This window comes from Hoplias malabaricus, chromosome 5 (assembly GCF_029633855.1).
Source record: "Hoplias malabaricus isolate fHopMal1 chromosome 5, fHopMal1.hap1, whole genome shotgun sequence".
Taxonomy (NCBI): domain Eukaryota; kingdom Metazoa; phylum Chordata; class Actinopteri; order Characiformes; family Erythrinidae; genus Hoplias; species Hoplias malabaricus.
Window position 1 is genome coordinate 34,887,681 of NC_089804.1, and position 144,179 is coordinate 35,031,859.

Here is a 144,179-nt window from a genome sequence, read left to right on the forward strand (position 1 = left end):
TCAGTGAGAAATCAATAATCAATAATCAGAAAATAATCAGCAATCAATGCACTTAATGTGACTTCATGTTTAATTTTAGAATTTTTTTATTGTAATTTATTTTTTTTCTAGAATTTTATTTTTTCTAATTATCTAGAAAACCCTAATAATAAACAGAATATTCAATAAATAATCTCAATGAGAATATATATTAACTACATTTAATGTTTTAAGTTTTCAAAACATAATTGCTTTAAAATATTAAATTGTTAACTACTTTTAAAAATAAAATCTAATGAGAAATATTGCGTAATAAATCAGTCCCACTCAAAACCTAAACACAGAGCAGTTTCCCAGACCAAGTCGAGACTTAAAACATATTTCCGATTGCACATCCTCCTCAGTGATTTGTGTAAAAGAGGATGGCTTTGACCCTGCTCAGACCCTGGTTTTGATATGTGAAGCTGATGAAGTGTCAGAGTTTATTTACTTTTAGTACAGGTTTACATTTAGTAAAAGAAATAACTCCCCTCTGTCACAGTGCAGTTTTGCTCAGTTAATAGTATAATACTGCTACCGTCTAAGTCCTGTCGTACTCTAGAACCACAGACCCCATGAATGAAGTATTTCAGAGGAAGAAGAGTGAAGGGTAAAGTGATATTTACTGCTGCTGCGCTCTTTTCCCAGACACAGTTGTTTCAGAGTGGACTCTGAAGGACAGAGTTAGAGTTCAGAGAAAAACATCTATAAAGACATACACCACTGTGAACAAATCAGAGACCACTCTTCAGCTGACCAATCTAAGATGGTTGGAAAAATGAATATGTTTAATTCAAAAAGTGTACATACTTTATTCCCGTGTTTTTTAAGAGGCTGATTTCTGCTGCTGCCTCAAATTTAGTCTCAGTTTGCACTTTTTTTCTCCAGATTTAGGTCAATAATAAACACCCACTCCGTGTGGCCAGTCCACTATTCTAAAATACACAAGCCCTGTCTTTGTGCCTATTTCCCTTCCGCTATTGGCATCCTTTCTGGCCCAGAGTGTTGAGCTGTGCTTTGTCACAATGGAAGGCTTTTAATATCTCCAGTGCTTGACTTTCTCTGACTTTCTCCTTCTGTATCCAAGTAAATCTCACATAAAATCTTCTCAATATATATATTTTTTTATTTTTTGTGCATTTGATTGAAATTTTGACTGGACATCATGTAAAGAGTGGATGGTCTCTGACTTTTGCACAGTTCTGTATGAGGTTAAAAACAATGTTGGAGAAGGATGGAGAAAACAGCAGGCAGTGACTCAACTCGGAACTCGGAAAAACAGAGAGGCCTTGCGTAATGATTGCGTAAAATGGCGCAAGCAGACGGTTTGGATTAACCAACCCAGAGTCTCCAGTTTCAGTTTCAATTTGAGTGTTTACTTTAAGCATGTCTCGATTAGTTAAAGTCCCTTAGATTGAGAGAGAGATCTGTAACAGGTATACACAGAAACAAAGCCATAGAAACTGTTTCTCACCCAGAAAACACAGAGAAAGGGAAAAGAGCCTTTACGGCTTACAGTTAGTTTTCTGTGTTCTCTGGAGTGAACTGTGCTCACTTCCTCATGGTGTACACAGCTTTAAACACTTTTTGGTTGAAATACTTTTGACCCGCAACTCAATAACATTCTGCCAGACCATAATGACTCAACAATTCATGTGTCTCTTGTTCAGACATGTTAATAATCCTTTCACACCCTCACATATACAGCATACTGTTGATGCCCTTACCCAGAAGTTCTTACAGTTTAAAAATCATAGTTGGAAGAGAACATGATTTTAGGATTCTCATGGATGCCTGTCCAAGCTAGGAATCGAACCCTAGACTCTTGGTTGGAAGGGGTCACCTGCAGAGCTCCTTAGTTGAAAGCACAGATTATAAACTTGTATTTGTTTAATTTTCTTTTTAAATCCTTTGTGGTCCCCAATTCTTTCCCCCAATCACACAGTGCCCCCAGCCTCAGTGGAGGATGAGGCGAACACGTGTTTCCTCTGAGACATGAGGCCAACCGACACACTGCTTCTCATCAAAATGCTGTTGATGTCACATCAGCCAACAGATGCCCGTCCTAGCTAGCACCATGAGCAGAGATACTGGGGAGAGGGAGACGTCCTAACTACACTGAATGAGGCCAATTCACTGCTGCCCTGCCCAAAAAGTACAGTCTTGTTTCAAATGTAGGAGACCCGGTGAATATTCTTATGATTATAATTTAAATGCCATGTAGTAAAGCTGACATAAACGGAAATAATTGTTTAAAGCTATGAATATGAATATAAAGCATTATCAATTCAATAGTTTTGAGTGCAATTAAGGATATAATTTCATAATTACATTAAAACAATGTTGAAAGTGAAAATCAAAGCAAAAACGAAAGCATACTGAATTGTGACACTGGGAAACTCGCAAAATCCAAACTTTTGTCACAGTGCCATAAGCCTGTGGTCTTTGTACAAAGAAAGGATGGTAAAAACTTTAAAGTGACACTCCAGCAAAAAGAAAGAAAGTCTAAGCGCTACAAATATACCTTAACAAATAATAATGGTATTTCCTTTTCCAATTACAATATGGGGGCGGCACGGTGGTGCAGCAGGTAGTGTCGCAGTTACACAGCTCCAGGGACCTGGAGGTTGTGGGTTCGATTCCTGCTCCGGATCTGGGAGGAGTTGGTGTGTTCTCCCCGTGTCCGTGGGTGTTCCGGTCTCTTCCCACGGTCCAAAAACACATGTTGGTAGGTGGATTGGCGACTATAAAGTGTCCGTAGGGGGGTGGGGGTGGGGGTGTGTGTGTGTGTGTGTGTGTGTGTGTGAAGGACTGGCACCCCTCCAGGGTGCATTCCCGCCTTGCGCCCAATGATTCCAGGTAGGCTCGGACCCACCGTGACCCTGAATAGGATAAGTGGTTACAGATAATGAATGAATGAATGACAATATGGCCCATAAGGAGCTGTGTGACTGGGACACTACCTGCTGCGTCACTGTGCTGCCAAGCTTAAAGGGAAACAACTTTTCTTCATGCATAATACAGTGAATAAAAAACAAGGTAAGGTACCGTGTAATATAGTTTATTCATGTAATCAACAAGCATTTGAAGTTCAAATATACACACACACGTATGAATAGATTTTTGCTTAGTTTTCTGTAAATTCTCTCACAAATATTAGTTGCAGGTTGCGTTTACCCTTGTACCTTTCCCCACATACATCAAAACTAATCATAACACCAGCCGATGCTCCATTAATGAGAAATGTTCATACCCAGTGGGCACAGGTCAGTTGAAAACTGATTTCCCTGACATCAGCTGACGGGCGAAATATGGTTGAATTTGGACATTTTTTAGATATCTCTTTCCTACAGAAGGCTATTGGGCTCAGAACATGTTGGATTCTCTGTGTTAATACAAAGTATAATTTCGTGTTAACATGCAAAGATATTATTTAAATATAACTTGTAAAGTTTCAGTTGTCACTAGTGAAATTTACATTTCTGACAATTGAACCTTCACGTGTAAATTTATGTCTTGATTTCATGATAAAATGATTTAAAGCTAAAATAGCCCTATTTACTTTCTGATACCTTAAAATATATTTAAGATATCTTCAATAAGGGAGTTAAGATACTTTTAATAGGAAATATGACAATGAATCTGAACAAAAGGCATGATATCGCTAATTTACTTTTTGCCTAGTAATTATTTTAGATATCTGAAATGAAAGTTTAAGACAGTCAGTAACTAATTTCAGATATTTTGTATTGGAGTTTCCATTGAACTTAATGGTAAATTGACATCATTTACACTAGCCAAAATGTAATTAAAGATATCTCAAATTGTTATTTCGCCTAGTAAAGCATCCGTACACTAGTAATGCTAGGGAATTCAAAATGGGATTCCAAATGTTGCTAAACTGCTGCTGTCTACGTTTGGTGCGTAAGGAATTTTTTTCTAATAAGATGTAATTTATTAGCCGATCTTGTAATATTTTTATTCCAGTTTAATCATATTTTTTTCATATCTCAATTTTATTGACGAGCAGATGTCTGTACACTAAAATCTCAAATTTAAGAAAAAATACAAACTTGAGGGAAGTTGAGGTACAGGACTGCGGAGGATTGATGAAATTCTTGGAGCTGATGCAGAGAAAACATGTTTATTACACACTGAAAGTCCATAGGATTTTAGACATCTTTAAAAATGGATTAACACTAACTGAGAAACCACTGTGTATTTGAGTACATTTATACTCCAGAGAAAAGCTTTTCTCACTCTGGAGCAACTGTCATTACAGTCAAACGGAGCATAACAATGACATTGAAGCTAAAAAAATGTTTATTTAAAAATAAAACCTAGTGTCCCTTTAATCTGATGATTGAAAAATCTTTTAGACAATGCAGTTTTAAACACTATCTGTCTGGATAAGACAAATTAGATAGAGAAGATGATAAGAAACATAGAAGAATAAACACCCATCCATGTAACCCATCCATGTAATTCTCCTGTTAGTATTCGGAATCTGGGCACATTTTCCGATAGCCGACTTGCTTCTGAGGAAAGAGCACAATCAAAAAAGTATTTTTACTTCCTTTAACAAAAATCACTGAAAGTACAGAGCAAACACTAAGCTGGGTTAAATATCCAGGAAATTACATTGTAGGATGTTTAAAGAATTTATTTGTAAATTATGGTGGAAAATAAGTATTTGGTCACCCACAAACAAGCAAGATTTCTGGCTCTCACAAACCCGTAACAACTTCTTTAAGAAGCTTGTTTGTGCTCCACTCGTTACCTGTATTAATGGCACCAGTTTGACCTCATTATCTGTATAAAAGAAAACCTGTCCACAGCCTCAAACAGATGGCCAAGAACAAAGATGTTGAAGGACACCAGGAAGAAAATTGTAGACCTGCACCAGGCTGGGAAGAGTGAATCTACAATTGGCAAGCAGGTTGGTGTGAGTAAATCAACTGTGGTAGCAATTGTAAGAAAATGGAAGACATACAAGACCATTCATAATCTCCCTCGATTTGGAGCCCCATGCAAAATCTCATCCTGTGGGGTCAAAATGATCATGAGAACGGTGAGCAAAAATCCCAGAACTACACGGAGGGACCTGATGAATAACCTGCAGAGAGCTGGGACCAAAGTAACAAAGGCTACCATCAGTAACACTACGCTGAGAGGGACTCAAATTCTGCAGTGCCAGGTGTGTCCCCCTGCTGAAGCCAGTACATGTCCCAGCTCGTCTGAAGTTTGCCAGAGAGCATATGGATGATACAGAAGAGGACTGGGAGAAAATCATGTGGTCAGATGAAACCTGAACAGAACAGAACCAAACAGAACTCGTCATGTTTGGAGGAAGAAGAATGCTTATGGAAGCAAATCAGTCTCATCAGACATTGAAATATTACCACCTTTGAGTTTGTAGCACTGAAATTATGCATCTGAATTTTGTTGCTTTTGAATTTAAGTCTTCAGATTTATACCTCTGAATATTTTGCTTCACAATTATGCATCTGGATATAATTGCTCTTGAATTGAACTTGTGAATTTTAAAGAACACGTTTTCACTGTTATTATTCAAGGTTAATAAATTCAGAAAAAAAAATAAGCTTTAAAAAAATTTAAACAATATATTTTGAAGTTTCCAGTTGTGTTTGCTTAAACACTGAATGCTATGTTCACAGGGCCATTACAAAAAAAATTCCACAGTAAAATTGTCATCTTCAGGATATCAATAGTCTGATATATTGTGTCTCTAGTGAGGCTTTTAGATTTTTGAGACACTTTGAAATTAGAGAATATCCACGGAAGGAAGCTAAACGTGTAGTTTTTCCACGGTATGGAAATTGTGTTCGTATTTCGCCATCTAGCGGCGACAGAATGGAACTACTGCACCATTTAAGGTGAAACAAGCAAAATTCGGTCGTGGTTGGATGTTGGTTCAATTGGTTCAAAAGGGTGGTAATATTTCAAAGTCTGAGACAGATTTGCTTCCATAATTGCTGAGTTGCATCCCAAGAACACCATACCTACTGTGAAGCATGGGGGTGGAAACATCATGCTTTGGGGCTGTTTTTCTGCAAAGGGGACAGGACAACTGATCCATGTTAAGGGAAGAATGAACTGGGCCATGTATCTTGAGATTTTAAGCCAAAACCTCCTTCCATCAGGGAAAGTATTGAAGATGGAACGTAGCTGGGTCTACCAGCATGACGATGATCCCAAACACACCGCCTGGGCAATGAAGGAGTGACTCCGTAAAAAGCATTAAGGTCTTGGAGTGGCCTGGCCAGTCTCCAGCCCTCAACCCCATAGAAAATTTGTGGAGGGAGTTGAAGTCCGTGTTGCCCAGTGACAGCCCCGAAACATCACTCTAGAGGAGATCAGCATGGAGTAATGGGCCAAAATAACAGATATAGTGTGTGCAAACCTGTTGAAGACTTACAGGAAACATTTGACCTCTGTCATCGCCAGCAAAGGTTATATTACAAAGTATTGAACTTTTGTTATTGACCAAATACTTATTTTCCACCATAATTTACAAATAAATTCTTAAAATCCTACAACGTGATTTCCTGGATTTTATTTCTCATGTTGTCTCTCATAGTTGAAGTGTAGCTATGATAAATTGTAGACCTCCCTCGTCTTTCTAAGTAGGAGAACTTGCACAATCAGTCGCTGACTAAATATTTTTTGCCCCACTGTATATACTTGCTCTGTCAAAGAGGGCTAATAAAGTATGCAGAACAACTGGTGGGCATCTGTAGTTCAACAAATGAAGAATCATATTTGCTTCTAGACATTTACATTATTCTTTAAATCTCACAACACTACTGACAAGCAAATGTCTGTACATTAAAATCTGTTATTTGTTTATTTGTAACAAATGTATTTACTAACTTGAGTCAGGAGAAATGTAGTCAGTGTACAATAGATCATCGTTCTCAGGATAAGAGTTGGCGGGTCCAAACCCTATAACACAGAAGCTTTATTTAGAACAAAGAAAGAACTGAAACATTTAACAGAGATAGATACTTTAACAGAGACCCTGACACAAAGACAGAGAGAACTAGACAGGGATACTGAGATATAGGGAGACCTAGACAGAGATACTTACATAGAGAGACCTAGATAAAGAATTACCAATAGACTAGAGACAGAGGGAAGTATAAAGAGATTAGAAAGAGAGGAAAGGACTAACAGACGAGAGAGAGGAACATACTAGTAGACTAGAGATGAGAGATACAAACAGACACCTCAAACTAAGATACAAAGCACAAGAACTGACAAGGGAGTGCAGCAAACAAAGGGGTATCTATACAAAACACTGAGAAGGAACACCTGGGACTGATAACGAGAGGGAAGGACTACAAAGGAGACACTGATGAGAGGGCGGAGCTAAGGCGGGACTAGGGCGGAGACAAGAACAACAACAAACAGAGCCATGTGCTGAATGAGTACATGGTGGGGAAAACAGACATAGGACAGGGCCAGGGAGTAACAGATTAGAGCTGATGGAGAGGAAACATGATTATTACACACTGAATATCCATATGTTTTTAGACATTGTTAATGATTAATGCTTTAACCGAGAAACCACTGTAGATTTGGGTTCATTTCTATACCACAGAAAAGCATTACACACTCTCTATAACAGCTGCACATGAGCCAATACACCCCTATAGACCACATTTGGCACAGAGGAGTACAATATTAAGCTCATGTGCAGCTGCTTCACAACCGATAAATGCCTGTGTCTGGAGGGTTCGGTTTAGACACTTACCTCTATGCGCTCTGTGTTCTGGTTCTTCTCCCTCTATGGGTTTGTTTACGACCTGTGTCTCCTCTTCTTGGGGCTTGGTGACCACCATAGAGGTCAGTGGTGTCACAAATTTATATTTGAGAGCGAGATCCAGAGCTTCTCCCCTGACTTTCTCTTTCTCCTGTCCACTCAGAGCCACCCTTAAAGACAGGACTGATAATGCTCAGTGTGTTTTTTCAGGTACATACACATCCATTAACTTGCTTATTCACATTCTTTCTGCAACTCCATCTCTCCAAACAATGCAGATACACCGGGGGGCTTCATGCCCCTCTGGCATATACTTGGCGTTGAGATCTTTGGCCATAGATTTGGATGTACACTGAATAACTCATGAGCGTGCACACACACAAACACAAACACACAGAGTACAGAAGATTGCAGCCCACTCACTCTTTCTCCAGTAGCTGTTTGATTGTGAGATAAGCCCAGATTCTCTCAAAGAAGTTCTCATGTTGTGGTGAAACGCCTGCCAAGTCTTTAGTGAAAACAGAATCCTGGTAGATTACGCTACTGTTTCTCTACAAAGAGGAGAGAAGAATAGATCACTGAAGTTACATTGTGATTCTGCAGGGGGCGTCATGCCTATATCAGGAAGTCTGGGTTTAAAGGAACACTAGGTAGTATTTTTACCTTAAAATTACAGCGAAAATTATTTTGATTTTCCACTGAGCTGTAAGAGGGAGAATATAGCTTCTGTCATTGCTAATCCAGGAGCAGCACTGCAGAGATTGCACTATGTAATTTTGGAGGTAAGAACCCCCTTACCCCTCTCCCTCAACTGACTCTGCAAATTTAGGGGAGCCCTGGAGCAAAAATTACAAACCTTGCTTTATTCTGGATATCCTGCCAGTACATCACAGGGCATAGCTGTGTCATATAGAGGGTGTTTTGGGGTTAAATCCTCTGTCAGTGTGTCATGGTCTTGATTTAGCCCAAAAATACATGATGAAACTGGGCTATGTTTTGTCTTGAGATGATCCAAATTTAGCCCAAGATGGACCATGGTATTCTGGCCATATGTCACGTTTTAACATAATTTAAACAGTATGGGATGTCTTTTTTAGACATATTTGAACTTTTCTCTGTTCCAACCAATCTCAATGTTGTATAGACCTCTGGCGAAATTTTTTAATTACTGTTTTTGGAGTTACTTCAAAGGAGCAATCTGTAATGCTGACACCAAGCATTTAAAGCATGTAAATAACTATTATACAGTTTCAAAACAGTGGAGAAAGCTGTCTGCCTCCTCCAACTCCTCCTCCTCAGATGTGAAGCTCAACTAGGTTCAAGAACTAGAGTTCATTTGGTGGAAAAGCACTATGGTTGACAGCAACAAATCAGTGTTCTGATTGGTTAAACAAACCTCGCGATCTGATTGGTCCAGCTAAAGCTTTCCTATTGGTCCATCAATTGGCCGTTAAATCCGCAACTGCAAAAAGAGATTCGCACACGCAGCAGAGAACGCGAATGTGTGGATTTTTCCACCTCATTCAATAAATCCCACTGTCACATTTGGAACCTTTAAAAGGTTTGCTCTTGCACATTTTAAGCCGTTTGAGAAGGTACTGATTCACACATTCACGACATTTGATTTACAAATGCAAATCTTTTTTTTACACATTTGTGATTTTAAGTTATTATTATTGTTGTTGTTGTTTTAAATTTGTGCATTCCAATACATTTGTGGATTTTAGTTTTACGTGTGTGTAGTTGCTCAAACGCAGTTACAACGTCCGTTACATTTGTGAGTATTGTTTTACAAACTTAAAATCTTTTTGACCCTTTTTTGACTACATACATGTAAACCCTGCTGAGCGCTAATTGGCCAGAGCCATGTCAATCACCATGAAATGCAGAGCTCATTGAAATTAAACACAAACATGCTGCTTGTAAAATCTTTTAAATTATAGCATTTTTCTCATTTATTTTTATCACACTCACAATGGCAGCTTGTAACTTTACCTCAAGGTGTTTTGAATAGGTTTAAATGCTTCTTGGGATGAAAATTTCCAGTGAAAGCCGAATGTGCAACAAGTGAATCTGATCTCTGAGAACTGGGGCGAGGAGCCGTGTTTAGTCCAAAAACGTGAGCAAACAGCGCCTAAATTTATCACCGTCGTTAATGTGGTTTCCAAAGCCAGCGATTCCTGACAGAGACGGGTTTTTCTACATCTCCATTTTGCGGGGGAGCCCTGCCAGAGGCAAAGCAACAAGCTTTAAGCGTGTCGAGTCGTGTAGAGCCGGACCCATGCGGTGGAAAATGGGCGGGACCTGAGGCAGAAATTCCAGTAGAGCTCCGCTCTGGAATGGGCACTTCTCAAAGAGAATATATTCCTTCAGCCCTGCTCTAGGGGATGCTAATGCTTCAATCTAGCCTTAATCCATGACCACACACCCTGGACATTTCATGAACAAGTACAGTAATTATATTACAGATTGCTCCATTAAATGTAATGTCATTTCAGTGTGCATGAGTGTTAGCATTTGCTTGTAGCATTATTCATATTTTGAATGCTTAAAGATTTTGTAATTCAGAAATGCAGTGGATTAGAGACTGTAGAGCACAGCTTTGCACTTTAACAACAGAGATGCTCTTACCGAGATGGCGATGACCGTTGTTTGGAAAGAGTCAAGGCTGTTGTCTGTTATTTGTCCGGCCACTACAATCTCTGAGCCGTTGTAGTAGTGTCTGAAAGTGGTCTGGGTGAGATTTCCTGCTCCAGTGTAGTTCAGCTGAACATCAGTTAACAGTGGAGTGGCTACTTCCTCATAGAAACCCTACAGAGCATGAAGACGGTGCTGAAACTCTGAACAGTCGCAGTAATGAAGTGGATTTAAACAGAAACAACCGTAACATCCTTCACTACCTGCATCTGTAGATCAGCATCTGAATCCTCATAGATCCGAACAGCACGTCCACTGTTTTCCAGAGCCATCTTCTGCAGGAATTCAAAGTTAACGTCAAATCCAAACCCCAGACAGTACAGAGGAAACTTCCTTCCGATGGCCTTTTTCACATTGGCCTGAATCTTTATCGGGTCACTTTCACCTGAAGAGAAGGAGACGATGGAAAAATATGAAATACTGATGTGTATGGAGACCTCACTGTGTTTATTGTATTTGAGCCTGTTTTTGCCTGTATTAGGAGCTCCATCTGTCAGCAGGATGAGGATGGGAGCGGATCGTCCTCTTTGATGTCTGTTGATCATCTCCACTCCCTTTAGCACTGCATCGTTGATGTTTGTGGCTGAAGGACACAGGATATTAGATAAAACATTAGATAGTGTCTGAAAAGCTCTACTCTCTCTCCTTAAAGCACTTTATTCTATATTGTCTGCTGTATAGTTTAATTCTAAAACATGAACAGGAGGAATCTCACATCCGCCATCTGTAATCTTTCTCACAAAGACCTTAGCCTTCTGCAGGTTCCCCTCTGAGGCCGAGAGCAGTTCAGGATTCCAGACGTCTATGTGATTGTCAAAGGTGACCAGCCCAAAGTGATCTTCCTCAGAAATATCTCCCAGGATCTTCAGCAGTGCTTCACGAGTCTGAAATGAAAAGAAGTCATCAACAAGTCTGTACACTGAAATGACTCTAGATAAGGGTCTTAGATCAAAAGTAAACCCTAGAGTGGAGTTCACCTGCTGAATCTTCCTTCCAGACATGGAGCCACTTCGGTCGATTACAAACACCACATTTTTCGGGATGCGCTGAACGTCTGTGGGTGCAAAGTAGTGAACGAAATAACCTTCTGATGCCTGACCGGAGAGAGAGGAATAGACAGGAGTGTAACACCAGTCTTACTTCTTATACTCAACTCATCAAGTCAGTGCTTCTTTTACAGCTGTGTTTATGAGACATTAATACATAAAGATGTATGACACAGCAAATACCTGAAGAGCTCCACTGGGGTTTTGTCTCTCCACATCGTAGTTTATAATCAAATCTCCTTTCAGTCCTGTAGGTCCACAAACATTGCAGTTCGTCTGCTGCTCCCGAGTCGGGTAGAAGTTCACCCACACCTGTAGTTTCACAGTCATCACAAAACTCAGTCCAAGAGAAGGGAAGGACAATGATATATAAAACTTGAGATTTGCAAAGCACAGTGTCATTAGTCCTCACCTCTTTATCAGATCGTGTAGTCGTCACAGCATTGGCCAGTTCTTTAGTGTTCAGTCCTCCATTCACTGCCAGGAAGGAAATACCTGGACTCTCATGGATGTACACATCAATCTGACAGAGACGTATAAACAACAATCAGAAACACCTTCAGATCTGTAACAAAGTACAACAATGCGGAGTTCTGTACTGTGGAGGACACTGTGGAGCAAATCAGATCTGCTTATGCAATCAGATTTTTAGAACCTAGTGTCCACATTGCATGTTGCAAGTGACTAAATCTGATATTAGTGTACAGACTGTAGTCATATTGATTGTTATAGTAATGATTCAGGCATTAGTTGCCATAGTAATGATGCAGGTATTGGTTGTGATAGTAATCATGCGGGCATTGGTTGTCATAGTAACAGAGCAATATAAAGATGCTGAAGGCAGGAAACTCCACCCCTGATTAAATTTGAATCAGATCTACAACCACGTTCAAATGTGGTTCAAATCCTATTGGAATCCAAGTCCATGAGGCCATTCACACTGCAGAAAATTTCTCCTCAAATCTGACATGACAAGAGCCCGGACAGACGGAGCTGATGAATGTGGACTTCACCTTAAAATCTGTCACCGTCTGCATCGGCTGTGCGTTGATTAGCAGCTGATATTTCCCAAGTTGTCGATTTAGCAGCTCCTCGTAGGTGAGTTCAAAAGTCACTTTACTGGAAGCAGCCACAGTCACCGAGGTTTTAAACTCCTCCAGAGTCCGTCCCACTGAACTGGAGAAAAAGGACAACACAGAATAGCAGATAACTGAGCTGTATTAATCATCAGGCGTGTTATAATCCAGTAATCCATCTTTAACTGCCATTAATAATAAGTATGATTATGGCTGGAGTTTTGTGTGTTTTTGTTTGTGGATTGAGTTGATGTGTTTGAGTTAACACACAGTAGGAATTACTTTATGTAGTGCACTGACATATTTTGGTGTTGCAATTTTTTCCTGCCAAGATGTGCATCAAGAGCATTTATACTCTGCTTAAAGTTTGTGGAAGATTTTAAAAGCTGAGGTTACATACACATTTGTTCTTGAAGTTCATCTTCAAGTGGACTCATTCCCTATTGGTTGTATGCAGCCAGCATGGTATATTTATTTAGCTGTTTGGGTGTGTATATTTGCTCCTGCACTGTGTATGTATGTGTTTATGTGATTTCAATGTGTGTTTTATATTATATGCATTTAAACAATTCGATGGCAGACTTGATGTCAGCAAATCTTTAAGGAGAAGAATAAATCCATCAGTAAATGAAGGACTGTGGTGTTGTGCATTGCCTGGAGAGAGTGAAAACATCTGCTCATCTAACATTTCCTCTGAACTAAAAGGCATTAATCAAGGGTTTGTTCCCACTATGCGAAATTACAGCTTCCACCTCCAGCCTTCATACCCTTCTAAACCATGCTTGGTATTAGGCTCATGTGCAGCTGGTCCAGAGCATATTTTCTACAGAAGGTATACACATTGTGTGTGCTGCTGAATATTTTAAAATGTTTACCTGACAATTCCGGCACTTTCTCCTCGAGACACGGCCTCACTATACTGCTGCTGAGCCTCTTCTTTCTCCTTCACAACTCCATCATACATCTTCCCCTCCATGGTCCTGGAAATGCATTGTTTCATCAACACTGAATTGTCAGGTATGACGATTTAAATCTGAATAAGGACAATGCTGAAATGAGGCATGTTTACTCACATCCTGAATCTGCTGATGAAGGCATGTTTGGGAATCTGAACCTGAAAATGGACTTCTTTGGACTCATTGAGACGGTTGGCCACGCGGCTGGTGATGACGGTGACGGCGTAGCGGCTGGTCACTGTGGCGTTTATGTGAAAGCTGTAGATGTCTATGTCTTGTTCCTGCTGTGGAGAAATCGTAGTAATAGTAATAGTAATAGTTTTATATTTTCATAGTTTATGGGCAGCACGGTGTCGCAGCAGGTAGTGTCGCAGTCACACAGCTCCAGGGACCTGGAGGTTGTAGGTTCGATTCCCACTCCGGGTGACTGTCTGTGAGGAGTTGGTGTGTTCTCCCCGTGTCTGCGTGGGTTTCCTCTGGGTGCTCCGGTTTCCTCTCACAGTCCAAAAACACACGTTGGTAGGTTGATTGGCGACTCAAAAGTGTGAGTGTGTGAGTGGATTTGTGTATCTGTGTTGCCCCTTGAAGGACTGGCGCCCCCTCCGGGGTGTGTTCCTGCCTTGCGCCCAGTGATTCCAGGTAGGCTCTGGACCCACCGCGACCCTGAATTGGATAAGTGGTTACAGATAATGAATGAATGATTTTCATAGTTTATGCAGTTTTAAGACTCCTGATAAACATACAGCTTATATAATCTCTGTAGTTATGGAACTCCGCTCTCATGCCAAGAATCCACCAGAGATCATTGTAGGGGAGCAGTGGACCTGTGTTTTTTTGTGGTTACATCGAAAATTCTGGAACAATGTAAATTTAATTAACAGAACATATGACGAATATTTGTTGATCTATTTTTCACAACAAAAATTATTCATTCATTCATTTATTCATTATCTGTAACCGCTTATCCAATTCAGGGTCGCGGTGGGTCCAGAGCCTACCTGGAATCATTGGGCGCAAGTAGGAATACACCCTGGAGGGGGCCAACAAAAATTAAATAAAGGTAATCATTTGAAGACGAGAACTATGACAAAATGTTCTGTACCTTTCATCAACAAATGAATCACTAATCAATAATGTGAAAGACTGATACACGACTTTTATTTCTGATTTGAAAACATACAATCGCCAGTAAAATCATCTGTTGTCAGGGCAACAAGAGCAACCGGGCATAATATTAAACGTTAATTGAATGTTAAATAAATGGTAAATGTATCAGAAGAAAATGTGGCCATGTCCCTTCCATAATTTTAATGTTAAAACCAGGGGCACTTTAGGAACAGAGCTTTAGGGGTGCAGTGCCCAGTGAGCCTAGCAGCCTGACATGTATAAGTGTGCATTTTGGGAAAACATTTAATAATAAAATGAGAACTGATAACTTCCAGGATAAAACATACATTTATATTGGAAACAGTACGTTTTTTCTTTCCCAGCTTGACAGTTACTGACTATTCAGTACACGTCTATTTTCTCACATGGTTCTTCCTGCGCTTGTACTCTCTCCATCTCTCTTTCTCCATCATCTCTCGCCCTTTGCACTGACAATCTTACACAAATATATTGAATTTGATTAAAAAATGACGTAAGTAGAAATAAGTACTAATAAATAGGCCAAAGAAAGTTTGAGTGATATAAATAAATGTAAGAGGTGGATGGGGAGAATCCACTTTTATGACAGGATATTGTTGTGCCTTTCTTCTGGGGTGTTGTGGGTGATGAATAAGAATCTCTGCCAGACACTGTCTAGAGGTGTAAATACATTTTTATTTTTATAGCATCTTACCAGCCTTAAGGGCTGGCAGTCAATTTCATTTGTCTCTATATGTCTCTATTAATCTCTCCCTTCTCAGTCCTACCCTCCTCACTTATATGGGTTTTTTCTGTCTACAAATGTAAGCTCTTGTTTACATTATTCCCTGCTCCAGGAATGAGACACTGAAAGAATTACTACTTCCCGCTCTCTAAGGAAACTTACTCTCCACGCCCAGAATAGTAAAACATTCCTATTTACTGCACACAATTAATAACATATGCATTAAATTATACGTCATTTGAATATACGTCAATATCATAAGCTCAGTTTGATGTGAATAATTTGATGTGAAATCATTGTGGACTCTACTGCAATAAGTGCAGAAAAACAAAAGCTGTCCACCCCCCCACACCCCCGCCCCCTCCGCTCTCTCTCTATTCTCCTCTCTCCCTCTTTGTGCTGCCAACCAATTTGCAAATATAACAAACAACAGGTATTTTAATTTAACAACAGACAAATAAATAAATTAATATTCGTTTATAGCATTTTTTCATACAGTCAGATTCAAATCACACCTTCATTCTAATAATCTGTTATCAATATTATGAAGATCACTTACAGATTCTGAGGATATGATAGTCACACAAGCTATAACACAGGTAACAGATGTGTTACTTTAATTTTAAACATCTTTCCACAGTAGCAGACACAGTCTCTATTATGTGGTTTAATAGAAATAATTAAAAACAGAAATCACTGCCCACATACTGTAGGTAATTTCCCTACACCGTCAGAAAATTTGTCACTGGAGGTACCCTCAAGGGCACACATTTGTACATTTAGTTAGGGAACATAATTGTAACTTAATTCTAAGTGTTGATTTTAAAATTGTGGTTATTTCATACGACCAGTTTCCTCTCCAGGGCTTTTATTATATTACTTTATTTGATAAAGTTCTATAATGAAAACTTACAAATATTCACCTTTCCTTCTGGAGAAGAGAATGTAATGTACCTATAGGGAACAGAACTGGTCTTTTAAGTGGACTCACTGTTGTACTTTTAAAGGTACATTTACACTGTTTGTACTTTTAAAGACCAATAATGTACCTTTATTTTGAGAGTGTACAATACATAGACAGCTCTCCTTTTAGCCAGGTCATGCAAGCTATTTTAGAGCTGACCGGTTACTGTTTACTCAGATTTTGTGTGTTTTTTATTTTTTTTTTAGGGCATCTCGTCACCCTACTGTGGGCAATGAAGCCACATAATTTTCACCTTCCCCTCTCACTTGAGTTTTTTTCTTGAAAAATAATGGAATATTCATGGCTGACTGAAAACAAACAAACACAAGACATGTTAGGAGTCTTCTGTTCTTTCATTCTAATTCAATAACATTAATGAGCTAATACACTGCAGTGGAAATAGTTATGCACACGTTGCGGTGGCATAAGCACTACGTAGTGATAATTATGATAATTGTAAATATGTAAATAAATGATAATTAATTATTATTTTATTAATAATTAATTATTTAATGCATTTTGGTAAGCTGTTGGGAGTCGTTTGGGAGATGTTTGGGAGTCAATAAATAATATGTAGTGTCTTTACCTGCCCAATTTTACCTGCCCAATTTTACGCAGATGAATCACGTATTTACAAAGCCGAACATCATCCCACCCTGGCTTGCCGAGCGTGACGCAACGTAAATGTTTCTTCTGTGTAACACTATATCACTGCATTTGCATCACACAGTCTTAGTCAGATGACCTACAGTACCAGTCAAAAGTGTGGACACACCTTCTCATTAGTCATTGGTTGAATGGGGCCATTCACTATTTAGAACCAGCCCACAACCCATGTTATGGTCTCAAACATATTAAGGCGAGCAGTTCTACAAATTAACTCATGACAAGGCCACAGCTGTTCCCTGAAAACCATTCCAAGTGACAACCTCATGAAGCTGACTAAAAAAACGCAGAGAGTCTGCAAAGCTCTCATTTAAAGCAAAAGGTGGCTACTTTGAAGAAAGTGTAAAGTATAAAACATATTCTGGTTTGTTTAACACATGTCCTAAGAAGATGTCCTAATTTTGACTGGTACTGCACATTCACAATCTGTGATAAATTTCCCAAAACAAAGGAAACCCTCCCTGAGTGGGTATGTCCAAACATTTGACTGGTGCTGTACTCTTTCTGGAAACCAGTACAAAGAAAATAAATAACTGCCAGTGTGTCTCTTTTAATGACACTTTGCTGGTCCAAAGCCTGGATAAAGGAGGAGGGTTGGACGTAGAGTTAGCAGTTACACCTCACATAAGCCTTTTGACTAAATGTGATATTATAACATTAAACAGTACAGAACAAAACTGATTTATGTAATGTAGGTCTAGACAAAGCATTAAAGTCATAGTTATTTTGAGAAAAGTTGGCCTATTTCAATGACCCAAAAAAAATACAAAACCAAGAACATGTTTAGGGTGTTTTTACTCACTTTTTGTCTCCCCATGACGTTATTCCTCTCTTCTATGGCGTCAATTACAAATGGATAATTATGCAAATTTGTCAGCCAATGGTTACTTTCTTTACGGAGGAGTTGGCAACACTGCTTAAGGCTATGTCAAGCTCTAATAATATGCACAATATCACATTACCTCGCCATCATCATCACCACAGTCTAAATCTGTAATGTTTTCATAAGGTTTAGCTTTAATCCAGTCCATACTTATCTGATGACACTCAACTAATGCTTTCTTTCCCACCATCTGACAGTCCAGTCGCATCTCGTCATGTCTGACTGACATTGCTTCTTGGATGACATCTCACCACCTGAAGGTCAATCCTAGCAAGACTGAGCTGCTTTTCTCCACCCTCACCATGATCTTCATATCTCAATTGAAAACTCCTGGAAATGTTAGAAGCCTTGGTGTGATTCTAGATGGCCAGCTGTCGTTCACAACCCATATTGTGAACCTGACAATCTCATGCAGGTTTCTACTGTACAACACTGGGCAGATCCTACACTTTCTTTCTCTGGAGGCTGCCCAGGTGCTAGTCCAGTCTTTAGTCATTTCAAGGCTTGACTACTGCGACTCACCCCTGGCTAGTCTTCCTCTGTGGGCCATCAGACCCCTTAAACTGATCCAGAATGCAGCTGCATGGATTGTCTTCAATCCTCCGAAATTTACCAACTGGCTTCCTGTAGCTGTCCACATCAGGTTTAAAACGTGGCCCATTACCTACATTGAGTTTTATGCTCCTGAGCTAAACTGTTCAGAGCTAAATATGACCTTAATTTGTTAACATGTTTCCATTTCCCCCTGCAGATGAGCTTGAGAGAGCCTTTCCAGGACATTCCTTGGCCCACTGAGGTTACTGTCTCCCCCATAAAGGAGCGGTAAGAGACCTTTTTCCATTTATATTCTTCTATGTTTACATTAATGGCTTATGTTAAATGTTAATACCTGAACTGGACAAACATTTATAGAGAATGAGTGAATAAAAAAATTAACACAAAGTAATCCATGTGAGATTCTTCTGAGTTCTCAATGTTCAACAAGTGTGTTTGCAAATAGCACAGTGGTGCACAGCTACTAATACTAAACTTTAATACAGCTTTGAGACAATGTTTATAAATTATTAGAAAATGATTTCTGCACCTGAAATGTGATCTATTTTATGCCATAAATAATTGAAAAAATAAACTGTAGTTTCAAGTGTCTTTAATTGTCATTTCAGCCATATGAAATGGTGTACAGTACACAGTGAAATGAAACAACGTTCTTCCAGGACCAAGGTGCTACATAAAACAACAACTACATAATACGACAAAGTGCACGTGTGCAAAACCACTTATAGTACGAGCAGTGAGGTCCAATTTTTGTCCATATTTGTATGAATGTAAACATTGTTTTGCTAGTACGGACCATGCCCGTAGAGGCTGAAACGGGGAGGTGAACTCAGAAGTCTTTTGGGGAAGAGTTCAGGGCGGCTTATGAATGGGTATGAAGCCAGACCCCCCCCGTTGGATAAATGAATATGAGAAAATGGTGGAAATGGGGGGGAGATGGGGTGGAGGCGGGAGCGAGTATAAAACAGTTGAAGCGGTTGCAGGCGCGACAATGGCCGTATGTAACTTCAGATACTGGGCAGTCCCATAGCTGTTTAGCCGGAGCCAGTTTAAAACAGGAGGCTCAATTGGCTTGATAAAGGTCGAACATGGCTCCGAATATGGGGATCAAGAGGAATGACCCAGCGCGGAGGAGCGAGCTGACGTCGTGAAGCAGTCGAGTCGAGATCCATCTCCTGAACTAAACGAGGCGAGTTTGTCCGACACGGAAATGACGTGAATTTGCAGGGTATATATATGGCTGAGAGGAGTTCGGGTGTGGTCCTACTCCCAAAATTATGTTATTACATAACTTCACTTTGCTAGTACGGACCATGCCCGTAGAGGCTGAAACGGGGAGGTGAACTCAGAAGTCTTTTGGGGAAGAGTTCAGGGCGGCTTATGAATGCGTATGAAGCCAGAACCCCAGAAATTTACAGGAATGCTGGTCATTAAGTGCTGCAGAATGAATAGGTTCAGGTACTCTGGTCAAGGGTCTGATTGGTGTCCTGATTGTGTGTAGGTGAATGAAGGGGTTAGTGAGTCTTTGAATTAACTACCTTTAATAAACTGGTGCATGAGTGAGTGTCACGTGAGATGGTAGAGAAATAGCATGAGTAAGTTGAATGTCCTTTATTGATTATGATAACGGAAATTCTAGCGTGACTGATAATTCGAGTATTCAGATGCCGCAGCGGTAAAGGGGTGATAATTGTGAAATGTGATAGAGTCAGAGTTGGTCTTAAGATCATCGCGTCGGCAGAAATCAAATTGATCAACTAATTATAGAATTTTAAAGTATCACCAGCATGATGGCGAAGAGGAGAGGTCAGGTTGAAAGCCCGCAGCTGCTGGAAGAATTAGTACGAACAGTACAATAAGAGGCAGTGCAAGGTGCAGTCGCTAGGAGAAGCTTAGCTGCAAGCAGAAGCAGAAGGTAAGATCCAGCAGGAGAGAGTGCAAGCCGTACAGTGGACGCAGGGCACCGTTTGTTTGTGAGGGGAAGGCATAGAGATGAGCGTCCACAGCAGTTTCTGAGGAGAGAGTGCAAGCTGAGAAGTTGGAGGTGAGCGGTGCGGCGGCAAAGTTATGGGGTTGGGATGAAGGTCTGTGGCATGAGAGAGGAGGGCTGTAAAGGAAGAGGCAGGATGCAGCAAAACCACGAGGGGAAGGGGATTAGGATGATGGTCCACATCAGGAGAGAGAGTGTGCTGTAAAGGAAGAGGCGAGGTGCGGGACAGCCGCAAAGGAGAGGATTAGGACATGGCCTGTAACGGCACCTGGGAAGACGATGAGCTGGAAAGTCAGAGACTTGGAGTAGTGCAGCAGCAAGAAGTGGGGGATGAAGGTCCAACGAAGCACCTGAAAACAGAGCAGGAGCTAGAAGCTGTAGAGTGTGAGGAGCAAGGCAGCACAGAGGAGGGTCCGGTACGATAGTCCACAGCAGCATCTGAAAAGAGAGTATAAACTGGAAGCCGGAGGGTGGGAGAAGCACATCAGCAGATGTAGATGAGGATGAGGGTCTGCAGCAGCACCTAAATAGAAAAATGAGAATTGTAATGTTAGAGGCAGGGTATGGCGCGGCCGCAAATTGAAGAGGTTGGGATGAGTGTCCATGAAGTATGCAAGCTGCTGATGTAGAGGCTGGGAGAATGAGATGATCGGATGAGAGCGAATCTAGGGTGAGGAAGCTGTGCAGCAAGGAGACTGCATAGAATGCCCAGAGCACCAAGCAGGAGGCAGGCCCGCAACAGCAACCTGTAGAGTGGGTGCGAGCTGGAAAGTATGAGGCATAGAGCAACAGCAGGGGTAGAGGGTGGAAAGAAAATGAATCAGCAATGAGGAAGCCATGCAGTGAGAAGAACGCATCGAGTGCCCAGAGCGCTGGACAGGAGACAGGCCCACCACAGCACCTATAGAGGGGTGCAGGCAGGAAGGTCTGAGGCATGCAGCTGCGGCTGAAATGGGGGAAGAGGTGGGATGATGAAGGGAGGGGTGGGATGATGCGTAGAGTAGATCGTAGAATAGACCGTGTCGAGTGCCCAGAGCGCTGGACGGGAGACAGGTCGCCGTGGCACCTATAGAGGGGTGTGTGCTAGAAGGGTGAGGCATACAGCTATGGCTGCAATGGGGGAAGAAGTGGGATGATGCGTAGAGTAGACCTACGTAGAGTAGACCGCGTCGAGTGCTCAAAGTGCTAGACAGGAGACAGGCCCGCCGCAAGCTAGAAGGTCTGAGACATGCAGCTGCGGCTGCAACGGGGGAAGAGGTGGGATGATGAAGGGAGGGGTGGGATGAAAAGGGGAGGGGTGGGAAGATGCGTAGAGACAGATGTAGAGGAAGAAAAAGGGGTGGGGTGGGATGATAAATTGAGACAGATGTAGAGGAAGAGAAAGGGAGGGGTGGGATGATAAAGGGAGGGGTGGGATGATGCGTAGAGAGGATAAGAGAGAACGAAACGAACTTGGAGGGCTGTGTCTAAATGGGTGCAATGCTGTCCATCAAGGCAGTGTTCAGATGGAAAGAGGAGCCGATTTGGAATGGAGGCTTAAACATCCTGCCTGCTTTCTTTTCCAACATTTCAGATAGGACCATCTTGGTAAGCAGTGTAGGTAAACTACTGCCCTGGAGATGTGCATAAATATTGCAGATTCTAAGCCATTATCCAATTCAGCTCAGATAATTATATTATTATCAAAACAGCCCTCTAAAGCACCGACCTGTGAGACAGCAAAGACTATAAGACATTGAGGCTAATGTTTCCAGCTTAGACACAACCAGAAAGGGTAACAGGAAGACGAAGAGTGCTCCAGCAGGGGGCGTTGAGTCGGAGATAGAAGGTTGTGACGTCATCGCATTGCTGCATAGGGGCTCCTTACACTGGCAGACGGGTTTCTCTCTTTAGCTGAGTAAACGAAGGGGACGCCATTGTTTCGAAGCACGTTGCTGGAACGCCGCGGCTGTTCTGCTGGAGAGGAGGAAATGGGAGTCTCAAGGCGCTGTAGAGCTCGTAGCTGTGGAGCAGCAACCGTGACGACGGTAGATTCGCGTTCCCCAAAACACGAAGCAGTCCCGTAGCAGCGTAGCCGGAGATGAAAATAAGGGGAGGCTCGAAGCCTTGCGCCAGCATCGGAGGCAGATGCGGGGGGTCACTCGGGAGGCCGAATGCAGCGGGAGGAGAAGCAAGAGAACAGAGCACCGATCCGGAGCAGGTAAGACAGCAGAGCATAGAACAGTTGAAGCGGTTGCAGGCGCGACAACGGCCGTACGTAACTTCAGATACCGGGCAGTCCCATAGCTGTTTAGCCGGAGCCAGTTTAAAACAGGAGGCTAAATGGGCTTGATAAAGGCTGAACATGGCTCCGAATATGGGGATCAGCAGGAATGACCCAGCGCGGAGGAGCGAGCTGACGTTGTGAAGCAGTCGAGTCGAAATCCATCTCCTGAACTAAATGAGGCGAGTTTGTCCGACGCGGAAATGACGTGAATTTGCAGGGTATATATAGGGCTGAGAGGAGGAGTTCGGGTGTGGTCCTACTCCCAAAATTATGTTATTACATAACTTCACTTATTAGCAGCAGTTTTTCCATTTTTGGTTTAAGTGTAAACATGGTCCTTTTTTAAGTTTAGCAGCAACATACTAATGTTATCCAGTTGGACAGACGTTTATGGAGAGAGATTAGTCTCAAAATACTTTACAAATGAGTAAATGTTAATCCACAAATTAAACACAAAGTCACAAATATGTTTCACTGTTCACAAATGAACATGTCCCAATCTGTGTCTCACAGCCTGCAATTTGTACAAATACAGTTACATTCATAAATACATGTTTTTGTTTTTCATAGATATATCACAAATTTTATGCAAAAATAAATACATTTGTTTAAATTTATATTGCAAATATTTGTAAAGTCGAAGTTTCGGATTTAAAATTTATTTGTAAAATGTAGAATATGTATTTGTGGATCAAGTCACTCACGTGTTTTCCGTGACGTGCATTTGTTTATTTCCTCTCACGGGTTTTTTGATTCTGAGACTTTCCTCTCGCATTTCACCCGCTCCAAATACAAATGCAGCCTGATCCACAAATGTGGCCAGCGAACAAGCCACCGCTAGGGGGCACTGTTGTTTTATATGGAAGCAAATCTGTCTCATTAGACTTTGAAATATTACCACCTTTGAAGATGTACCACTGGTTTTTTTTTTTTGCACTGAAATTATGCATCTGAATATAATTGCTCTTGAATATAACACGTTTTCATTACGTTTGTTAGTATTCAGAATAAAAGATAAATTCAGATAAAAATATTCAAGCGCAAAAAATTTCAAACAATATATTTCAAAGTTGTTCAAATTCGGTAGACTATGGAGCCCCTAAAGGGACTGGGGGAAAATAAAAAAAGACTATTGATTTAGCGTTCCCTCGCAAATACTTTTTGAGCTCCGTAGTACTGTGCTTGCTGTTGATTATATGCTTGCTGTGCGTGTCAGGTGAACTATGGAGCAGCTCGTTGAATTTTACTTTGACCTTGATCTGAAATATAAAGACATAACATCTCTTCTGAGCAGAAAACATGGATATGTTATTGGGGAGCGCCAACTGAAACGTTTGTTGCTGTGTTGTTAATTGCTATGAAATGAGGATGAGAGAATTTAAAGTGCAAGCGCATGGACAAAGGTGACGTGAACAGTACAGAGATGCAGACAATGTACACAGTTTCCAAACAGTGAGAGAGAATGGAGAGTGAACACCTGAATAAATGTGTAGCTATTGGTAGTGTATTGGAGTAATGTGTGTATGTGTGTAAAAGTCAGTTCTTGCATAAAATGGTATCCTGTTTTTACTGCAGCTTTAAAAAAACAGAATTCCCAGATAAAATGAAATGCATGGTGTAGCAACCGGCTCGCGAGCTCCACAGCCGTGTCTGGAGTCATGTCTCTGTAAAAATCAGTCTGCAACGTGCCCTGAGATCTCTGTGTTTCACCACTGCCTTACAATCTCCATCTTGTAATTGAATGACCGGATTTTTGTGAGCGACTTTGCTTGGTAAAGGTTTTTCGTTAAGATTCTTAGCTTCACCCCTACCCCAGTCAATAACAAAAACAAAAAAAAGAAAAAAAAAGAAAGAAAAAAAAAACAGCCGTCCACACTTTTACTTTTTTTCACGAAGCCACCTACGTCTCATACACCTGTTACTATGGAGATACGTGGAACTACTGTGTTCTGACTAGCACTTTCAGGATGCTACCGAACGTATATAAACTTGTTGTTCACAACTTCCTCTGATGTTAGGCAGTTCCTTACAGATGTATGAACGATTCGTACTGGCAACGAAACTGTGTGTTAGTAGAGATAAATAAATACATATATAATATCTGTTTCAAGTTGCTGAATGTCCCTGGAAATTGCAGTGTCCTGATGTGTTGACTGAGCCACAAAGACAATTGTGTATCATAAAACATTTGCAAAGGAGCACAATGTATTTGCGAGGAAACGTTCCCCCAGTCCCATTAGGGGCTCCGTAGTAGACAAAATTCAGATACCAAAAATACTAGTGAAAAAAATTCAGAGTACACATCCGGGATACAGAGGATGACCAATGGATTCATTCGGATTTTCTCTTTCACTTTAAATGGTGCAGTAGTTCCATTCAGTCGCCGCTAGATGGCGAAATACGAACACAACTTCCATACCGTGGAAAACTACACGTTTAGCTTCCTTCCGCGGATATTACCTCTTTATTTTCAGTGTCTCAAAAATCTGAAAGACTCATTGAAGACACAGTATAACAGACTTGATATCCTGAAGATGAAGAAATTTTGCTGTCCATATTTTTGTAATGACCCTGTGAACATAGCATGTGATATGACATAATTAATACGACACATTAATTTAATATCAAATATACCTTGTCAGTGTTTATATGTATGTGTTTCATCTAAAAATAATATAGTTAAATAAAGAATAAGTGCAAATACAATTAATTTAAACAATAAATAGTGCTCAGTCAACAAATTCAACTAAAGTGCTCCTGTGGTAAATGGGTGGTTAGTAGGTGGTCATCTTAATTTTAATTTTTTTTTTTTTTGCTTGTTTTTATTTATTTGTTTTTAGTTTGTTTGATTGATTGAAAAATATCACCTTGTGTTCATTTCAGTTGTAAACACAGAAATGGTCCAAATGATAACTTCATGTTCCATTAAAATTACGTAAAAGTTTGAGATAGAAGGATATATGGCAGCAGACTGTCTTTATTATCAGCATTTCAGATGAAATTATAAGAGCTGTTCAGGCAGATATATGCGTAAATTCTGGAGGATCATCAACTGTCACAATTGTAGTTACAAGTGACTGTGTATTCACATCCAACAGAGATTTTCATAGTTACACCAAGTATACATTTTTATGGGCAAGTTCATTTGTGCCTTTTCACAAATAAAACATTCTCTTTCTGTCTTCTTTAGGCTGTTTACAGAAGAATGGATGTACCATGTCAAGTAATACAAGTCTAAGTTTCCAAGTTTGCTCTGATCAGTGGAGGCTTTATACAGTGAACTGCAAATGGAAATCAATATCCCTGGCTCTGTATGTTACGGAGCCCTTAAAGTATCATGGTGGAAAAATAGTATTTAGAGACTTAATTTGTTCCCTCAATTTAGTAAATTTTTGCCATTTAAAAAACACAAAATATATGTTTTCTATGGGCTACCGCCATCTCCGCGAGAGCTAAGGGACTAATTTATCTCAAACGTAAAACTTATAACTTGCAAACAAAATATACTGCTCTGACCTTTGTGCTCCATGACTTTTGTGCGTGAGCTCTGAGTTCTGCTAGTTCTCTGAGTTTTCTGCACGTGCTGTCTGTGTTTTGTGCGCCTGATCCATGAGTTTTGCGAGCAGTTTTGGCACAACGCTCTCGCGTGGGCGAGACTTCTCAGGGGTGTCTTTCCATTGGCTAATGAATTTTTGAGTGACAACTCAGTGCCCAAGGCATTCGTTGCAGCTCAGCAGCGAAGAGACAGTAAAGATTTCAACATTAAAGAGATAGTAATTTTACACAAACACGAATTCTCACACCGATGTCTGTTTGCTCGGGATGAAACAGAATAAATGAGAGTTTATTTGTTTATTTGTAAATTATTATTCATGAGTGCTTGAGCCTCTGTTTAGAAACCTATCGTGTACTAACTTAGTGGGTCTTCTCTTTTCCATAATCGCTGTTAGACGGTTTAAATGCCCATTTAATAAAGTTGTATCAAACTTCTGCAAAGTCCACTGTCATTTTTGGATTTTGAGAGGAAATGTGAATGATTAATAAATCATTAACCATTATTAACAATAATGAATTATTAATAATAACGATGATTATTAATAATAATATTGATAAACAAGAAGTCAAAATGTTCTAACAGTATACAGTTCAAGCAAAAAGAACTATCTGTTTAAATATTATAAAGAGGAAATTAATTAAATATCAGAGCTATTCAGCAACGTGAATGTTCATATGCGTTATATTCCCAAAAGGTATTGTTCCAAAGCCGAATGCACACGCTTGCTGCATTCAGAGTCGTGAACCATGTCCAGGGCACTGAGTTGCCACTCAAAAACTCATTAGACAATGGGAAGGCACCCCTGAGAAGTCCCGCCCACGCGAGAGTTTGTACCAAAACTGCTGCAAAACTCAGGGATCAGGCCAACAAAACTCAGAGAACATGTGCAGAAAACTCAGAGCTCACGCACAAAAGTCATGGAGCACAAAGGTCTGAGCTGGATATTTTGTTTGCAAGTTATAAGTTTTACGTTTGTGTTAAATTTTTTGTGTGATTCTTTTTGGCACAAATCTGATTCAATAAGGGACCGTTTACAAACCACACTACACAGTAAAACGAAGGTGACGAACCACGCACGTGACATACACTACATCTCTTACGTTGGTCAATTTAACCATTGCTGGCCTGTAGTGATGGGTTTTTGAGAATACATTTCAATAGCTTTTAAACCTTTGATGATATTGTTTCTAAACAAATGGTATTTGATCAAGTGACACCCACATGACATACTACACCTCTTATTTTGGTAAATTTAACCATTACTGGCCCACTGTGATACATTTTTCATTACAAATTTCAATAGCTTTTGAATCTTTGATGATATGGTTTCAAATCAAGTTGTATTTGATCAAGTGCCACCAACATGAAATACTACACCTCTTATTTAGGTAAATTTAACCATTGCTGGCTCATGGTGATGGGCTTTTGGGAATAAATTTCAATAGCTTTAGAAGCTTTAATGAAATTGTTTCAAAACAAGTTGTATTTGATGAAGTGTAACCCACAATCTAAATGAAACCAGCACTGACATCTTTCACAGTTGCTACTGTAATGGGTTATTGCTAATTTTTGCTAGGCATTTGTAAAGACATTGGTATCTAAGAAACAAACACAGCAAATGCTTATGAGAATAGGTTTTTGGCCAAATGTTTGCTGATACACCATAGCAGCCAACCTGTAAAACTTTAGCAATTACATACCAATGCCTTTACAAATGCCTAGCAAAAATTAGCAATAACCCATTACAGTAGCAACTGTGATAGATGTCAGCGCTGGTTTCATTTGGATTGCCTTAATATTATCATTCCTGCAAAAGATGTCCATTGGTTTTGTGTGCTGTGTCATAAACAAGGCTGAGACTGCAGAGGAATACTCTGACATACTTGTCTTTTTTCAGATATCAAAATAACACATTGTGAGCATAAAGCAAGTGTGTCTGTAAAGGGCCATTGTGGACCTAGGACATTGTCCAAAACAAGTAGCAACACATCTGATCTTATGCGTTAAATAAGGTAGCCCCTGCTTTCTGGGAATGTCTGCTCTGGTTTTCTTTAAATGTATCCTGTGGATACACCAACCTTTTGCATACACCTACTGTATGTACAAAGCTGGCACATGTTATGTCTCTCATGAGTGAAGTCAGACAATTTACTTTATTTTTACATTGAAAGTAATTTTTTTGGATTGTAACTATTGATGTAGTTTTGTGTGTATATAATTACAGAAATATTCTGCCAAATATTGACAGTTGGTCAATAAAAATATTTAAAAGATCAGTTAAAAAAACCTACTCAAATTATTGCCTACCCCGCCATTTCTTCATTCAAACAGCTATATGTTCTTTCGGAGCAATTTTATTAAACATTCAAAATCAATTGAAATTTATTCTCAAAAATGCATCACCATGGGCCAGCAATAGTTAAATTGACCAAAATAAGAGGTGTAGTATATTGTAGTATGTCATGTGGGTTGCACTTGATCAAATACAACTTATTTAGAAACAATATCATCAAAGATTCAAAAGCTATTGAAATTGTTAAAGAAAAATGTATCACCACGGGCCAGTAATGGTTAAATTGACCAAAATAAGAGATGTAGTATGTCATGTGGGTGGCACTTCATCAAATACAACTTGTTTTGCAATGAAAATTCCAAAGGTTCAGAAACTATTGAAATTTATAATGAAAATGTATCACCACGGGCCAGTAATGGTTAAATTGACCAAATTAAGAGGTTTAGTATGTTGTAGTATGTCATGTGGGTGGCACTTGATCAAATACAACTTGTTTTGAAACAATGTCATCAAAGCTTCAAAAGCTATTGAAATTTATAATGATAAATCTATCACCATGGGCCAGTAATGGTTAAATTGACCAAAATAAGAGGTGTAGTATGTCATGTGTGTTACACTTCATCAAATACAACTTGTTTAGAAACAATATCATCAAAGTATCTAATACTATTGAAATTTAATCTAAAAAACTCATCACTAGCAATGGTGCATGGCCAACATGGGTTACATTTACCAACGTAAAAGATGTAGTGTATTTCATGTGCGTGGTGCGTCACCTTCGTTTTTACTGTGTAGTGTAGTTTGTAAACGATCCCTTAGCTCTCGCGGAGATAGCGGTAGCTTATAGGAAACAATATATTTCCTGTCTTTTAAATGGCAAACATTTCTGACATAAGTTGTAGCTGCTTGTCTTGGATCCCAAAAGCAATAATTTGCAAGTATTAAGTCATTTGCATGCACCGTTTGAGAGCTATTGAAGAAACAAATCTGAATATGCGAATATGAAACCAACTATACCGGAGTCGTTCTGGCCCAGATATTACGGTACAACCGTCCCGGATCCGGGCAAAATGCTTGTTTGCTATGTGGGTTCCCTCTTCAGCTCACCTGTGTTTGTCCAGAAGCAGCCCAGACGAGTAAGAATCCAAACACTGTGAAACTAAAAGCAGCTCGATCCATGGTGATCCACACACCACGGAATCGTCTCTCTCTCTCTCTCTCTCTCTCTCTCGCTCTCTCTCTCTCTCTCTCTCACACACACACACACACACCCACACACATACACACACACACAGTTTCATATTCATCATTCGTTTGACGGTTCGGAATTCTGCTTTTTTCCCCGGTATATTCACCGGTACAATTGCAGATTCGTGGTATATCGAAAGAAGCCTATAATTTGTATTTTCTGAGAAAAAGCCAGAAACGCAGCTGCTTTAACCGTTAGGGACCGTCACACAATTACCAAAAGAAGCGATAGCGTTTAATGTAAATATTCAAATAAATATTTTAATCTATTTTTATGGGTCTAATGATGTTACACCACCTTAGAAATGTACAGGGATTTATTCCTTACATACTACAAGGCTTATTTTGGTGAAAAAAATGTTTTTTTTTTAAGAATTAAATAACCAAAATAAATCAGTTGAACAAGTTATTGGACCAAATGATAATAAAGCAACTTAGAAAAATTAGAAAGTTAGAAAAATGTGTTCTTCATGTACTAATAGTAAAGTTATTTATTTTATAAAAAATGTAATAGACTAATTAATCTATTAAACCCTGTTTGATATACCTAATGATATCAAACATACATAGAAATATATAGACATTGTCACGCCCTCGTCCTGTCAGGTCTGTTTTCCCCACCATGCACATGGCTTTGTCTGTTGTTGTTCCTGTCTCCGCCCATGTCCCGCCTTTGTTCCACCTCCTTGTCCGCTGTCCTCGTTATCTGTCTCAGGTGTGTCTCGTTTGCATGTAGTATTTAAGTTCCCGTGTGTTACTTCCTGTTATCGGTCATTTGTGTTGTTACCTTCTCAGTCAAGTCATGTCGTTTTTTCTCTCTCCCAGTCATGTCATTTTGTGTCGTTCTCCTTTCACTGTTTCATTCCATGTTGTTGCCTCTGTCGTGTTCTCAAGTCTGTCTGTCTCTGAAGTTTCTAGGTCATAGTTTTTCACGTCCTCGTTTTGTTTCCTTTGTTTTCGATTGTTTTTCAGTCATTGTGTTTCTTCTCTGTTGAAGTCTGTTCAGTATCATTCTGTTTTGTTTGATTAAAAGTTTATTGTGTTTTAGCAAGTGTGTCCGCCTCTGTCAGTACGCCTCGTGATCCTGACAGACATTATACTTTACTGTACAGATGTAAAAGAACTTATTTTGCACTGCAAAAAGAATTTACAAATTTGCATTGATTACGATTATAGTTCAAAACTGTTTTTATAGTTCAAAAAAATTTACCTATGGGATGATTAACAAAAAGATAATGTAGCATCAAGTTCTTGATTCATGAACCATGATATTTTGCACAAATTCTGACATTAAAAAAAAACAAATAAACCTTAGGCCTATGTGAAATAAAATTAGATATTAATCAATTGAAATGTTTCACCATTCTTGTTGTTTGCCTTCAAAGTTTACAGTGCCATGGTAAAGGTATTTCAAGATTTTGTTTGAGGTTAATGGGTGGAATCATGAAGCCATCTTTCACATCTGTCACACTGAGTCTGAAAAAAGCATTGGAGGAAACAAACACTTATAGTAATCACGTGTAATGCTTATTAAGATATTCTGTTGATATAAGGAGGGAGGCATGGTGGCGCAGCAGGTAGTGTCACAGTCACACAGCTCCAGGGACCTGGAGGTTGTGGGCTCATTTCCCACTCTGGGTGACTGTCTGTGAGGAGTTGGTGTGTTCTCCCCGTGTCTGCGTGGGTTTCCTCCGGGTGCTCCGGTTTCCTCCCACAGTCCAAAAACACACGTTGGTAGGTGGATTGGCGACTCAAAAGTGTCCGAGTGTTTGAGTGAATGTCTGTGTGTTGTCCTGTGAAGGACTGGCGCCCCCTCCAGGGGGTATTGATGATTCCAGGTAGGCTCTGGACCCACCGCGACCCTAAACTGGATAAGCGGTTACAGATAATGAATGAATGAATGTTGATATAAGGGCACATAGATCTTATCCAGTGGGCACCGGTCAGCTGAAAAGATGTTGAGACAACATTTTTTCTTGACGTGAGTTGACGGTCAAAATATGGCTGAATTTGGAAATTTTTTAGCAGTCTCTTTCCTGATGTCATTTTGACGTCTAATTCATGTCATTTTAATAACAAGTTTCTTTAAAACCATACTTTAGTCATACTTTGTGCTGTGTATTTAATGTTTCACACCAGACGTCTGTATTCGTAAGATCACATGTAAACATAAAGAAAGTCAAATATGAAAGAAAAATGAAAGAAATATTTAAAAAATACATGCCCAGTCTTAATCATAACATATATGTAAAAGTGCAAAAAGGAGTAGTGTTTGTGATCCAGAACTAATCACCAACATCAGCTCCTGACCTCACTACTGTTTATGTGGCTGAATGCAATCAAATACACACCTCAATGGTTCATCTCCTGTTAAAGCCACATAAGGGTTTTATGATTAATACTATTTATATTTTTATATAGCTTTCTCTGTATGGAGAATAGGATGCAAATGGACACTGCATATATAAGTTCAACCTGGGTAATTCCACCTGGTGAAGTGTACATTCTTGGGTAAGACATTGATTCACATACACGTAAATACATACACCCAAAAACAACTTTTAAGTAAGTAGAAGAGTTTTAATATTTGTGCTCATGTAAATACAGTGTCCAGGGCCGGAGCAAGCAGCAGGCAGGAAAGCATTGTGAGTTTAGTGCAAGCGTAAAAGAGCAAAGGGCATTGTAATATAATGGACAGTACATGTGTCATTCTGTGAGCATCTGCATAGCTAAGACAACAGCGGAAATGTTTACTGAATGCACTCTTCTATCTGAGAGGAGGAAAGCATTAAAATAGCCCTACATCTGTACACTATACATTTATACACCTTTATAACCTTAAAGAAGATCCCTGTTTACTCTACAACCAAATAACTACACGTTTACATCAGCCACATGTGTAGCGTCCTGTGGAATAAGGCATAGCATTTTACACCATCTGATCTACATCGTGCTCAGCTTATTAAAAAAAAAAATAAAAAAAATTAAAAAAAAAAAAGACAGAAAGACCAGATTCTCCAAGCACAGACATCGGTAATGCTTCTTGCATTTAGAAAACTCACACATGGCCTAGCACTGTACACACAGCTGCAGTTATGAAAGGTTGAAAAGAGCGTGAGAAGATACAGAGGTTCTCCTTCACTCTCCTGAACCTAGAACTTAAATGTCACCACCCTACCTCTAAAGGTTTGTAGACACCCCTTATGTGGATATTTAATTGGGCAAACATCGATTTTACAATCCCCAGAGAAAAACATTGACAAACTGAGTCTACAATCTTCGTGCTCAATGCCAAGCGCTGGCAAGTGGAGTATAAAGCCCACTCTCTACTGAATACATTTGGGACAAGCTGGAGTGCCAGAATTAATGATCTAATATTAGTGCCTGACCTAATGTTAATATGGATGAATCACACCTTTACCTAAAAGAGTAGAAGCTGTTGCTGCAGCAAAAAGGAACAGACTCCTGATTATTTCAAAAGAAATATTGCATCAAATATTGCGTCTACATGCATCTGGCCAAAAAGTGCATCAAGACAAGGGGAAATTCCACTGATTTATAATATAAAATGTATTATTAAGACATAAACTGTTATTCGCAGTGGCTAAAGGAACACTAGGTATTATTTTTACTTAAAATTACAGCTTCAAAATCATTGTGATGCTCCACTGAGCTGTAATAGAGAATAGAGCCTCTATTGTTGCTAATCTGGAATCCAGGCTGCACACTGCAGTACTTTCAGTACAGTGCTGTAACAGTGAATTACACTCTGTTACTGTAGAGGGAGCCCAGGAGCAAAAACACAAAAACAAAACAAAAACTTGATTATAAGGATTTTTTTTTTATAAATATTAGTGAAATATTCCCTCTGATAACAACAACAGTGTCATTGTCCAAAACAGCACATCTCAGTTTTCTAAATTCAGGTCATCTCAACCCCTCTGAAAGACAGAATTGTACAAAGCTAAACCCTAACCCCATAGTTTTCAGTGTTCTTCATCCATTTGCGTCCAGCCTTCTGCTCAAGGCACTCTTAAAGGTTTTCCTCCTGAAATCAAGTAATGTCCAAAGTCTCTGTGTTTCTGATTGCAGCATTTCTGTCAATTCTAATAGATAACATAGTCCACATGAGCACAGCACAATCTTGAGCTTCTTGAGGCTTCACAGTGATGATGTGATCCCTCCTTCGCTTATATACAAACAGAATGGGCTTAATTCAAACTCAGAATCAGGATATTATTTACATATAAACTGGGTTTTCACATAAATCAAGGGAGGAGCTACATGTCAACAGGCTTGGCTTATGTACACCTATGTACAGTGGCAATGTACAGGCATGTGTGCCATCAATGTTGTGGTCATAGCTAGTAGAAACATGTATACAGTTTGTAGTATTAAGGTCAAGTGTCTGTACACACAAACCAGGCTTAAACATAATGAAAAAATAACACTGTACATGGATTATGGACATATTCATATTCATGGGAACACCTTAAAATATATATGCTAAATTTACATAACTGAACAAGCATCTGCTCATATGAATAAATATTTACATGATTACATAAGCATTAGCCTTTAAATACATGCCTACATGAGGTACAGATATAGGAGGTCATGACCCCCAGCTTTTTTAAGGTCATGCAGTGTGTATAACCAGTGTGTGTATTGAATTGAAGCAGCCACAGATGAGCTTGATGTCACCATGCCCAATGCCAAACGTGGGCCAGATAGGTATAAAGTGCCTAGCGTTGCCAGTGTAACTGTGTTGTCTGGAGTTATGGAGTGCAAAAATAAATATATCTACATTTACACTTCAGATATTTAATAAACGGTTAAGAAATGGATTAGTTCCTTTTTAGGGGAGAGTTGTGTGAAATTGCATCATCAATCAGGATCAAACTGAACTTTGTTCAAACTGTTTTTATTTGTTACGGTAAAAGGTGGATGACTGAAAGGGTGTTTGTATTTAGTTTAGCAGTGCTGGCCAATAGCAGTGTGTGTGTGGTGTATATAAAAGCCTGTGCTGTGTGTGTGGATTAAAGTTGTGCGCAGATCACCATGGATCGAGGTGCTCTCAGTTTAACTCTGTTTGGATTTGGTCTCATCTTTATCAGCGGCGCTCCGACAACCAAGGTACAATAGTGTTCACCTTTAATCAGGTCACACCTTAATCTCCTGTCTTGGGTGTACAAACTAGGGCTTAAATAGTACTTTTTATATTTGAATCACATTTTGAAAGAAGTAAAAGTGCAGTTTTCAAATGTCTGAGCTGCAGTTTTAATTAAAAAGAGTAAAAGAAAACATGATAAAAATTATTTAAAAAATCAAAATGATGCAATAGAAGAAACGCTGCTTCTCCATGTTTAGTTTTGACCTGAGGCAGGACTAACTGACTAGTTCCTAAAGATCTGAGAGCTCTGCTCGGCTCATATCTCTGTAGCAGGTCTGAAAAAAACACTGGTCTTACCCCATTAAGACATTTATAGACCAGTAATAACACCTGAAAAATCTCTTCTGTATCAGACTTGTATCCAGTGTAAGGATTTGAGGATGGGTGTCATGTGATCTTTTCTTTTACTCCTAATGAGAACTTTGGCAGCTGCATTTTGAATCAGCTGAAGCTGTTTAATGGTCTTTCTTGGAAGTCCAGTTAAGAGACAATTACAGTAATCAATCCTGCTACAAATAAAAGCATGGATAGGTTTCTCCAGGTCTGGTTTAGTCAGAAAATCTGATGACTAATCTTACTGATGTTCTTAAGATGGTAAAATGCTGATCTAGTAACCGCTTTTACATGACAACTAAAACAGAGATCTGAGTCCATTAATACACCAAGGCTGCGAGCCAGTTCTTTTCTTGGGCGCTAGAGTTGGGCGCAAGGCGGGAATACACCCTCAAGGGGGTGCCAGTCCTTCACAGGGCGACATAGACACACACACACATTCACTCACACCTAGACACTTTTGAGTCGCCAATCCACTTTCCAACGTGTGTTTTTGGACTGTGGGAAAAACTAGACCACCCGGAGGAAACCCACATGGACACAGGGAGGACACACCAACTCCTCACAGACAGTCACCCGGAGCGGGAGTTGAACCCACAACCTCCAGGCCCCTGGAGCTGTGTGACTGCGACACTACCTGCTGCGCCACCATGCCGTAATGCAGGAACTACTTTGTAGAAATAGAAAATAATATTTCTGAGAACATGCCGGTGACCTGTGGTGTCCCCCAGAGTTCTATTCTTGGTCCACTTTTATTTAATTTATGTTTACTCTTGGCCAGATTCTACAAAACTATGGTTGTCCTCTCACAACTATGCAGATGATACTCAGATTTACATGGCCCTGTCCCCAAACGACTCTGGTCCAGTTGACTTATTATGCAAGTGCCTTGAACACATCACTAACTGGAGGGGACACTACTTTCTGCAGTTGAATAAAGATAAAACAAAGATTATTCTATTTGGGAACAGCAATGAGAGACACAGATTGGCTGTATATCTGGACTCAAGAGCCCTCAAATCTAAAGAACTGGCTCGCAGCCTTGGTGTATTAATGGACTCATCTCCGTTTTAGTTGTCATGTAAAAGTGGTTACTAGATCAGCATTTTGCCATCTTAGGAACATCAGTAAGATTACTATTTAGTCATCAGATTTTCTGACTAAACCAGTCCTGGAGAAACTTATCCATGCTTTTATTTCTAGCAGGATTGATTACCGTAATGGTCTCTTAACTGGACTTCCAAAAAAGACCATTAAACAGCTTCAGCTGATTCAAAATGCAGCTGCCAAAGTTCTCATTAGGAGCAAAAGAAAAGATCACATCACCCCCATCCTCAAATCCTTACACTGTATACAAGTCTGATACAGAAGAGACTTTAAGGTGTTATTACTGGTCTATAAATGTCTTAATGAAAAAGACCACTGTATTTATCAGATCTGCTAAAGAGATATGAGCTGAGCAGAGCTCTCAGATCTTTAGGAACTAGTCAGTTAGTCCTGCCTCAGGTAAAAAACTAAACATGGGGAAGCAGCGTTTCTTTTATTGCATCATTTTAAATTTTTTAATCATTTTTATCATGTTTTCTTTTACTCTTTTTAATGTATTTCCTGTTATTGCACTATTTTAATTGTTTTAATGGACTTTTATGATTTTTATTCTTACTTTTAATTTAAAGGTTTTTTTCTGTGAAGCACTATGAATTGCTCTTGTATGAAAGGTGCTCTATAAATAAAATTGCCTTGCCTAATTATTATTAAACGTATTTATTGATTTGTCTTCATGGCCCTAAGCTCAACACTAAAACACTGCACGTTGGCCATCCAGCGAAAAACGATTGTAAGATTCAGGCTTGTGTTTAAGACTAAGAAGATTGGATGTTAATTCTGAATGCTGGTCTAGTCTCTTCTGGTTGTGAATATGTCCACAGCACAGTGTCCGGTCGCCTCTGATTGGTCTAACACTGTTAAAAGAAGCTAAATGCTGAAAACACAGATTAGAATTAAAACTGCAGCTCAGACATTTGAAAACTGCACTTTTATTTTTTTCAAAATGTGATTCAGATATAAAAAGTACTATTTAAGCCCTAGTTTGTACACCCAAGACAGGAGATTAAGGTGTGACCTGATTAAAGGTGAACATTTTTGTACTTTGGTTGTCGGAGCACTGCTGATAAAGATGAGACAAAATCCAAACAGAGTTAAACTGAGAGCACATCGATCCATGGTGATCCACGCACAACTTTAATCCACACACACAGCACAGGCTTTTATATACACCACACACACACTGCTATTGGTCAGCACTGCTAAACTAAATAAAAACACCCGTTCAGTCATCCACCTTTTACCGTAACAAATAAAAACAAAGTCCAGTTTGATCCTGATTGATGATGCAATTTCACACAACTCTCCCCTAAAAAGGAACTTATCAATTTTCTAACAGTGTATTAAATATCTAAAGTGTAAATGTAGATATATTTATTTATGCACTCCATAACTCCAGACAACACAGTTACACTGGCAACGCTAGGCACTTTATACCTATCTGGCCCACGTTTGGCATTGGGCATGGTGACATCAAGCTCATCTGTGGTTGCAGTTCATACAGACACTGGTTATACACACTGCATGACCTTAAAAAAGGAGAATTTACTCATTATGAGTGGCGTCTACCAAAGTTTCAACATGTTTGGAGGTAGTATCTTTAAGTCAGGAGGCTACAGTTTTGACACGGTGAACTCAGTCAGCTCCCCCTTCAGCACAAGATGGAATGGCACGAGCCAACAACCCAACACAGGAGCTGAAGAGCGGCGGTAATCAGTGGCGTTGCTCCTATAACACACACAGGAAGTTGATTTAGTGCAGGAACACCAGGAACACGTTCTGTAATCGAACATCTTGCATCTTTACACATTATGTTTTACCAGGTCGCCATCTCTTGTTTATCCTTGATCTTGATCACTGAACCTGGCAGTTCCTCATATTCAAGATGGGCTGTTCCTTTAAAAACAGATAAAGATGAAGGTCACTGTTGTTGTAGAGCGCAGAGTGTTCAATAGTGTCGTCAGAAAGAGGCAAGCTAAGGCAATCTTCCCGGCACGTCAAGACGTCCATTCAATCACATACTAATGTCTGTGGATGTTGGTTGGCATTTGAGGTTAGAAAATAATTACAGGACCCTGAGATTAAGAGAAATGTGGTATAAATGTTGCTTATTATTGTTATTATTAATATTATCAATATTTCTGTTGTTCATTTATTCATGTTCTGTAACTGGTTCATTTTGATCAGGGTCGTAGTGGGTCCTGAGCTTAGCCGCAAGGCAGTAAAATCCCCTGGACAGGGTTCCAGTCCATCACAGGTCTGTTATTATTATTATTAATTCATTATAATTATTATTAACATATATATTACTATTATTATTAATTCATTGTCCATAACTGCTTATCCAGTTCAGGGTCACAGCGGGTCCAGAGCCCACCTGGAATCACTGGGTGCAAGGCAGAGGGGGCGCCAGTCCTTCACAGGGCAACACACAAACATTCCCTTACACACTCACACCTTTTACATTTTTGAGTTGCCAATCCACCTACCAGCGTGTGTTTGTGGACCGTGGGAGGAAACCAGAGCACACGGAGGAAACCCACGCGGACACAGGGAGAACACACCAAACTCCTCACAGATAGTCACCCAGAGTGGGACTCGAACTCACAACCTTCAGGTCCCTGGAGCTGTGTGACTGTGACACTACCTGCAGCGCCACCGTGCCTCACCCATTTATTATTATTATTATTATTATTATTATTATTATCTTTTTCATCTCTACCATCTCTATTCTCACAGTGCTATGGTGTGTCGGACAATGTGACAGATCTGAGGTGTGTGTTTTCCTCCAGAGCATTAAGTTGGTCAGTGTTGTGTTAGCAGTGAGCATGTCTGTAATTACGAGGAGACACTAAAGACTGGGGAGAAAATTCTGCACAAACTTGGGGATAAACAAAAATAAACCCCTAAAGTAGCTTTAATAAGACCTTCACCTGTCGCTGCCTCTGGAATGAGACCCTGATCTTCAGGAGGTACAAAATAAACGGAAAAGATAACGATGTTGGCCCATTTCTATAGATACATTAATCACAAAGCTTTCTTCTTACCTAAAGTCCCTTTAATATTTTGATTAGTTGGTTGCTGCTGAACAGAGGGCCACAGAAAAGTCTCTCCATTCTTCTTATGACGGAAGAAAACAATGCGTATGCTTCCCATGGTGACGTCCACTTCATTGTTTCTTATGACGAGAGATACACTGCAGACATAAATAAATGAACATAGAGAAATATGCCATTATTAATTTCAGCAGAATTGTTTTGTTAATGTAAACACACACCATACAGTAAAATTAATTAATTAATAGTTTAAACTGTACTAATTATAAATATGGACTATACAAATATTCCTAATGTCCATTTCTTGTCAGTCTTATCTCTAGGGAAATGTTTCTAACAAATGAATAAAAATAGCCTTGAAGCATAAAAGGCTGCTTTTTCTGTGTGAACGCTGTTCATAGACCATCACTAAATAAACTGTCCTTATTGTCATTTTTACCCTGGTTTTGTACCTGGCTGTCTCATGATTTGTCGGACCCTGTTTCCACGTGAAGATGGCATGATTCAGACCGTCGGAGTAACGGATGTTATTGGTGTTCAGCGTCAGGGAATGATTTGTTTTGTAACGAAGAACAATATGTTTGAAACCTTTTGAGGAGAGCCTGCCGTTCATAGAGAAATCTGAGGATGGGTCTGTTAGGAGGCAGAGCTTAGAAGCTGCAGGTACATCATAACAAAGGGGCTTCCTCTGATTAGGGGCAGAGATCAAGAACCTCACACCATTCACTGAGAGAGAGACAGAGAGAGAGATAGCTGTTGAAGAATGCTGTTTCTGCACCAGTACTTTGTTTGTTCACTAGCAGCAATGAAAAGAGATAATATTAAAAATAACAACAGTGGTGTGATTAAAGGTGATATACAACCTAAGGGAGGATGAAGATGAGGTTGAAGAATGCGAGCTGCAGAGTCTGACAGCACTACACCAGCATTAGCAAATAAAGAATGGGGCCCATTCCTCTTGACTACATCAACAAAAGCAAAAGGTAAAATCTGATTATAATTTTACAGACATTTCACTGTATCTAACTCATTTTGGTTTTATTTACACAGTTAAACCTGCAGTGACAACCTTAAACCAAGCAGCACTATGTAATATCTAGGGATTTACAACCTCTCTGGTGGAAATGTGTAACTGCACACATTAAAAAAAAACATTCTGTACCTTGGTTTAAAGGAGCACTGGGTAAGATTTGGAATTTTGGCAAATGAATTTTTCTACACACACTGTTCATTTTCTCAGCTCCACTGTCCACAGGGGCACTTTGTAGTTCTACAACTACAGACAGTAGACCGTCCCAAATACATAACGACTCCATGAAAGGGGGTTAACAAAGTATGCAGAGCAACATGTGGGCTACAGTCTGTAGTTGTAGAACTACAAAGTGCTCCTTTATGGTCAGTGGAGCTGAGAAAATGGATAGTGTTAGCAGAAACTGAGGCGATATTTTTCATGTGACCTAAAAGGGATTCAGTTCATCGCCAACTACTGCCACACGGGGGCACACAGTGCAATAAAATCCATCCATCCATCCATTATCTGTAACCGCTTATCCAATTTAGGGTCGCGGGGGGTCCAGAGCCTACCTGGAATCATTGGGCGCAAGGCGGGAATACACCCCGGAGGGGACGCCAGTCCTTCACAGGGCAACACAGACACACACACACATTCACTCACACACTCACACCTACGGACACTTTCGAGTCGCCAATCCACCTGCAACGTGTGTTTTTTGGACTGTGGGAGGAAACCGGAGCACCCGGAGGAAACCCACGCGGACACGGGGAGAACACACCAACTCCTCACAGACAGTCACCCGGAGCGGGAATCGAACCCACAACCTCCAGGCCCCTGGAGCTGTGTGACTGCGACACTACCTGCTGCGCCACCGTGCCGCCCCGTGCAATAAAATGTTCCACTGTAAACAACTCCCATATTGTTCCAACAAATGAAGAATCATATTCACTTCTAGACATTTACATTATTCTTCATATCTCACAATATTATTGAGGAGCAGGTGTCTGTATATTAAAATCTCAAATTCATTTAGGAAAAAAACACATACTTGAGGAAAAATGAGGTACAACACTGCGGGGGATTGGTGAAATTCTTGGAGCTGATGCAGAGGAAACATGATTATTACACACTGAATATCCAAAGGTTTTTAGACATCTTAAATGATGTGTTAACACTTTACCTTAAGAACCACTGTAGATTTGAGTTCATTTCTACCTCACAGAAAAGCATTACTCACTCTGGAGCAACTGTCATCACAGTCTCGTTAAGAGAGTTAGAGTGCATACATTTTGCTTTACAGACTCTAATCCACTGCTCTAAATTACAGAATCATTCAGGACTTATATATATATATATGTATATATATATATAAAAAATACTACATGCTACAAGCTAATGCTATCACGTGCCCACTGAAAGGGAGGGAGTTTCTGAAGTGCTGGGAAAGGCCCTGTTGTCCTTATTACAGCTCAGTGGAGCATCATGATGATTTTGAAGCTGTCATAGTGTGTAAATTACTACATATTGTTCCTTCAATCTGATAATTGAGGATCATTATGTCCCCCTGACTTGTTTAATCCTACTTCTCTCAATGTTTAGGAAATCTCTTATACAGTGCAGTTTTAAATTAGTTTTAAAATATTTGTCTCTCTGGATAAGGCATATAAAAAGAGCTGTAAACAGATAACAACAACAACAACAATAATAATAATTACACTTATATAGCACCTTTCATAAACCCAATGACACTTTACAATCAATATAGAGAATAAAATAAGAGATGTACAAAATAATAATTACTCATATCCTTTGCATATAATGGTCTTGCTTTTTTTTTAACACGGGCACAGTTTTCGACAGCTGACCTTTTCCTGAGAAAAGAGCACAATTAAAAAATAGTTTTTATTTCCTTGAACCATACAACAAAGCAAACACTGAGCTGTGTTAAAAATAAAAGATATAAGATTTAAAACTGTAAGAGATTTTCCAGACACTATGAAAACATGTCCACTAACTTTTGACATGCCCTTAGAGTCAGCATTCATTTACTGAAGAAAACTAAATCAGCCCAAACAGTGACCAAAATAGATTCATAAATGTTCCACTGTAAACAACTATATTGTTTATTAACAAATTAAGATTCATTTTCACTTCTAGACATTATCCTTCATATTGCACACTATTATTGACGAGCAAATGTCTGTACATTAAAAAGAAATGCATTTAGGAAAAAGTACTAACTTGAGAGACTAGGTGATCCCTTGATGACGCGGGAAACTACAGTATTTGGAGCTAATGCAGAGAAAACATGATTATTACACACTGAATATCCATATGTTTTAGACATCTTTAATTATTAACACTTTAACTGAGAAACCACTGGAAATTTGAGTTGCTTTCTACTCCATAGAAAAGCATTACACACTCTGGAACAGCTGCACATGAGCTTACGATCACTGTGCACAGTGCTATTCATTTTCACAGCCCGGTGAGATTCTACTCCCTAGTGGCGGAGTATTTTATATCCCTATAGACCACATTAGGCACAGAGGAATACAAGATTAGGCTCATGTACAGCTGCTTCACAATCAATAAATGTCTGTGTCTGTGGGTTCCATTTAGACACTTACGTGACTGCTGTCTGTGGCTCCTCTGTGTTTTTTCCCCCTCTTTGGGTTTGTTTGCCACCTGTGTCTCCTCTTCTTGGGGCTTGGTGACCACCATTGAGGTCAATGGTGTCACAAACTTATATTTAAGAGCGAGATCCAGAGCATCTCCCCTGATTTTCTCTTTCTCCTGTCCACTCAGAGCCACCCTTAAACACAGGACTGATAATGCTCAGTGTGTTTTACGGATACAAACACGTCCATTAACTTGCTTATTCACATTCTTTCTGCAACTCCATCTCTCCAAAAATGCAGCTGCACGTAGCATTGGGGGTGGGGGGGAAGGGGGCAGGTTGGGAGCACAAATGCTTCCATAACCATGCAACTATGCTAATGTAATACATAAAACAGATATTTTTTAACTAAAAATAAATAAAAAATGCCTTTTTGGTCAGATTCCTTTCCATTCAAACTTTGGTCTTAAGCAAAAGTAATAAAATAACATTTTTGTCATTTCTTGACACTTTATTATCATTAAAGCCTGTTATTTTCTGTTCATACCAAACTTCAAAACTGAAGCCCTGTATTAAAGCGACTAATGCCAAAATATGTGTGTCGTTATAGGGACAGAAGAGACGACATTCAGTTTTGTAAAATATAGAGCAGAAAGTGAAAGACACGTGTGACACATAAATTCCTTTAAACACGAAGACGAGACTGTGATAAATTAATTACCTTAACACCATTTAACACATTTCTGTTCGAGGCTCCAGATGTGGAGCAGAGCTCGGCTGAAATTGATGTAAAGTGTATCCCATTTCTGCTCTGAGTTCCAACCCCTTGAACCCTTTGATCCCTTTTGATCACCTACAATAACGTCATCATACGTCATCAAAGTGCACACTTCAAGTAAGGGATTATTGTAAGAATTTAAACAGGGGGAAGACTGTGGATGACATTTTTTAGGTCCAGCAAAAAGAGGATGTCTGGTCACCCTACTGTATACCTTTCTGGCATATACTTGGACTTCCGCTCGCTAGACTATGTCAAGCTGTGTGTGCAAGTTGTATACTCTATAAATAAAATTCACAAATTAACTGTCTCCATAGATTTGGATGTACATTGAAAATTCTAACACACAGATACACGCGCACACACACACACACACACACACACACACACACACACACAGAATACAGAATACAGAAGATTGCAGCCCACTCACTCTTTCTCCAGTAGCTGTTTGATTGTGAGATAAGCCCAGATTCTCTCAATGAAGTTTTCATGTTGTGGCAAAACTCCTGCCAAGTCTTTGGTGAAAACAGAATCCTGGTAGATCACGTTACTGTTTCTCTACAAAGTGGAGGGAAGAATAGACCACTAAAGTGTCATCGTAATTCTGCAGGGGGTGTCATGCTTATATCAGGATGTCTGGGTTTAAAGCAACACTAGGTAGTATATTTACCTTATAATTTGCTTTAAAAACATTATGTAACAGGGAGAACAGAATACATCACTGCAGAGACTACACTATGTAACTTTTGGAGATAAAGAACCGCCCACCCACAGCCGCATTTCTTGATTTTAGGATAATGCTATAAATGTGACTCTGCAACTTTAGGGGGAGCCCAGGAGCAAAAACACCAAATCTTATCTAGTGTTATTTAAACCTGGATACCATGCCAGTACATCACAGGGCATAGCTGTATTATATAGATTTTGTTTTTGGGTGAAATCATCTGTCAGTCTGTAATGGCCTTTATTTAGCCCAAACATTTATTCATTGTCTGTAACTGTTTATTCAGTGCTGGGTTGCAGTGGGTCGAGAGCCTACCCCGGAATCACTGGACATAAGGTGGGAACACACGCTGGGCCGTCAGTTCTTCGCAGGGTGACACACACTCACACATTCGCTCATACACTCACACCTTTGGACACTTTTGAGTCAGCAATCCACCTACCAACCTGTGTTTTTGGACCGTGGGAGGAAACCCATGCGAACACAGGGAGAACAAACCAAACTTTTCACAGACAATGACCTACAGCAGGGCTCTAGCCCAAACATACATGGCCCTGATTTGGTCCAAATTTAGCACAACATGGATGTGTTTTCTGGACACATGTCACATTTCAATCAGATTTAAACAGAGTAGGATTTCTTTTTCTAGACTTATTTTAACATTTCTCTGTTCCACCCAAACTCAACATTGTATAGACGTCTGGCCAAATTGTTTTTTAATAAGTTACTTTAAGCGTGATTTCATTTCAGTGTGTATGAGTGTTAGCATTAGCTTGTAGCATGTAGCATTATTCATATGTTTAGTGCTTAAGGATTTTGTAATTCAGAGCAGTGGATTAGAGACTATAGAGCAAAACGCATGCATTCTAACAAAAGGGTTGCTCTTACCGAGATGGCGATGACGGTTGTTTGTAAAGAGTCGAGGCTGTTGTCTGTGATTTGTCCGGCTACTACGATCTCTGAGCCGTTGTAGTAGTGGCTGAAAGTGGTCTGGGTGAGATTTCCTGCTCCAGTGTAGTTCAGCTGAACGTCAGTTAACAGTGGAGTGGCTACTTCCTCATAGAAACCCTACAGAGCATGAAAATGGTGCTGAAACTCTGAACAGTCGAAGCAATGACATAAATTTAACCAGAAACTGCTACCTGCAGCTGTAGATCAGCATCTGAATCCTCATAGATCCGAACAGCACGTCCACTGTTTTCCAGAGCCATCTTCTGCAGGAATTCAAAGTTAACGTCAAATCCAAACCCCAGGCAGTACAGAGGAAACTTCCCTCCGATGGCCTTTTTCACATTGGCCTGAATCTTTATCGGATCACTTTCACCTGAAGAGAAGGAGACGATGGCGTGAGATGGAAAAATATGAAATACTGATGTGTATGGAGACCTCACTGTGTTTATTGTATTTGAGCCTGTTTTTGCCTGTATTAGGAGCTCCATCTGTCAGCAGGATGAGGATGGAAGCGGATCGTTCTCTTTGATGTCTGTTGATCATCTCCACTCCCTTTAGCACTGCATCGTTGATGTTTGTGGCTGAAGGACACAGGATAGTAGATAAAACATTAGATAATGTCTGAAAAGCTCTACTCTCTCTCCTTTAAAAGACTTTATTCTATATTATCTGCTGTATAGTTTAATTCTAAAAGATGAACGGGAGGAATCTCACGTCCGTGATCTCTAATCGTTCTCACAAAGTCCTTGGCCTTCTGCAGGTTCCCCTCTGAGGCCGGGAGCAGTTCAGGATTCCAGACGTTTATGTGAGCGTTAAAAGTGACCAGCCCAAAGTGATCTTCCTCAGAAATATCTCCCAGGATCTTCAGCAGTGCTTCACGAGTCTGAAACGAAAAGAAGTTATCAGCAAGTCTGTACACTGAAATGACTCTAGATAAGGGTATTAGATCAAAAGTAAACCCTAGAGTGGAGTTCACCTGCCGGATCTTCCTTCCAGACATGGAGCCACTTCGGTCGATTACAAACACCACATTTTTCGGGATGCGCTGAACGTCTGTGGGTGCAAAGTAGTGAACGAAATAACCTTCTGATGCCTGACCGGAGAGAGAGGAATAGACAGGAGTGTTACACCAGCCTTACTTCTTATACTCAACTCATCAAGTCAGTGATTCTTTTGCAGCTGTTTATGAGACATTAATACATAAAGATGTATGACATGGACCCTGACAAATACCTGAAGAGCTCCACTGGGGTTTTGTCTCTCCACATCGTAGTTTATAATCAAATCTCCTTTCAGTCCTGTAGGTCCACAAACATCGCAGTTCGTCTGCTGCTCCCGAGTCGGGTAGAAGTTCACCCACACCTGTAGTTTCACAATCATCACAAAACTCAGGCAAAGAGAAGGGAAGGACTTGGGACTTGCAAAGCACAGTGTCGTTAGTCCTCACCTCTTTATCTGATCGTGTAATGGTCACAGCATTGGCCAGTTCTTTAGTGCTCAGTCCTCCATTCACTGCCAGGAAGGAAATACCTGGATTCTCATGGATGTACACATCAATCTGACAGAGACGTATAAACAACATTCAGAAACACCTTCAGATCTGTCACAAAGTACAACAATGCATAGTTTACACTGTGGGGCAAATAGGATCTACTTATGAAATCAGATTTTTAGAACCTAGTGCCCACTCTGCAGGTTGCAAGTGACTAAATCTGATATTAGTGTACAGACTGTAGTCTTATTGATTGTTACAGTAACAATGCAGGCATTTATTGTCATAGTAATAGAGCAATCTGAAGATGCTAAAGGCAGGAAGCTAAGAAGCTCCACTCATGCATGTTGAAATGTCTGATGTGATTGTTCAAACTGAACCTTGTGTTCAGATTAGATCAGATCTACAACCACCTTATGTCTGATGGGATTCCGATTCCATGAGGCCGTTCACAATGCGGAAAAGCTGTCCTCAAATCAGACATGACCAGAGACCAGACAGAAGGAGCTAATGATTGTGGACTTCACCTTAAAATCTGCCACCGTCTGCATTGGCTGGGCGTTGATGAGCAGCTGATATTGTCCGAGTTGTCGCTTTAGCAGCTCCTCGTAGGTGAGTTCAAACGTTACTTTACTGAAAGCAGCCACAGTCACCGAGGTTTTAAACTCCTCCAAGGTCCGTCCCACTGAACTGGAGAAAAAGGACCACACAGAACAGCAGACAACTGAGCTGTAGTAATCATCAGGAATGTGACAATCCAGTAATCTATCTGCTCATCCAACATTTCCTCTGAACTAAAAATAAATAACATTATGTTCCCACTATGCAAAATAACTCCAGAGCATCTTTTTTCTTCTTGTGCTTTTCTACAGAGTTTATACACATTGTGCTTGTGCAGTTAAATATTTTGTAAAATGTTTACTTGACGATTCCTGCACTTTCTCCTCGAGACACGGCCTGACTATACTGCTGCTGAGCCTCTTCTTTCTCCTTCACAACTCCATCGTACATCTTCCCCTCCATGGTCCTGGAAATAATGCACTATTTCATCAAAACTGAATTGTCAGATATGATGGTTTAAATCTGAATGAGAACAATGTTGAAATGAGGCATGTTTACTCACATCCTGAATCTGTTGATGAAGGCATTTTTGGGAATCTGGACCTGAAAATGGACTTCTTTTGACTCATTGAGACAGTTTGCCACTCGGCTGGTGATGATAGTGATGGCATAGCGGCTGATCACTGTGGAGTTTATGTGGAAGCTGTAGATGTCTATGTCATTTTCCTGCTGTGGAGAAAACATGGTAAAATGGTTTTATATTTTCTGTTTTTCCGATTTCTGCTATTTTAAGACTCTTGATAAACATACAGTTTATACCCAGTAGTACTCTATAGTAAGTGGACCTCCGTTCTCATGCCAAGAATCTACCAGGTCAAAATAGGGTAGCAGTGGAACTGGATGACCAATTTTTCTCAACAAAAATAGACAGTAGCTAATCAATTGAAAACGAGAAATATGACAACATATTTTGCACTTTTAATCAACGAATAAATCACTAAACAATAATGAGAAAGACTGATAAATGACCGCTAATTTGAAAACGTAAATAAATGTACCCTGCTTGTACAGTTGTCAAGTAAACGAGAGCGGCCGAGCGGGATAGTGGAGGAATCGACTCCCTACAAATCGATTCTACGAACGTCTGGGAGTCGTTCGTATGCAATATTGACCAAGAGTTGAATCTCCTGGAGTCGACTCAGTCTCGGTTTGCAGCGTACTGTGAACTAAAAATCATCATCTTTTCCATATTCGTGTCAGGGTCGCCGTGTGTACTAAAATTGTTGAAGTTAAATAAATGCAGTAAATGTATTCGAAAAAAGTGCCCATATTTCTTCGGTAATTTTTTTATATTAAGTTTTTAACATAAATTTTTAAACTATTATTAATAAAATTAGTTGTAAATAATACCTCGAATACGTAGTTTTTTTTTAAAAAGGCTAATGTTTTAAATGGACAAAAACTACACAAAAATATTTTTTAGATTTCTGCGACCAAATCTAGGTCCACAAACATCGCAGTTCGTCTGCTGCTCCCGAGTCGGGTAGAAGTTCACCCACACCTGTAGTTTCACAATCATCACAAAACTCAGGCCAAGAGAAGTGAAGGACTTGGGACTTGCAAAGCACAGTGTCGTTAGTCCTCACCTTTTTATCTGATCGTGTAATGGTCACGTCATTTGTATTCTAAATCTACCAGTAAGTTCATTACTAAAATGTGACTAAAACACACATTTTACACAAAAGACGAACCCAGTAAACAATTAGCCGTTTACGGACAGACTATTTCAGACCTATTTTGAACGTCCAGGGACATTCCTTGTTTACTGGGAAGCTAAAATTGCCCTGGTTTAGATTGAGATCCAGTACAGGCCTCTCTAATGTTTATGTGACATGCTATATTGCAAAGAATATTTTCCAGAAAATAGATTTACAGCTTCCTTCTTCAGCTCACCTTATTTAGTCCCGAAACAGACCAGACGAGTAAGAATCCAAACACCGTCAGACTGAGAGCAGCGCGATCCATGGTGATACACATAACTGGATCCACACTCTCTCACACACATACATATACACACACACAATCTTTTAAACACACCCCACCCACTCTGTTATTGGTCAGCACCAGTAAAAAAAAAAAAGCCTCCTATTCAGACACGTCCAGCTACTTGGTGTTTTTAAAACAGATTTCTACTGAAAGTTATTCCACTTACATTTACATCACTTAGCAGAGCAACTCACAGAAGTGCTTAGTGTACAGACAGAATGTGTGTAAAAATACGTTAGAGTGCAAACTCCCTCTGAGCCTCAGACGTGGGCCAGTGCCTCCCACAATGCAGTGAAGGCCCAGGGGCTCTGGGTTCAATACCCACTTCAGGTTTTCCCCCTGTGTCTGTGTGGGTTTCCTACGTGTGCTTTGGTTTCCTCAGACACACACACACACTGGTAGGTGGAAACACAAGTTTTGTGTTTGTGTGTGTGAGTGACAGGGTGGGTGTTTGAGTGACTGAGTGGTGCTCCATCTAGGGTGTGTTCCTGCCTTATGTCCAATAATTCCAGGTAAGATCTGGACCCAACATGATCCTGAAAATTAATGAAGTACTTTCAGAAGATGAATGAATGAATAAATGTTGGGAACAGACTTCTACTGACAGTAAATGAGACTGTATTACTGTATGTATGTATGCTCCCACTCATCTCTCTCCAGGCTGTGAAAATGAGCCACAAATGCTCAGATACAGCAGGATAAATGCCTAAGGCCACCATGGCCAGCACCAAGGTAGACTGGGTTAGAGGGTTCCTAAAACATTGGGCTGTGGAGCAGTGGAAGTCCACTGAATTCCTGTGGGAGGTGTTGGAGTAGCGTTTGTGATACACATACAGCATACACCCAAAATCAACTTTCAAGTAAGCAGAAGAGGTTTAATAGTTGTGCTTGTGTAAATACAGTTCTGCCGGAGCAAGCAGCAGGCAGAAAGGACCCTGAGGTTTTAGTACAAGTGTAAAAGAGCAAAGAACATCATAGTATAATGGACAGTACATGGGTCATTCTGCGAGCGTCTGCATAGATAAGACAACAGCGGAAATGTTTTCTGAAAACATTTCTCTATCTGAGAGGAGGAAAAGGTTAAAATAGTCCTACATCTGTACACTGTACAATTATATACAACTTTATAACCTTAAAGAAGACCCCAGCATCCTCCAAACACAAACATCTGTAACGAATTTTGCATTTAGAAAACTCACACATGGCTTAGTACTGTACACACAGCTACAGTTATGAAAGGTTGAAAAGAGCGTGAGAAAATACAGAGGTTCTCCTTCACTCTCCTGAACCTAGAACTTTAATGTCACCACCCTACCTCTAAAGGTTTGTAGACACACCTTATGTGGATATTTAATTGGGCAAACATCGATTTTACAATCCCCAGAGAAAAACATTGACAAACTGAGTCTACAATCTCCTTGCTCAATGCCAAGCGCTTGCAAGTGGAGTATAAAGCCCATCAGCTGTGCAGCTGTTTTCTGGAGTGATGGTGCTCTACTGAATACATTTGGGACAAGCTGGAGTGCCAGAATTAATGATCTAATATTAGTGCCTGACCTAATGTTAATATGGATGAATGCCATCACACCTTTACCTAAAAAAGTAGAAGCTGTTACTGCAGCAAAAAGGAACAGACTCCTGATTATTTCAAAAGAAATATTGGACAAATTCATATAAAATTTATTATTAAGACATAAACTCATTTACAGTGGTTAAAGGAACACTAGATATTGTTTTTCCTTAAAATTACAGCTTGAAAAGCATGATGATGCTCCACTGTGCTGTCAACGCAAAATCAGGATATTATTTACAGTACATATACACCAGGTTTTCACATAAATCCAGGGAGGAGCTACATGTCGACAGGCTTGGCTTATGTACACCTATGTACAGTGGCTATGTACAGTCATTTGTGCCATTAATATTTTGGTCATAGTAAAAACATGTGTACAGTTCGTAATATTAAGGTCAAGTCTGTACAAACAAACCAGGCTTAAACATAGCAAAATAACAATGTACAACCCCAGTTCCAATGAAGTTGGGACATTGTGTAAAACATAAACAAAAACAGCATACGATGATTTGCAAATCCTTTTCAATCCTATATTCAACTGAATACAATACAAAGACAAGATGTTAATGTTAAAACAGATACAATTTATTGTTTATCTTTTTTTTTTTTACACATATTCCCTCATTTTGAATTTGAGGCCTGCAACATGTTCCAAAAGTGTTGGGGCAGGGGCAACAAAAGACTGGGAAGTTGAAGAATGCTCAAAAAATCACCTGTTTGGAACATTCCACAGGTGAACAGGTTATTAGAAACAGGTGAGTGTCATGATTGGGTATAAAGCAGCCCCGAAGGGCTCAGCCGTTCACAAGCAAGGATGGGGCAAGGTTCACCACTTTGTGAACAACTGCGTGAGCAAATCGTCCAACAGTTTAAGAACACTGTTTCTCAACTGACAATTGCAAAGAATTAAGGGATTTCATCATCTACAGCCCATAATATCATCAAAAGATTCAGAGAATACGGAAAAATCGTAAGCGGCAGGGCCGAAAACCAACATTCAATGCCTGTGACCTTCGATCCCTCAGACGGCACTGCATTAAAAACCAACATCTTTCTGTAACGGATATTACCACATGGGCTCAGGAACAGTTCAGAAAACCATTGTCAGTGAACACAGTTCATCGCTCCATCTACAAGTGCAAGTTAAAACTCTACTATGCAAAGCAAAAGCCAAGAAAGCCTAGAAAAACAGCAAACACACAGAAACATCTATAAAGACATACACCACTGTGAACAAAATTTGGAAAAATTCATTCATTCATTATCTGTAACCACTTATCCAGTACAGGGTCGCGGTGGGTCCAGAGCCTACCTGGAATCATTGGGCGCAAGGCGGGAATACACCCTGGAGGGGGCGCCAGTCCTTCACAGGGCAACACAGACACACACATTCACTCACCTACGGACACTTTTGAGTCGCCAATCCACCTACCAATGTGTGTTTTTTGGACTGTGGGAGGAAACCGGAGCACCCGGAAGAAACCCACACGGACACGGGAAGAACACACCAACTCCTCACAGACAGTCACCCGGAGTGGGAATCGAACCCACAACCTCCAGGTCCCTGGAGCTGTGTGATTGCGACACTACCTGCTGCACCACCGTGCCGCCTATTTGGAAAAATGAAAATGTTTAATTAAAAAATTGTACATACTTTATTCAAGAGGCTGATTTCACTTTTCAAAGAAATCTGCTGGCTTATATTTAGTCTCAGTTTGCACTTTTTTTCTCCAGATTTAGGTCAATAATAAACACCCACTCCGTGTGGCCAGTCCAGTATTCTAAAATACACAAGCCCTGTCTTTGTGCCTATTTCCCTTCCGCTTTTGTTCTGCATCCTTTCTGGCCCAGAGTGTTGAGCTGTGCTTGGTCACAATGGAAGGCTTTTAATATCTCCAGTGCTTGACTTTCTCTGACTTTCTCCTTCTGTATCCAAGTAAATCTCACATAAAATCTTCTCAATAGATTTTTTTCATTTTTTGTGCATTTGACTGAAATATTGACTGGACATTAAATAAAGAGTGGATGGTCTCTGATTTTTGCACAGTTCTGTATCAGGTTAAAACCAATGTTGGAGAAGGATGGAGAAAACAGCAGACAGTGACTCAACTCAGAACTATACAACAAACATAACAAAAACAGAGAGGCCTTGCGTAATGGCTGGCACGAGCAGATGGTTTGGATTAACCGAGCCAGAGTCCAGTTTCAGTTTCAATTTGAGTGTTTACTTTAAGCATGTCTCGATTAGTTAAAGTTCCTGAGAAAGACATTGGTACTCTTGCACATATGATGACCATTTACAGTTAGTTTTCTGTGTTCTCTGGAGTGAACTGTGCTCACCTGTACACAGCTTTAAACACCTCTATATTTTGGTTGAAATACTTTTGACCCGCAACTGCCAGACCATAATGATTCAACAATTCATGTGTCTCTTGTTCAGACACGTTATTAATACTTTCACACATCTCACATATACAGCATACTGTTGACGCCCTTACCCAGAAGTTCTTACAATTTAAAATCATAGTTGGAAGAGAACATGATTTTAGGATTCTCATGGGTGCCTGCCCAAGCTGGGAATCGAACCCTAGACTCTTGGTTGGAAGGGGTCACCTGCAGAGCTCCTTAGTTGAAAGCACAGATTATAAACTTGTATTTGTTTAATTTTCTTTGTAAATCCTTTGTGGTCCCCAATTCTTTCCCCCAATCACACAGTGCCCCCAGCCTCAGTGGAGGATGAGGCGAACACGTTTCCTCTGAGACATGTGAAGCCAACTGACACACTGCTTCTCATCAAAATGCTGTTGATGTCACATCAGCCAACAGATGCCCGTCCTAGCTAGCACCATGAGCAGAGATACTGGGGAGAGGGGGACGTCCTAACTACACTAAATGAGGCTAATTCACTGCTGCCCTGCCCAAAAAGTACAGTCTTGTTTCAAATGTAGGAGACGTGGTGAATATTCTTATGATTATAATTTAAATGCCATGTAGTAAAGCTGACATAAACGGAAATAATTTTTTAAAGCTATGAATATGAATATAAAGCATTATCAATTCAATACTTTTGAGTGCAATTAATGATATAATTTCATAATTACAATAAAACAATGATGAAAGTGAAAATCAAAGCAAAACATCGATACTGAATCGTGGCTCTGGGAAACTCGGAAAATCTAAACTTTCGTCACAGTGCCATAAGCCTCTGGTCTTCGTACAAAGAAAGGATGGTAAAAACTCCAGCAAAAAGGAAGTAAGCCTAAGTGCTATGAGTATTTTTTTAACAAATAATAATGGTATTTCCGTTTCCAATTACAAAATGGCCCAGGTTCTATTCTACAGAGAATGAACTTTCTGTCATTTGATCCACAAACTTAAACTCTTCAGTTTAGAAATTAATGTTTTTCCACAGCAATGCTAAAGATGACGTGAAGCTGTGACACAAAACCCAGTGTCCAAACTGATCTCATAGCGCTAAATCTCCTGTATAATTACTGAATTTTAAATGCACTATAACTTTAACGTAGAAGAATACATGTGTAGCCCCCAGTTAAAACAGTTCCCCCTTTTATTCCCAGTATAAAAATGACTTGTTTCACTGTAATTAGTTTGTGAACTGATCAAAAATTATATCTAATCTGAATATTTTTCATAATTTTGTCAGGAACGAGGGGCGGACTGACGGAGCGGACGCACACGCTAAAGCACAGATAAACTCTAATAACGAAAAATAACAAGACAAAGATACTTTAACAGAAGGACAAGAAACGGGGATTCAAGCAGGCTAAACGGGACACGGGGAGCTAAACAGGGCAAACGGGACAGACAGACTAAAGAACGAAACGACAGAGGAAATACAACGACAACGTGGAAAACAATAACGTAGAAACTTGCAGGCAGACAGACTGATAACACGACTGACTTGACATAGTACAAAGAACAAATTACCAACAAATAGGAAGTGCAGGAAGGGGACTTAAATACAAAACAGACGAGACGCACCTGAGACAGATAACAAGGGGGCAGGGTAACAAATGACACAGACGAGGAGGCGGAACAAAGGCGGAGACAGGAAACAACAACAAACATAGCCATGTGCTCGCTCTCAGCACATGGCCGGACAAAACAGACATGACGAGGGCGTGACAACTTTAATATAGAAGGGGGAACACTGTAAAGATGAGTTTGTTCACTGTAATTACTGTGTGAACTGATCATATAGTGAGATCTAATTTGGATACATTTTACACAATAAATTGCACTATGACTTTAAAGCTGGCTACAGAAATGTATCCCCCCTTCTATATTAATGTTCTCCAGCTTCAGTGTTCATTCATTCATTGTCTGTAACCACTTATCCAGTTCAGGGTCGCGGTGGTTCTGGAGCCTACTCAGGTGACACATTCACTCACACCTCTGGACAATTTTGAGTAGCCAATCCATCTACCAGTGTGTGTTTTTGGAACGTGGGAGGAAACCGGAGCACCCAGAGAAAACCCACACAGACACAGGGAGAACACACCAAACTCCTCACAGTCACCCGGAGCAGGACTTGAACCCATAACCTTCAGGTCCCTGGAGCTGTGTGACTGGAACACTACCTGCTGCACCACCGTGCTGCCAAGCTTAAAGGGAAACAACTTTTCTACATGCATAATACAGTGAATAACAAACAAGGTAAAGTACTGTGTAATATAGTTTATTCATGTAATCAACAAGCATTTGAAGTACAAATATACACACACACGTATGAATAGATTTTTGCTTATTTTTCTGTAAATTCACTTACAAATATTAGTTGCAGGTTGCGTTTACCCTTGTACCTTTCCCCACATACATCAAAACTAATCATAACACCAGCCGATGCTCCATCAATGAGAAATGTTCATACCCAGTGGGCACAGGTCAGTTGAAAACTGATTTCCCTGACATCAGCTGACGGGCGAAATATGGTTGAATTTGGACATTTTTTAGATATCTCTTTCCTACGGAAGGCCATTGGGCTCAGAACATGTTCTCTGTGTTAACACAAAGTATAATTTCGTGTTAACATACAAAGATATAATTTATATATAACTATTAAGGTTTCAGTTGTCACTAGTGAAATTTACATTTCTGACAATTGAAATTTCACGTGTAAATTGAACTCTTGACTTCATGATAAAACGATTTAAAGCTAAAATAGCCCAATTTACTTTCTGATATTTTAAAATATATTTAAGATATCTTAAATTAGGGAGTTAAGATACTTTTAATAGGAATTATGACAATGAATCTGAACAAAAGGCATGATATCGCTAATTTACTTTTTGCCTAGTAATTATTTTAGATATCTGAAATGAAAGTTTAAGACACTCAGTAATTAATTTCAGATATTTTGTATTGGAGTTTCCATTGAACTTAATGGTAAATTTGACATCATTTACACTAGCCAAAATGTAATTAAAGATATCTCAAATTGTTATTTCGCCTAGTAAAGCATCAGTACACTAGTAATGCTAGGGAATTCAAAATGGGATTCCAAATGTTGCTAAACTGCTGCTGTCTATGTTTGGTGTTTAAGGATTTTTTTCTAATAAGATGTAATTTATTAGCCGATCTTGTAATGTTTTGTTTTCCAGTTTAATCATGTAGTTTTTCATATCTCAATTTTATTGACAAGCAGATGTCTGTACACTAAAATCTCAAATTTAAGAAAAAATACAAACTTGAGGGAAGTTGAGGTACAGGACTGCGGAGGATTGATGAAATTCTTGGAGCTGATGCAGAGGAAACATGTTTATTACACACTGAAAGTCCATAGGATTTTAGACATCTTTAAAAATGGATTAACACTTTAACTGAGAAACCACTGTGTATTTGAGTACATTTATACTCCAGAGAAAATACTCTTATATATATACGCTTTTCTCACTCTGGAGCAACTGTCATTACAGTCAAACAGAGCATAACAATGATGTTGAAGCTAAAAATGAATGTTTATTTAAAAATAAATCCTAGTGTCCCTTTAATCTGATGATTGAAAAATCTTTTAGAAAATGCAGTTTTAAACACTTTTTCTGTCTGGATAAGACAAATTAGATAGAGAAGAAGATAAGAAACATAGAAGAATAAACACCCATCCATGTAACCCATCCATGTAATTCCCCTTTTAGTATTCGGAATCTGGGCACATTTTCCCATAGCCGACTTGCTTCTGAGGAAAGAACACAATCAAAAAAGTATTTTTACTTCCTTTAACAAAAATCACTGAAAGTACAAAGCGAACACTGAGCTGGGTTAAATATCCAGGAAATTACATTGTAGGATGTTTAAAGAATTTATTTGTAAATTATGGTGGAAAATAAGTATTTGGTCACCCACAAACAAGCAAGATTTCTAGCTCTCACAGACCTGTAACAACTTCTTTAAGAAGCTTGTTTGTCCTCCACTCGTTACCTGTATTAATAGAACCTGTTTGACCTCGTTATCTGTATAAAAGACACCTGTCCACAGCCTCAAACAGATGTCCATAAATATCCAGGAAATTACATTGTAGGATGTTTAAAGAATTTATTTGTAAATTATGGTGGAAAATAAGTATTTGGTCACCCACAAACAAGCAAGATTTCTAGCTCTCACAGACCTGTAACAACTTCTTTAAGAAGCTTGTTTGTCCTCCACTCGTTACCTGTATTAATAGCACCTGTTTGACCTCGTTATCTGTATAAAAGACACCTGTCCACAGCCTCAAACAGATGTCCAAGACCAAAGAGCTGTTGAAGGACACCAGGAAGAAAATTGTAGACCTGCACCAGGCTGGGAAGTGTGAATCTACAATTGACTAGCAGGTTGGTGTGAATAAATCAAGACCATTGATAATCTCCCTCCATTTGGAGCCCCATGCAAAATCTCATCCTGTGGGGTCAAAATGATCATGAGAACGGTGAGCAAAAATCCCAGAACTACACGGAGGGACCTGATGAATAACCTGCAGAGAGCTGGGACCAAGGTAACAAAGGCTACCATCAGTAACACACTACACTGAGAGGGACTCAAATCCTGTAGTGCCTGGTGTGTCCCCGTGCTTAAGCCAGTACATGTCCCATTCAAATAAATAAATTAAAATTAAGATTAAAAAAAAGCTTTAAAAAAATTCAAACAATATATTTTGAAGTTGCTCAGATTCGACAGACCAAATTCAGATGCAAAAATACGAGTTACAAAAAAAAATCAGAGTACACATCTGGGATAAAAAGGATAAGGATTCACCAGTTTCTTATTCGGATTTTGGTAAATTACATGTTCAGCATCCTTCAGTGGATATTATCTCTTTATTTTCAAAGTGTCTCAAAAATCTGAAAGTCTCACCGAAGACACAATATAACAGACTATTGATATCCTGAAGATGAAGAAATTTTACTGTGGAATTTTTGTCATAGCCCTGTGAATATAGCAAGTGACATGATGAATATGTGGAAACATGAATTTTGAGGTATATGTCCTATGGCTTTTTTATTTGTTAATTGTCAGATTATCAAGAATCTGAATTTGATATTAAAGAAGGTGTAGTACAAATATAATATCCCAAAGTGCAGAGTTTAATTCATAAAGTTGTTTAAACATTGAATGCTCTGTTCACAGAGCCATTACAAAAAAAAGTCCACAGTAAAATGTCTTCATCTTCAGGATATCAATAGTCTGATATATTCTGTCTCTAGTGAGCCTTTTAGATTTTTGAGACACTTTGAAATTAGAGATAATATCCGTGGAAGGAAGCTAAACGTGTAGTTTTTCCACGGTATGGAAGTTGTGTTCGTATTTCGCAATCTAGCGGCGACAGAATGGAACTACTGCACCATTTAAGTGGTGCAAAACTGGCGAATAAGTAGCCAAATTCGGTCGTGGTTGGATGTTGGTTCAATTGGTTCAAAAAGGTGGTAATATTTCAAAGTCTGATGAGACAGATTTGCTTCCATAATTGCTGAGTTGCATCCCAAGAACACCATACCTACTGTGAAGCATGGGGGTGGAAACATCATGCTTTGGGGTTGTTTTTCTGCAAAGGGGACAGGACGACTGATCCATGTTAAGGGAAGAATGAATGGGGCAATGTATCCTGAGATTTTAAGCCAAAACCTCCTTCCATCAGGGAGAGCATTGAATATGGAACGTGGCTGGGTCTATCAGCATGACAATGATCCCAAACACACCGCCTGGGCAATGAAGGAGTGGCTCCGTAAAAAGCATTAAGGTCTTGGAGTGGCCTGGCCAGTCTCCAGCCCTCAACCCCATAGAAAATTTGTGGAGGGAGTTGAAGTCTGTGTTGCCCAGTGACAGCCCCGAAACATCACTCTAGAGGAGATCAGCATGGAGTAATGGGCCAAAATACCAGCTATAGTGTGTGCAAACCTGTTGAAGACTTAGAGGAAACGTTTGACCTCTGTCATTGCCAGCAAAGGTTATATTACAAAGTATTGAGTCGAATTTTGTTATTGAACAAATACTTATTTTCCACCATAATTTACAAATAATTGTTTAAAAATCCTACAATGTGATTTCCTGGATTTTTTTCTCATTTTGTCACTCATAGTTGAAGTGTAGCTATGATAAATTGTAGACCTCCCTCGTCTTTCTAAGTAGGAGAACACTGTATATACTTGCTCTGTCAAAGAGGGCTAACATAGTATGCAGAACAACTGGTGGGCATCTGTAGTTCAACAAATGAAGAATCATATTTGCTTCTAGACATTTACATTATTCTTTATATCTCACAACACTACTGACAAGCAAATGTCTGTACATTAAAATCTGTTATTTGTTACAAATTTATTTAGGAAAATGTACTAACTTGAGTTAGGAGAAAAGCTGTCATAGTCCACTAGGTCATAGTACATTAGATCATCGTTCCCAGGATATGAGTTGGCAGGTCCAAACCCTATAACACAGAAGCTTTATTTAGAACAATGATAAAGAACTGAAACACTTAACAGAGATAGATACTTTAACAGAGATCCTGACACAAAGACAGAGAGGACTAGACAGGGATACTGAGATATAGGGAGACCTAGACAGAGATACTTACATAGAGAGACCTAGATAGAGAATTACCAATAGACTAGAGACAGAGGGAAGTATAAACAGATTAGAAAGAGAGGGAAGGACTAACAGACTAGAGAGAGAGAGAGGGAAGTACTAGTAGACTAGAGATGAGAGATACAAACAGACACTTCAAACTAAGATACGAAGCACAAGAACTGACAAGGAAGCACAGCAAACAAAGGGGTATCTATACAAAACACTGACAAGGAACACCTGGGACTGATAACAAGAGAGCAGGACTACAAAGGAGACACTGACGAGAGGGCGGAGCTAAGGCAGGACTAGGACGGAGACAAGAACAACAACAAACAGAGCCATGTGCTGAATGAGTACATGGTGGGGAAAACAGACAGGACAGGGCCAGGGCGTGACAGATAAGAGCTGATGGAGAGGAAACATGATTATTACACACTCAATATCCATATGTTTTTAGACATTGTTAATGATTAATGCTTTAACTGAGAAACCACTGTAGATTTGGGTTCATTTCTATTCCACAGAAAAGCATTACACACTCTCTATAACAGCTGCACATGAGCCAATACACCCCTATACATTTGGCACAGAGGAGTACAAGATTAAGCTCATGTGCAGCTGCTTCACAACCGATAAATGCCTGTGTCTGGAGGGTTCAGTTTAGAGACTTACCTCTATGCGCTCTGTGTTCTGGTTCTTCTCCCTCTATGGGTTTGTTTACGACCTGTATCTCCTCTTCTTGGGGCTTGGTGACCACCATAGAGGTCAGTGGTGTCACAAATTTATATTTGAGAGCGAGATCCAGAGCTTCTCCCCTGACTTTCTCTTTCTCCTGTCCACTCAGAGCCACCCTTAAAGACAGGACTGATAATGCTCAGTGTGTTTTACAGGTACATACACATCCATTAACTTGCTTATTCACATTCTTTCTGCAACTCCATCTCTCCAAACAATGCAGATACACCGGGGGGCTTCATGCCCCTCTGGCATATACTTGACCTTGAGATCCTTGGCCATAGATTTGGATGTACACTGAATATCGAAACACATGAGCGTGCACACACACACACAAACACACAGAGTACAGAAGATTGCAGCCCACTCACTCTTTCTCCAGTAGCTGTTTGATTGTGAGATAAGCCCAGATTCTCTCAAAGAAGTTCTCATGTTGTGGCGAAACGCTTGCCAAGTCTTTAGTGAAAACAGAATTCTGGTAAATTACATTGCTGTTTCTCTACAAAGAGGAGAGAAGAATAGATCACTGAAGTTACATTGTGATTCTGCAGGGGGCGTCATGCCTATATCAGGAAGTCTGGGTTTAAAGGAACACTAGGTAGTATTTTTACCTTAAAATTACAGCTTCAAAATTATTTTGATTCTCCACTGAGCTGTAAGAGGGAGAATATAGCTTCTGTCATTGCTAATCCAGGAGCAGCACTGCAGAGACTGCACTATGTAATTTTGGAGGTAAGAACCCCCACTTCTCCCTCAGTTGACTCTGCAAATTTAGGGGAGCCCTGGAGCAAAAATACCAAATCTTGCTTTATTCTGGATACCATGCCAGTACATCACAGGGCATAGCTGTGTCATATAGAGCAGCGGTCCCCAACCTTTTTTGCACCACGGACCGGTTTCATTTAAGACAATATTTTCACGGACCGGCCATCATATGTTCAGGCCTACATTTGCTCGATAATCGTTAATGACGTAATCTAATAATAAATCATCCGAAGTGGTCTTATGTCAAATGCAAACATCAACAGACAAACAACCTTTGTTCATACATTAATAATCAACAACATCTCTGTAAACGAAAAATAATTATTTTAGAACAAAAATCCTTTCTAATAAGAAATGATTATAATAAAAAACTAAACTCGATTCAAGTGACAATACTGGTCATTTCTATATAAAAGGGTGAACAAGTCAATCAAATAATAATAATGTCAATTAGTGAGAGCCCTGAGCTTGTTTCTCTGCAACAAGCCGGTCCCATCTCGGGGTAATGGGAGACAGTGACACCCGAAGTGTGTTCCGTACTTCTACGTCCAGTCTGTTCTGTAGTTTCATTTTGGTTGCGGATCACCTGTAGGAATAAACCCGTATTTTAAGTAGGAATCCTGATATTGTGTTTTAAATGCAGATTTCGTTTTCTTGGAAGTCGTAGGCTCTTCTTCTGTCTCCTCATTGGGCCTTTTCCCCTTTCCAAAGAAGCTCACCAAAGATTTTTTTTTTTTTTACTCATTTTTGATAGCTTTTGGGGTAATGGCTGGTTGCGCATGTATGCGTCTGTGCGTCATTCCGCACAGAAGTCACTTTTCAAAATAAAACATTTAGACTGATAATCAATAAAAAAAAATTCAAACGTTCTGTGCGGCCCGGTACCTAATGGCCCACAGCCCGGTATCGGGTCGCGACCTGGTGGTTGGGGACCGCTGATATAGAGGGTGTTTGGGGGTTAAATCGTCTGTCAGTCTGTCATGGTCTTGATTAAGCCCAAAAATACACAATGAAACTGGCTATGTTTGGGCTTGAGATGATCCAAATTTAGCCCAAGATGGACCATGGTATTCTGGCCACATGTCACGATTTTAACATAATTTAAACAGCATGGGATGTCTTTTTTTTTAGACATATTTGAACTTTCCTCTGTTCCACCCAATCTCAATGTTTTATAGACCTCTGATGAAGTAATTTTTTAATGAGTTACTTTAAAGGAGCAATCTGTAATGCTGACACCAAACATTTAAAGCATGTAAATAACTATTATACAGTTTCAAAACAGTGAAGCTTTCAAAACAGGAAGCTGTCTGCCTCCTCCTCCTCAGATGTGAAGCTCAACTAGGTTGCCAGTCTGAGGAAAACTGAACAAACAAGCAAGAGACAAGTTTAAGAAATTTGGACCATAATAGCTAAGAAGTGTTTCATAATCAACACATTTACACAGAAAAGTGTTCATCATTACACTAAAACATCTATCTACACAATAGAAAGGCAAAAAATCTTTACTGTCCAAATCCACCTTAAATATCGATTAGACAAGGCTGATGTTATTGTCGATTGTCCCTTCCACCATGTCATTTAGGAGGCAGATCTTTAAAATTGTGCTTATTCACAATTTTCATAGTCAAACATTTCATTTCATGTTACATGTGTCAGTTTACAAGTCTTATTGGCATTATTCACAGCTTCTTGAATTCTCTGTTCCACCTTAAGAGCTGAAGCTAGCACTATAGCTTTTGAAACTTTTTGGAAGCAACGTTATTTCACTTTATCTATTTAAAAATACACAAACCAAATGTATGTGATGTCACTAAACATTTACCTACTTAAGTAAAAGGCAAATATGGAAAGAGCTGCCACTGTTTTCCCTGCATTTACAAGAATGTAATGTTCCCTTCAACTATAAATGTCATTTTATGAGGCAGATAAAATCATAATTTTTGTATTCAAGCATTTAGTTTCACCTTAAATAGCTCCGTTAAAGAGTCTAATTTTTGTTATTTTCAAGCTTCTTATTGAAAACTCACGTTAAACAGCTATGCTAAGCTAAAGCTAGTTTTATAAACAAAACTCATCTTCTTATTTCCCATTTTATTCATTTAAAACACACGACCAAGTGTACGTTATGTCACTAAATTATTTACCTACTAGTGAAATGCTTATATTTGCTGTGGACTACTGTTGTGAAAAATAATTTTATTACTTTGTGTTTGTTGACAAATATCCTTAAATGATTAGTTAAAATTAAGCATTTATAATTGTGTGAAATCCTGTACCCTATATGCATTTATATGAATGACTAACCAGCATTTACATTATGAATTACTTACACATGTAGTTAAACATTTTTGCTTGATTCTGCACCACTAACTCATATGATAATTACTCCTAAAGACATATTATAAGCTAACTTCACTATATGACATGATAACTTGATATTTACACACATTTTTAATTCTTAACGTCTAACCTTGAACAGATGTGCACTCCAGGATTGTAACACACTGACATCATAGTGTTGGGCACTGAGGCGCTGATCTGTAGCTTCTGTTTGTGGCCTTGAAGTGTATTTCTGACTCCCTAAATTTTAGTCTCTAGGGAAAAAGTGCTGAGAAGAGAGGCCCATTGTCAGCCTGGCCAGATAATGAATGTCTTCAGGGTCACAACAGGCACCTGAATATTGCACGTGAAGAGCTGAGTACTAACACGTGAAATCATGCATATTAATATACGCTAATCAGCCAGAAACGCCTCACCACCAGGCTATACGTCATCATGGGTATAACTGTTTGAGTCAGATGATGGGAGGTCAGAATTTTCACTTGGGAGGGGTATTAGACTGTTCTCAATGTGTGAATTCTCCTGGATCCAGTATTTTGGTAAATAAATACTTTGATTTGCTTTGAACTTCACTCGACTGGTGTCTGCGACTCTCTCGTAACGGACACGCCTCCCCCGAAGAGGGAGGGTGTATTTTGGACCTTTTTATTATTTTCTCATGAGTTGGTAAATTTTAAATACTTTGAGAACGGTCCAAACAAACATTTTTATCTTCACTACCTAGTTTTATTCCTCCATTCCACCATAGGTGAATATGCGAGGCATTTCAAACACAATTCTTACTCCTTAATTTGTTTAAAACACACACACACACACACAAGATTAACACACATGAATCTGCCTCAATTTTTTTTTTTAACAAACTATGGTATTTACACTTTTCAATCATGTTATTCACCTTCTTCTCTGACCAACGCGCATGGCATTGCGCCTAACTGCACCAGAGACACATAAAAATGGGGCATGTTCCTATTTTTTTTTTCCTATTATTTATTTATATGAAATGTTGTAAATGACCCCGTCAAGCTCCACTGGGCGATAACGCTGTATTTGAAGCTCTGAGCTCTTGGTTACGTTTCTCCGCTGTTTACATGGTCAGCAGGACAGCTCTGAACTCGGCCACAGCGCCCCCTGCTCATGACGTATTCCTGGTCCCCTTCTAAAGGCGTAGAAATGCTGCGGTTCACTGGAAAGAACCAAGGTTCCAAGAATCATGAACAGAACCGGTTCAAGAACCAGAGTTCTTTTGGTGGAAAAGCACTATGGTTGACAGCAACAAATCAGTGTTCTGATTGGTTAAACAAACCTCGCGATCTGATTGGTCCAGCTAAAGCTTTCCTATTGGTCTATCAATTGGCCGTCAAAACAGGGTCTTTCAACTGCCATGTATGTAGTTACGTGTATGTAGAGCTCATTCGAAACCAACACAAACACGCCGCTTGTAAAATCTCTTAAATTACAGCATTTTTCTCATTTATTTTTATCTCACTCACAATGGCAGCTTGTAACTTTACCTCAATGTGTTTTGAATAGGTTTAAATGCTTCTTGGGATGAAAATTTCCAGTGAAAGCCGAACGTGCAACAAGTGAATCTGATCTCTGAGAACTGGGGCGAGGAACCGTGTTTAGTCCAAAAAACACGTGAGCAAACAGCGCCAAACTTTATCACTGTCGTTGTTGTGGTTTCCAAAGCCAGCGATTCCTGACAGAGTTTTTCTACATCTCCATTTTGCGGGGGAGCCCTGCCAGAGGCAAAGCAACAAGCTTTAAGCGCGTCGAGTCGTGTAGAGCCGGACCCATGCGGTGGAAAATTACCATATGTTTGTAGACCTGACAACTCAGTGGGTTTAGACTATAATTTGATTCGACAGAGGGCGGGACCTGAGGCAGAAATTCCAGTAGAGCTCCGCTCTGGAATGGGCACTTCTCAAAGAGAATATATTCCTTCAGCCCTGCTCTAGGGGATGCTAGTGCTTCAATCTAGCCTTAAGCCATGACCACAGACCCTGGACATTTTATGACCAAGTACAGTAATTATATTACAGATTGCTCCATTAAATGTAATGTCATTTCAGTGTGCATGAGTGTTAGCATTTGCTTGTAGCATTATTCATATTTTGAATGCTTAAGGATTTTGTAATTCAGAGAAATACAGTGGATTAGAGACTGTAGAGCACAGCTTTGCACTTTAACAACAGAGATGCTCTTACCGAGATGGCAATGACCGTTGTTTGGAAAGACTCCAGGCTGTTGTCTGTTATTTGTCCGGCCACTACAATCTCTGAGCCGTTGTAGTAGTGGCTGAAAGTGGTCTGGGTGAGATTTCCTGCTCCAGTGTAGTTCAGCTGAACATCAGTTAACAGTGGAGTGGCCACTTCCTCATAGAAACCCTACAGAGCATGAAGACGGTGCTGAAACTCTGAACAGTCACAGTAATGAAGTGGATTTAAACAGAAACAACCGTAACATCCTTCACTACCTGCATCTGTAGATCAGCGTCCGAATCCTCATAGATCCGAACAGCACGTCCACTGTTTTCCAGAGCCATCTTCTGCAGGAATTCAAAGTTAACGTCAAATCCAAACCCCAGGCAGTACAGAGGAAACTTCCCTCCGATGGCCTTTTTCACATTGGCCTGAATCTTTATCGGATCACTTTCACCTGAAGAGAAGGAGACAATGGAAAAATATGAAATACTGATGTGTATGGAGACCTCACTGTGTTTATTGTATTTGGGCCTGTTTTTGCCTTCATTAGGAGCTCCATCTGTCAGCAGAATGAGGATGGGTGCGGATCGTTCTCTTTGATGTCTGTTGATCATCTCCACTCCCTTTAGCACTGCATCGTTGATGTTTGTGGCTGAAGGACACAGGATAGTAGATAAAACATTAGATAGTGTCTGAAAAGCTCTACTCTCTCTCCTTTAAAGCACTTTATTCTATATTATCTGCTGTATAGTTTAATTCTAAAACATGAACAGGAGGAATCTCACATCCGCGATCTCTAATCGTTCTCACAAAGTCCTTGGCCTTTTGCAGGTTTCCCTCTGAGGCCGGGAGCAGTTCAGGATTCCAGACGTCTATGTGAGAGTCAAAGGTGACCAGCCCAAAGTGATCTTCCTCAGAAATATCTCCCAGGATCTTCAGCAGTGCTTCACGAGTCTGAAACGAAAAGAAGTCATCAGCAAGTCTGTACACTGAAAGGACTCTAGATAAGGGTATTAGATCAAAAGTAAACCCTAGAGTGGAGTTCACCTGCTGAATCTTCCTTCCAGACATGGAGCCACTTCGGTCGATTACAAACACCACATTTTTCGGGATGCGCTGAACGTCTGTGGGTGCAAAGTAGTGAACGAAATAACCTTCTGATGCCTGACCGGAGAGAGAGGAATAGACAGGAGTGTTACACAAGCCTTACTTCTTATACTCAACTCATCAAGTCAGTGCTTCTTTTGCAGCTGTTTATGAGACATTAATACATAAAGATGTATGACATGGACCCTGACAAATACCTGAAGAGCTCCACTGGGGTTTTGTCTCTCCACATCGTAGTTTATAATCAAATCTCCTTTCAGTCCTGTAGGTCCACAAACATCGCAGTTCGTCTGCTGCTCCCGAGTCGGGTAGAAGTTCACCCACACCTGTAGTTTCACAATCAGCACAAAACTCAGGCCAAGAGAAGGGAAGGACAATGATATATAAAACTTGAGATTTGCAAAGCGCAGCGTCATTAGTCCTCACCTCTTTATCAGATCGTGTAGTCGTCACAGCATTGGCCAGTAATTTAGTTTTCAGTCCTCCATTCACCGCCAGGAAGGAAATACCTGGACTCTCATGGATGTACACATCAATCTGACAGAGACGCATAAACAACAATCAGAAACATCTTCAGATCAGTCACACAGTACAACAATGCAGAGTTTTGTACTGTGGAGCACACTGGAGCAAATCAGATCTGCTTATGCAATCAGATTTTTAGAACCTAGTGTCCACATTGCATGTTGCAAGTGACTAAATCTAGTCATAGTAACAGAGCGATTATGAAGATGCTGAAGGCAGGAAACTCTGCCCCTGATTAAATTTGAATCAGATCCACAACCACGTTCAAATGTGGTTCAAATCCTATTGGAATCCAAGTCCATGAGGCCATTCACACTGCAGAAAATTTGTCCTCAAATCTGACATGACAAGAGCCCGGACAGACGAAGCTGATGAATGTGGACTTCACCTTAAAATCTGTCACCGTCTGCATCGGCTGTGCGTTGATTAGCAGCTGATATTTCCCAAGTTGTCGATTTAGCAGCTCCTCGTAGGTGAGTTCAAAAGTCACTTTACTGGAAGCAGCTACTGTCACCGAGGTTTTAAACTCCTCCAGAGTCCGTCCCACTGAACTGGAGAAAAAGGACAAAAGGACAACACAGAATAGCAGATAACTGAGCTGTATTAATCATCAGTTATAATCCAGTAATCCATCTTTAACTGCCATTAATAATAAGTATGATTACGGTTGGAGTTTTGTGTGTTTTTGTTTATATATTGTGTTGATGTGTTTGAGTTAACACACTGTAGGAATTATGAATGTAGTGCACTGACATATTTTGGTGTTGCAATTTTTTCCTGTGAAGATGAGCATCAAGAGCATTTATACTCTGCTTAAAGTTTGTGGAAGATTTTAAAAGCTGATGTTACATAGTCTTTTGTTCTTGCAGTTCATGTTCAAGTGGACTCATTCCCTATTGGTTGTATGCAGACATCGAGGTATATTTATTTAGCTGTTTGGGTGTGTATATTTGCTCCTGCACTGTGTATGTATGTGTTTATGTGATTTCAATGTGTGTTCTGTATTATATGCATTTAAACAGTTTGATGGCGGACTTGATGTCAGCAAATCTTTAAGGAGAAGAATAAATCCATCAGTAACTGAAGGACTGTAGTGTTGTGTATTGCCTGGAGAGAGTGAAAACATCTGCTCATCTAACATTTCCTCTGAACTAAAAGGCATTAATCAAGGGTTTGTTCCCACTATGCGAAATTTCAGCTTCCACCTCCAGCCTTCATACCCTTCTAAACCATGCTTGGTATTAGGCTCATGTGCAGCTGGTCCAGAGCATCTTTTCTACAGAAGGTATACATATTGTGTGTGCTGCTGAATATTTTGTAAAATGTTTACCTGACGATTCCGGCACTTTCTCCTCGAGACACGGCCTCACTATACTGCTGCTGAGCCTCTTCTTTCTCCTTCACAACTCCATCATACATCTTCCCCTCCATGGTCCTGGAAATGCATTGTTTCATCAACACTGAACTGTCAGGTATGACGATTTAAATCCGAATAAGGACAATGCTGAAATGAGGCATGTTTACTCACATCCTGAATCTGCTGATGAAGGCATGTTTGGGAATCTGAACCTGAAAATGGACTTCTTTGGACTCATTGAGACGGTTGGCCACGCGGCTGGTGATGACGGTGACGGCGTAGCGGCTGGTCACTGTGGCGTTTATGTGAAAGCTGTAGATGTCTATGTCTTGTTCCTGCTGTGGAGAAATCATAGTAAAATGGTTTTATATTTTCATAGTTTATGCACTTTTACGACTCCTGATAAACATACAGCTTATATAATCTCTGTAGTTATGGAACTCCGCTCTCATGCCAAGAATCCACCAGAGATCATTGTAGGGGAGCAGTGGACCTGTGTTTTTTTTGTAGTTATATCCAAAATTCTGGCACAATGTAAATTTCATTAACAGAACGTATGACGAATATTTGTTGTTGATCTACTTTTCACAACAAAAATTAAATAAAGGTAATCATTTGAAGAAGAGAACTATGACAAAATGTTCTGCACTTTTCATCAACAAATGAATCACTAATCAATAATGTGAAAGACTTTTATTTCTGATTTGAAAGCATACAATCGCCAGTAAAATCATCTGTTGTCAGGGCAACAAGAGCGACCTGGCATAATATTGAACTTGAATTGACTCGCAAAGAATCAATCCTCTGAGCGTCTGGGAGTCGCACATATGCAATTTTGACCTATAGAGTTGAATCTCCTGGAGTCGACTCAGTCTTGGTTTGAAAACAGTGTGAACTAAAAATGTTAATGTTAAATAAATGGTAAATGTATCAGAAGAAAATGTGGCCATGTCCCTTCCAAAATTTTAATGTTAAAACCAGGGGCACTTTAGGAACAGAGCTTTAGGGGTGCAGTACCCAGTGAGCCTAGCAGCCTGACATGGGTAAGTGTGCATTTTGGGAAAACATTTAATAATAAAGTGAGAACTGATAACTTCCAGGAAAAAACATACATTTATATTGGGAACAGTAAGTTTTCTTTCCCAGCTTGACAGTTACTGACTATTCAGTACACGTCTATTTTCTCACATGGTTCTTCCTGCTCTTGTACTCTCTCCATCTCTCTTTCTCCATCATCTCTCGCGCTTTGCACAATCTTACACAAATATATTGAATTTGATTAAAAAATGACGTGAGTAGAAATAAGTACTGATAAATAGGCCAAACAAAGTTTGAGTGATATAAATAAATGTAAGAGGTGGATGGGGAGAATCCACTTTTATGACAGGATATTGTTGTGCCTTTCTTCTGGGGTGTTGTGGGTGATGAAAAAGAATCTCTGCCAGACACTGTCTAGAGGTGTAAATACATTTTTATTTTTACAGCATCTTACCAGCCTTAAGGGCTGGCAGTCAATTTCATTCGTCTCTATATGTCTCTATTCATCTCTCCCTTCTCTGCCCTACCCTCCTCACTTATATGGGTTTTTTTCTGTCTACAAATGTAAGCTCTTGTTCACATTATTCCCTGCTCCAGGACTGAGACACTGAAAGAATTACTACTTCCCGCTCTCTCAGGAAACTTGTACCTTTAGTGACCAATAATTTACCTTTATTTCTGAGAGTGTACAATACATAGACAGCCCAATTTTAGCTTGGATAAGTAGGCCATCTTCACATATTGTACAGCAGAATTAGCTAGAATTAATTATTAATGAATTATGCTCATTGACCCACCGTGGGTTCTTGACTCTGAAATTGAATCTGAACTAGAAGTAATAATTCTATACAAGAAAGGTGCACACACAAACAAATAACCAAGGATTGGTTTTATGACACAACTGGTTTATTAATTGTAATATCAAATAATGAATATTGATTATACATTTATATAATGAAATGGATTACCGTGATATATGAGGGAACAGGGAGATTAATATATGAGGGAATTTCTCTGTGATAATTACCCTTAATTCTAGAAAAGGCTATTGTTGAATCCAGCAAGCATTCAGCACCAAACCTGAGCAATGATAGAAATGAGACCATGTGACCGTACGTATCCGTGGAGATGGACTGGAGATAGCTGGGAGTATGTCGCTGACGCGCGGCTCTTTCCGGCGCGACTTCCTGGAGAATTGCAGACGTGGGCGTGGTAGGTTGCGGCCGCAGCTGTTCCTTTTCTCTCCCTTTTCAGACACACGCCAACCTCTCCATTGGAGCTGGTGGCGTTCTGAAGTTCTCTGTGGGGTTCTCCGTCATCGCTGATCTGACGCCTTGTGAGAGACAGTCCAAGCAGGTCTCTCCTGAGCCTCATTTCAGAAGGTCATTCTGAGGGTGCGTGTGGCCGTCTTCGTCGTTGCTGGTCCGGAAGCTTTGTCGTCCTTTTGAGGGTCAGAGGTCTAAGGTTTCCTTCATGCTCTGGGTGTGGCGTTGAATTCATGCTAGAGTTAAACTATAGCTTTTCTTAATCTATAGTTTTCTACAAGAGATAAAATTACAATAGAACATCTGTCTGGACCACGCTTGAGGGGCCCAAGACTGTTTAAGAAAGCCATGGGAGTCCGACGCCTGTCATTTTTTCATTTCATTTCAAAACCAGAGTCATTTTCCTCTTTAGCCTTGAAAAAGGCTAAAAGAGAAAACGCGAAGAGTAGAGAAGGCGAGAGAAGCAGGAGAAGAAGCAGGCAGAAGGGACAAAGTAAGAAGAATTTGGCACCACTGGGTTTTAACCAGAGTTTAGAAGACCTGCCTTTAATACCGATTTGATAAGATTGGAGCCTCTCTTGCTCCTGATTGACTGCTTCCTGTACCTTGGTAGTGACATCACATACAATTTATGACCCTTGACAAGACAAAGGCTTGAAGCCCATCCCTTTTTTTTTAATGAATATTCCAAGATTTTGAATATAAGATTTTTTGCAATATAAAAGATTAGATGTTAACACAAAGTAATATCATTAAGACAACCATGTTCTACATAATTATTAACCGACTATACACATAGTATGTGGCTACCTTGGTTCTACAAAAATTCATATAAAACAAAAGTGACTTTAAACACATGTAAATTAATCCCACCCATTTTGATTGTCCAAAAGGAATTAATTTCAAACAATTGTGCACATATGTAACTTCAAATTGTTTTAAACCAATGGGAAACCAATGTATGCAGTTCATACAGAGCATAAACCGATCCTCAGGAGTGTCTCCCAAAAGATTCTTTTCTCGTAAACTTTCCTTGAAAGGGCCTATAGTGTCAGTTTTATGACTCTCTGACACAGACAGTCAGTCACTAATTTGAGGCCCGTTCTTTCTGAAAAGCTTTATATCATTGGTTTATATCAGCGGCGGGGGGAGGGGGATTGCTGTATATTCTTTGTTAAAATTGTTATTGTTAAGGGTGCTTGGACTCAAGGTAGGGGAGACTCTGACGTGAAAGTACATATCATTCTGTATTTACTGTCCTCAACGAGTCCCTACATCGTCCCAAAACAGTCACTGGCAGTCACTCCACTCCACGTACAAACCGCAGATGAATCACGTATTTACAAAGCCGAACATCATCCCACCCTGGCTTGCAGAGTGTGATGTAATGTAAATGTTTCTTCTGTGTAACACTATATCACTGCATTTTGACAGTGCATTTGCATCACACAGTCTTAGTCAGATGACCTACAGTACCAGTCAAAAGTTTGGACACATCTTCTCATTAGTCATTGGTTGAATGGGGCCATTCACTATTTAGAACCAGCCCACAACCCATGTTATGGTCTCAAACATATTAAGGCGAGCAGTTCTACAAATGAACTCATGACAAGGCCACAGCTGTTCCCTGAAAACCATTCCAACTGACAACCTCATGAAGCTGACTAAAAAAACGCAGAGAGTCTGCAAAGCTCTCATTTAAAGCAAAAGGTGGCTACTTTGAAGAATCTAAAGTATAAAACATATTCTGGTTTGTTTAACACACTTTTGTTTACTTCATAATTCCAGATGTATTCCTTCATAGATTTAATGTGTTCAATTATTCATTTATTCATTATCTGTAACCGCTTATCCAGTTCAGGGTCACGGTGAGTCCAGAGCCTACCTGGAATTATTCGGCGCAAGGCGGGAATACACCCTGGAGGGGGCGCCAGTCCTTCACAGGGCAACACAGACACACACACACATCCACTCACACACTCACACCTACAGACACCTTTGAGTTGCCAATCCACCTACCTACATGTGTTTTTGGACTGTGGGAGGAAACCGGAGCTCCCGGAGGAAACACACCAACACACCAACTCGTCACAGACAGTCACCTGGAGCGGGAATCGAACCCACGACCTCCAGGCCCCTGGAGCTGTGTGACTGCGACACTACCTGCTGCGCCACCGTGCCGCCCATATTCAATTACAACACAGAAAATAATAATAAAAGAGAAGATGTCCTAATTTTGACTAGTACTGCACATTCTGTGGAAAATTTCCCAAAACAAAGGAAACCCTCCCTCAGTGGGTGTCTCCAAACATTTGACTGGTACTGTACTCTTTCTGGAAACCAATACAATGTGTGTACATTAGGTTTGAAACTGGATCAAATGCAAGAAAACAAAAAAAAAAAAAAAAGAAAAGAAAATAAATAACCGCCAGTGTGTCTCTAATGACACTTTGCCGGTCCAAAGCCCGGATAAAGGAGGAGGGTTGGACGTAGAGTTAGCAGTTACACCTCACATAAGCCGTTTGACTGAATTTGACATTCTAACATTAAACAGTACAGAACAAAACTGATTTATGTAATGTGGGTCTAGACAAAGCATTAAAGTCATAGTTATTTTGAGAAAAGTTGGCCTATTTCAATGACCAAAAAAAAAAAATACAAAACCAAGAACATGTTTAGGGTGTTTTTACTCACTTTTTGTCTCCCCATGACGTTATTCCTCTCTTCTACGGCGTCAATTACAAATGGATAATTATGCACATTTGTCAGCCAATGGTTACTTTCTTTACGGAGGAGTTGGCAACACTGCTTAAGACAAGCTCTAATAATATGCACTATAACATAACTCGCCATCATCATCACCACAGTCTAAATCTGTAATGTTTTCATAAGGTTTAGCTTTAATCCAGTCCATACTTATCTGATGACACCCAGCTTTTTTTCCCACCATCTGACACTCCAGTCGCATCTCGTCATGTCTGACTGACATTGCTTCTTGGATGACAGCTCACCACCTGAAGTTCAATCCTAGCAAGACTGAGCTGCTTTTCTCCACCCTCACCATGATCTTCATATCTCATTTGAGAACTCCTGGAAATGTAAGAAGCCTTGGTGTGATTCTAGATGGCCAGCTGTCGTTCACAGCCCATATTGTGAACCTGACAATCTCATGCAGGTTTCTACTGTACAACACTGGGCAGATCCTACACTTTCTTTCTCTGGAGGCTGCCCAGGTGCTAGTCCAGTCTTTAGTCATTTCAAGGCTTGACTACTGTGACTCACCCCTGGCTAGTCTTCCTCTGTGGGCCTTCAGACCCCTTAAACTGATCCAGAATGCAGCTGCATGGCTTGTCTTCAATCTTCCGAAATTTACCCACTGGCTTCCTGTAGCTGTCAACATCAGGTTTAAAATGTTTTGTGTCCATCCAACTGACAGTGGCCCATTACCTACATTGAGTTTTATGCTCCTGAGCTAAATATGACCTTAATTTGTTAACATGTTCCCATTTCCCCCTGCAGATGAGCTTGAGAGAGCCTTTCCAGGACTTTCCTTGGCCCACTGAGGTTACTGTCTCCCCCATAAAGGAGCAGTAAGAGACCTTTTTCCATTTATATTCTTCCATGTTTACATTAATGACTTATGTTAAATGGTAATACCTGAACTGGACAAACATTTATAGAGAATGAGTGAATGAAAAAATGAACATAAAGTAATCCATGTGAGATTCTTCTGAGTTCTCAATGTTCAACAAGTGTGTTTTCAAATAGCACAGTGGTGCACAGCTACTAATACTAAACTTTAATACAGCTGTGAGACAATGTTTATAAATTATTAGAAAATGAATTCTGCACCTGAAATGTGCCATAAATAACTGAAAAAATAAACTGTAGTTTCAAGTGTCTTTAATTGTCATTTCAGCCATATGAAATGGTGTACAATACACAGTGAAATGAAACAACGTCCTTCCAGGACCAAGGTGCTACATAAAACAACAACTACATAATACGACAAAGTGCACGTGTGCAAAACCATTTATAGTAGGAGCAGTGAGGTCCAATTTTTGTTCATATTTGTATGAATGTAATTTTTGGTTTAAGTGTAAACATGGTCCTTTTTTAAGTTTAGCAGCAGCATACTAATGTTATCCAGTTGGATAGACGTTTATGGAGAGAGATTAGTCTCAAAATACTTTACAAATGAGTAAATGTTAATCCACAAGCACAAGTCATAAATATGTTTCACTGTTCACAAATGAATACTTCCCAATCTGTGTCTCACAGTCTGTAGTTTGTACAAATACAGTTACATTCATAAATACATGTTTTTGGTTTTCATAGATATATCACAATTTTATGCGAAAATAAATACATTTGTTTAAATTTACATTGCAAATATTTGTGAAGTCGAAGACTCGAATTTAAAATATATTTGTAAATTGTTGAATCTGTATTTGTGGCTCTAGTCACTCACGTGTTTTTCGTGACGTGCATTTGTTTATTTCCTCTCGCGGGTTTTTGGATTTTGAGACTTTCCTCTCGCATTTCACCCGCTCCAAATACAAATGCAGCCTGATCCACAAATGTGGCCAGCGAACAAGCCACCGCTAGGGGGCACTGTTTTTTATGGAAGCAAATCTGTCTCATCAGACAGATGAATAGCACTGATTTTTTTTTTTTTTGCACTGAAATTATGCATCTGAATATAGTTGCTCTTGAATAGAACTCGTGAATTTTCAAGAACACGTTTTCTCTGTTATTATTCAAGGTTAATAAATTCAGATAAAAAAATTCAAGTTCAAAAAAATGTAAACAATTTATTTCGAAGTTGTTCAAATTCGGTAGACTACGGAGCCCCTAAATGGACTGGGGGAAAATAAAAAAAATTATTAAGCGTTTCCTCGCAAATACTTTCTGGGCTCCGTAGTACTGTGCTTGCTGTGCGTGTCAGGCAGTGGCGGATGCTGGTCTTTCAAGGAGAGGAAGCTCAATTTCGGCCTACTTCATAAAATGTGTCAGTTTATTTATACGTAAATTCTACCCTCCATTCCTTTTCAAGAAACTGATCTGTACTGTACCAACAAGGCGTCTTTTCCAGGGACTTGACGAGTGTCCTCTCAATGGCCAGCAGAGCTAGGCTCCTTAAACGGCCTTGGCCCATGTGAAGTGTGTCCGCCTGTGAGTGCTTTGTGACGGTGGAGGGGCTCAGCAGCACCCGCTGGACAGAAACTGCGATAGAAGTCAGAAAGAGTGATAGAAGTCAGTCTCCAAACACAAGCAGCTACAAAAAAAACACCAGAAATAGAAGCTCGATTTGTCGCTAGTCGTTTTTAACAAAGAAAATGCCGCTAAGAGAACTTAGAAAGTCTCCGGTTCAACTCAGAACAGAATGAAAATGTCATGCTCCCTCGGATCTTTACACCAAAGGATCGCTGATTGGCTCATTTCGCTGTCAATCAAAGACAGATCGCTGTCAGCCTCAGACAGATCATCCAATCATCATGCAGAAGCTGAGCGTCCGGGCCAGCCGAGGCCAGCCCACTGCCCCGTAGACCCCCAGAGACGCTGAGCGTTCGATGGGCGGGACAAAGCCCAGCATTTATCCAATCACTCGTCTCGTTTCGCTGCACTTCGCTGCTTCGCTATTGAACTCTGTGGACGCTCAGCGTCCGCACTGTTTAAATCACTGTTGAAGGGAATGATTGAGAGGACAGCCGCGTCTTTACCAGTGATAAGAAGCTGATTCTGAACAAAAGTTGAGCGCGTTGTAGTGCATATTTATTCACCGACATGTACACACAACAGTATATATGTGATCACTTATTTTTTTGACATTTTAGGGGAAGCTGAGCTTCCCTTGCAGTCTTAGAGCAATCGCCTCTGGTGTCAGGTGAACTATGGAGCAGCTCGTTGAATTTTACTTTGACCTTGATCTGAAATATGAAGACATAGCATCTCTTCTCAGCAGAAAACATGGATATGTTATTGGGGAGCGCCAACTGAAACGTTTGTCGCTGTGTTGTTAATTGCTATGAAATGAGGATGAGAGAATTTAAAGTGCAAGCGCATGGACAAAGGTTACGTGAACAGTACAGAGATACAGACAATGTACACAGTTTCCAATCAGTGGGAGAGAATGGAGAGTGAACACCTGAATAAATGTGTAGCTATTGGTAGTGTATTGGAGTAATGTGTGTATGTGTGTAAAAGTCAGTTCTTGCATAAAATGGTATCCTGTTTTTACTGCAGCTTTAAAAAAACAGAATTCCCAGATAAAACGAAATGCATGGTGTAGCAACCGGCTTGCGAGCTCCACAGCCGTGTCTGGAGTCAGCGGGCTGAGCCACGTCTCTGTAAAAATCAGTCCGCAGCGTGCCCTGAGATCTCTGTCTTTTCACCACTGCATTACACCCTCCATCTTGTTATTGAATGACCGGATTTTTGTGAGTGACTTTGCTTGATAAAGGTTTTTCGTTAAGATTCTTAGCTTCACCCCTACCCCAGTCAATAACAAAAGAAATAAAAATAAAAATAAAACAGCCGTCCACACTTTTACTTTTTTTCACGAAGCCACCTACGTCTCATACACCTGTTACTATGGAGATACGTGGAACTACTGTGTTCTGACTAGCACTTTCAGGATGCTACCGAACGTATATAAACTTGTTCACAACTTCCTCTGATGTTAAGCAGTTCCTTACATATGTATGAACGATTCGCACTGGCAATTACACTGTGTTTGTAGAGATAAATAAATACATATTTAATATCTGTTTCAAGTTGCTGAATTTCCCTGGAAACTGCAGAGTCCTGATGTGTTGACTGAGCCACAAAGACAATTGTGTATCATAAAACATTTGCAAAGAAGCGCAATGTATTTGCGAGGGAACGCAATTGTGTTTGCGAGGGAACGCATAATCAATGGTCCTTTTTTATGGTTCCCCCAGTCCCTTTAGGGGCTCCGTAGTAGACGAAATTCAGATACCAAAATACTAGTGAAAAAAATTCAGAGAACACATCCGGGATACCGAGGATGAGCAATCGATTCATTACGATTTTCTCTTTCATTTTAAATGGTGCAGTAGTTCCATTCTGTCGCCGCTAGATGGCGAAATACGAACACAACTTCCATACCGTTAGCTTCCTTCCGCGGATATTATCTCTTTATTTTCAAAGTGTCTCAAAAATCTGAAAGGCTCATTGAAAACACAATATAACAGACTATTGATATCCTGAAGATGAAGAAATTTTACTGTGGATATTTTTTGTAATGACCCTGTGAACAGAGCATGTGATATTACAGAATGTGGAAACATGAACTGTGGAGTATATGTCCTATGGGATTTTTATTTTTTAACTGTCAGATTATCAAGAATCTGAAATTGATATTACAGAAGGTGTAATCCCAAAGTGCAGCGTTTAATTAATAAAGTTGTGTTTGTTTAAACATTGAATGTCGGTGTGTATATTCAATGTCTGGTTATTTCTAATATTATTATAAATATTTATATAGAAATTTGTGTTTGTAGATTATTTATTTATTGTAACAATGCTTCTTGGCAATAAATCTTATACCGTTGAAAAGCCTTTTCAATGGTGCCACATTTGAAAGGAACATGCATTTGTGGGATGAGCAGCAGAGCTGAGTGTGTGGGTTGAGCCCATGAAATATTTGCCAAATCCTCTCTGCCAAAGCCAATTACAACCTATGTTTATGAGTAATTTCTTCAGTTTTATTTGTATAAGCTCCATTTCTTAGTGCTGTTCAAATGAAAGTCAAATGTCCATATGTTTAATTATGTTTAAAAAGACAAAGGCTTTCATGGGGTGTCCAAATTTTCACATGTCTGTATCCCCACAGTTCATGTTTCCACATTCTGTCAAATCACATGCTCTGTTCACAGGGCCAATACAAAAAATATCCACAGTAAAATTTCTTCATCTTCAGGATGTCAATAGTCTGTTATATTGTGTCTTCAATGAGCCTTTCAGATTTCTGAGACACTTTGAAAATAAAGAGATAATATCCGCGGAAGAAAGCTAAACATGTAGTTTTTCCACGGTATGGAAGTTGTGTTCGTATTTCGCCATTTAGCGGCGACAGAATGCAACTAGTGCAGCATTTAAGGTGAAAGAGAAAATTCTAATGGATCGATTGCTCATCCTTTGTATCCCGGATGTGTATCTGAATTTTTTCACTTGTATTTTGGCTATACACATTAATTTAATTCCAAATATACCTTGTCAGTGTTTATATGTATGTGTTTCATCTAAAAATAATATACTTAAGTAAAGAATAAATGCAAATACAATTAATTTAAACAATAAATGGTGCTGAGTCAACAAATGCAACTAAAACTACAAAGTGCTCCTGTGGTAAATGGAGCTGATCAAATGGGTGGTTAGTAGGTGGTCATCAAAATTTGCTTGTTTTTATTTATTTGTTTTTAGTTTGATTGATTGAAATCAAACTAATTGATATTTACAAGGGACTGTGTATTCACATCCAACAGAGATTTTCATAGCTACATTAAGTAAACATTTTTATGGGCAAGTTAATTTGTGCCTTTTCACAAATAAAACATTATCTTTCTGTCTTCTTTAGGCTGTTTACAGAAGAATGGATGTACCATGTCAAGCTGTGGCGGATGCTGGTCTTTCAGGGAGGGGAAGCTACATCATAAAATGTGTCGGTTTATTTATACGTAAATTCTACCCTCCGTTCCTTTTTAAAAAAATGATCTGTGACCCTGTTGTACCAACAAGGCGTCTTTTCCAGGGACTTGACTAGTGTCCTCTCAATGGCCTGCAGAGCTATGCTGCTTAAACGGCCTTGGCCCATGTGAAGTGTGTCCGCCTGTGCTGCCACGGATCCTTACACCAAAGGATCGCTGATTCGCTCATTTCACTGTCAATCAAAAAGGGATTCAGCCTCAGACAGATCATCCAATCATCGTGCAGAAGCGTCCGGGCCAGCCGAGGCCAGCCCACTGCCCCATAGACCCCCAGAGACACTGAGCGTCCTATGGGCGGGACAAAGCCCAGCATTTATCCAATGGCTCGTCTCGTTTCGCTGCACTTCGCTGCTTCGCTGCTTCGCTGAGCGTCCACACCGTTTAAAGCACTGAAGCTGCGGGATTTGATTGAGAGGAAAGCCGCGTATTTACCAGTGATAAGAAGCTGATTCTGAACAAAAGTTGAGCGCGTTGTAGTGCATATTTATTAAATGACTTTAGGGGCTCCGTAGTATGTTCATATTTTGTGGAATAAATTCTAAATTGAATTAATGGCTGCTGATTAAAATGTATAATTTTTATTACTTTTTAAGGGTAATTAAAAAAAACGCTGCATTCTTATTAAGGTCTAGTTGGGAAATTGTGTTCATATATTAAAATCTAGATGGGGAAAGTACATATTTGAATATATTAATTGAAATTATATATACTTTCGAATAATTTGGGAAAATATTGATTTCATATTTAGTAAAGTACTTGGTAAAAGTTGGTTCACTTAATCCAGAGGAAAAAAAATGTAAAGTAAGGCAGCTCAATTTTCATTTGCTTACTGATTAATCTTTGCCTAGTTTTGCATTTTCTTTTTACCAGTAGCTTTAATTGACTCTGAAATTAACTACAATCAAGGTTGACAACAGATTAACAAACTAGCTATTGTAGCTATTAGATTGACTGGAGTCTGGAGTGGTACTCCGGTATTGTTGGTTTCATATTTGCATATTCAGATTTCTTTCTTCAATAGCTCTCAAACGGTGCATGCAAATGACTTAATACTTGCAAAGCTTTTGGGATCCAAGACAAGCAGATACAACTCAGTTTATATCAGAAATGTTTGCCATTTAAAAAACAGGAAATATATTGTTTCCTATGGGCTGCCCCAAACATACTGCACCTCTTATTTTGGTAAATTTAACCATTACTGGCCCATGGTGATAGATTTTTCATAATAAATTTCAATAGCATTTGAACCTTTCATAATATTGTTTCTAAATAAGTTGTATTTGATCATGTGCAACCCACATGAAATACTATGCCTCTTAATTTGGTCAATTTAACCATTGCTGGCCCATGGTGATGCATTTTTGAGAATAAAATTCAATTGATTTTGATCTTTTAAATAGTTTTATTGACCAACTGTCAATATTTGGCAGAATATTTCTGTAATTATATACACACAAATCTACATTAATAGTTACAATCCAAAAAAATTACTTTCAATGTAAAAAATTAAGTAAATTGTCTGACTTCACTCATGAGAGACATAACATGTGCCAGCTTTGTACATACAGTAGGTGTATGCAAAATGTTGGTGTATCCACAGGATACATTTAAAGAAAACCAGAGCAGACATTCCCAGAAAGCAGGGGCTACCTTATTTAACGCATAAGATCAGATGTGTTGCTACTTGTTTTGGACAATGTCCTAGGTCCACAATGGCCCTTTACAGACACACTTGCTTTATGCTCACAGTTTGTTATTTTGATATCCGATAAAAGACAAGTATGTCAGCGTATTCCTCTGCAGTCTCAGCCTTGTTTATGACACAGCACACAAAACCAATGGACATCTTTTGCAGGAATGATAAGGCAATCCAAATGAAACCAGCGCTGACATCTATCACAGTTGTTAGTGTAATGGGTTATTGCTCATTTTTGCTAGGCGTTTGTAAAGGCATTGGTATGTAATTGCTAAAGTTTTACAAGTTGGCTGCTATGGTGTATCAGCAAACATTTGGCCAAAAAACTATTCTCATAAGCATTTGCTGTGTTTGTTTCTTAGATACCAATGCCTTTACAAATGCTTAACAAAAATGAGCAATAACCCATTACAGTAGCAACTGTGAAAGATGTCAGCGCTGGTTTCATTTGGATTGTGGGTTACACTTCATCAAATACAACTTGTTTTGAAACAATTTCATTAAAGCTTCTAAAGCTATTGAAATTTATTCCCAAAAACCCATCCCCATGAGCCAGCAATGGTTAAATTTACCAAAATAAGAGGTGTAGTATGTCATGTGGGTGTCACTTGATCAAATACCATTTGTTTAGAAACAATATTATCAAAGGTTTAAAAGCTATTGAAATCTATTCTCAAAAACTCATCACTACGGGCCAGCAATGGTTAAATTGACCAACGTAAGAGATGTAGTGTATGTCACGTGCGTGGTTCGTCACCTTCGTTTTACTGTGTAGTGTAGTTTGTAAACGGTCCCTTATGGAATCAGATTTGTGCCAAAAAGAATCGCACAAAATTTTTTTAACACAAACGTAAAACGTATAACTTGCAAACAAAATATCCAGCTCTGACCTTTGTGCTCCATGACTTTTGTGCGTGAGCTCTGAGTTTTCTGCACGTGTTTTCTGAATTTTGTGCGCCTGATCTATGAGTTTTGCAGCAGTTTTGGCACAAACTCTCACGTGGGCGGGACTTCTCAGGGGTGCCTTCCGATTGGCTAATGAGTTTTTGAGTGACAACTCAGTGCCCTGGACGTTGTGCACGACTCTGAAAGTGTATTCGGCTTTGGGACTCCACGTTTGCGGAATATAATGCATATGAACATTTACGTTGCTGAATAGCTCTGATATTTAATTAATTTCCTCTTTATAATATTTAAACATATAGTTCTTTTTGCTTCTACTGTATACTGTTAGGGCGGCACGGTGGCGCAGCAGGTAGTGTCGCAGTCACACAGCTCCAGGTTGTGGGTTCGATTCCCACTCCGGGTGACTGTCTGTGAGTAGTTGGTGTGTTCTCTCTGTGTTCGCGTGGGTTTCCTCCGGGTGCTCCGGTTTCCTCCCACAGTCCAAAAACACACATTGGTAGGTGGATTGGTGACTCAAAAAGTGTCCATAGGTGTGAGTGAATGTGTGTGTGTGTGTGTGTCTGTGTTGCCCTGTGAAGGACTGGTGCCCCCTCAAGGGGGTATTCCCACCTTGCGCCCAATGATTCCAGGTAGGCTCTGGACCCACCACGACCCTGAACTGGATAAGAGGTTACAGATAATGAATGAATGAATGTATACTGTTAGAACATTTTGACTCCTTGTTTATCAATATTATTATTAATAATCATCATTATTATTAATAATTCATTATTTATTAATCATTCACATTTCCTCTCAAAATCCAAAAATGACAGTGGGCTTTGCAATGGGCATTTAAACCGTCTAACAGCGATTATGAAAAAGCGAAGACCCACTACGTTAGTACACGATAGGTTTCTAAACAGAGGCTCAAGCACTCATGAATAATAATTTACAAATAAACAAATAAACGCTCATTTTTTCTGTTTCATCTTGAGCAAACAGACATCGGTGTGAGAATTCGTGTTTGTGTAAAATTACTAACTCTTTAATGTTGAAATCTTTCCTGTCTCTCTGCTGCTGAGCTGCAATGAATGCCTTGGGCACTGAGTTGTCACTCAAAAATTCATTAGCCAATGGAAAGACACCCCTGAGAAGTCCCGCCCACGCAAGAGCTTTGTGCCAAAACTGCTTGCAAATCTCAGGGATCAGGCACACAAAACACAGACAGCACGCGCAGAAAACTCATAGCACGCGCAGAACTCAGATCAAACTTCTGCAAAGTCCACTGTCATTTTTGGATTTTGAGAGAAAATGTGAATGATTAATAAATCATTATTAAATATGGGCCAGCAATGGTTAAATTGACCAAAATAAGAGGTGTAGTATGTTGTAGTAAGTCATGTGGGTGGCACTTGATCAAATACAACTTGTTTTGAAACAATGTCATCAAAGTATCAAAAGCTATTGAAATTTATAATGATAAATCTGTCACCATGGGCCAGTAATGGTTAAATTGGCCAAAATAAGAGGTGTAGTATGTCATGTGTGTTACACTTGATCAAATACAACTTGTTTAGAAACAATATCATCAAAGGTTCAAAAGATATTGAAATTTATTCTCAAAAACTCATCACTACCAATGGTGCATGGCCAGCAATGGTTACATTTACCAACGTACAAGATGTAGTGTATGTCATGTGCGTGGTTCGTCACCTTCGTTTTTACTGTGTAGTGTAGTTTGTAAACGACCCCTTAGATCTCGCGGAGATAGCGGAAGCCCATAGGAAACAATATATTTTCTGTTTTTTAAATGGCAAACATTTCTGACATAAACTGAGTTGTAGCTGCTTGTCTTCGATCCCAAAAGCAATACTTTGCAAGTATTAAGTCATTTGCATGCACCGTTTGAGAGCTATTGAAGAAACAAATCTGAATATGCGAATATGAAACCAACTATACCGGAGTCGTTCTGGCCCAGATATTACGGTACAACGGGCCCGGATCCGGGCAAAATGCTTGTTTGCTATGTGGGTTCCCTCTTCAGCTCACCTGTGTTTGTCCAGAAGCAGCCCAGACGAGTAAGAATCCAAACACTGTGAAACTAAAAGCAGCTCGATCCATGGTGATCCACACACCACTGAATCGTCTCTCTCTCTCTCTCACACACCCACCCACACCCACACACACCCACACACACACACACCCACACACATACACACAGTTTCATATTCATCATTCGTTTGAAGGTTCGGAATTCTGCTTTTTTTCCCCGGTATATTCACCGGTACAATTGCAGATTCGTGGTATATCAAAAGAAGCCTATAATTTGTATTTTCTGAGAAAAAGCCAGAAACGCAGCTGCTTTAACCGTTAGGGACCGTCACACAATTACCAAAAGAAGCGATAGCGTTTAATGTAAATATTCAAATAAATATTTTAATCTATTTTATTGGGTCTAAAGATGTTACACCACCTTAGAAATGTACAGGGATTTATTCCTTACATAATATAAGGCTTATTTTGGTGAAAAATTTTGTTTTTTTAAAGAATAATAACCAAAATAAATCAAGTTAAATCAAGTAAAGAACAAGTTATTGGACTAAATGACAACAAAGCATTTTAGAAAAATTAGAAAGTTAGAAAAATGTGTTCTTCATGTACTAATAGTAGTTATTTATTTGATAAAAAATGTAATAGTAAATTGTAAATGTAAAATTAATCTATTAATCTCTGTTTGATATACCTAATGATATCAAATATACATAGAAATATACAGACATTATACTTTACATACTACAAGCATTATAATGGTGAATACGGAAGCTATTTAATTTATGCTAATCATGATAATAGCCAAATAAATATATTTAACTCTTTGATTTATTTATTCTTTAAAAATTACAAAGATTATTTTGGTGACAACTTAAGTCTTTTATTTTATAATGATTATAATTACCAAATAAATATATTAAACTAGGTATTGGACATATTTATGTCAATTTAACACTTAAATAAACAGATTATATTTCATTTTCACATCATAATATGCCTTTAAATAAACATGTATCTTACACACACACACACACACACACACACACATACACACACGTACACACACACACACACACACACATATATACAGCTGTTTTATTTCAACCCATATATCCACAGATGTAAAAGAACTTATTTTGCATTGCAAAAAGAATTTGCAAATGTGCATTTATTACAATTATAGTTGAAAACTGATATTCAAAATTCTAATTCTCAAGTTTCCCTAAAGGATGATGAACAAAAAGATAATGTAGCATCAAGTTCTTGATTCATGAACCATGATATTTTGCACAAATACTAACATTAAAAAAAAAAAACCCAAATAAACCATAGGCCTATGTGAACTAAAATTAGATATTAATCAATTGAAATGTTTCACCATTCTTGTTGTTTGCCTTCAAAGTTTACAGTGCCATGGTAAAGGTATTTCAAGATTTTGTTTGAGGTTAATGGGTGGAATCATGAAGCCATCTTTCACATCTGTCACACTGAGTCTGAAAGAAGCATTGGAGGAAACAAACACTTATAGTAATCATGTGTAATGCTTATTAAGATATTCTGTTGATATAAGGAGGGAGGCATGGTGGCGCTGGAGGAGGAAATGGTAATTTCCTCTTTATAATATTTAAACATATAGTTCTTTTTGCTTCAACTGTATACTGTAAGGGCGGCACGGTGGCGCAGCAGGTAGTGTCGCAGTCACACAGCTCCAGGGACCTGGAGGTTGTGGGCTCATTTCCTGCTTCGGGTGACTGTCTGTGAGGAGTTGGTGTGTTCTCCCTGTGTCTGCGTGGGTTTCCTCCGGGTGCTCCGGTTTCCTCCCACAGTCCAAAAACACACATTGGTATTGATGATTCCAGGTAGGCTCTGGACCCACCGTGACCCTGAACTGGATAAGTGGTTACAGATAATGAATGAATGAATGTTGAAGGGTACATAGATCTTATCCAGTGGGCACAGGTCAGCTGAAAAGATGTTGAGACAACATTTTTTCTTGACATCAGTTGACGGTCGAACTATGGCTGAATTGGGAAATTTTTTAGCAGTCTCTTTCCTGATGTCATTTTGATGTCTAATTCATGTAATTTTAATAAAAAGTTTCTTTAAAACCATACTTTAGTCATATTTGTGCTGTGTATTTAATGTTTCACACCAGACGTCTGTATTCGTAAGATCACATGTAAACATAAAGAATGTCAAATATGAAAGATCTAAAAAAAATGTTTAAAAATACATGCCCAGTCATAATCATAACATATATGTGAAACTGCAAAAAGGAGTAGTGTTTGTGATCCAGAACTAATCACCAACATCAGCTCCTGACCTCACTACTGTTTATGTGGCTGAATGCAATCAAATACACACCTCAATGGTTCATCTCCTGTTAAAGCCACATAAACCCAGGATTAATACCACTTATATTTTTATATAGCTTTCTCCGTATGGAGAATAGGATGCAAATGGACACTGCATATATAAGTTCAACCTGGGTAATTCCACCCGGTGAAGTGTACATTCTTGGGTAAGTCATTGATTCACACACACACACACACACATACACGTTAATACATACACCCAAAAACAACTTTCAAGTAAGTAGAAGAGTTTTAATATTTGTGCTCGTGTAAATACAGTGTCCAGGGCCAGAGCAAGCAGCAGGCAGGAAAGCATTGTGAGTTTAGTGCAAGCGTAAAAGAGCAAAGGACATTGTAGTATAATGGACAGTACATGGCTCATTCTGTGAGCGTCTGCATAGCTAAGACAACAGCGGAAATGTTTACTGAAAGCACTCTTCTATCTGAGAGGACGAAAGCATTAAAATAGCCCTACATCTGTACACTATACATTTATACACCTTTATAACCTTAAATAAGATCCCTGTTTACTCTACAACCAAATAACTACACGTTTACATCAGCCACATGTGTAGCGTCCTGTGGAATAAGGCAGTCTTTTACACCTTCCTGATCTACATCTTGCTCAGCTTATTAAAAAAAAAAAGAAAAAAAAAGAAAGACCAGATTCTCCAAGCACAGACATCGGTAATGCTTCTTGCATTTAGAAAACTCACACATGGCCTAGCACTGTACACACAGCTGCAGTTATGAAAGGTTGAAAAGAGCTAGAACTTTAATGTCACCACCCTAACTCTAAAGGTTTGTAGACACCCCTTATGTGGATATTTAATTGGGCAAACATCGATTTTACAATCCCCAGAGAAAAACATTGACAAACTGAGTCTACAATCTTCATGCTCAATGCCAAGCGCTGGCAAGTGGAGTATAAAGTCCATCAGCTGTGCAGCTCTTTTCTGGAGTGATGGTGCTCTACTGAATACATTTGGGACAAGCTGGAGTGCCAGAATTAATGATCTAATATTAGTGCCTGACCTAATGTTAATATGGATGAATCACACCTTTACCTAAAAGAGTAGAAGCTGTTGCTGCAGCAAAAAGGAACAGACTCCTGATTATTTCAAAAGAAATATTGGACAAATGGGTGTCTACATGCATCTGGCCAAAAAGTGCATCAAGACAAGGGGAAATTCCACTGATTTATAATATAAAATTTATTATTAAGACATAAACTGTTATTCGCAGTGGCTAAAGGAACACTAGGTATTATTTTTACTTAAAATTACAGCTTCAAAATCATTGTGATGCTCCACTGAGCTGTAATAGAGAATAGAGCCTCTATTGTTGCTAATCTGGAATCCAGGCTGCACACTGCAGTACTTTCAGTACAGTGCTGTAACAGTGAATTACACTCTGTTACTGTAGAGGGAGCCCAGGAGCAAAAAAAAACCCAAAAACAAAACAAAAACAAATCTAACCTACTGTCATTTTAAAAGTGAAATGTCATTGACATTGTTTACATCTCGATGACTTGATTATAAGGATTTTTTTTAAATATTAGTGAAATATTCCCTCAGATAACAATAACAGTGTCATTGTCCAAAACATCTCAGTTTTCTAAATTCAGGTCATCTCAACCCCTCTGAAAGACAGGATTGTACAAAGCTAAACCCAAACCCCATAGTTTTCAGTGTTCTTCATCCATTTGCGTCCAACCTTCTGCTCAAGGCACTCTTAAAGGTTTTCCTCCTGAAATCAAGTAATGTCCAAAGTCTCTGTGTTTCCGATTGCAGCATTTCTGTCAATTCTAATAGATAACACAGTCCACATGAGCACAGCACAATCTTGAGCTTCTTGAGGCTTCACAGTGATGATGTGATCCCTCCTTGGCTTATTTACAAACAGAATGGGCTTAATTCAAACTCAGAATCAGGATATTATTTAAATATAAACTGGATTTTCACATAAATCAAGGGAGGCGCTACATGTCAACAGGCTTGGCTTATGTACACCTATGTACAGTGGCAATGTACAGACATGTGTGCGGTCAATGTTGTGGTCATAGCTAGTAGAAACATGTATACAGTTTGTAGTATTAAGGTCAAGTGTCTGTACACACGAACCAGGCTTAAACATAATGAAAAAATAACACTGTACATGGATTATGGACATATTCATATTCATGGGCGCACCTTAAAATATATATGCTAAATTTACATAAGTGAACCAGCATCTGCTCATATGAATGAATATTTACATGATTACATAAGCATTAGCCTTTAAATACATGCCTACATGAGGTACAGATATAGAAGGCCATGACCCCCAGCTCAGCGGACCCCGGTCCCGATCCCTAGGACCCTTATATCAGCCGCTCTAGGGTTAATAAAAATAAGTGAGATGAGCCACGAACAGGAGAAAATGCAAATGTGTGCCTCAGTCCTGGGAAGATACCGGAAAGCAGGGGTGTCAAACATACAGCCCTGATCTAGTGCTTACTCAGCCTGTATGTACACTCACTGTCCATTCTCTCAGCTCCACTCTCCACACGGGTCACTTTTTTGTTCTACAGTTACAGAATGTGGTCCATCTGTTGCTCTGCATACTTTGTTTGTCCACTGACAATGACACTGAAGTATGATGAATGTGCTTTAATTTGTTTGTATAAAAGATTGGATTTTTGGGACCTTAAGCTTATACTGAAATTTAGTCTGGACTCAGGAACATCTCCACTTCCCCAACCAAGATTGAAGTCTGAGATAGCACCTACATCTGGACCAGAGGGTCGTAAAATGAACACTACAGGCCACTCCAGGCCACTCCAGGCCCGTTTATGACCCAAGGTCTCCAGAGGGGCAAGAAAGGAATTTTGGGTGATGACAGAGACACCATCAGTGAACAACATATGCCCTCTGTAAAACTGCTTAATCAAAAGCTTTTCAAACCATACAATTATACCTTAATTCCCACTGGTTTCAAGTTGCATATGGGATGCGACTGTGTAAACTTAATTTCAGTTGGACAATCAAAAGGGAATTATAATGATATGTTTAAAATGAATTTTAATCACGAATCACTAGCATCTTCACATAGCAGCTATCTGCTAGATATTATGTGTGTCCTTTGGTTAAGAATTTTGCAAAATATTGTTTTGGTCTTTATTCATTCATTCATTCATTATCTGTAACCGCTTATCCAATTCAGGGTCGCGGTGGGTCCAGAGCCTTCCTGGAATCATTGGGCGCAAGGCAGGAATACACCCTGGAGGGGGCGCCAGTCCTTCACAGGGCAACACAGACACACACACACACACACACATTCACTCACACACTCACACCTACGGACACTTTTGGAGTTGCCAATCCACCTAGCAACGTGTGTTTTTGGACTGTGGGAGGAAACCGGAGCACCCGGAGGAAACCCACGCAGACACAGGGAGAACACACCACACTCCTCACAGACAGTGACCCGGAGCGGGAATCGAACCCACTACCTCCAGGTCCCTGGAGCTGTGCGACTGCGACACCGTGCCGCTCCATTGTTTTGGTCTAAATAATATTATTTTGTGTTTACATATAATCTTTATATTGCATCTTAATTAATCTCTCTCAAATGTAATCACTTGCTCCAGGCTCTCTTGAAACATCTACACTCATGTGAGAGACTCATGTATAACTTGATTATATAAGGAATATTCTTTGTACATAATTGCAAAGCATGGTTCAGGAGATGTAACAATTTTGGCCATTCACTCTTAAAGTCTTTGTCTTGCCAAATGTCATAAATTTTATGTGATGTCACTGCCTCAGTGCATTGAAGCGTTTAGGGCAGAGTCCGAGCTTGTAGTCAGTTCTTAAAATGTAGAAAAAGAGAGAAGAAACGAGGGGGGTGGTAGAGGGAGTGAAAGGCAGAAAAGGAATAAAAGAGAAACGGAGATTCACCCAAGGGTGAACGTGCTTCCAGTCAGGAAGTTCAGCTAAGAGAGCCATTGTCTCAAGACAATAATAAAGCAACTAAAGATCTGTATCCATGGTTGTATTAGCAAATTAGGAAGCTATAGTTAGTTCAGAGATGATCAGTGCCATGCCTAGAGCATGAAAGAGACCTCAGACTTCTGAACCCTGAAAGATGTGGAACAAGAGCTTCAGGCCCAGAAAGGCCCAGGACAGACGTGCATGGACATGGCTTGCATAAGGAATCAGATTCTATGAAGGAGAATGCACGCATACCCCTTCAGAATGCCACCTGCTCTGACGTAGCGGTATCTAAGGCTGTGTCTCTGACCAAAAGCCCAGTGGAAGAAGAGGAATTGCCGCTGGTGCATTGCTGCGAGGCCCATGTCTACGAGGGGCTCCAGAAAACCACAGCTTCTTTGAAGTCCCCTGCTTGCATCATCTCCACTCATCTCCTTAGGTCATGGTTTATTTCATTTCATGTCTCAGAGGTTGGAGTTGAGTGTATTGCTGAGATAACTACCCTAAATCCTAAAAGGGTTATAGTTTATCATAGAGAAATTCCCTCATGTATTAATCTCCCCCCTCCCTCATTTATCGATGTAGTCAATTTCATTATATGAATGTATAATCAATATTTGACATACATTTATTGAACCAATAATGTTGATAAAACCAATCTTTTGTTATTTATTTGTGTGTGCACTTTTATTTTACGGATTCCTCGCTTTCGGATCAGATTAAATTTTGGAGTCAAGAACCCTTCTGTGGATTAAGCATAACAAAATTATTTAATGAATTAGTAATTAAATTATAATTAATTACTACTGACTCCGCTACAACGTGTTGGCAGTGTGTTAATCTGTGTTCTGATGATAAGAGTGGATCAGACACACCAGTACTTCTGGAGTTTTTAAACCCCTCAGTGTCACTGCTGGACCAAAAATATGCCATCAACCAAAAACATCCAGCCGACAGCATCCTGTGGGTGATGTCCTGTACATCTACAAGGTGGACCAACGAGGTAGGAGTGTCTAACACAGTGGAAAATTAGTGGACACAGGGTTTAAAAACTCCAGCAGCACTGCTGTCGGATCCACTCATACGACCACAACACCCACTAACACACCACCACGTCAATGATACCAGAGTGCTGAGAATTATCCACCACACAAATCATACCTGCTTTGTGGAGGTCCTGAGCATTGAACAACAAAGATATAGGGGGCTAATAAAGTATGCAGAGCAACAGGTAGACTATAGTCTGTAATTGTAGACACCTAACTCTCAGTTACATGAAAATAAAATGAATTCATTGTTTAATTTAAACTATTGCTGAGTGCTGCCCGAGTTTGACACTCCTGCTTTAGAGAAACTAATATGTTAGTCATTGTACCAGAGCCGTCAGTTTATCTGCTACAAAGTCCTATTCTGAGACCATGGAGGGTCTGGAGGAGATGATGGTGCCGTCCATGGAGGAGAAACTGTGGAGAGAGTGAGAACTCCTCTGCCCAGAGGAGTGGTCAGTCCAGGCCAGTGTGTGAGGAAGATAGAGGAGTGCAGAACCTCCCCAAAAGAAGTGCTGTTCACCAGGAATCTGTCCTGAAAGCCCAGCAAATGGTCAGCCATCAGAGAGGAGGGGTGGGAGTCGATCCTGGGCCAAGACAGAGGGAGCTTGGACGCTGGGGTGACCGCTGAAGGACCGGGATGCATCTAAACAAAAAGACAAGGCAAACGTTTGTACAAACCATTGAGAGAAACCAAGACTTAAAGCCAATATGTTGTGCTGCTTTAGTTTAGAGCTGGAGCCATGAGGCAATCACTGCTGGCAATTTGAATAGGTCCATAATTAAACAAATATTTTCCATCTTTATCACATCCTCAGGGCGTCAATCAGGCTCCTTTGTTATTCACAAGAGCCTTCAGGCTCCATTTCAAATGCTACTCTGGAATCCAGACATGCCTGTAAATGTGATTTCTGTTGTGATCTCATGTTTGGTAAGTTATAAACAAGATAAAGAGGCAGTGGTTATACATTCAAACCTGAAGATCGCAAAAAGGCAGAGATTTTAGTATAGTGGTCCTACAGGGGTTGGACAATGAAACTGAAACACCCGTCATTTTAGTGTGGGAGGATTCATGGCTAAATTGGACCAGCCTGGTGGCCAATCTTCATTAATTGCACATTGCACCAGTAAGAGCAGTGTGTGAAGGTTCAATTAGCAGAGGGTAAGAGCACAGTTTTGCTCAAAATATTGCAATGCACACAACATTATGGGTGACATACCAGAGTTTAAAAGAGGACAAATTGTTGGTGCACGTCTTGCTGGCGCATCTGTGACCAAGACAGCAAGTCTTTGTGGTGTATCAAGAGCCACGGTATCCAGGGTAATGTCAGCATACCACCAAGAAGGACGAAACACATCCAAAAGGATTAACTGTGGACGCAAGGGGAAGCTGTCTGAAAGGGATGTCCGGGTGCTGACACGGATTGTATCCAAAAAATTGATCCATTGATGTTTCACATTGTCCAACTTTACTATTTTCCCCACATCCGGGAGAGTTAGATCTGTGGAGAAGCCCCAAAGAAGTGTACCACCCAGACTGTTGCATGCCCAGAGTGAAGCATGTGGGTGGATCAGTGATGGTTTGGGCTGCCATTTAATGGCATTCCTTTGGCTCAATACTTGTGCTAGATGGGTGCGTCACTGCCAAGGACTACTGAACCATTCTGGAGGACCATGTGCATCCAATGGTTCAAACAGTGTATCCTGAAGGCGGTGCCATGTATCAGGACGACAATGCACCAATACACACTGCAAGACTGGTGAAAGATTGGTTTAATGAACAGGAAAGTGAAGTTGAACATCTCCCATGGCCTGCACAGTCACCAGATCTAAATATTATTGAGCCACTTTGGGGTGTTTTGGAGGAGCGAGTCAGGAAACGTTTTCCTCCACCAGCATCACGTAGTGACCTGGCCACTATCCTGCAAGAAGAATGGCTTAAAATCCCTCTGACCACTGTGCAGGACTTGTATATGTCATTCCCAAGACGAACTGTCGCTGTATTGGCCGCAAAAGGAGGCCCTACACCATACTAATAAGTTATTGTGGTCTAAAACCAGGTGTTTTATTGTCCAACCCCTGTATATAGCCACAAATAATTACAGACAAAACATCGGAGCCAAAAGAACCCTCCATTTTGTACACTCTACTTTCAATTACACTAAGACTCATGCTAGACGACTGCTGCTGTGTTACATTTTGAAGCATTTGGATTCGCTGGGTGGGAGTACTGAACTCTGTAAGCTGAAAACTTTTAAGAGGGTCTGGAGCAGGTTTTCTGCCTTTAACAGGAAAACAGCAGGATATATTTAACTGTAATTTTTTTTTTTTATGAACTCTACTTTGGGTTTCCTTTACTGGAAAAGGGACATATGATAAAAATCTCTTGTTTGGATGTCCTTTGCTCTTAGCTATCTCTTGTGTATTTTCTTATTTATGTAAGGATCTGAAACCCATCCAACCACAAGCTGTGAAACAAGACCGCATGCTCAGTTTCCTGTGGGAAAGTCAGAAACAGTGGGATAAAAGGGGCCGTTCCGAATCTTTAGAACTGCCCCACCCCCTTGTCTGAGTCTGTCCTATCACAGTGATGGAACTGCATTCATGTGAAAAAGATTAACTTAAAGGCTGCAAAACAGATACAATGAGTGCAGAAAAATAAAAGAGCTGAGTAAAAACAAAGAAAGTGAGAACAGAAAAGAAAGAAAACTGAGCGAAAATGGCTAAAAACCAGAGGTTCTGCTCTTTGCCCCTCACTGCTGTGCACACAGGTCGGGGGTGGACAGCAAGCAACTCATAATAATTTAAACAGGCGCTGAAAATGGCCATTCTGAACAGGACTGTTTAGACAGGGGAACATTCTGTTGTGGGGCTTGTGGGGTTTTTACCAAAGCAGGTCACAGATGTTTAATTAAGAACCAGAGCGGTGTTCCGCTGTGGAGAAGAGGGGGTGGTAGTTTTCTGTCGCCCTCACCCCTCCAGTGCTCCTAAACCTGGTCCTGGTGGTCTGTAGGGGTCGCTGGCTGAGAGGGAGATTTTGTGTGGGTGCCCGTTCCTCATGACCCCAGGTTCCCACCAGGGTGTGCAACTCTATAGGGAATAGCCCTGTTTTGTTGTTGCTGTTGTTGGCCTGAGCCTGAGCCAGGCCCGTCACTGGGAGGTGGGGAGGTGGGGTTGACCCTGGGGCCATCGGCTGAGGCTGAGTGGAGGCTGTCGGTGGAGGTCCTGACCCTAAGACATCAGTGAGAAATCAATAATCAATAATCAGAAAATAATCAAGCAATCAATGCACTTAAAGTGACTTCATGTTTAATTTTAGAATTTTTTTGTTGTAATTTATTTTTTTCCCCATATTTATATGTCACAGACAAATTCACTCATTATCTAATCATAAATAGAATATTCAATAAATAATCTCAATGAGAATATATATTAACTACATTTAATGTTTTAAGTTTTCAAAACATAATTGCTTTAAAATATTAAATTGTTAACTACTTTTAAAAATAAAATCTAATGAGAAATATTGCGTAATAAATCAGTCCCACTCAAAACCTAAACACAGAGCAGTTTCCCAGACCAAGTCGAGACTTAAAACATATTTCCGATTACATTGATTTGTGTAAAAGAGGATGGCTTTGACCCTGCTCAGACCCTGGTTTTGATATGTGAAGCTAATGATTATTTACTTAGCTTTATATTTAGTAAAAGAAATAACTCCCCTCTGTCACAGTGCAGTTTTGCTCAGTTAATAGTATAATACTGCTACCGTCTAAGTCCTGTCGTACTCTAGAACCACAGACCCCATGAATGAAGTATTTCAGAGGAAGAAGAGTGAAGGGTAAAGTGATATTTACTGCTGCTGCGCTCTTTTCCCAGACACAGTCGTTTCAGGGTGGACCCTGAAGGACAGAGGATAGAGTTAGAGTTCAGAGAAAAAGAGCAAACACAGAGACATCTATAAAGACATACACCACTGTGAACAAATCAGAGACCACTCTTCAGCTGACTAATCTAAGATGGTTGGAAAAATGAAAATGTTTAATTCAAAAAGTGTACATACTTTATTCCAGTGTTTTTTTTAAAGAGGCTGATTTCACTTTTCAAAGAAATCTGCTGCCTCAAATTTAGTCTCAGTTTGCACTTTTTTCCTCCAGATCTAGGTCAATAATAAACACCCACTCCGTGTGGCCAGTCAAATTTGTGCCTATTTCCCTTCCGCTTTTGTTCTGCATCCTTTCTGGCCCAGAGTGTTGAGCTGTGCTTCGTCATAATGGAAGGCTTTTAATATCTCCAGTGCTTGACTTTCTCTGACTTTCTCCTTCTGTATCCAAGTAAATCTCACATAAAATCTTCTCAATAATTGTTTTTACATTTTTTGTGCATTTGACTGAAATATTGACTGGACATTAAATAAAGAGTGGATGGTCTCTGATTTTTGCACAGTTCTGTATCAGGTTAAAAACAATGTTGGAGACAAAGGATGGAGAAAACAGCAGGCAGTGACTAAATCCTGAACTATACAACAAACATAACGAAACAGAGAGGCCTTGCGTAATGGCTGGCACGAGCAGATGGTTTGGATTAACCGAGCCAGAGTCCAGTTTCAGTTTCAATTTGAGTGTTTACTTTAAACATGTCTCAATTAGTTAAAGTTCCTGAGATTTAGTAACAGGAAAACACAGAAACAAAGCCATAGAAACTGTTTCTCACCCAGAAAACTAAGAGAAAGGAACAAGAGCCTTTACCGAGGTACTCTTGCACATATGATGTCCATTTACAGTTAGTTTTCTGTGTTCTCTGGAGTGAACTGTGCTCACTTCCTCATGGTGTACACAGCTTTAAACACCTCTTCATTTGGTTGAATTATTTTTGACCTGCAGCTTATTGACATTCTGCCAGACCCAGCTGGTACCATAGGTGTCTTCTTAATGACTCAACAATTCATGTGTCTCTTGTTCAGACACGTTAATAATCCTTTCACACACCTCACATGTACCGCATACTGTTGACGCCCTTACCCAGAAGTTCTTACAGTTTAAAAATCATAGTTGGAAGAGAACATGATTTTAGGATTCTCATGGGTGCCTGCCCAAGCTGGGAATCGAACCTTAGACTCTTGGTTGGAAGGGGTCACCTGCAGAGCTCCTTAGTTGAAAGCACAGATTATAAGCTTGTATTTGTTTAATTTTCTTTTTAAATCCATTGTGGTCCCCAATTCTTTCCCCCAATCACACAGTGCCCCCAGCCTCAGTGGAGGATGAGGCGAACACATGTTTCCTCTGAGACATGTGAGGCCAACCGACACACTACTTCTCATCAAATTGCTATTGATGCAACACTGGGTAGCTTGATGCCCCGGAGGAGAACATACACTGTCCAGATCTGTCACATCAGCCAACAGATGCCCCTCATAGCTAGCACCATGAGCAGAGATGCTGGGGAGAGGGGGCCACCCTAAATACACTGAATGAGGCTATTTCACTGCAGCCCTGCTCAGAAGGTACACTCTTGTTTCAAAAGTAGGAGACCCGGTGAATATTCTTATGATTATAATTTAAATGCCATGTAATGATGCTGAAATAAATGGAAAGAAGTGTTAATTAATTAATTAATTGTCTGTAACCGCTTATCCAGAGCCTACCCGGAATCATTGAGCGCAAGGTGGAGACACACCCTGGAGGGAGCGCCAGTCCTTCACAGGGCAACACACACTCACACCTTCACTCTCACACTCAAACCTAAGGACACTTTTGAGTCGCCAATCCACCTACCAATGTATGTTTTTGGACCGTGGGAGGAAACCCGCGAAGACAGAGAGAACACACCTAATTCCTCATAGACAGTCACCCGGAGCAGGGCTCAAACCTACAACCCCAGGACCCTGGAGCTGTGTGACAGTGACACTACCTGCTGTGCCACTGTGCCGGCCTAAGACGTGTTTAAAGCTATGTAAATGTAAATCATTATGAATTCATTACTTGAGTATAATTAAAGATATAAAATCGTGATTATATTAAAACAATGAAAATGAAAATCAAAGCAAAACGTCGATACTGTGTTGTGACTTTGGGAGACTCGCAAAATCCAAACATCCATCATAGTGCCATAATCCTCTGGTCTTTGTACAAAGTTAAAACATTAGCCTTAAATTGACACTCCAGCAAAAATCCGGTGACTCAAAATTCACCTGTAGAACCCAAAGGGTCAAAATCACGCGGGCTGAAAATGGGAGGTGGCAAAATGCTGGAGTGTTAATTTAAGGAGGTGTTTACACTGATATGGAGAGGAGAGAGAGAGAGAGAGAGAGAGAGAGAGAGAGAGAGAGAACGAGAGAGAGAAATAAAGAAGAGAAGACTGCTGAGTGTTTTGGGTGGGGGGAGAGGAGAGAGATACAAACAGATGGACAGAGAAAGTGGCCCACTGAGGAATCGAGCGCGAGGTTTACTGGACTTATAGGACACTCTCTCGGCTGCTGGGGGATAGTGAGGCCAACCTGCAGAAAGAAAGGAGGGATGGAGAGAAGAAAAGGAGGAAAATGTGAGCAGGAGAACAGGAGTTCTTGCTGCAGCCCTAGTCATGTAATTTCTGCATAAGGTGCTTTATATGCACACAATCATTCTGACCAACTGTTATGCACTACCGGAAGTGCAGGGGGTGATATAGCATCTACTGTTTCATTAAAGTAGTGCTTTGTAATGTTGTGTAACATTTCTAAGGCCTACTGCGTGTGCTGTGAGCTGACCTTGAGCTGGGTGGCCGTAGGCTCCAGGTCCCTCTCCCTGCTGGAGTCCGGTGTAGATGTTGTCTGAGGACAAAGAGCCTTTGAGGGAGCAGGGCTGCTGAGTTTGGACGGGTTCGGACACTGAGCTGGGCAGAGTCCCAGTGCCAGCGCGAGAGCGGCTCTCTGAAAACAGCGATGCCCTCGCTGGAGAACCGTTAAGACTCAGAGATGGCTCACCTGAGCAAAAAGAGACAGAAAATGTGCACCCTAAAATAATAGGATTCCTTATTTACACAGTGTATATTCAGGAAAGGTGTGGGATCATAAACAAAACCTGCCCTGAAAAATCAAAGCAGAAGCTCAGGCCGGGATCGAGGGACTCACTGTTCTTGGCGTCGCTGGTTTTACTGCTGTCGCTCGTCTTGGTGACGCTGCGGAGCTGCTGGACGAGAGGACTGAGCAGTTTCCCTGCTCTCAGCCTGTGTTTGCTGGTCTTTCGTCTGCGTCCAGCAGGGGGCAGCGTGGACGAGAATCCAGGAGGGGCTGCTTTGCCAAGACGCTGATAGAGAAGCTCGACCTCCCCGCGCTGATGAGCCTGCAGCTCAGAAATCTCCTTCATGTGTCTGTTAGGCAAAGGAGAGGTAATGTGTAACATATTCCTCCCTCTTCGCCACAGTGGAACACATTTCTATTCACATAATGAAACATCTGTGACCTGCTTGGGTCAAAACCCCACAGCAGCCTTGTCCCTCTGTCTAAACAGAACAGTTAAATAATAATGAGCCGCGCACTGCTCTCCCAGACCCGAGTGCACAGCAGTGAGGAGCAAGAAGCAGAAGCTCTGGTTTTTAATGTTTTCTCTCTGCTCTCATAAAGCGGGTCCAGTGCTGTGATTGGACAGACTCAGACGAGGGGGTGGGGTAATTCTAAAGTCTGTGCCCTTGACGTCAGAAGTGGAGCCGTATCAAAACGGCTCATTTTATCCCATGTTTTCTGATTTAAGCAGCACACCGAAAACTGACTGGATGGTCTTGTTTCATATGTCCCCTTTAATTTACAAAATGAGCTATTCATCTTTTAATATTTATACCTGAACATGCACACGAATGTTGATAACCACTAGTGTAAGCACAGATATATCCCAAGCTGATTCACTCACTTCTCTCTGAGTCTCTGCAGCTCTCTCTTGACATCCGTGTCCTCCATCTCTGAGTCATTGTCGCTGCTGGCGTAGACGTGGCGCCCAGGCGAGTCCGAGCTCTGGACGCTGCTGCTGCGACCGGTGCGCTTTAGGAAGGCCACCGCCCTCTTCATGAGATCACTTCCCCTCCGCTCTGAGCGCCCGAGGCGGGATGGCGGGGTCGTGGGTGGCAGTTTGACCGGACTGCTGTCAGCGCCAGAGTCAGAGGACAGGAACTTTGCCGCATGTATATCTACAATGATAGATGTGTGTGCTCGTGGGACAGAGCTCCTCCCACTCGCAGGGGGTGGAGCCTCCAGGTAGAAATCAGGTGGGGCTGAGTACCTGCTGCTGCGTTTCCTGCGTGTGACCTCATCTTCTGCGCTGACCACAGAGAAACGGCCAACATTGATCGGAACACTGGGTTCCGTATATAAACTGCTGCGCTCCTCAAAACAAACACTGGGGTGCGCTGGAGAGGCAGTGCTGCTCCAGCTGTGCTGTGTTCTCTGCCCCGTCAGGACGTCTGGAGGACCCAGAATCATCTGAGGATTTACATATCACATTAGATGCATGTCCAAATATTAGTGGACACATGAAAAAGAGTGAAATAACTACTGCCTATAGCCTATGTTTACCATGCTCAACTACAGGTGCTGGCTAGTATACAAATCGGATTCCAAAAAAAAAAAAGTTGGGACACTAAACAAATTGTGAATAAAAACTGAATGCAATGATGTGAAGGTGCCAACATCTAATATTTTATTCAGAATAGAACACAAATCACAGATCAAAAGTTTAAACTGAGAGAATGTATAATTTTAAGGGAAAAATATGTTGTTTTAAAATTTCATGGCATCAACAAATCCCAAAAAATTTGGGACAAGGCCATTTTTTACCACTGTGTGGCATCCCCCCTTCTTCTTACAACACTCAACAGACGTCTGGGGACAGAGGAGACCAGTTTCTCAAGTTTAGAAATAGGAATGCTCTCCCATTCATGTCTAATACAGACCTCTAACTGTTCAATCGTCTTCTGCCTTCTTTTTCGCACCTTCCTCTTTATGATGCGCCAAATGTTCTCTATAGGTAAAAGGTATGGACTGCAGGCTGGCCATTTCAGTACCTGGATCCTTCTCCTACGTAGCCATGATGTTGCGATTGCTGCAGAATGTGGTCTGGCATTATCTTGTTGAAAAATGCAGGGTCTTCCCTGAAAGAGATGACGTCTAGATGGGAGCATATGTCGTTCTAGAACCTGAACATAGTTCTCTGCATTAATGGTGCCTTTCCAGACATGCAAGCTGCCCATGCCACAAGCACTCATGCAACCCCATACCATCAGTGATGCAGGCTTCTGAACGAAGCGTTGATAACAACTTGGGTTATCCTTGTCCTCTCTGGTCCGGATGACATGGCGTCCCAGTGTTCCATAAAGAACTTCAAATCGTGACTCATCTGACCACAGAACAGTTTTCCATTTTGCCACACTCCATTTTAAAAGACCCCAGGCCCAATGCAAACGTCTCAGCTTGTGGAGCTTGCTTAGAAATGGCTTCCTCTTTGCACTGTAGAGTTTCAGCTGGCGTCGGCGGATGGCACGGTGGATTTTGTTAACTGACAATGCTTTCTGGAAGTGTTCCTGAGCCCATTCTGTTATTTCCTTGACAGTGGCATTCCTGTTTGAGGTGCAGTGACGTTTAAGGGCCCGGAGATCACGAGCATCTAGTAGAGTTTTACGGCCTTGACCCTTATGCACAGCAATTGTTCCAGATTCTCTGAATCTTTTGATGATGTTATGCACGGTTGATGATGATAACTTAAAAGTCTTTGCTATTTTACGCTGGGTAACACCATTCTGGTATCGCTGCACTATCTTTCTGCGCAACAATGGTGGAATTGGTGATCCTCTTACCATCTTGGCTTCAGAGAGACACTGACACTCTGAGAAGCTCTTTTTATGCCTAATCATGTTGTCAATTGACCTAATTAGTGTAAATTGGTCTTCCAGCTGTTTGTTATATGCTCAATTTCCTTTTTCCAGCCACTTATTGCTACTTGTCCCAACTTTTTTGGGATTTGTTGACACTGTGAAATTTTGAATCAACATATTTTTACAATTTTACATTTACTCAGATGAAACTTTTGATCTGTCATCTATGTTCTATTACGAATAAAATATTGACATTTGCCATCTCCACATCATTGCATTCAGTTTTTATTCACAATTTGTTTAGTGTCCCAACTTTTTTGGAATCCGGTTTGTAAAACACAAATAGAACATCCCTTTGACACCTTATAAACCCAGGCTTATTTAATCTTAGAAGACATATAATAATGCAGTAGTGTATATAAGAAGCTTGGACCGTGCCTTTAAAGTCATACTTTAAGGTTATTGGGTGAATTGTGTTTGCGAATGTAGAAGACACTTGCCTTAAATCGACTCCTGGATCCTGAGCAGGACGTGGAGTGGGGCATCACATGCTTCTTTGACACTGTGACTGAAGAGAGAAGCATTTTTACATTTGCATTTATATTTAGGGAATTTAGCAGATTCTCGAGAGCAAATTAAAACAGTGCATTCCTGTTTAGTTCCAAAATATCCTTAGTAGGACTTTGAACATCCTAGATGTAGATGTAGATAGCCAAATACAAAAATCAGTATGGATACCTAAATACCTTGAATAAATGTTAAATAAAGCAAGACAAAATAATAAGCCTTTAATAAGTTCAAGATAAATGCTTATTTTTAATCTTCATCAGTGAAACCTACAGCGTAGATTCCAGTCCTCCTGGAAAATGATTAACTCTGAAATCTACAGGAGACTGAACTAGGATCAGCTAAAAATGTCTTGCCATACCTCCAACAGCCGAGTCACTTAGAGCGCTCAGGCTGTCCACTCTTTCTGGGATCTGGGGCTAGAAGAGAGAAAACAAAGAAGAGAAGAAGTAAATGAGCAGCAAATTAGCAAAAGCAAAACAAGCAAGTAGAGATCCTGTTCCCCACAAGGGCCACCTATAAAACAACTTCCACTTTCAGACATGATGTTGATTAAAGAGTAATACAGATTAATGAAACACTATTTAGTGTTTTTACCATAAAAGTACAGCTTCAAAATCATTGTGACGCTCCACTGAGGTGAAAAAGAGTGAGGAAAACATCCCCCATTTCAGGACAGTGCTGTAAAACACTGGGTAGGGGGAGCCCAGTGTGTCTTACCTTGTGTTATTTTAAATAAGAGATATTTCTGCTTCTCTTTTTCCTGGAGGTAAAGGAGTAACATCTAAAAGATTCAGTGCACTTCACTTGAAATAAATGTCATGTTTGGGAAACAAAATGTAAAACAAACAAGGATCTGGTGTTTCCAGTTGGGGGCGCTAATCTTACCAGCTGTTCAACTGCTCTACTGAGACCCTCGATGCTGATGGGTGTGCTGGTTCCCGAGCCTCCGGTTGCACTCTCTGGACCAGGTGGAGACTGTATGTACTCAGTCCCTGATCCCGGAGTTTCGGCAGCATTGCCGGCTGGATACATTGGAGCGTATTCCTGATATAGCAGGTTCCTCAGCTTCTCGTCCAGGGTCTTAATGGTGCTGTCTACAAACCCAACTCTGCTGTCTGATTCGCCGGGAGCGTGGGGGTGCTGGGAGGGGGCGGGGCTTTGTGGCAGGGAGGGTGCTTTGGCCCCGCCCACTGTGGAGAAGGGCTGCTGCAGGATGACGGGGTGTTGGCCTCTTTCAGAGATAGACTGGAGCTGATCTCTCGCTGAGGGCGTGTCCTGTGTGAGCGGAGGAGTCAGAGGAGATGACGGCTGAATTCCAGTGCTAACGTCCAGAGCTAGTGGCATGACTAGCGGGCAGCAGGGTATGTTTTCTGTGAGCTCTGCCCCCTGCTGAACAGAGTGCAATGGAGACAGAGAGCTGAGTGCCGTGCTCTGAGGTTCATCCACGGTCAGAGAGTTGAGCAGAGGAACGCCAAGCTGACCCGAGACATGGGACACGCTTGAAATAGCGCCATCTTCTGGACAAGAGGCCGAGGATGAGGATAGCAGAGCGGCACCGAGTGGTGCCAGAGGGACAGGGGACAACGCAGCGAGGGATAAAGGATCAGTGGTGGTCAGAGAGAGAGGGCTGCAGAAGCCATGAGCATCACTGTCGCCAGATGGAGGCGCTGTGGCATAGCCTTCAGAATCTGAAAAATGTAAAGATCTCATATTATAAAATCTAAATAAAATATATTATTAATTAATAAGCATTGTTATCAGATTTTAAATCGCTAATATTTCAAAGGTAGATAGGAAAGGCCCTGGGGAATCAGAGGACACTGGGAACATGTCCCTCACCAATGAAATGACTGATTTAGTCCCCACCACATATCATATATATAAAAGCTCGCAGCAGAGTGATGGGAAATGGGCTGCTGTTCTTTTAATTGGACTGCAGGCTTGAGCATCCCTATATTTCAGTTATTTGTGCATTCCGCATGCTTTGCTAAATACACAGGCCTTATGTTACAGTCAGAGTGAATGAAGCTGATGATTAATGCTGTGGTGCTGTGGATCTGTGTTTGTTGGTGTGGTTCACTGCCGCGAAAGAGTCAGTTATAAAACTGGGTATTATCCTGGAGTTAATGATCTTAAGCCATGAAAATATAAGCAGAGAAACACATCTTTAACAAAAGTGTATTTGGCCATGAATATTAATATTACCAGGTCTGCATTCTTGTCCCCAGCACTTTTCAAAGCAATATTATGACCATTCTAATATTATCTTAATAAGAACATATATATATTTTTAAATAAACACTTATATCAAAATGAGTGTCTTGAGTGTCCTGATTCTCAAGGAAATGAGCAATTATTAAGGGATATTACATTTTATATATATAAATATAAATATATACATATTTTGATAAACTGCCTTTAGAAGCCGTGAAGGCTCTGCCTGAAGTGAATGAGAGAGAACGAGAATTGACTGAAAGCTGTTACCTATAGAGATGGAAGCAGATGGAGTGCTGCCCTCTGGAGGCTGAACTGAGGAACTCTCAGCTGGCTGAGCTGGGGTCCTCCCATCGCTTTGGGCAATGGGCAGAGATTTCTGAGGAGCTGCTGCTTCTGAGGACACTTCCTTACTGACCCCAGGAGGCTCGTCCACCGGACAAATAATAAACCACCTCTTGCCTGTGTGAAGAACTGTGGGAAAAATAGAAAAAAATCCTAATGTTAAATATATGGTGACCAGATCTGAGATGGTGAAAAAGAGGACACGTCTTTGTGCCGTTATATGCTTAGCTAAACCTATGTTTTAAGTCCTTTACACCTTTATTTGCTACACATGGGAATTTCTTTTTTAATTCATCCGAGAAATGACATTTACGTTTCGGCATAGCTGCTCAAGATGAGGGTAGGTACATGAGCTTTGCCTGACGTAACAAGGACTACTGACGTTAGCAAACTGACCAATTAAATTTTCACAGAGAAGGTTATCGACCAATAGCAGTAGCTCTACAGTCAGACCGTCCAATCAGAAGATTTTAGGCTACTCCACCACTCCCCCTTCTCACTCAAGCGAACCAATCGGAGAAGGGGAGGGCGGGACTAGTTTGTGAACGAAACGCTTCTCGAAATTCAATGTAAGCTCTAGAAAAACAAAATCCCGGACGTTTGTGAAATTCCGCCCTGACATTTTTTTAAGTCTAAAAAAGAGGATATGTCCGGGTAAAAGAGGACGCCTGGTCACCCTAGTTAAACACCCAAGAGAGTGGAGTCCCTCAGTTTGTAAAGAGGTTGTATTTGTATTAAAATTAGGATAAAATTAAGGGTACAACATTTATTCAGTCTGGAGCCTAGAATCATTGAGTTCTCCCAGGACTAAATGTGTGAAAATGTCCACAGGTGTGAATATATGAGTGACTGGCTGTGTGTTTGAGTGAATGGATTAACATGTGAAATTATCCACAAGTGTGAATATAAGAGTTTGTGATGCAATATCTTGAACAGGTGCCCTGTGTAGGGTGCACTCAGGGTAGGTTCTGGACCACAGCAACCCTGATCATTATGTGTGAACCTTCATTCATATGCATAAATCACCAAGGACCCGAAGACCTTGAAGATGTATTGCAGCGACACTACCTGAAGCACCCCCGAGCCTCCAGTATTGTATTGTAAGCAGTTGCAGATGAATGAATGAAGGAACTAACAAACGAACGAATGAATGAATCAAAAGCCATTGTACAGGATTATTCATTCATACTCAGATCAGAGCCTTCCTTTGTGCTCAGTGCACTATAATATGCACAACTGTCTTCATCAGTGAATGTTTACAGAGAGGCTTGGGAACAGAGGGGAGGAGTTTACCATTCTGCTGATAGACCGCCTGAGGAGTGCTGTCTCTCTGTTCTTTCCCTCCCTACAACACGACACACACAACATAATACACATCACTTTCCAAAAGAGAGATCAAAATCGAAATCTGACTACTGTCACATGTCAGGCATGTCCCCACCTCGTCCCCAACTCCACTAGGACCCTGTCCCTGAAGAAGAGTGTCCCTCAGAGTAGACAGTCTATCTCCCTCCACCTCCTCATTCAGCAGATCCTCCGCTTTGTCCACAATGTCCTTCAGCTGGTCGATGAAGATCTCCTTCTCTATGGGCAGAATGAAGCCATTCTCCACCTGAAGCACAGCAGATAAACATGGGGTATATTCTCACTCTGGCACTGGACTAGAGGTGGTACTTCACTGTTATATTGTTATACCAAAAACCTGGTGTTTCCCAGCCGTACATCTTGTGATATATATACTGTGGACATTTAAATTGTCTATAAAATCTCTGTTATAATATTAGCCTCAGAACTAAAGCTGAAAATACCTCACCATGTATGTAGCTATTTCCTCCGGAGCATCTCCGTCCAAATCGAACTTGAAGGTCACCATTTTGTGATTATGGGTCTCCAGCTGGCATTCCACCATTTTATCCCCTGTATCAGAAACCTAACAACAAAGAGAGGGGTGGGTACGATAAATAAACAGAGTGAAACTGGAAGCAGTTTATGCTGTGTTTTAAAGGCACAGAATTTGAAACTGGACAAAAAACACAGTAATCCTCACGTTGAGCATGCTGAGCTTGGGTTTGTTAGTTTTCTCCTGTCTTGAGCGAGTCCGGGCAGATTTACGGTGGTGTTTTCTGGGTTTTCCGTCTCCTTTCCCACCGCTGGTGGTGCCTTCATAGCTGTCGCTCATCTCTTTACCCGAGGCTGCATCTGAATTCACACTGGACACAGTGAAGACAGCATCAGTGTACTAAACATTATATTAACACATCCCTGCTTTATATAAACGCAGCACTGCTTTCTTAAAACACCAGGCCCCTGATTTACTAATGACAGTGAAAATACCATGAGAAAAAAACAACTTAAAACAACAACCTACCTGTCACATGTATAAATAGGAAGCGGCATTGGCATTGGCTCCTGCAACATATATATCATAAACCATCATTTATTGTTATTTTTCGTTATTATTATAAATGATAAGTAAACATAATTAGTAAAATCTCAATCTTCTGCATTTCTTAAGCTCAGAGAAAAAAAGTGAGCTTTGAAATGGTCCTGAGGGACCTGAGCTTGAAAACTTTCAGTACAGACGTGTTGTAAAATACACTTCTGACTTGGACTTGATAATCGGTGCTGGAATACGACAAAATCAGAGGCAAACCAAAAGTAAGCCTGACCAAAAGTCTGCAGTCTGTGAGGATCCACAATGTCTCCTCCTTCACCATAATTCTCAGCACTTGCTCCCCTCATGTGCTGAGCCCCCTCCTGTCCACATTGCTCACTTATGACTGCTCATCTAACCATCCGAGCTGTCATATTGTAAGTTTGCAAATGACACAGCAGTGGTTGGATGTATCACGAACAGTCCAGCTACAGGCAGGAGGTGGAACACCTAGAGGTTTGGTGCAGAAAATACAATCTCTGCATCAACTTTAAAAAGATGAAGGAGATAATCATGGATTTTAGAGGCAGAAACACTACTACTTTGAACGTCTGAGGATTGGCAGTGGAATAGGCTTCCACTTGGGTGTGCATCTGAATAACAACCTCTCATTGGCCACCAACACTTCCAGTTTGAACAGGAAGGCACATCAGCGGCTCTACTTCCTCAGGTGGCTGAGGCGTGCTGGACTAGGGAGCTCAGTCCTCACCTCCTTTTATAGATGTGTGGTGGAGAGTTTTCTATGCTCCAGTGAGGCACAGAAGCTACTCTGCTGCAGAGAGGAAAGCTCTGCAGAGGGTGGTGATGACTGCACAGAGGACTGTCTGAGTCAGCCTCCCCACCACCATGGATATTTACACCTCCAGATGCAGGTAGAGGCTCATCTGCATCATGAAGGACCTCATTCACCCAGCACATACACTTTTTGTCCTGCTCCCTTCAGGCAGGAGGTTGTGGAGCATTAAGTGTAAAACCTATCAGACTAAGAAAGAGCTTAATTCCAGAAGCTTTAAGACTCTTAAGTTCTTACATAACTATCACTGCAACGTCATTTTCATTGACAAACCACACTTTACCCGCGCTTGGTCACTTTATACATGTTTTTGCTGTCCATACCACCTTACCTACACTCTTGATCTATGTTGTTGCTTTTTAACTCATTTATTATTTATTGTATTTTTGGGCTGGGAAATAATTGAAAATTAATTGAAATCAACACTCAGAACTAATCTAATCTAATTAACATAATAATGTCTTAATTGATTATATCGATTATTTTTATTCTGTTATGTCCCCACTGTTGGATCATGTACTATCCCTTTAAAACCACGCTACCAAGCTGTTGTCACGTGATTCTGCCCCTATCTGCCACATGGAAGCAACCTATATTTTGACTATAATTAAGACAAAACGTGCTGTGTTTTGACTATAATTAAGACGACACTGAACAAAAAGAAGTCAGATGTAAACACTGCGAAGAAAAACAGTGACCAAAGCACAATCACACACCAAATATAAACAGTGCTTTCGTTCGACCTCATTTTGGGTCCACAAGACACAGAAGTGCTTTAGAAATGCTCACATTAGCAGAGATTCTTCCCAGATCTTTCCACCCACATTTATTCTACACTTTCGTAAGTCAGATTCAAGGTATTTAGTTGTTTTGAGATCAAGTCTGGCCCCTTGTGACTGATATTCTGTGTCTCTTTGAGCCTGTTCACTGTGCTGTATTGATGCTGACCATACCTCTTGGCTGTGCTCTGGTGCAGAGAGAGTGAATCCAGATGCTGTGTCGTGTGTTTTCTGAGTGCTGCTGGGTACAGAGCCACTCTCAGCTGCTGTCTGAGTACCAGCAAGCTGCAGCGGCACTGCTGAACTCTCAGAGACACTCTGAACCCTGTTTACCAGAGCTGCACATTGAGGAAACATCATTAGGTTATACACATAATACACATAATAGGAATTTTGAAACTTACTGCTCAGATAAATAGCTTTTAAATCTCATAATCTATGGTGCCTAAAGTTGGCACAGTACAGTATCTGCAGTGCATGTCCAAAATTATGTTGATACTCCTTCTAATTCTAGCCTGTGGAGCATTAGAACTGAGTTTTCTAGGGTGCTGCAACTCTAGTTACAGATTTATAATAATTTGGCATGATTTGAGAGGTGTTTGTGATCCAGAACTATTCAGCCAACATCAGAACTTGACCTCATTAAAGTTTATGTGGCTAAACACAATAAAATCTTCACAGCAATGTTTCATTAGAGCTGTACAATAATTCAAAATCAAACTACAGGGGTTGGACAATGAAACTGAAACACCTGGTTTTAGACCACAATAATTTATTAGTATGGTGTAGGGCCTCCTTTTGCGGCCAATACAGCGTCAATTCGTCTTGGGAATGACATATACAAGTCCCGCACAGTGGTCAGAGGGATTTTAAGCCATTCTTCTTGCAGGATAGTGGCCAGGTCACTACGTGATGCTGGTGGAGGAAAACGTTTCCTGACTCACTCCTCCAAAACACCCCAAAGTGGCTCAATAATATTTAGATCTGGTGACTGTGCAGGCCATGGGAGATGTTCAACTTCACTTTCATGTTCATCAAACCAATCTTTCACCAGTCTTGCAGTGTGTATTGGTGCACTGTCGTCCTGATACACGGCACCGCCTTCAGGATACACTGTTTGAACCATTGGATGCACATGGTCTTACTGGTGCAATGTGCAATTAATGAAGATTGGCCACCAGGCTGCTCCAATTTAGCCATGAAACCTCCCACACTAAAATGACAGGTGTTTCAATTTCATTGTCCAACCCCTGTATATCCCAATATAAAATGTTTTAATAACAATTACAGGGCACTGTTGTCAGTTCAGAGCACTCAGTTTTAAAGTTAGTTTAAAAATAAGCCAAGAGGTTTTTGTTTGATTGCAATGTCATGTTGCTTTCAGTTCTTGGCAGTTTTTCTGTGTTTTTTATTGTCAATATCGATATCAGAATTATATCGTATTGACTAAAATTAAGAAAAATATTGTGATATATATTTTGGTCATATCGGCCAGTTCTATGTTCAATATATAGTTCCAAGCCTTTCAAGAAAAGTAGAGATTGTTACTGCAGCCAGAAGCAACACAGTATTGATTAATGAACCTAATTCCAAGTGTCCACAAACTTTTGGAACTACACTGTTTGATACGTATATCAATCAATTTGGAATCAGCAAACGCTGAGATTTAAACATAAGACACAAACCACAGCTGGTTGTAGAAAATTCTGGCTCAGATTCATCACGTTGTGGAGGAGACTGCACACATGTCAGGTCATGGACATGAGACAAAGCTTCGTCCTAAACAGAGAGAGAGAGACAGAGAGGACATGGCATTGTGATTTAGACACATTCATTAATTATTCACTACACACTTATCACTACACACTGTGCTCCAGATAAAACTCTCAAATAACCTGTTGAGAGGGTCTCCACACATCCACAGTCTAGCCTTGGAGATATCTAGAAAGACTGGGCTCAAGCCAGAAACACACCCTGCACAGAGTACCACACACTCACCCAGTCACTCACACGCTCAGCCCTGTTTCACACAGTTTCAGCCTATCACTCAATCATTCAGATTTGTGGACAATTTCACACAGCCAATTCACCTACCAAAATGTGTTTTTGTACTTCAGGAGTGTATCCCAGATACGGTAATAAATTCAAACATGGCCACCTCCATGTGGGTGACCCACTCTGTGGAGCAAAGTTCATTTAGATAATTTTAAAAACAGTGATTGTTTCATATTTTTTGCAAAAATTACAGACTGCAACTTTAACTCATCAACAAGCATCAGCAAGCATAACTCTGAACAACAAAACAGTCCTCTGGTAAGGATAGGTACCTGTGTGGACGGTGTGGATGTGGAGTGTTCCTGCTGGAGGAGACAGGAGGACAGAGGCTGTGGTGGAATCTGAGAAAAGGGCAAAGACATCTGGCTGGATTGGGGCTGGAGAAGAGCACCCTCCGATGGAGGAGCAGGTGAATACACCTGCTGCTGTGGAGGTACAAGGGCCATGCCCAAGAGAGGGACTGGGCCTGGGACACTCAGGGGAGCAGATACAGGGGTCTGGGGGGTCCCTGCTCCAGGGATAGATGTCAGGGATTGAATGGGTCCAAGAGGCAGTGAAGCGTGGGCTGGACAAGGTGAGTAATAAGGGGAAGGTACAGAAGCACCACCACTGGGATAGGGAGAGGAATAAGGGACAGGGGAATATGGCATTGCTTCACTTCCAGCAGGAGTGCCTCCTGTTGGCAGGACAGGGAATGGCGAAGGGAACTGAGGAAGGAAAATGAAACACATACAAAAATAATCGGAAGGCACACAAGCACCAACAATGTACACTAAACGTATACTGAAAAGGTCAGAGATCACCATTTAGTTATTCAATATAGGATATATGTTTGTGGATTATTCTCACTCCAGTAGCATTGCTGTGTCTGATCCACTTGTACCAGTGCAACACACACTAACACATTCATTCATTCATTCTGTCAGTCATTCATTATCTTTAACCGCTTATCCAGTTCAGGGTCGCGGTGGGTCTGGGGCCTGCCCGGAATCAGTGGGTGCAAGGCAGAAACACACCCTGGAGGGGGCGCCAGTCCTTCACAGGGTGACACACACTCACACCTATGGACACTTATGAGTCGCCAATCCACCTACCAACGTTTTTGGACTGTGAGTGGAAACCGGAGCAGACACAGGGAGAACACACCAAACTCCTCGCAGACAGTCACCCGGAGCGGGACTTGAACCCATAACCTCCAGGTCCCTGGAGCTATGTGACTGCAACGCTACCTGCTGTGCCACCATGCCGCCCCAAACTAAAACAGAATAAGTGAACTTCCAAAGAAATGTTCAATGTAAATCAAGCTATGCTCCTGCAACTCAGTGCTATGGTCCTGAAAGGATGTGGAGTTGCCAATAATTTTTTTACTGGGAGAAAAACACTGTGCACTACAACTCCAAAACTGAGGTAAAGGACGAATACACTAAGTACTGAGAAATCATCTGTGCGATCATGGGTGTTTCTGCTCTCTTCCTGTTGTTGAATATAAACGGATGGATGGATAGATGGATAGATGGATAGATAGATACTTTATTGATCCCCAGGGGAAATTCACAATGAAACTAAATGGTGCTCTCTGATTTGTGGATGGTACTGTAACTAAAAAAAAACAGCATGAGACAATACCAAGATACAGCTAAGCCACAGATTTGAGCCAAGGTTTTGCTTGTTTAACCTGTGTGGAGATCTGCAGAGGCTGCAGAAGAGGTGTGGAGTGAACAGTTTGCTGTTGTTGAGGAGGGGGGACATTGCTCAGAATAGAGGATGCTGATTGGAGAAGGTGCTGCGGATGGGGCTGTACTTCAGCAGATGATTCCACAACTGGCTGCAGGGTTGATAAAGTCTAAAAGAGAGGATGTCAGTTAAGTGAAAAAGCATTGAACAACATGCTGATTAGAGCGGTGTGTGATATGATGACCTGATCATCATATAATACATAAAATATAAGTAAAATAAAAAATAAATAAAAAATAAAAAAATAATAAAATAAAATAATCCATGCCAACAGTGTTTTCAAAGATCTCTCCATCCACATGACCAGAAAGGCCCGCAAGGGTGTGTGGAAAAATTGCCAGCAAACTTTATATTCCAGGTTTTTAAATATGTAATCACAATCAGGTAGAAATCAATATTGCATGTTTAATGTGAGACTGTGTCTGGAATGTCCACAAGAAGAGAAATATTTTTAAAGAAATTTTCTCCTAAAATGGACACAGAATCTGGCCTCTATTATCTTTTATTTATTGTATTGTTGCATTTTTTGGAGATTTCCTTGAAACACTAGAATCTATCTCCAACAACTTTGTCATCACATACTGTAGTCGTTCATAGTAAAAACAAATGATCTTTGGCTTGAGATACTAGGGATTCAGATCAAAATGACAATCCAAAAGTCAATGAGAGATTAGCTTAGCGACAGCAGGATGAGGGTGTTTCTACAGATCTGGGTCGGTGGGTCTACCTGGGACAGGAAAGCTGCAGGATGGAGATAGAGGTGAAACTGAGAGAAATAAAAACACAAGAAAGAACAAACAAGCTAAATTAAAACACTAAGCCACTAAACCATGAGAACAGAGGTCAACTTGTTACTTGTAATGGATAACCAGAACACACACGACACACAAACATAGGCATATTCAGAATGAATCTATGCTGTTATTTCAAGGCAGAAGCAGATGTTTTATGAGGTTACAATGATCCTGCAAAGATCTCACCTCCTGAGCAAGAGAAGCAGAAGGAGCTGGAGTTGCTGGAGCAGACACAGTCTGAGACAAAGCAGCGCTAGGCTGAAAAACAAAACTGAATCTGAGTAAAAGCTCAGTCCCAAATTGAGCAGTGCTGCTAACTGATTACTAGCTTTAAGTCAGTAGCATACCTGCTAATTCACAAATAAATATTCCTTCATGTGTTCAATGCCCAACCCAAGCACATACATTAAACCAGTAAGACTCCTGATGCTACATTTACCTTCATCTGTTACATGAATAAAAATCAAAAAAGGCGGCTCTGGATGAGAGTGTCATGAAAAGTCTTTTTTCACCAACCCAAAACTGCTGCTCAGAATTATTTTCAATTATTAAAATACTCCACACGCAGTGTAGATGCACTAGTAAAATATGTTATACACAAAATCATTGACTAATCAAAATCCCAGTTTATCCAATAATCATAAGAGTGAGGCATTTGATAAGTGACACACACAAAAAAAATTAATAAATAAAAATAAAAGTAAATAAATAAAAGCAACTAATATTTAGTATGAAATTAAAGCAATACTAATTAATATTAAGCTCATCACACCATGACTAAAAGTATGAGCTCATCTGCTTAAGCGTTGCTGTCGTCAGCATATTGAAAATCAATGTCGGGATGATCATTGAAATTTGAAATTAACAAGGATATGCACTGAAGCAAGAATATTAATGTTATGCTGGTCTTTATTGCTCCTGTGTCCGCGGTGATGCTGCAGCGACGCTGCAAAATTTAGTGTCTCCTACTATTGCGGGGTATTGTCTATTGTCCAAGCAGATATTATTATGGTAATGCTGATCTGATACAGGGAAGTGTTTAAGCCATCTTTGAGACAAAAATTCTCCCTTTTCTTGGTTTATTTCTTTATAAACAAATGTGTCCTTAAAGCAGTGGTTCCCAAAGTGAGGGGCGCAGAGATATTGCAGGGGTGGTGGGGGGCGCGGCAAGGCAAATGAGCTACGCACGTTTGAGCACTGCAATCAAAAGATCGATAAGTTTGTAAGAGCTAATTGTGCAGCAGATGATGAGTTTTCTCAAACTTCCAAAGAAAAAAACAAGAAATTATGATTATGCATATCTCAAAGCAAGCTCATACCAGTCACTGAAGAGATGTGGGGATTAAATATGACATAAATAGACAGAGCAAATGTGCAGGTTTTAGGTTTTAAACCAAGTTTTGGTTTAGTTTATTTTCTCTGTAAGTAGTTGCAGTTTTGTATTAATGTATAAATAACTTCTAGTGGAGCTGTTAAGGCTGGTAGGTAAGGTTTTGTATTTTTACTCATGGGCTCGTACAGTTGCAAACTGAAATTCACTTTTGCAGCACTGTCCTGAAATTAAGTGTGGGGTTGGGTAGGGGTGTTTTCTACCCTCCTCCAAAAGTTATATAGTGCAATTTCTGCAGTGCTGAGCTCAAAATAGCAACATCAGAAGCTCTATTCTCCCTATTACCAATCAGAAGAGCATCACAATGATTTTAACCTGTCATTTTTAAGCTTAAAATATTACAAAGTGTTCCTTTACTTTTAAATATTTTGAAACGTGTCTGTCTCAAACCTGAACCTAGAAATCTGAAGAAATCCAAAACAGTAGGAATGACACTTAGCAAATGCCTTGGTTATTTTTATACTCTGTATATTATAACTCAGAATATCAAGTTTCACGCCACAAGAGACTTCCAAACGGCAGACCTAAAGCTGCTACTGGACACATGAGTATTCTGGGAGAAGTAACCCAAGAGTTCAGTGAGGAACAGATAGTGCTCTTAAGGCAGTGTTTGTTCTAATGTGACAAGGGGAATTATTAGTTGCAGCTGAAGAAGAGAACTACAGGGTTTAACTACTGGGAGCTCTGAGACATGCTTCTGGAGAGAACAGACAAGGGTAATTTTCAGCTTGCTGCTGTTCTGCACTTGTTTTGATGCTGGTTCTGATGTCCTCATGTTATATAAAGGCATATTCCTGCAAACCATTATAGAGGAGCTATAAGCTTCTGAAAAATCTCCCTTGGTGTTTCTCAACTGTAAATAAATGTACAAGACTAATTTTCTGAAACTAACAGGGTCTAGAGCAGGGAAATTATTAGAATATGGAATCAGGGGATGCTAAAATATTGCTGAAGCATTCCAGGAGAGGTGGGTGGAAGCTTAGTCAAGCAGTCGAGCTTCAAATGTGGGGAATTAGTGGTGTTACACTGGGTTCAAAGCTTCTGCCTCAAACTTTTGAGCATGACATACCGTATCATCTTGTCCAACCTTGCTGCCAATCACAGACAATGATGCCCCTGGTGCCTTGTGTGGAGATGCAAATGAAGATCCCATGCTCTGAATCCTATCTTGTGGAAGACAGATGCTTAATGCTGCGGCATCTCCAAGGCTACCCCTCGGCTGCCATGCAGATCTGTCCATCAGGACAGGAGAACTGGTGCGACGATGGATGATGTGATGTAAACAGCGACTGAGGTGACATAGATCTGCACTGTCCCCAAGACTTCGCGGGAAACAGAGTGGAGTCCTTGAAGAGGACAGACTAAGAGGGGTACAGGGATCAGCAGGTGAAGGGATTGATATGTTCACAGGAGAGGATACTGCCCGGTGATTTTGGGAAGGGGACGATGCTGGAAGGAGTTCTGGTACTGGAGTCTTTTCAGAACAGGGACGATTGACATGTACATGCTCAGGAGACGGAGGTGTAATATGGACTGCAGATGGCACAGCCATGTGAATGGGAGATGACCCATTGGGGACTTTAGGGAATGGAGCATGAATCGGGAATGCAGAATGAGGTGAAGTTACCGTCATGTGACGTGTGGAGGCATGAATTGGTGAGGATGAAGTACTATGACCCGAGTGGGCCAGATGTCTTGGTTTCAAACCAGAAACAAGGGCTTGGTTCAGCTGGACCTGTGATTGAGGCAAATGAGAGTGGTCAAGAGACCTTCTGCTTCCTGATCTCATCATCAAGAACAGAGAAAAGCAGACCTGGCAGAAATGTGGATGACATGATGCAGAAGGACAGTTTCTAAGGCTAGAGTTCATGGCTTCTGTGTGGGGCTCTGACTCAGTACAAGTATCAAATCCAAGAGAAGAGTCACTCCCAAGGGTCAGGACATCCTTGTCAACAGGACCTGGAGAAAAATGCTGTCTAACTGTATCCCAGTGTTTTGAACAGCTACAGGGCAGCTTGGAATGCGAGAGCGAATGGGTTCTCCTTTGCAGCGTATCAAGACACGAGGAACTGCCTCGTCTTGTACTGATCAAGTTCTCGAAGACCAATAGAGATTCCAAGGATTAGCGAACCATAAAATTGAAATGAAAACATATTCAAGAGTCACAAACAACAACATAAATGCCATAACAGGTGTACATCTGACTGCAAAGGGTGAGACAGCTGGTGTATCGTTTGCAGAAAGGGACTTTGAGGGTTCACTTACCGGAGGAGACTGCTGGTAAAGACTCTGCTGCAGAAATTGTCCTTGGTGCAACTGAGAAGTTGATTGCTGATAAGCCCCTTGATGTATCTGGGATAAAGTCTGTTGTTGGGCCCCCTGGTGGAGCTGGGATACAGGATGATGTTGGGCCCCCTGGTGCAGGTGGGATACAGACTGCTGTTGCACCCCTTGGTGGAGTTGTGAAACAGAATGTTGTTGGACCCCATGGAGGAGCTGGGATACGGGCTGCTCTAGGGACCCAAGGTGGAGCTGGGATACCGGCTGTTGTTGGTCCCCCTGGTGGAACTGGGACACAGGCTGTTCTAGGGCCCCCTGGTGGAGCTGGGATACAGACTGTTGTTGGGCTCCCTGGTGCAGCTGGGATACAGGCTGTTGTTGGACCCCCTGAAGGAGCTGGGCTACAGGCTGTTCTAGGGCCCCCTGGTGGAGCTGAGATACAGGCTGATGTTGAGACCCTTGGTGGAGCTGGGCTAAAGGCTGTTCTACAGGCATCATTGCAGGTTGTTGCTGGACACCAGGCTGTGACGGGATTGCATGCAGTAACTGGGCAGCAGTCTGCTGATGGGCTCCATGGGGCAGGTAAACAGTTGGTTGTTGCTGTGGTTCCTGGTGCAGCAGGACATTGGGCAGTTGTGAAACTCCAAGGTAGACAGCAGGTTGCTGTAGGATTTCTTGTGGTGCTGCAGGTTGTTGGGGTCCTGGGTGCACTTGAGGACCCTCCTGTTGGAGTGGAGATGTAAATTTTTGTTGGCCCCCCTGATGCATCTGACCCAAGATTGGTGCTGGAGGACTGAGGAGGCCCTGGGATATGGAGATGGGATCTGGCAGGATTTGGTAGGGAAGGTTTTGCTGGTTGCCCAAAGCGTCTGAAATCACTGCGGAGCTGACTACAGTGTCTGCTGCAAGGAAGAAAAGGGGACATGGTAACAGTAAGCCATAAAATGGAAACCAGCACCAGAGTCACAATGTTTACTTCCAACAGCGACCACATGCTGTCTATTTCAGAGCAATAATTAGAGTCCATTTACAGTCTGTCTGAATGTATGTCTTTCATAACACAAGCTTTTAAGCATACATCTAAGATAATCTCTGCTCCGCAAAAAGGAGTCTGGGGAGTACATGTCTCTGGTCACAAGGCAGGGATTCCAGGTGTTAAGTTGGAAGTCGGTATTGTAGCAGTGAAGGACAGGGCCATGTCTGAGGGAGCGTTTCATGGTCATTTGAAGGTTTGCTGATGATTCATTCTGCTGACTCACTGGAGCTCAGAAAGTCTGCAGCCAGCAAAAAAAAAACAAAAAAAAAAAAAACAAAAAACACTGCCCTGTTTAACAATGCCTCCTCATTTCTCACCCAATAAGTCAGGATTTGTCTGAACTGCTGCCTGATCTGAGGGATACCTTAATGCTGCTACATTTTGCTATGCAATAAATCTTACTGGTGTTTTGTTTTGATATTTTCTGACATTCTTCATAATTATTTACCGTCTAGAACTGCCCTCATCACTGACTATTCCCGGATCGCCCACAGTGCCCCCAGCGTCGGGAGGGTGGAGGCAAGCGAACATCTGTTTCTTCTGAGACACATGAAGCCGACCCACCACATCTGCTAACGCAACACTGAAAAGCTTAACATGCCAGAGGAGAACACATAGTGCCCTGATCTGTCACATCAGCAGGCAGACACCAACAGTGCTTCTTTTCTTAAGGTAAACCTTCCTTTTTAAAGTGTTTAATGGGGCAGCCATGGCATAAAATGAGAGAAATGAGTTTGGGAACAAAAGATCTCTGGTTTGACAGGTCAGAAAAGCGCAAAGGAACACTGATTTCACATCCATCAACATCCACAGATGAGGTACCCTTGGGCAAGCTCCCCAGCAGCTCCCCAGGCCCCAGGATGTGTGCCCATTGTTCTGGTTTTAATAAATTAAAGGAACACGAGAGAGTAAGATTTGTTTTTTGCTTTCAGGGGCTCCCTCTAGTGCAGGGGTCGGCAACCCACGGCTCCAGATCCCTCTGATGCGGCTCAGCTTTTAAAATAATTACTGAGTATTTCATTAAAATGTATTTTATTTTTAGTTCATTCATTTTCAAAATGTAATTCTATGAAGATTATGGCGATCTTGTAACATCTAAAATGTTTTAATATTTAAAATATTTTGTCGCTCTTAATACACGTCACAACTTCCAACGTGCGACACCCGCCAGTGTGCAGTTTCTTAAACAATTTGACAGCTGACTGCACGGCGCCAGTAAAAAATGACGGCACGCAGAGAGAGGACAGCATTTTTGTTTGCTGCCAGTGGAAAATTTAAGTTCAGCGTTTTTTTCCCCATTACTACAAGGACTCAAATAGACATTGAGTATTTTACTTAACCGTCAACACAACGTCTTTTTCTGAGTTAAAAATGTTTTGTTGCATGCAGAAATATTATTTCATTTTTCTGCAGTCGTTCATTGATTTCATAAATGTAACACAGTATAGTTTGTTTATACATAGCACAAAGGCAAAAAAAAAACACGTTATATGCAGTGTTATTTCATGTAAAATTTCAAAAGGGTTTTGTGGCTCCCAGTGTTTTCTTTACTGTGTGAAACTGGTCCAAATAGGTCCAAATGGGTAAAGGTTGCCGACCCCTGCTCTAGTGCAATTCATTTTGCAGCACTGTACTAAAATCAAAGTAGAGGGTGTGGAAATGGATGTTGTATCCCACCCTACTTCAACAGTTACACGGTGCAGTTTCTGCAGTGCAAAGCCCTCTGTTCTCCATATTACAGATCTGTTGAGCATCAAAATTATTTTGAAGATAATATGAATATAAAATTTTAATTTGAAGGTCATTTGAAAACATAAATATTATGTAGTGTTACTTTAGTGCAGTTGCACAATTTCGTTTTAGTGCTGTGCAATAACAATAAAAGCAAGCCTCATTTTTATTTTTTGTGTTTAGGACCTAATTATGGATAATTAAAAAACTAATATGACACCATCCATTAACCCTTTAAGAGCAGTCATATTGTAAAGTGGTACAGACTATTTTACTGCAGTACACAGGCTTGTTGTGTTGCATTGGTTCTAATGATATACAGCATCCTATAATCAGTATGTATCCACAGGTTCTTACGCGTAGCGGAGGCGCTGGTGGTGCAGGGGATGTTACAGACGAGAGTCATTGGCTCTGCCTCAGGCTCCTCAGCTTCAGTGTGGGTTACATGAGGAGTGTGAGGAGTGTGTGTTCCTCCCTGTGGAGATAACCCAGTGGCGGGGACCTGGAGCAGATTCTGCACCAGGGTCTTAGTGCCCTTCCCCTTCGTCTCGCACTCTTTCCCAGTGACGACTCTCTCCCTTCTCCACTTTATCAGAGCCACACGATCTCGAATAGACTTACTGACCAGCTTCACGTCACATTCCAGGAAGAACCCAGACTCGACCTGCAGGGAAAAGGATCAGAGTCATTTAAGCTAAGACATTCGAGAGGGTATTACAGCCTGGGCCAAACACATGTTCATGAAAAGTCAGATTGTAAAGTTATTTCTAGGGATGGATGTATATGAGAAGAGCGGGACTGATCATTTATATTTCCTGATGCTGACACGTAAACAAATATGAAATATAGATATTTACTTAAATATAGATATCGACTTAACCAGTATAAAATGCAGATTTAAATGCAGTTAACCAATGTCCTCTAAACTTCCTGCTGTTCTGGAGTTCAATAAAATAGTCCAAGCATCTGTCCAGGTATTTCTGACCATGATACAATCCTGATATTATTGAGCATCCTATCCTCATTCTTTCATTCACTTTCTCTCAAACACAAGGACAAACTCTGACATTTAATCTGAAAATAATATACTGTAAATCATCTGAGGCTGTTGTTTAAATCTCAAAGAAAAAGCTGGAGTTTGTTTACCATTTCCTGAGCAACTGCATCTGGGATCTCTCTCTCGATGTCAAAAGTGAACTCGATGGCACCGCTGTCCTTGTACTTTCCCTTCAGCTTCTTCTGGTCCTCCACCCACAGCCGGAGAGCAATGGTGGTCTTTTTACCATCATCTTCTTCAGCGAGCTCCACCCTGACGCCGGTGTCCTCTGCAAAGAACGCGTGGTTCAGAAGCTCCTTTATGGAATATCTGAGGAAGGAGGAAGGGAGGGAGAGAGAGTGTTGGCCATGTGAGGGTGACTTCACACAGAACATACACTGATTTGTCACAGGTTTATTTTCCTGCACTAGAGAAAGCTGATTATGGCCTGAGCCCCTTCCCCTCTGGACAAAGGGGGCTCACAAAAGCTGTACTGAAAGATGTGCCCTACACTGTGGCAAGGAAACAAGCCCAGGAAGAAGAGGAATCTTTGAAACAGGAGGTGGGATATAGAGTGTATTCCTGGGCAACACGGACTAGATGAGGCCACATAACTTCTCTAACCTTTCTGAGAGGTTTATAAACGTGAGAGAAATTAGTTGGCCTCCCACTTGGGTGGAAGTTTTCTTTTCTTCCCAAATTTGTATTTTATACTAATTTTAAATAAATTAATAAATTAAAACCTGGAATGCCATAAAATGACAAACAAAACTGTTTTAAAAACCTGTCTTTTCAGGAGTATTTATAAATATTTTAATAAATATGATAGCAGCAATTATTCATGTGACATTTGTAACAAAAGGTTAAACATGCTTTTAACGTCATTGCACGTTAACGACATTAGGACCGTGCATTTGGACATTTGAATCATTGGGTTCAAGGCAGGAACACACCCTGGAGATGGAGCCAATCCATCACACTCACCCACTCATACTTCAATATCACGTTAATGACCTGCTAGTGAAGGTGACCGGGCGTCGTCTTTTCGCCGGACATGTCCTCTCTTCGGGACCTAAATCTCCAAAACTGTCCGGGATTTTGCCGTCCTCAATCTTCCCCGTCCCAATTCTTATAATAAGCCCTAATCCCTTTCTTGAAGTGTGCACTTCGATGACGTATGATGCCGTTATTGTAGGTTAGCAAAATGGGCGCGCCGAGATCAAGGGTTCAAGGGGTTGGAGCTCAGAGCAGAAATGGGACACACTTCGCCGCGCGCGCATGCTTGAGTTTACACCACTTTCGACTGAGCTCCGCTCCACATCAGTGTTTTACTGGAGCCTCCAACAAAAATGTGTTAAAAGATGTTAAAGTAATTTATATCATAGTCTCTTCTTCGTATTTGGAAACGTTTCTGTGTCACGCGAGCCTTTCACTTTCTGATCTATATTTAAAAAACGGAAAGTCGTCACTTCTGTCCCCATAACGACACAAATACACGGACACACCTGACCGTTACTGACTTTCTGACGAGTTAATACAGTCACATCTGCGCAGTTTTACTGTTTAACATTAACTTTAGAAGAAAACAGGCTAACTCTCCGGTTCATTAAAGCCGTAACAGGAGAGAGACTGAATTATAGCTCTCACATACAGCACGTCTTTATCAGCCAAACCGTATAAAATATGAAATATAAGTATTTTTAAATAATGTCTGGATCCCAGGGATGCTCTGATCATTTATCAAGTCTATATTTCTTCTGGTTGATAAAATGTGTTGCTTGCTTTTAGTAACGTTTAAAAAACACAGTTAAAAGGTCTCTGTCATGTTCATGAGTTTTCTGGTGTAGAAAAAGGTTTCAGTTTTGAAGTTTGGTATGAACAGGAAATAACAGGTTTCAATGATAATAAAGTGTCAAGAAATTACAAAAATATTGATTTTATTGTTTTTGCTTAGGGTCAAATGTTGAATGGAAAGGAGTCTGTCCAAAAAGACATATTTTATTTATCAAGAGTATCTATTTATGTATTAAATTTCAGCAGCATAGTTGCGTCGTCATGGAAGCATTTGTGCTGCCAACTTGGCCCATGTGTCCTCTTTTTTGAAAACTCAAATATGGTCACCAATGCCTGTGGCTTAGCTTAATCACATCAGGGGAAAAAAACTGACTGAAAGTTGTTGCTTCTCTAAGTGTAGATAACACTGTGAACACGAACACACACACACACACACACACAGAAAACCTTTAATCTGAAACAGTCTGAGGCTATGTTCACACATCGGGAGGAAAAGCTAAATCAGATTTGCCTTTCTTAATTTAATCAGGTTTGTGTGGTTTGTCAGACTCCGGGCTGGGCTTTGTTTGTAGTTCAGACGGACTCTGTAGATGCCAACACAGTTTTTCAGGAGACACTGACTTGATGATAAAATTTTAAGAAAAGATTAGATATACACAGATGAAGCAAAATGTTAAGAACCTAAAAATAATAATAGTCTGTTCATGTGGGTGGTGAATGGCTGGGTCCACGGTTTCCAGAAGAACATTGCTACCTTTTCAGTGAAATCAATCAATAAATCTAAGTCTATCAATATGGAATGATACTGACACGCTCCTGCTCAGTTGAGCTCTCACCTCTCCTCCCATCGATGACGAATACACTCTCCAATGATCTCCTTTATCTCTGGGACTGTCACCTTGCTGTAACTGGCTGGCTTCACCCCCTGTACAAGAAAAAAAGTCAGGAGACTGTCTTAGGATTTTTTAAATATCTCAACTTATACAGTATCACAAAGCTGATCACTACAGCAACTTTCTCAATGCATAATACCTACTCTACTGGACTGTACTCTCTGTTCGGAGTTTTGTACTTTATAAGATTAAGACCTTGAATCTGATGATTGATTTATTCACGGTGGCTGCTCACCATCAAACACATTAGTTTTTTTACATGTCAGTGTAAATATACATTGTTTTATAACCTGAAACATGAAAATAAGATATCAATACCCGGTTCGCTGGTGCTAGACTAAATCTAAAGCAGCATTCATGTATTATTATATTTATACATTATACACATATTCATTTATTAAAATGTGAGTTGTATTTTCCTGATTCCTTCAGTACAACATTCACAGTGTCATTCATTAACAAAGTAAATGAGAAATAAAATGAGCAAGTCGTTGCACCAATGGCAGCAATGCATAAACACATTCACACTCATTAACCCAGGCTGTGAAAGACACGGAGAGATAAAAGACCCTTCAAGGACGTTTCTAACAAATAAAGGCTGTTAATGCTTAGTTTGCTTTTGCTATTTTCTCTCTGCTCACATTGGAGATGCTTTGGGCTCACAGACACAAAGCGACACGTGCAGCGCCCAGTAAAAAGTGACTGATTGATGATATTGACATCAAAAATCAATATCTGTCTCAGCTCTAAAAATATCACAGAGCTTTAAAAGCTTGAAAATTCTGTCTAAAAGAGAGGAACAGACCCAGGATTCAGCAGCACACAGCAGCACAATCCTGGAGCACTCCTGCCTTTTTCCTGTGGGGCAGTCTTTTAACTGTCACTACAGTGTTATGTTTACATTTAGGACAAATGTGTACTGTGACTGGTCAGTTGCAGTCTCCCCTCCCTAGCAATAAATAATATTTATTATTTATTGCTATAGTTTTGCATTGTGCACTATGTGAATCGTCTAATTAGCACATTGGGTCTGGGGACATGCTGTTTAGTTTTACCGTGCACTGTATATATATATATAGTTCGAAATTACAATAAAGTGAAACTTGAACTTTAACTGTTGCTGTGATTAACCTTGTGTTTGTGGTCTCACATATACACAGGTCCAAAAAGGGGGTAAACTCACACTGGTGACTTTGCGGTAGATCTGAGCAGCATTTTGACACTCTGAGTACGGATACTCGGAGGTGGCCATCTCCAGCATGCACATCCCAAACGCATACACATCCACGGCCTCGTCATAGTGCTCCTCATACATCTCTGGGGCCATGAACTCAGGAGTGCCTGACACACAGCATCAAAACAACACATGGGTTACAGCTGAGTACAAACCATACCACATTAACAAACTGTGGACACTGAAGACTGCCAGGGTCCTAAGAACATTTTATAGAAAAGAGGTAAAAAGGTAAAAAGACCAGAATGGTTCTGTTACTTAGACTTATGACTCGGCAGATGACAACAACAGCATGGTATATTAGAGGTGGGAATCACAGGGCATCTCATGATACAATATTATCATGATACGTTGCCCACAATAATGATGTTACGATACTGGGATTTTCTCTGTGTAAATGAAGAGGATAAAATACACAGAAATAAGCACAGTGCCAGGAATCATGTATTTATGTGCAACTAAGTGCATAGCTTAGTGTGCTCGTGTCTCTTTAACACACACACACACACACACTGTGGTAACAGTAATGCTTTCTCAGCAATACGTTCAAGATGATGACGAACAAGGTGCCTATGCATGTTTGTTGTGTTACCCATGTACTTTATTTTAACAAAATACTTCTTGCAAATCAGTCTTTGTCTATTTCCTTTGTTCCTTCTGGGTTGTAAAAGCCAAATTGTGCCCAATTTTTTATTTCAAAGAGATGCCTAATGTGTGTTCTTTTTTCCAAAGTCTAAAAGGTTATGATATATCACTGTATTAATATTTTGTCCCACCCCTGGTTTATATCATATCATTCATTGTCTGTAACCGCTTATCCAGTTCAGGGTCATAGGGTGTCTGGGGCCTACATGGAATCATTGGTCATAAGGCAGGAATACACCCTGGAGGGGGCGCCAGTCCTTCACAGGGCGACACATGCACATACACATTCACTCACACACTTGAGTCGCCAATCCACATACCAACGTGTGTTTTTGGACTGTGAGAGGAAACCCACGCGGACACAGGGAGAACACAGCAACTCCTCACAGACAGTCACCCGGAGCGGGACGGGGACCCGCAACTTCCAGATCCCTGGAGCTGTGTGACTGTGACACTACCTGCTGCGCTTCCGTGCTGCCTATATCATATCAATTATTTATTATTATAATATCATTGTAGCTTATTGCAATAACAGGAAAAATGTAATAAAAGTGTCGTTTGTGAATTTTAATTAGTTAATCTTATGTAGGGCAGCACGGTGGCGCAGCAGGTAGGTGTCGCAGTCACACAGCTCCAGGGACCTGGAGGTTGTGGGTTTGATTCCCGCTCCGGGTGACTGTCTGTGAGGAGTTGCTGTGTTCTCCCCGTGTCCAAAAACACACGTTGCTGTGTTCTCCCCGTGTCCTCCCAAAGTCCAAAAACACACGTTGACGTCTCAAAATTGTCCGTAGGTGTGAGTGAAATTGTGTGTGTGTGTGTCTGTGTTGTCCTGTGAAGGACTGGCGCCCCCTCCAGGGTGTATTCCCGCCTTGCGCCCAATGATTCCAGGTAGGCTCTGGACCCACCGCGACCCTGAACTGGATAAGTGGTTACAGATAATGAATGAATGAATGAATAATCTTATGTAAGCTGAATGTAAGCTTATGTCTGGAGCCCACCCGGTGTCAGTGAAATGAAGGGCAATGAATCAAGAGTGTGTTGCTCTTTATAGCAGTAACACCCTCTATTCTCCTAAGAAGGCTTTACTCTAAATATTGAAACATTTCTGTTGGGAACTGCATCCAGCCTTAGGAACTTTAATGAGATCAGGTGATGATGTTGATGATTAGTTCTGGATCACAAACATCACTCCAACTCTTCCTATAGATTCTGGAGAAAGATCTCTCCAGAAAACACAGTTCCACTATTTCACAGCCCATTGCTAGATGTGTGCTTTATACACATCTAGCCTACAGCACAGCTTGAAGATTCTAGGCTCATTTACAGCTGCTCCAAAGTGTCATATTCTATTGCTTAGCACTTTTCTGGGCTGTGTGCGCACCACTGAAGTCCTGAATCAGCAATGGGTACAGGCTGAAGTAGCTGAACTCACTACTTATACAGGGTGTCTGCACATTTCTGGGCATATAGTTTATATGTGAACAGTTGTACTCTCTGTATCAGGTTGAATTAGGTGAAGATCTGAAGCTGTGACCCTCTAAATCCAGTCCTCGATCCCGAGTGTCTACAGTGGGAGACTGGTGCTGATCCCTGAATCCCCAGTTGTTTACCGATGACACTCTTGGCGAAAGAGGCTCTCTTCAGCGTGGCCAGCCCCAGGTCTCCTATCTTCACAGAGCCCGTGGGGCCAGTGATGAAGATGTTGTCGCACTTCAGGTCCCGGTGGATTATGGGAGGTGTGCGAGTGTGGAGAAAGTGCAGACCCTTCAGGATCTGTCTACACCAGCTGCGCAGAACCTTCGGCTTCATCACCTTGAAGCGTTTCAAATACCTGTAAAAAGATACCCAGGCTTCAGATCATCGCACAAGGGAAACCCCTCTGTGTTTATTATTTAATTTGAATGGTAAATCAGTGCAAAATAATATTCTATATACTTCTCTAAGGCTGCTGTGAAATCTCATATCACAAAATTGGTAAGTTTACAAGAGGAAGGGAAAAAAACATTCTTCACTTTCAATGGAAGTTCAGGTAAAATTATTTCATTTTAGTTTATTTTGCCCCATTTCTAGAGAAAATACAGGTCTGAGGCACACAAGCGGAGACACAAGGTTATGTTCCAACAGTGATGATATTTTACTGATACGCTGTTGAGAAGTGAAATAAAGTTCAGTTGCTATATTTTAGATCTGGAGTAGAGCTAAACGGTTCATCATTGTGATACTGAGGTCAGAAATTGAAAGAATGTAATTTTGCTAAATTTCAGATGCTGCTGCTTTGGTTACTTTCCTCATTATTAGCTGATGTGTAAATGAATATTACAGTAGACTATTGAAATCAGTAAACTGATGTGTCGACATTCAGGAGGAAATAAAAGATGTAATTATCCTGTAATTGCTTTTGAAAACAATTCAATTCACATCACAGTCACAATATTTAAAATCTTTGGCCACGTTGAAAAGTTTGGTGTCTGAAGATGTTTCCTTTATATTCTGGTTACTCACGTTTTTAATGTTCCTGACGTCATGAGCTCCGTTACCAAAACGATGCACTTCTTCCCTTTAACAGGAGACTCCCAGAAATCATAGAAACGAACAATGTTGGGATGCTGAAGACCCTTCAACATTTCCGCCTCCTCCTTAAACCTCTGCCGTTCTGCTTTAGACAGTTTACGATCCTGAGAGAGAGAGAGATACAGAGAGAGAGAGAGAGAGAGAGAGAGAGAGAGAGAGAGGTGTAAAGAAGAGAAGGAATTTTTTTCTTTTTCATTTATCAGGCTATCTTCATTAAACACACCCACAGCGACCCTGATAAGGATGAATCACTTACAGAAGAAGAATTAATTAATGAATTAAAGGTAAATATCTGCAATGCATGTTACTGTGTGTGTTGCATTTGCGTCGTACATCAACAGAATTAATTCTATACACCCAAGGGGTAAACTACCCAAGTGTCCAAATGCTGGAGAGAGACTGAGGATGTGTGAAATACCGGGAGGTTACATCAGGGGGCGCTACACATCACTTCACTGGCATAGAGTCAGCATAGCTATGGAGCCCGTGGACACATGGGGCTGACTGATATTATGATACATATTACGCACCAACAAATGGCTTTCTTGTGTGTTCTCTGTAGTTGTGCTCTGTATATTCACTCAGAAAATCAAAAAGGATTAGAATTGTCCAACACCCTCAAAAACAACAGTCCACTTCAGGTGTCAGGGAGCAGAAGTCACATCCTGATGCAGCTGAGATGCTTTTTGACTGGGGTGTTGAATCTATGTGTGTGAAGTGTTTCCTGTGGGACAGTAAACTGAGACGTGTAGAGGACACTGGCCACTGCGGTCCAGAGACTGACGCAATCACATGCTGTCTGCAGAAATAAGCAGAGAGCACAGTGGAGGATGGACTGATCCCAAAGCTGGATTAAGGTGTGTACTGATACTTATAATACAGATAATGCACGCGCACACACACACACTCACTTCTATCCTTAACTGATCTGCAAAATACGCACACACACATTTCACTGCTCCATTCTAATACAGGGACTTCTGATTTTTTCTCTCTCTCCCTCACATACCTCGCACTGCTGCCCTCGCTCTCTCTCTTTCTCGCTGTTTCCTAACTCTGCCATAGCAGCTGGAATAGTCCAATTCAAAGACAATAAAAATGCTAATGTAAATAACATGCCACGAATGTTTTTACACAGTTGGAACAAGTCAATCTTTCTAGAACAATTTCTCTCTTTCTCTCTCTCATTATTCCTTTCCTTACTCTCTCCTTCCCTGTCTCAGTTACTGTCTGTCTCTCTCCCTCGTTACTCATCTCTGTTACTCTCCTCCCTCACTGCCCCTTCCAGATGGTGGTCTGTGTGTGTGTGTTTGTGAGAGAGAGAGAGAGAGAGAGAGAGAGAGAGAGAGAGAGAGAGAGAGAGAGAGAGAGAGAGAGAGAGAGATTTTTGCTGTCTCAGTGGGTTCTGTCCAGCTGCAGCATTGAGCAGCTTCCACAGTGTATAGAGATCATCAGCACTGACACTGGATCAGAACTGATAGCGGAAGAAAAACGAGAAAACAACAAGGGAGAAGAAAGAGAACTGAGCGAAAACTGTTAAAACCAGAGCTTCTGACCCTAGCTCCTCACTGCTGTGTGCTTGGGTCAGGGGTGAACAGCAAGCGGCTTGTTATCATTTAAAGGGACAGGTGCTAAAAGTGGGCGTTCTGAAAAGGGCTGTTTACACAGGGGGAGAACACTGCTGTGGGGCTTGAGGGGTTTTGACCAAAGCAGGTCACAGATGTTTCTTTAAAAACCAGAACTGTGTTCGACTGTGGAGAAGAGGGAGAATATGTTTCCTTTATGGTTCACCCAGTGTGGACACACAATCAGTCTCAGTATTTATAACCTATATATATAAGCACAACATGGGGCACTGAATGATGTCTATAGTTAAAGCACTGAAAATACAGGCCTCACAACGGCCCCTGCTGCTGCCGTTTATAGCCACGCGACAAAACTTACTTCCTCATTTAAAATTATGTTATGAAACATGTTTTCAGACAGCACGGGCTGGTGATGACAAGCAGATGTTTATTTGATTTTGCATGGTCAACATTCTGTGAATTTTTGATAAGAATATTGAGGCTCCTTTCCACATGTGTTAGCACTCTGATAAAACAGCACAGGGTTATCACTTATCTACAGCTGTTAAATGTTCTACTGCACTACATACATAACACACCCCCCCCCCCAAACACACACACACACACACACACACTCCATAGACTAATGCACAATAGCAGTTAATCCCAGTGTAATTTATTTCCCTACTGCATTGAAGATTAGAATGCACTGTTGCATAATGTCTGCGAGCATCACACAGCAAAGCTATATTACTTAGTAATATGTGGAATGTATACTGAACAAAAACATAAACGCACACCTGTGAGGTGGATGGATTTTCTCGGCAAAGGAGAAGCACTCAGTAACACAGATTTAGACAAATTTGTGCACAATATTTGAAAGAAAGTGGCCTTTTGTGTACATAGAAAAAGACTTAAGTCTTTGAGGTCAGCACATGAAAAATGTATATTTTTGTTCAGTATATATTAAACAGCACAGCATGCACACACACACGCACATACATGTGCAGGAGTAAAACCTTATCCTTCTCCAGTACACTCTCCAAAACAGTACAGTACAAGAAAAGAGAAACAACCTTGATTTTGAAGCATTTCCACTGAGCCATACATCACTAAATATTTGACCTCAGCACAAAGGGAATGAAGATTTCAAATCATGCAAACAATAAAAATGTAGATACACTGATTAGCCACAATGTTAAAACCACTGATATGAATAACACTGCTGATATGGGGATGTCAGGCTGCAAGTGAACCACCGGTTCTTGATGTTGGAAGCATCAAGGAACTGGGTACCACACTGTGCTGGTCTTAATTTTTTGGTCAGAGAATCTCCAAAATGCCAGGTCTGGAGTGTTGTTTTATGGTATGTAATGGTTAGTATTGACTAAATTGTTCCAAAGAAGGACAGCATGTGAATCAGTGACAGGGTCATGGGTGCCTAAGACCCAAAAAACATAATTCCTGCATAGAATTGATATATGGTTTTCTTCCTGTGTAACAGAGGTTCTGGTTGCATTTCCTGATGGAGTCATGGACTGTGGTAAGGAGTAACACTTTTGTAAAATACTCCCAAGGCAGCGTTACTTTGTTTACCACTGTAGAATAACAGTTTCTTATTCAGTGCCATCTGTGGGTCACACTCATTCAATGTCTCAAAACTAACAACAAATATTATCTAAATGTTAGAAAACTATGGCACATCCGGTTTAACGTATGTTAATATATACCTGCCAGAAAAGGCTTCTGGAACAAAAATCTTGTTCCAGTCTGAGAACTAATATAATTACACATATGTTATTACATGTGTGGAATTAGATGAGAGAAAACATGCTGTTACAACTATGAAGATACACTTATGTAATTACATAAGCTTTACTACAGTAATTCATCTGTAACAGGTACTAATTCATCAGTAGTTACACATTGTTGCATATGTTGTTCATGTGTAACTACACAGTTATTAGAGACACTTAATATAAAGTGGGACCAAAAAGGTTCAGATTTTACTGGTGGACAATTTTCTCATCTGGCATAAAGATAACATTATAATGCTTCAAAACCATGTACCACATTGCAATGTGTTCCAGGCATCAGTTTTGTTTAAAGAACAATTTTCAAAAATTCAAGTTGGTCAGTAAAAACACTGAAAAAAAATATTTGTACATCTCTCAATAAATGTTTAATTAATAAATCACATATTCATGCTTTTATAGCATTTACATGTCCCAACTTTTCTGGGAATGGGGTTTGTATATAAATATCACACTCTGCACTGGCCATAACACTGTCTCCTCTGAGACAGGCCAAGGGTTTTCTCTGGAGATGTTAAGTTGCCAAGTCATTCTGCCTTTACTGCAGATTTCACTGCAATGAAAGCTGCATTTCCAGCTTCAGCTTCAGATTAAACGACACATCCAAAAACTCAACACAGCACTGGTAAGATCTACTCTCCTTCTATGGACACACAACAATGCAACACTGCACTACCAGTTCAGTAGAGATGATACCAATGTGATGCCATTGGAAAATTAAAAACTGGGATTAGACCATTAGACTTCCAAAATTTACATAGTGCAGTTTCTGCAGTGCTGGGGCTGAAGTAGCAGAGGCCCTATTCTTACAACTACAGCCCAGTGGAGCATCAATGGCCTAAGAAGATCGCTGGTACAATCCCTGCCTGTCCAAGGGCGTACAATTGACCTTGGTGTCTGTGGGTGGAATGGCCCCCTCTCTCTTCATCTCTCTGCTCATTGTGCTACTAGCATGAGTGTTTCTCAGCTGATGTGAAAGATCCAGGCAGTTTTCCTTCTCCTCCAGCGTGTTAAACTGATCAGAAGCACCACGTTTGCTGCAGTGAATAGAAGTAGATCTTTGTCTCCACAATAGCTCAGTAAAGACGCTGTGATTGGCTACAGCAGAGGTTTTCAAATCCAGGCCTATTCTTTAAATCCAGGTTCCAGGTTGGGATTTTACAACAGCAGGCCGATATGACACTATACCTGGCCAGTTGCAGCTATTGTGTCATACCAGTTGGCCATTTTAAAATCTCAGTCTGGAACCTGGATCCAAGCACTCCGGATCTGAAAACCTTTGGGATAAAGGATTAATTTGCATGGCCATTTGCATATCAACACTGCAGAGGTCAACACTGCAATACCTCAATGCTGTAACAGAGGGTGTTGTAGATGATCCCAGAGAGTGCCGGAGTAATGTAGAGTGAGAGAGTGTTACAGTAGGAGGCTACAGTCACTAAGAAGCAGTGTTTATGGATTATTGGCAGCAGTAATGTTTACCTCACACACAAATAGACAAAGACCACCCAGCCCTCTTTCACTGCACCATGTTTCAAAAGCTCATCCCTCCATACCTCCCACTACTGATCTCTCTCTGTCTCTCTGCATCTCTATATGTATCCCTTCTGTCCTTTGGTCTCTCATTCTCTATCTCCCTGTGGAGACAGTGTTTCTCCGGGGGTTAGGTGCAGATCTACATCCTTAAACCCACAGCACCTCTCTCTAGCTCCCTCTCTCTCACACACACACACTCAAACACACACAGATTCACACCCTCTCTACCCACCCACACACACAAATGTTGATTAATATTATTATTTTTTAAAACTTATTATTATGACATGACAATGATTTGTTGTCTAATTTATCAAAGCACTTTTTCATTATTGTTTTTACAGTATTGATACCTACTAAAACTAGTGCCATTTCTGATTTGTTGTAATTATTTTTGCAATATCCACCACCTTTACTTGTCATGCACTTCTGCAAAAGCATTCAAAGTATGCCCAGTTCTTCATCTGCATTATAGGACAAGAAGCTTGAGCAGCTTTAGAGGAAGTGGATATGTCAGTGTGGACGTTAATGTGGTCAGAGTAACACCACTGACACACTGCATCCTTCGTCCTTGTTTTACACCGACAGAAGAGGAGAGTGTTATCGGAAGTGATGTGAGCTGAGGATGCAGGGTCTGATGGGAAATGCAGTCTTGCTCAGGTTCAGTAAGGTCACACACACACACACACATACACACACAAGCTTGTGCTGAGCATCCTTGGGTTAAAAATAGCCCCAAGCATCTGACCGATATTAAGTGCTTTCCGCTGAGTGAACTCTGCTCTGATTGGATGTAAATTTCAGTCGGGACAAACACATCCAACACCCACCGGTCAAACCCTGAGTCACGGTCGAAGATGAACTGATCCTAAGGTCATTCTGTTTGTATCAGTATTATCAGCTGCACTTTATAGTTCTACAATTACAGACTGTGTTCCATAATTTACTGTGTATAGACTGTTAGCCCTTTCACCCTGTTCTTTAATGTCACTGCAGCACTGAGAATGATCCTCCCACCCCTACTCTGTGGGGGTCCTGTGTTATATTCGGCACAATCCTAGTACAATATTCAATGACGGATGGTGTGACTCCATTATGAATGAGTGTTTGCATTTCCACAGCAAATAAACATTCACAGCATAAAAAAAAAAGAATCTGAATTTCAAACAGTATCAAAATAGTAATCCCTGTTAATTATTGCTAATTATGACAAATGTGAAGGTGGCAGCATCATTCATAATTTATCCACTTGGCTTTATGTTGGATCAAGCTGTGGGCTCACACTTCTGCTGTACATTTACAGACATCTTCCACATCCTGATGAACAGATACTAACTGGGAAGTGACAAATCTCAGCGCCTCTTGAAAATTGCCACCTTAAAACAACACAAAGAGAATCAGACACTGCTACAAGCCCAGAAATCTGATCTCCAGATCACACCAGGGGCTGGTACCACCCTCAGAGAATCACAATAACAACAGGGTTCATGCTGTTCCACTTCAACGTCTTCCCAAAAGAGAAAAGCAGTGTCTGTAAAAGTGGATCCATCTGGCTTTAAAAACTCAACAGATGCATTAATAATCAATGATGATGAACTGGCATGACCTCAGATGGACTTGTGCTGATGTTTTTACAATCTGATGCTTCACATCCGTGTAAAACAATTGTCCCTATAGACATAGGTGTATCTGTAGGGTATCTACATGGAGATATATATACAGATGTCATTTACATATAATTCATAAAGACTGATTATAACTAGCATCAATCCTAAAACACAGGACAGATAACATTGGACTGTCTTGCCACTGTTATCACAACTGATTGGCACTGGAAACATTTCTGGACACCAGTATTTTCTCTGAAAAAATTGACATTAATCAGCAGCTACAGCTTCTGAAATCCTGGGAAAGTTTTACAATCCACGTTGGACCACTTCTGTGAGGCTTTGAAGCCATTCAAGCACCTAAACATGAGAGAGGTGAGGTGCTGATGTTGGATGTTTAGTTCTGTATCACAAACACCAACCTAACTTGTCCCAGAGAGCTCCACAGCTCAACAGATCAATGCTGGATGTGCTCTGTACCCCTCTACACAGCAAATTCACCAGTGTTAAATCAACATTATTAGTGTTAAATTAACACTGTTAGTGTAATAATAATAGTAATAATACTAATAGTGTTGATTTAGCACTGGAGAATCTGCTGTGTATCAGACACGAATGGTCATACACTCATGTGCAGCTGCTCCAGCATGTTATATCTTTTCTGTGAAAATTACAGTTAGGGTTAGGCACATTGCTCGAAGGCTAGGGTTAGAGTAGACTCAAGGCCACAGCTGCTCCTAAATCTGAATGAATCACAGACAGGCCTTGACCCACAACCAGAGCTCACAATCAGCTCGGGACGGATTAGCCGCGGTTCACGGTCTTCACTCTACAAACCCAGAACACTTCACTCGACTCATCTGCTCATCATCTCATTCCTGCTACATATTCGCATGGTTAAAACTGATGTGTGACTTTCATATGCACCTTGCAGGACAGATACAGGACTGTCACTGGGATCTACTGCAGTATATGCCCAGGATCTGAATAAAACATGGAGACACTATCTAGGCCTACCCTGCTCTCAAGGTATCAATGTTCCCAGATGTTTGGTCTGTTAAAATTAGTTTTATGAGCCCAGAATATTTCTGCTGTGGTCAGAGCCACTCTTATTCCCTGATACCATACACATCCATCATGCCCTGGTGTGACCAACAGAGGAACAATGTGTACTTCAAAATATTAAAGCAACCAGCTTTTTTCTGTGAGTCTTTTTATTCAAACAAGTACTGAATCTTTGAGCCATGTCAAGGCCTAATATTTAATCTCTAAATAAATATTTGCAATTATCAATTGTCTTTTTAAAAGACTGAGAAACTGAGGTTCTGGATTTGTTTTTTATAATGTTGAAGCTGTTTAGTCACACAACGGGGGGGGCTACATTACTGTCACACTGAATATACAACTGGAAGAGAGGGGCTTCATCTACGTATCTGTCCTCTCTCTGTGATGTTCTCTGTCCATGTAGAGCAGTCACTTTCACCCATCACTCAGGACAACACAAGCCAACATGAGCATCTGTAAGCTGATGTAATAGAAACGGGCACTTGAGCTTTAACAACATTATTAGCTACAATTTGTCACAGAAAGACACAGAAGGGCTCCCGAGGGTCACAGTGGGCTAAGTGTTGGTGACCATATCTCACCTCCATGACCCCATTGTGGGACCATATCTCACAAGTAGCCTCACTCTCTGGTTGGGTAGGACAACCCTCTCTATCCCTACCTACCCAGCACAGGTGCCTCTAAACTGATGTGACAGATCTGGACAGTTTGCAGTCTCCTCCAATGTTCTAAACTATTCAGAGGTGTGACATCAGCAGTAGTTTGAAAAGAAGTGATGGGCTGGCCTCTGTCTCTGAGGAGGCACATGTTTGACTCCACCATCCTGAGGCTTGGGGGAGATTCACTGTCAGAGGAATTGGAGATGACCAATAACTGGGCACGTAATTCAGCAAACAAACTGGGGATATACAAATTGAAAAGAGAAGTAAAAAAAAAGATGCAGATGCACATGTTGTGGAGGAAGCTGGTGTTTAGCTTCCTCTTGTCAGTTTGTTAGCCTTTTGTGAGTGTGAGGAAGAGGATGAGGATGCAGCTCAACCCTAATATCCTCTGCTGACATTTGTTTGTGTCCTGTTCTGTTTGTCTTTACCTGCAGCTCGCACCAGGCCACCTCCACCCAGGTGTCTGTGTCCAATCCCTTGTAGACGCTCTTGAAGGATCCCCTGCCGAGTTCGATATCAAACTTTAAGAAGCGTCCTCCAGGGGATGTGCACACAGCCTTCACTTCCGCTTCTGTCTCCTCCTCACTTCCAGATTTTCCAGAGGCACTGGCAGATTTGTTGCAAGACTCCTCATCCTCTCTCTCTTTCCCCTCCTTCTCGTCCTGCTGATCCTCCTGCGGCTGTTTGGGCTCTGGTTCATGTTCCTCGTCTCCTGGAACGTCAGAACATCCGGCTGATTTTGGCAACTCAATCTGCTGATGGCTTTCTTGTTCTTTAGGCTTCTCTGGGCCCTCTGGGCTCTCCGGTCCCTGGTCCTCAGACTCAGAGAACCAAAGGCTCCTCCGGATGAACCTGCGCTTTACCGATTCTGCATGACCCGACGCCATGCGTCTGATTTTAGTTTAGTTTCCTTCACAAGAATAAGGCATTCAGTTCTCTGGTCTCTGTCAGGGCTCGCACCAAGTGGGCACAGGAGCGCACACACCTGCAGTCCTTCATCCTGCACATATACACACAAACTAAATGTAAAATATATCCACATGTATATTCAGAAAAATACATATATTATGTCATCATAAGTGCAGGCCAGCTCCTGTGATGCACTTCACCATTACTAAAAGAAATATTTGTTGTTGTTGTTTATAGTGTGTAGTTGCATTATATTTAATGAGTTATTGGTGTCACATGGAGACAGTTTGGTTATTGTGTGTCTATCCACTGTCTATATACGATGTTTCCCCTTATGCTTCCCCTTTATTCTGTGTGGGGAGGGAGAAGACAGGGGGCTTCTCTAAGCCTTTGTAAATTCTGCTGTTGAACAGTCCATTCTGTCCATACATGCTATGTTGTCCTCACCTTCTTTGACATGTTATATATTTCTGTTGAAAATACTTATTACAAATAACAGATTTAAAAGATTAATATTTGTATTTTACAAGTCAGAATCATGCATGCTTTCTCATTATATAATATGTTACTCATTTATATACTAAGTTAATTCTGAATTAAATAGAACCCTGGGTGGACAAATATGATATTTTTTCAGTAAAACCTCTGTCCTGCTGCAGTCTGATTTGCATGATGCTTAAGTTTGACTCCTTCACCTGCATCTCCTTCGAATTATCCGTGCCACCTTAAATGACGTACGTAAGCGCTGCACCAGTTAAGGTGGAAAAGACATTTCGTAACGGGGGGAAACACAGCAGGGGGCGTTTGACTGCCAGTAATTTCAGTTATTTTACATCAAAGGAGACTTGCTCTTTGTTATCATTAATATTTAATAGTCAAATAAATCCTTGACAAATTTCGTCTGGACTTCTGAAGCCATTTTAAAATAACTTAATATGTTAATAAGAAGCGGGCGAATAAAGTCACAACTTGAGCCTCAGCAGATTTACTGCGGCAGCTCGAGTCTTTCAGCCGGCTCACCTTAACTCTCTCGTGGCTCTCTCACACCCCTCTGCTCGCGGTTCGGCTCGCTGCTCCCGGGTCTCTGGTCCTGGAGCCGGGTTATATACGCCTAGTCCTATAAAACAGGCTCGGCTCCGCTCGGCTCAGTTCGGGCGGGACCTTCATCAGCACGCAGCGCTGCGGCCGCCCTAACCGCTGTGGGGTTTTAGAGATTCAGATTTTCAAATATACACCGCTATTACGGAAAGCCACGCCCTCTCGCATTCTGATTGGCTAACCTACAATTAGACGACATCAAAGACGACATTATTTTTATAGTACGTTTCTTAGTTCAAGAAACAAGAAGCTTAGGTGGATGAAATAAAATGCAAAACCTTAAAACCATAGTCCATCTGTTGCTCTGCATACTCCTGTTGGCCCTCTTTCACTCTGTTCTTTAATGTTCTCCCCCCCAAATAATGTTCACCCAAATAATACCTGCTGTTGACAATGGACCATGAATGAAGAAATAATGTCCTCTTAATGTTTTGATTGGTGAGCCGTCCAATAAGAGAGCAGGGTATCATTGGACGCACTCAGCCAATGAGTGCATGGAAGGGCGGGGCTTGTCTGAATACGGGTGGGTTAGTAAAAACAACACAATCTGCAGCGTCACTGCCCCGAAACACAGCGACATTAACACACAGCTCGATTAAACATGGACCATGTGCTCGACTTATTTGTTAACACTTTATATTTCTGAATTTTATTCTTATATGAGCATAGTCTTTATATAAAACCTGCAGTGTTCTCCTGCAGCTGTTGGTGCTGCTCATGCTCTGTCCATGTATTTAGTATGCCATGTGAGAGATGCTGAATTTTTCATATTATGTTGTTAGTGAGGGCATGTTGCATGACCATGATGTTTTACCTCATCCTCTCAGTTTTTTCACCTACTGGTGGGAGGTTCATTCTTCTCCTTGTATCAACCAGTGTACCATGCTATGTCATTCATCCATTCATTCATTCATTCATCCACTTATCCAGTTCAGGGTCGCGGTGGGTCCAGAGCCTACGTGGAATCATTGGGCGCAAGGCGGGAATACACCCTGGAGGGGACGCCAGTCCTTCACAGGGCAACACACACATTCACTCACACCTACGGACACTTTTGAGTCGCCAATCTACCTACCAATGTGTGTTTTTGGACTGTGGGAGGAAACCGGAGCACCCGGAGGAAACCCACGCGGACACGGGGAGAACTCACCAACTCCTCACAGACAGTCACCCGGAGCGGGATTCGAACCCACAACCTCCAGGCCCCTGGAGCTGTGTGACTGCGACACTACCTGCTGCGCCACTGTACCACCCACCATGCTATTTATTTATTTATTTATTTATTTATTTATTGTATATTGAAGCAAAACATGGCTGTGTTCATTAACACACAGGCTAACACTGACCTCAGAAGTCCAAATACACTAGCTGGCACAATGCCCACATAAAGACATCCTGGATATCACTAAGGGAATTATGAATGGCAGTCCTATAGCACACCTCTAACCTACAATCGCCATGCTGACCTTAGGCTCGTGTGTGGCTGCTCAAACGTGCCCCATTCTATTGATCCTTTATTCATTTTCTATTTCTAGGTATGTTGAGTCCACCTTACAGTAACTCATCACTCATCAAATGGGCCTGCAAGTTCTGTGTTTTAAAAACTCAATGTTATGTATGTTTGTGAGGGGTAAATATGATAAAACCGTATTCGCTATAATGAATTGCACATGTTCATTCATTTTGTATGTTCAAATTGTGAATACAGCATGCACCCTGTGGATAAATTAACATTTAAAAAGGAGTTGCTGATATGTTATTTATTAAAGCTTTTGTGGCCTGGCCACCTGACATTGAACTGAGAGTAATGTGACCTGCTACCCACACCAAGTTTGACACCCCAGTTTAGTGTATTTAGCACAAATGCACAGTACTGTATTTTTTTCTGAATGCAGCAAAAACTACCTTGTGTTCTTGTATGTTTTTGTTGACATAACTAATATACTCAAAATAGCATTAAGTATTCTTGCTGGTATTGATCTTTTGTTATGTATTAACATTTGTTAAAAATTTTATAGAGCAACATTTCTTCTTGGGGCTAAGCCAGAGCCATCACTAGAGATTAGAGGGGCTAGGCTTTTATAAGTGGGTCTATGGGTAATTGCCTCATATCAGCAAATTTCTTTGATGAGGTACAGATAAAGCAAAGCCACAATGTTACTTACATTAGCAGGTCAGATATATGCTCAAATACTGAGAGTATAGACAATCTATGTGCATTTGTTCTATTGCTGTTGCAGAAATAGTTTCTCAATTAAAATGCAATTTATTTTTAAATTACAAATCTTTTTATAATAATTGTATTAATTTATTTATTTGTATCAAGAGCCGATTAAAATGAATCAAAATGTTTTCTTTAAACTGTAAAAAAATGTTTCACCTGTCTGGTCTTTGTGGATGCTGCAGATTTTACAAAAAAAATTTATTTTTCCATCTACATGTAGAAAAACAAAGTTGTGGACAACTATTAACTCATTATATACAGGTGTCTGTACAATATACAGTGATAATGTCAGGAAATAACATAAATTCAGTCTGTCCTAAATACTGCAGTGTTTAATGTCTAAACATGTTAACTGTCTTTTTCATCAGGCTTATTTTACGTTCATCAATAATCAGGTTTCCTTTCTTAGCATAATACTGTAACTAGTGCATCAGTGGCTTTTCAGTTTGGTCAAATAAATATTGTAACAGGCATTCAATTAAGTTATTTATTTTATTTTTTTTTGCTGTAACTCACTACACATTTTCCCCACAACCACCTTGTTGTGCATATTCACTGTCTCCTCACAGTCTAGGCATGTTCCTGCTTCTGAAAGCTGGTTCTAAAATGTAGCACAAAAGAATGTATCTCAATAGTTAACTAAACTGCGAGTCATCACTCTCAACCATAAACCTGTATCCTTTCCAAAGGTGTTAAAGTTAGCTATGTGCTAAAGTTAGCTCTGTTAAATCAAACAACAGTGCAGCATCCGCCATTTACACAAGTTACAGACCCTAAAACTTATATACTGAAATAATCATATGAGGCAAACTATCATATGAGTAGCAAAATAATTAAGCAAAAAATTGCCCTTTAGCTACTGGAATTAGTGCTGAATAACAGGCTGTATTAGGAAGATTAGGAAGGAGTTTTGTGACATTTTGTTAAATTTTTATATATTTATTGTTACAGTAAAACATCATGGGTTGGCAAGCCTTTAGTCTCATTTTGAAAGCTAGAACTGTGTTCTGGGTTTGATTTAAGCAGGGATGCCAGTTCAGTTCAGGGATGGTTGAATCAGAACATGCAAGAAAATCAATATGCATAAACAACTGCCGTAGAAACATTACCCAGTTTCTTTTACTTTGGCCACGTTTTTCCTTTTTTTTTTAATTGTCTTTCTTGTGTATGTGTATCAGAAAGTTTGTTCAAGTCTTCACCTCACAGGCAGACATATGAGATGCTGTCTAGGACAAAATACAATGAAACACTTGTACACTACACACTGAAAAATCTTTATGTGCACACTACATTGAAACACTTCCGCACTACACTGAAACACAAGTGCACTACACTGAAATACTTGCACAACACACTGAAACACTTGCACAACACACTGAAACACTTGCACACTACACTTGTATATCTCAGTGTAACAGGAAGGTAGTTTCTGAAGAACTGAGCATGCTCAGTAGCACAGAGGGAAATAATGTTTGATAAATTCCTGAGCTTTGAGTTTTTTAAGAAATGAACAAACTTTTCCCCCGCTCAGTTTTTACCGGTCTGTGCAGGTGACAGAGCAGGTGCTGAAACACTGATCTAAAGTGAATTAGAGATGGAAGCTACAGGAGACCCAGTAAACTAGAGTGACCAGGCGTCCTCTTTTACCCAGACATGTCCTCTTTTTTAGACTTAAAAAAATGTCTGGGTAGAATTTCACAAACGTCCAGGATTTTGTTTTCCTAGAGATTACATAGAACTTCGAGAAGCGTTTCGTTGACAAACTAGTCCCGCCCTCCCCTACTCCGATTGGTTCGCTTCAGTGAGAAGGGGGCGTGGTGAAGTAGGCTAAAATCGTCTGATTGGACGGTCTGACTGTAGAGCTACCGTTATTGGTCGATAACCTTCTCTGTAAACATTTAATTGGTCAGTCTGCACGTCAGTAGTCATCCAGTGATAAGTTTATTAAATGTATAAAGAATATGCATAAATTATAATTGCTCAGTCAGTCACTCATGCTGTGTTCAAAATGGTTACCTATTCCATATATATAAAAAATAAATTATTCTGATGTCCTGTAATCTTTATGAAGCTAAGAATTGAAATACACCCCTTTTTTAGATTTGCCAGACACATTAGTTGTATTTGCACAAATTTTCTGTATCGGATTGTTATTGCTGATACCAGCCTGAATATTACTCACTATCGAATCTGAGAGAAAATCGGTAGTATCTTATTCCACTATCGTCGGCTCTGATGAGCTGCACTAAACAAATTGTTGATTTTATATCAGTGAACAGTAAACAGCACTAAACAGTTTGTCGATTTTACTCAAAGAGACAATCAAACATAGTTTTTTTTGGTTGGTGGAGCTGGCTTTGTGTTTGGGTGGGCAGAAAGGAAACTTGATGAGTTGTGCTACCTTGTCGAAATGTGCTACTTTACAGCTTTGTGCATGCTCAGACCCAAACATTTTTCCTGGTGTTTTACATAATAAATATGTTTTTCTCCGGTGCATTACACAATCTGAATTGTGGTGCATGGTGTATACATGGTGAATTAAATGTAAAAATAAAAAAACTAAAAGAGCATTTCTTATCAACGTAACTATCTTATTATTTTTTTAATAAGGGGATTTAGGCTGTGCATATCTCCCTATACTTCTGAAGTCTCACTTACTGTTTTATTTAAGAAAATAAATAAAAGTACACTACGGCAGCACATTTCGACAAGGTAGTGACTCGTCAGAACTACTGGCCTTGTGTGAAACGTTCAGCAAAGTTTATATAAAATACACAAAACAGAAATATAAAACTTTCCTCAAAAAAAGCTCTCTGAGAACGGTGTACAGTCTCTGAGAATGGTACAGTCTGATTCTGGCAGAATGGGACACATGAAATGTGTATGCTCCGGGAATGCTCAGCTCAGCTGTCAGTTGTTCAAACCTGAGCACTACACAGGTACACACTTAAGCCGTCGCTAAGCAGGACTGATGGTGGTGGTAAGGTGAACTATGAAGTCCTGTTACCAAAAATGCAAGGAGAAGCAGCAGAAAGCTGAGAGGGAGAATACAACATACTAGCAAATGATAGATCAGCAGATTTCATATTAACCT

At 40.5% G+C, this 144,179-nt stretch overlaps 5 protein-coding genes and 1 long non-coding RNA gene across 18 annotated transcripts; 1 reads left to right on the forward strand and 5 right to left on the reverse strand.

Annotated features, from left to right (window-relative positions):
- Positions 1 to 3,071: 3,071 nt before the first annotated feature.
- Positions 3,072 to 29,852, reverse strand: LOC136696239 (inter-alpha-trypsin inhibitor heavy chain H3-like). Of its 2 annotated transcripts, none has more exons than XM_066670452.1 (15): positions 29,730 to 29,852; positions 13,697 to 13,863; positions 13,499 to 13,603; positions 12,561 to 12,723; positions 11,960 to 12,070; positions 11,731 to 11,859; positions 11,479 to 11,595; positions 11,217 to 11,385; positions 10,974 to 11,084; positions 10,705 to 10,886; positions 10,436 to 10,615; positions 8,228 to 8,355; positions 7,796 to 7,974; positions 6,913 to 6,984; positions 3,072 to 4,556 (listed from the first exon to the last, which is right to left on the reverse strand). In XM_066670452.1, exons 1-15 carry the CDS (start codon positions 29,799 to 29,801, stop codon positions 4,438 to 4,440), a joined length of 2,004 nt encoding a protein of 667 aa, XP_066526549.1. In that variant the 5' UTR covers positions 29,802 to 29,852; the 3' UTR covers positions 3,072 to 4,437. The 2 variants fall into 2 exon arrangements, with proteins under 2 accessions (XP_066526549.1, XP_066526550.1); XM_066670453.1 differs by having other exon boundaries at positions 13,697 to 13,860; positions 29,730 to 29,845.
- Positions 29,853 to 36,973: 7,121 nt separating this feature from the next.
- Positions 36,974 to 42,106, reverse strand: LOC136697306 (uncharacterized). Its single transcript, XM_066672340.1, has 7 exons — positions 42,073 to 42,106; positions 41,600 to 41,731; positions 40,400 to 40,498; positions 39,989 to 40,262; positions 39,528 to 39,676; positions 38,301 to 38,376; positions 36,974 to 38,208 (listed from the first exon to the last, which is right to left on the reverse strand). Exons 1-7 carry the CDS (start codon positions 42,104 to 42,106, stop codon positions 38,094 to 38,096), a joined length of 879 nt encoding a protein of 292 aa, XP_066528437.1. The 3' UTR covers positions 36,974 to 38,093.
- LOC136696192 (uncharacterized) lies at positions 38,384 to 39,489 on the forward strand. The gene is made up of 3 exons (XR_010802587.1): positions 38,384 to 38,533; positions 38,668 to 38,737; positions 38,829 to 39,489. It is a non-coding gene; the product is annotated as an uncharacterized lncRNA (long non-coding RNA).
- Positions 41,608 to 49,727, reverse strand: LOC136696191 (inter-alpha-trypsin inhibitor heavy chain H3-like). Of its 2 annotated transcripts, XM_066670375.1 has the most exons (15): positions 49,634 to 49,727; positions 48,243 to 48,409; positions 48,042 to 48,146; positions 47,647 to 47,809; positions 47,075 to 47,185; positions 46,861 to 46,989; positions 46,604 to 46,720; positions 46,342 to 46,510; positions 46,098 to 46,208; positions 45,819 to 46,000; positions 45,565 to 45,744; positions 44,383 to 44,510; positions 43,182 to 43,366; positions 42,793 to 42,843; positions 41,608 to 42,422 (listed from the first exon to the last, which is right to left on the reverse strand). In XM_066670375.1, exons 1-15 carry the CDS (start codon positions 49,715 to 49,717, stop codon positions 42,352 to 42,354), a joined length of 1,953 nt encoding a protein of 650 aa, XP_066526472.1. In that variant the 5' UTR covers positions 49,718 to 49,727; the 3' UTR covers positions 41,608 to 42,351. The 2 variants fall into 2 exon arrangements, with proteins under 2 accessions (XP_066526472.1, XP_066526473.1); XM_066670376.1 differs by lacking the exons at positions 41,608 to 42,422; positions 42,793 to 42,843; positions 43,182 to 43,366 and adding an exon at positions 43,420 to 44,024.
- A 6,275-nt stretch (positions 49,728 to 56,002) lies between these two features.
- Positions 56,003 to 85,195, reverse strand: LOC136696342 (inter-alpha-trypsin inhibitor heavy chain H3-like). Of its 8 annotated transcripts, XM_066670671.1 has the most exons (17): positions 85,064 to 85,148; positions 76,774 to 76,924; positions 74,615 to 74,788; positions 69,567 to 69,733; positions 69,369 to 69,473; positions 68,427 to 68,589; positions 67,940 to 68,050; positions 67,711 to 67,839; positions 67,454 to 67,570; positions 67,192 to 67,360; positions 66,948 to 67,058; positions 66,679 to 66,860; positions 66,410 to 66,589; positions 61,463 to 61,590; positions 61,029 to 61,207; positions 60,130 to 60,216; positions 56,003 to 57,495 (listed from the first exon to the last, which is right to left on the reverse strand). In XM_066670671.1, coding segments are annotated over exons 4-17 (1,782 nt in total). In that variant the 5' UTR covers positions 69,569 to 69,733; positions 74,615 to 74,788; positions 76,774 to 76,924; positions 85,064 to 85,148; the 3' UTR covers positions 56,003 to 57,376. The 8 variants fall into 8 exon arrangements, 7 of the variants coding, with proteins under 7 accessions (XP_066526768.1, XP_066526767.1, XP_066526765.1 ...); XM_066670670.1 differs by lacking the exon at positions 76,774 to 76,924 and having other exon boundaries at positions 85,064 to 85,195; XM_066670668.1 differs by lacking the exons at positions 74,615 to 74,788; positions 76,774 to 76,924 and having other exon boundaries at positions 85,064 to 85,191.
- Positions 85,196 to 87,670: 2,475 nt separating this feature from the next.
- Positions 87,671 to 138,939, reverse strand: wnk2 (WNK lysine deficient protein kinase 2). Of its 4 annotated transcripts, none has more exons than XM_066671059.1 (31): positions 138,784 to 138,939; positions 137,283 to 137,854; positions 128,537 to 128,709; positions 127,645 to 127,865; positions 125,339 to 125,496; positions 124,099 to 124,187; positions 121,579 to 121,798; positions 120,790 to 121,096; positions 117,651 to 118,567; positions 114,182 to 114,253; positions 113,929 to 113,967; positions 113,143 to 113,310; positions 111,740 to 112,174; positions 111,098 to 111,191; positions 109,587 to 109,750; positions 107,775 to 107,815; positions 107,454 to 107,616; positions 107,220 to 107,336; positions 106,848 to 107,018; positions 106,700 to 106,751; positions 105,332 to 105,535; positions 103,733 to 104,535; positions 103,206 to 103,263; positions 102,778 to 102,845; positions 100,324 to 100,889; positions 99,549 to 99,787; positions 99,186 to 99,401; positions 98,865 to 98,936; positions 96,298 to 96,342; positions 95,415 to 95,671; positions 87,671 to 93,086 (listed from the first exon to the last, which is right to left on the reverse strand). In XM_066671059.1, the coding sequence occupies exons 2-31, from the start codon at positions 137,739 to 137,741 to the stop codon at positions 92,790 to 92,792; spliced, it is 6,885 nt and encodes a 2,294-aa protein (XP_066527156.1). In that variant the 5' UTR covers positions 137,742 to 137,854; positions 138,784 to 138,939; the 3' UTR covers positions 87,671 to 92,789. The 4 variants fall into 4 exon arrangements, with proteins under 4 accessions (XP_066527156.1, XP_066527155.1, XP_066527157.1 ...); XM_066671058.1 differs by having other exon boundaries at positions 98,841 to 98,936; XM_066671061.1 differs by having other exon boundaries at positions 92,984 to 93,086; positions 95,329 to 95,671; positions 98,841 to 98,936.
- Between the last annotated feature and the right edge of the window lie 5,240 nt (positions 138,940 to 144,179).

Coding starts and splice junctions, on each gene's coding strand:
- LOC136696191 (XM_066670375.1), bottom strand. CDS start 49,717: ATGTGTATCACCATGGATCGCGCTGCTCTCAGTCTGACGGTGTTTGGA. Junction 48,147..48,242: donor TTCATCAACAGATTCAGGAT/GTGAGTAAACAT, acceptor CATTATTTCCAG/GACCATGGAGGGGAAGATGT. Junction 47,186..47,646: donor AGACGGTGGCAGATTTTAAG/GTGAAGTCCACA, acceptor CGTCTCTGTCAG/ATTGATGTGTACATCCATGA.
- LOC136697306 (XM_066672340.1), bottom strand. CDS start 42,106: ATGATCCTCAATTATCAGATTGAAGGAACAATAT. Junction 40,263..40,399: donor TCATCTTCATCCTCCCTTAG/GTTGTATATCAC, acceptor TCTCTCTCTCAG/TGAATGGTGTGAGGTTCTTG. Junction 38,377..39,527: donor AAATATTAAAGGGACTTTAG/GTAAGAAGAAAG, acceptor CTGTTTTTAAAG/GAACAGCCCATCTTGAATAT.
- LOC136696342 (XM_066670667.1), bottom strand. CDS start 74,557: ATGATGATGGCGAGTTATGTTATAGTGCATATTATTAGAGCTTGTCTT. Junction 67,840..67,939: donor CTACACGATCTGATAAAGAG/GTGAGGACTAAT, acceptor GTGAAACTACAG/GTGTGGGTGAACTTCTACCC. Junction 67,571..67,710: donor ACCCCAGTGGAGCTCTTCAG/GTATTTGTCAGG, acceptor CTCTCCGGTCAG/GCATCAGAAGGTTATTTCGT.
- wnk2 (XM_066671058.1), bottom strand. CDS start 137,741: ATGGCGTCGGGTCATGCAGAATCGGTAAAGCGCAGGTTCATCCGGAGG. Junction 113,968..114,181: donor CTGCTTCTCTTGCTCAGGAG/GTGAGATCTTTG, acceptor TATTTCTCTCAG/TTTCACCTCTATCTCCATCC. Junction 99,402..99,548: donor AACCAGCGACGCCAAGAACA/GTGAGTCCCTCG, acceptor CTTTTTGCTCAG/GTGAGCCATCTCTGAGTCTT.
- LOC136696239 (XM_066670452.1), bottom strand. CDS start 29,801: ATGGATCGAGCTGCTTTTAGTTTCACAGTGTTTGGATTCTTACTCGTC. Junction 10,887..10,973: donor AGATGGAGCTCCTAATACAG/GCAAAAACAGGC, acceptor CCTTCTCTTCAG/GTGAAAGTGACCCGATAAAG. Junction 7,975..8,227: donor AAACAGCTACTGGAGAAAGA/GTGAGTGGGCTG, acceptor CCTGTCTTTAAG/GGTGGCTCTGAGTGGACAGG.